Source organism: Coregonus clupeaformis, unplaced genomic scaffold (assembly GCF_020615455.1).
Source record: "Coregonus clupeaformis isolate EN_2021a unplaced genomic scaffold, ASM2061545v1 scaf1436, whole genome shotgun sequence".
NCBI classification, from domain to species: domain Eukaryota; kingdom Metazoa; phylum Chordata; class Actinopteri; order Salmoniformes; family Salmonidae; genus Coregonus; species Coregonus clupeaformis.
In genome coordinates this window covers 1-141,152 of record NW_025534890.1, presented here as the reverse complement: position 1 = coordinate 141,152, position 141,152 = coordinate 1, and the positions used below count along the sequence as shown (strand labels likewise).

The window sequence follows — 141,152 nt, the reverse complement described above, 5'->3', positions numbered from 1 at the left end:
ACCTGTTTCCTCCAGCATCTTCACAAGGTCCTTTGCTGTTGTTCTGGGATTGATTTGCACCTTTCGCACCAAAGTACGTTCAGATGAACGTGGTACCTTCAGGCGTTTGGAAATTGCTCCCAAGGATGAACCAGACTTGTGGAGGTCTACAATTTTTTGGGGCTGATTTATTTTGATTTTCCCATGATGCACTGAGTTTAAAGGTAGGCCTTGGAAATACATCCACAGGTACACCTCCAATTGACTCAAATTATGTAAATTAGCCTATCAAAAGCTTCTAAAGCCATGACATCATTTTCTGGAATTTTCCAAGCTGTTTAAAGGCACAGTCAACTTAGTGTATGTAAACTTCTGACCCACTGGAATTGTGATACAGTGAATTATAAGTGAAATAATCTGTCTGTAAACAATTGTTGGAAAAATTACTTGTTTCATGCACAAAGTAGATGTCCTAACCGACTTGCTAAAACTATAGTTTGTTAACAAGAAATTTGTGGAGTGGTTGAAAAACGAGTTTTAATGACTCCAACCTAAGTGTATGTAAACTTCCGACTTCAACTGTATTATGAAAGGTATGGGACCAACTGGTCTGTCTTGGGTATAAAGTGTGGTTGTGGAAAGGGGACGGTTTGTGATGTGTTTGAATGGCCAGAGATCTGCCATGATAAATGGTACTTTTCATTACCAGCCTATTTACCCCTGTGCTTATTAAAGAATCTCTCTGAGATTAGAGCTGCTTGAGATTGCCTTGCTTTGCGAGCCAAATCAGACAATGTATGCAGTACAATATTTTAGCACAACACTAAATCTCAGAGTAGGCCTACCCTTGCTTTGAGATTACTGCCTTTTCATGTGAAATGTAATCTGCTTGATAATGACTGACTGATGTTCTGAAGACGACAATATAGTTAGGAGATGTATTAAAGAAAGGTAATGAATGCTTTTTGAAATGTGAATGTTAATGTAAGACCTTGAGATTTATCAAACAGACATGCACAGGCAATCACAATATTTCCTGTTGAAATTGACAAAAATAGATTGGTTGTTCTGTACTGTGTTTTCTCCCAGAGTACCTGTCACAGTGTGTTATTACAGTAAGGTTTACTCTAGGACCCTGATATAGCCCTTGAACAGGGTGGAGCTTTGATCAAGACTAGGTTATATTCCTGAGAATAGTCCAACTGGCCTCCCGAGAAGCGCAGCGATCAAAGGCACTGCATCGCAGTGCTGAGGCGCCACTACAGCCTCGGGTTCAATCCCAGGCCAGCCGTGACCGGGAGACCCGTGGGGCGGCGCACAATTGGCCCAGTGTCGTCCGGGTTAGGGGAGGGTTTGGCCGGCAGGGATTTTCTTGTCTCATCGTGCTCTAGCGACTCCTTGTGGTGGACCGGGCGCCTGCAAGCTGACTTCGATCGTCACATTGGTGCGGCTGGCTACCGGGTTGAGCGAGCGGTGTGTCAAGAAGCAGTGCGGCTTGGCAGGGTTGTGTGTCGGAGGACGCATGGCTTTCGACCTTCGCCTCTCCCGAGTCCGTAGGGGAGTCGCAGCGATGAGACAAAATCGTAACTACGAAATTGGATATCACGAAAAAGGGGTTAAAGTAAAAAGAAATATACAGCATATATATATATATACATACCAAACAAAATTTGCAATATCTTCTGATGACAGTGCTTCCTGCTGGGAGCGAGATGGGAGGTAGTGAGAGGGAAGAACAAGTGATGATGGAGGGAAATAGATACAGCACACAGAGGACTCATTTCAATGGGTATGAATAGAGCCTCGTAGTAGAGATGGGTATGAATACAGCCTCGTAGTAGAGATGCTTGAAATGGACCCTTGTGACCGACAGTGTGGTCAGTATGTTTGACGTTCGCTGCTGGGAAACATTGGCAGGTTCCCAACTGCTGTGTAAAGTCTTGTTCCCACCAGCACACTGCAAGGCTTCCTGTATTGGCCCTGAGGATCGGCCCTTCAGGGTGCGGTTTCAGCAGTGTGTGTGTGCTGCTCTCGTGTGCTCTACTACTGTATACTGAGAAGAACTCTCCAAGAGATCTAACATTGAGATTTCATCAGTGAGCTAGCCTAGAATTAATATCGTAATTTAAAGTCACACATTACCTGTCAGTGTCACGATCGTTGGTTAGAGAGGACCAAGGCGCAGCGTGTTGAGCGAACATACTTTAATAGTAAAGTGCAAACACGAATACAAAACAATAAACGATACGTAACGTCCTCAGACAATGACCGACAAGGAACAAAAACCCACAAACACAAGGTGAAAACAGACATTATAAATATGGCTCCCAATCAGAGACAACGAGCCAAACAGCTGACACTCGTTACCTCTGATTGGGAGTCACTCATCCAAACAAAGAAATACAACCACATAGAACAACCCAACCAAACAGAACACAACGAAACGAACACACCCTGGCTCAACATACAAAGTCCCGGAGCCAGAGCGTGACAGTACCCCCCCCTAAAGGCGCGGACTGCGACCGCGCCTCCAATAAGGGCTAAACAAGGGAGGGCTGGGTGGGCATACCTCCTCGGCGGTGGTTCTGGCTCGGCCCCTGATCCCCACCTCCTCTCCAACCCCCAAAGTACCCCTGGTCCTGTCTAGCCCCGCTGGTCGGAGCCGGACTGGACGACACGCGCCCCCTGGCTTGGTGCGTGGAACAGGAACGGGCCTCACCGACTGACGACTCCATTCCCTGGTTTGGTGCAGTAGCAGGAACAAGCTGGACCAGGCTGACGCACTCGCATCCCTGGTTTGGTGCGAGTAGCAGGAACGGGCTGGACCAGGCTGACGCCTCGCACCCCTGGCTTGGTGCGGAGTAGCAGGAACGGGTTGGACCAGGCTGGCGACTCGCACCCCTGGTTTGGTGCGAGTGGCAGGAACAGGCCGGGTCGGGCTGGCGACGCACACCGTAGGCTTTGTGCGTGGAGCAGGGACAGGCCTGGCTGGGCTGGCGCACGCACACCGTAGGCTTTGTGCGTGGAGCAGGAACAGGCCGGGCTGGGCTGGCGGCGCACACCGTAGGCTTTGTGCGTGGAGCAGGGACAGGCCGGGCTGGACTGGCGACGCACCTCGTAGGCTTGGTGCGTGGAGCAGGGACAGGCCGGGCTGGGCTATCGACGCACACCACTGACTTGGTGGGAATGGCAGGAACCGGCCAGGCTGGGCTGACGACGCGCACCACTGACTTGGTGGGAATGGCAGGAACAGGCCGGGCTGGGCTGACGACGCGCACCACTGACTTGGTGGGAATGGCAGGAACAGGCCGGGCCGGGCTGTCGACGCACACCACAGACTTGGGGGAATGGCAGGAACAGGCCGGGCTGGGCTGACGACGCGCACCACTGCTTGGTGGGAATGGTAGGAACAGGCCGGACCGCACTGGGGAACACACCACTGGCCCCACGCAGGGATCAGGAACGGGCCGGACCGGACTGGTAACACACCCCAGTACCTCTCGCCGTGCCTCCACACCCTCTCCTCTGCCCAGTGGCCCCCCTAACCTGGCGGCCTTCTCTGCCAACGCTTTCACCTTCTAACCCGTACACCTGCTGCCCCCGACGTCGTGAGCCCCCCTCAAAAAATTTCCTGGGGGTCTCTCCTCCCGTGGCCCAGGCCTCTCTCCCTCTTGCCAGACTCGCAATCATCTCCCCACTCCATCCTCTCTCCTCGTCACGCTGCTTGATCTGGTTAAGGTGGGTTTTTCTGTCACGATCCTGTTGGTTAGAGAGGACCAAGGCGCAGCGTGTTGGAGCAACATACTTTAATAGTAAAGTGCAAACACGAATACAAAACAATAAACGATACGTAACGTCCTCAGACAATGACTGACAAGGAACAAAACCCACAAACACAAGGTGAAAACAGACATTATAATATGGTAATCAGAGACAACGAGCCAAACAGCTGACACTCGTTACGCTCTGATTGGGAGTCACTCATCCAAACAAAGAAATACAACCACATAGAACAACCCAACCAAACAGAACACAACGAAAACGAACACACCCTGGCTCAACATACAAAGTCCCGGAGCCAGAGCGTGACAGTCAGCTAAATTCAGTGTCCTTTGGGTAGGCTGAGTCATTTAATTATCTCAAAGAGTAATTGCTTTTTGTTTTGAGAGACTGTTACTAACTAATTAGGAGGTATATTACTTCTTCCCAGCTCGTAACCAAGAGCTTTAGGTCATGCTGTTGTTCATGCCTGAAGGTCATTAGGAAGTTCTGTCTCTGAATGCCTCAATATTTTAATTTCGCCTTTGGGTTTGTCTCGTTTGAACCAAATATAAGTGTGAACTCTGGAGCCGATACATATGAATGTGAACTCCTGGGGCGATGAATGTGAACTCTGGGACGATACATATGAATGTGAACTCTGGGGCCGATCCATATGAATGTGAACTCTGGAGCCGATACATATGAATGTGAACTCTGGGGCCGATGAATGTGAACTCTGGGGCGATACATATGAATGTGAACTCTGGGGACGTCACATATGAATGTGAACTCTGGGCCGATACATATGAATGTGAACTCTGGGGCCGATACATATGAATGTGAACTCTGGGGCTGATACATATGAATGCTGAACTCTAAGGCCGATACATTGAATGTGAACTCGGGGCCGATACATATGAATGTGAACTCTGAGGGCCGATCCATATGAATGTGAACTCTGGGGCCGATCCATATGAATGTGAACTCTGGAGCCGATACTATGATGAATGTGAACTCTGGGGCCGATACATATGAATGTGAACTCTGGAGCTCATACATCAACCAGTTGCCACCTAGACTCAGGTGAATTTAAGAGGAGGGAGAGACAACGTGTTTTTCCATTGTAAGCTAAACCGCACCAATTAAAAATGGTAGGAGGGGTAGGCATGCTGATTATGTTACACAGTAGGGGTGACATATTTCTACAAAGGACTCTTTCGTTAGATAGCATTCACATACATTTACCCTTTTCCACTGTGTGGTAGTGGCCCCGTAGACACAACAGTGTCATGGTGGGTTAGCTGAGCTGTGTTGATGGGTGTTATGACCGCTGCAGGAGACAGCCAGCTAACGCTGATATGAACAGAGGAGACCATACTGCACAGGAGAGAGGAGGGGATGGCTATTCTCAACGCTCAATTAAACACAGATTCAATATTTTTAATTGCCTCAGCACTGGGGGAAGAAATGTCTGACTGTACTCGTGGTACAGGAGTAGACTTCGCCTTGGGGTCTTCCTTAATGGCGTCTATTTTGGAAAATCTTTGGTGCATATTTCACTGAAAAAGACAGTAGTCTAAGTAGTCCTTTTGAGTAAACAAAATGGGGGGGAAGCTGAGAAGACCTCCATGCTCATAAGACCAAAGACCCCCCCTCAGCCTTCTTCGTGGACTGGAGTGCTGAACCCTGAATGCTGTCTTTGTGAGGTAAACACCCTGCAGCCTGCAGTGAGTGACGCAGCAATGAGAAGCATGATGTCCAGAATCACTCTCTCCCCAGCCACATTGATGTGCTAGTCTCAAATAGCATTGTGTTGATCAAGACTGGCCAGTCACTGTCTGTCTACTACTTCAGTGTGGTCATGCTGAATGTCCTGGCAACAGTTGCTGTGACAACGATGCCTAAGGCTCGGCAGCATGACTCTTTTTAATTGCATCAATAACTACCTGGAGTCCCCTCCCCTCCCGGGGGGAGGCTTCAGCAGCAGTGATGGTGATGGATTTGATCACTTCAGTAATAAAGGACTGTGATCGCAGCTGCTTTCTCTCCAATAGAGCAGCTCAAGAGGTTTAGGATATTAGTCCCACTGGCCCAATGTCAGGAGGGATGTTTTCAGACCTTCCAAGACCATTAGATTGTAATGATTGGGTTTTTCATTACAGGAGCATCGAGTTCAGCCAGTGAAAGATGAATCTGTGGTAGGATTTACATTCATAATGACTGAAATTTTTTCTATTGCACTGCTCTGCTTGTAAAAACCTAACCGGTCCTCTGTAAATGGATCCAGCTCCTGTTCCTCTGGTATAAACTTCCAGCCCATCGGACAAGGTATCGTATTGTAGGGAAACAAAAGGGGCATCGGTGTGGGTCACATAACCTGCTGTGGCCCACTAACTGCTCCCACTGACTGGGTAATAAACTGTCATCCCTTGTGGCTGATTCTTCACACCTTGATGAGCACTCTTTTCTGGCCTTATGAAGGCCTGCCGTGTGCACCAACACAGAGCAGAGCAGACCTGAGCAGCCCGGAGATCAGTGATACAAGGAAGGTTTTTGCGGTTTCCATTGCTTGGAAGCCTGTGCTTTCCAAATACTGTATATGAAGTAAACATTAGATGAGCCAAGTGTTCATGTCTGTAACTCGCCAAATTTGGCTGGCCAGCTATAGCAGAAGACTTTGGACAAATGACCAAAAAAATAATAAAAACAATGTGTTTTTATTAATGATGTTGAATCTGTAGGAGTAGCAATGGTTGTCTTGTTGGCTGTGATGTGTTGGGGTACATGTAGTTGGGGGAAGTGAACGGCGATTGAAGGGAGTGACAGACTGAGAGCACCATTTCTCATTTTTCAGGATAAGAGAAACAGTCAAGCTCTTTTAACCCCAGACACCAAAACCTTCCTGTGATGTTACTGGAGAAAAAAGAATTGCTGGCAGTTAATGTGGAACGTTCCATATGGTTCTCTCTTCTCTCTCTATGTCTGTCCCTCCCCTCACTCACTCTTTCTTTCTGTCTGTCTCTCTATCTGTGCCTGTATATATTGATGTACGTGTGTGTGTGTGTGTCTGTGTGTGCGCGACTGTGTGTGCGGCGTGTGTGTGTACCCAACTCTCCGTGTCAGTGCCCTACCCCTTCTCCCCTAGCATGAAAAACTACTGTGTTCTCCTTTTAGACCGATACTCAATCCATTAGTCACGCTGTTCTGGTTCTGTGTACCAGCATGTTATAGAGGGGAAAAAGCAAAATTCAATAACAAAGCCATATTTGTATTTTTTCAGTTTTAAAGGAGAATTGGGCCATACAGTTTGTCAGCGGCCCACCTAGGTCTCATTCAGACAAGGCTTGACTTACCCTGCTCTTAAGACACCAAGATCACACTAAGTGCACATTTTGTGGATGTTAATACAGCAGAAGCCGTAATGCATTATACAGTACATCAGCAGCATGTTGTTTCATGAACATACTACTAATCACAGTGAAGGGGAAGAAACTTGGCACTAACCATGTGAACAGCCACACAATCCTAGCTTTAGCTTCTTTCATTTTTTTACCCCCGTTTTCTCCCCAATTTCATGATATGCAATTGGTAGTTACAATCTTGTCTCATCGCTGCAACGCCCCAACGGACTCAGGAGAGGCGAAGGTTGAGAGTCATGCGTCCTCCGAAACATGACCTACCAAACCGCGCTGCTTCTTCACACACTGCACGCTTAACCCGGAAGCCAGCCGCACCAATGTGTCGGAGGAAACACCTTCCAACTGACAACCGAAGTCAGCTTGCAGGCACCCGGCCCGCCACAAGGAGTCGCTAGAGCACGCTGAGCCAAGGAAATCCCCCCGGGCCAAACCCTCCCCTAACCCGGACGACGCGGGGCCAATTGTGTGCCGCCCCATGGGCGAACCCGATACAGTGCCTTAGACCACTGCGCCACTCGGCAGGCCCTAGCTTTAGCTTCTGCTATATAACAATGTCTTAGATCACTGGGCTAGGATTACTATGGATGGCTTGTTTCTACATGCTTTGTGGTAAACTCTAGGGCTGACCCCATTTAGTCGACAGTCGCAAATTATAAATATATATACACAGTGAGGGAAAAAAGTATTTGATCCCCTGCTGATTTTGTACGTTTGCCCACTGACAAAGACATGATCAGTCTATAATGTTAATGGTAGGTTTATTTGAACAGTGAGAGACAGAATAACAACAAAAACATCCAGAAAAACGCATGTCAAAAATGTTATGAATTGATTTGCATTTTAATGAGGGAAATAAATATTTGACCCCTCTGCAAAACATGACTTAGTACTTGGTGGCAAAACCCTTGTTGGCAATCACAGAGGTCAGACGTTTCTTGTAGTTGGCCACCAGGTTTGCACACATCTCAGGAGGGATTTTGTTCCACTCCTCTTTACAGATCTTCTCCAAGTCATTTAAGGTTTCGAGGCTGACGTTTGGCAACTCGAACCTTCAGCTCCCTCCACAGATTTTCTATGGGATTAAGGTCTGGAGACTGGCTAGGCCACTCCAGGACCTTAATGTGCTCTTCTTGAGCCACTCCTTTGTTGCCTTGGCCATGTGTTTTGGGTCATTGTCATGCTGGAATACCCATCCACAACCCATTTTCAATGCCCTGGTTGAGGGAAGGAGGTTCTCACCCAAGATTTGACGGTACATGGCCCCGTCCATCGTCCTTTTGATGCGGTGAAGTTGTCCTGTCCCCTTAGCAGAAAAACACCCCCAAAGCATGATGTTTCCACCTCCATGTTTGACGGTGGGGATGGTGTTCTTGGGGTCATAGGCAGCATTCCTCCTCCTCCAAACACGGCGAGTTGAGTTGATGCCAAAGAGCTCGATTTTGGTCTCATCTGACCACAACACTTTCACCCAGTTCTCCTCTGAATCATTCAGATGTTCATTGGCAAACTTCAGACGGCCCTGTATATGTGCTTTCTTGAGCAGGGGGACCTTGCGGGTGCTGCAGGATTTCAGTCCTCCATGGCGTAGTGTGTTACCAATGGTTTTCTTGGTGACTATGGTCCCAGCTGCCTTGAGATCATTAACAAGATCCTCCCGTGTAGTTCTGGGCTGATTCCTCACCGTTCTCATGATCATTGCAACTCCAAGAGGTGAGTTCTTGCATGGAGCCCCAGGCCAAGGGAGATTGACAGTTCTTTTGTGTTTCTTCCATTTGCGAATAATCGCACCAACTGTTGTCACCTTCTCATCAAGCTGCTTGGCGATGGTCTTGTAGCCCATTCCCGCCTTGTGTAGGTCTACAATCTTGTCCCTGACATCCTTGGAGAGCTCTTTGGTCTTGGCCATGGTGGAGAGTTTGGAATCTGATTGATTGATTGCTTCTGTGGACAGGTGTCTTTTATACAGGTAACAAACTGAGATCAGGAGCACTCCCTTTAAGAGTGTGCTCCTAATCTCAGCTCGTTACCTGTATAAAAGACACCTGGGAGCCAGAAATCTTTCTGATTGAGAGGGGATCAAATACTTATTTCCCTCATTAAAATGCAAATCAATTTATAAAATTTTTGACATGCGTTTTTCTGGATTTTTGTTGTTGTTATTCTGTCTCTCACTGTTCAAATAAACCTACCATTAAAATTATAGACTGATAATTTCTTTGTCAGTGGGCAAACGTACAAAATCAGCAGGGGATCAAATACTTGTTTCCCTCACTGTATATCTCGTTTCTTTTTTTGCTGAGTGTTATATATATATATAACTCAGCAAAAAAAGAAACGTCCTCTCACTGTCAACTGCGTTTATTTTCAGCAAACCTAACATATATAACAAGATTCAACAACTGAGACATAAACTGAACAAGTTCCACAGACATGTGACTAACAGAAATTGAATAATGTGTCGCTGAACAAAGGAGGGGTCAAAATCAAAAGTAACAGTCAGTATCTGGTGTGGCCACCAGCTACATTAAGTACTGCAGTGCATCTCCTCCTCATGGACTGCACCAGATTTGGCAGTTCTTGCTGTGAGATGTTACCCCACTCTTCCAACAAGGCACCTGCAAGTTCCCTGACATTTCTGGGGGGAATGGCCATAGCCCTCACCCTCCGATCCAACAGGTCCCAGACATGCTCAATGGGATTGAGATCCGGGCTCTTCGCTGGCCATGGCAGAACACTGACATTCCTGTCTTGCAGGAAATCATGCTCAAAACGAGCAGTATGGCTGGTGGCATTGTTATGCTGAAGGGTCATGTCAGGATGAGCCTGCAGGAAGGGTACCACATGAGGGAGGAGGATGTCTTCCCTGTAACGCACAGCGTTGAGATTGCCTGCAATGACAACAAGCTCAGTCCGATGATGCTGTGACACACCGCCCCAGACCATGACGGACCCTCCACCTCCAAATCAATCCCGCTCCAGAGTACAGGCCTCGGTGTAACGCTTATTCCTTCGACGATAAACACGAATCCGACCATCCCCCCTGGTGAGACAACCGTGACTTGTCAGTGAAGAGCACTTTTTGCCAGTCCTGTCTGGCCCAGCAACGGTGGGTTTGTGCCCATAGGCAACATTGTTGCCGGTGATGTCTGGTGAGGACCTGCCTTACAACAGGCCTACAAGCCCTCAGTCCAGCCTCTCTCAGCCTATTGCGGACAGTCTGAGTACTGATGGATTGTGCGTTCCTGGTGTAACTCAGGCAGTTGTTATTGCCATCCTGTACCTGTCCCGCAGGTGGGATGTTCGGATGTACCGATCCTGTGCAGGTGTTGTTACACGTGGTCTGCCACTGCGAGGATTATCAGCTGTCCATCCTGTCTCCCTGTAGCGCTGTCTTAGGCGTCTCACAGTACGGACATTGCAATTAATTGCCCTGGCCACATCTGCAGTCCTCATGCCTCCTTGCAGCATGCCTAAGGCACGTTCACGCAGATGAGCAGGGACCCTGGGCATCTTTATTTTGGTGTTTTTCAGAGTCAGTAGAAAGGCCTCTTTAGTGTCCTAAGTTTTCACAACTGTGACCTTAATTGCCGACCGCCTGTAAGCTGTTAGTGTCTTAACGACCGTTCCACAGGTGCATGTTCCTTAATTGTTTATGGTTCATTGAACAAGCATGGGAAACAGTGTTTAAACCCTTTACAATGAAGACCTGTGAAGTTATTTGGATTTTTACGAATTATCTTTGAAAGACAGGGTCCTGAAAAAGGGACGTTTCTTTTTTTGCTGAGTTTATATATATTTTTATTTATGGCAAATGAGAAACCTGTCTGATTCACGCCTGTCTCAGTGGAGTAATCCATTGCACACCAGTATCCCCAGTAGTAGTAAATGTACTCTAACCCCTCTCTCCACCAGGGTGAAATTGATTATTTCCACTCCGTCTCTGAAGTTGCTTTTCCCTTTTTGCTCCATGTATAATCAGTCATTCGTAACTGAAGCAGAGATGTGTAAATCAGATGTATACAAATTATAGAACATGTTAGAGGAGATCCTTGGGGATTATTTGGTGTTTTAAGTGTTTACAATGACTAAATCTGTTCTTCATCAGTTCTCATGTCTGTTACTGAAAAATCTCTGACCTATTTAGCTAAACGGAGTCTTCCATTGCTAATATTAGATGGCAGCGTATGTTTACTAGAACACTTCAGTTTCCAATTATATCAAATTAATTCAGGATGGGTATCCATGCCATTCACATACATCGTCAGAGATTCCCAAACCATTTTTTTATTGCAGACTGAGAATCAAGGGCAGACAGACCACCATGCTCTGGCGGCTACATCACACATGCTAGTGACCTGTATTTTACAGGACTGGGGCCAACCATAAATGGGCTAACTGGTCCAAAAGGCCCATAATCACCACCATGCTCACACAATTCTTAATTGAAATGGAAAGCACTTACAGTTGACGTCGGAAGTTTACATACACCTTAGCCAAATACATTTATACTCAGTTTTTCACAATTCCTGACATTTAATCCTATTAAAAATTCCCTGTCTTAGGTCAGTTAGGATCACCACTTTATTTTAAGAATGTGAAATGTCAGAATAATAGTAGAGAGAATGATTTATTTCAGCTTTTATTTCTTTCATCACATTCCCAGTGGGTCAGAAGTATACATACACTCAATTAGTATTTGGTAACATTGCCTTTAAATTACATTGTGGGGACATCACAAAAGATGAAGCAGAGATTACCAAAAGTATGTGGAGACCTGCTCGTCAAACGTTTCGGGTAGCCTTCCCACAATAAGTTGGGTGAATTCCTCCTGACAGAGCTGGTGTAACTGAGTCAGGTTTGTAGGCCTCCTTGCTCGCACACACTTTTTCAGTTCTTCCCACACATTTTCTACAGATTGAGGTCAGGGCTTTGTGATGGCAACTCCAATACCTTGACTTTGTTGTCGTTAAGCCATTTTTCCACAACTTTGGAAGTATGCTTGGTGTCATTGTCCATTTGGAAGACCCATTTGCGACCAAGCTTTAACTTCCTGACTGATGTGTTGAGATGTTGCTTCAATATATCCACATAATTGTCCTTCCTCATGATGCCATCTATTTTGTGAAGTGCACTAGCCCCTCCTGCAGCATAGCACCCCCACAGCATGATGCTGCCACCCCCGTGCTTCACGGTTGGGATGGTGTTCTTCGGCTTGCAAGCCACCCCCTTTTTTCTCCAAACATAACGATGGTCATTATATCCAATCAGTTCTATTTTTGTTTCATCAGACCAGAGGACATTTCTCCAAAAAGTATGATCTTTGTCCCCATGTGCAGTTGCAAACCGAAGTCTGGCTTTTTTATGGTGGTTTTGGAGCAGTGGCTTCTTCCTTGCTGAGCTGCCTTTCAGGTTATATCGATATAGGACTCGTTTTTACTGTGGATATAGATACTTTTGTACCTGTTTCCTCCAGCATCTTCACAAGGTCCTTTGCTGTTGTTCTGGGATTGAGTTGAACTTTTCGCACCAAAGTACATTCATCTGTAGGAGACAGAACGCGTCTCCTTCCTGAGCGGTATGACGGCTGCGTGGTCCCATGGTGTTTATACTTGCGTACTATTGTTTGTACAGATAAACGTGGTACCTTCAGGCGTTTGGAAATTGCTCCCAAGGTTGAACCAGACTTGTGGAGGTCTACAATTTTCTTTCTGAGGTCTTGGCTGATTTCTTTAGATGTTCCCATGATGTCAAGCAAAGAGGCACTGAGTTTGAAGGTAGGCCTTGAAATACATCCACAGGTACACCTCCAATTGACTCAAATAATGTCAATTAGCCTATCAGAAGCTTCTAAAGCCATTACATAATTTTCTGGAATTTTCCAAGCTGTTTGAAGGCACGGTCAACTTAGTGTATGTAAACTTCTGACCCACTGGAATTGTGATACGCTGAATTATAAGTGAAATAATTTGTCTGTAAACAATTGTTGGAAAAATTACTTGTGTCATGCACAAAGTAGATGTCCTAACCGACTTGCCAAAACTATAGTTTGTTAACAAGAAATTTGTGCAGTGGTTGAAAAACGAGTTTTAATGACTCCAACCTAAGTGTATGTAAACTTCCGACTTCAACTGTAGAGCATTAAGCTGCTCTAGCAGGCCTTGTTGTCAGATGAATGGTAACGAGGACTTGCTCCAGCAGTGACATAATGAGTGGAAACACGATGAAGGGGCTCTTTGAGAGGGAGCTGGTTCTGGCCTCCCCTGGGCCTATCTAGTCCTGGTGCTGGCCTTGCTGCTTCAGTATGGAAACCAGATGCCATAGTCCTGACTGACCAGCCACGTCAGAGCAAGGCCCGTATTCATAGAATGTCTCAGGCTCTAGGAGTGCTGATCTAGGATCAGTCTTCCCTTTAAATAAGAGTGCATGTACAGGGGGGGACCTTATCCTATATAGATCAGCAGTCCTACTCTGTGATGCTTTCTGAATATGGACCACGGGCCATGTCTACAGGACTGCTGGTAGCCTGCCTGCTACACCTTGTTGCTCACTCAGACAGAGAGGAGAGAGAGATATCCTACTCCTAGAGATGTCCTACCTACTCCTAGAGATGTCCTACCTACTCCTAGAGATGTCCTACCTACTCCTAGAGATGTCCTACCTACTCCTAGAGATGTCCTACTCCTAGGGACACTTTGCAATTCTCCTCCTTCTCTTCACTTGAAAAATTGAATTGAATTGGTATTTCAAGATGCCTTTTAGCCACACAGAGTTGGGTTACACAGAGAAGCCCCACAGTGTCTCGTGTTGCGTGAACTTCAAATCAGATGGGTGGATTGCATGAGACCAAAGCAGTGCACAAATACAGTGAAGCTAGGCTGAATTACTGTATGGTAGTAGGTCCTCTGTAGCTCAGTTGGTAGAGCACGGCGCTTGTAACGCCAAGGTAGTGGGTTCGATCCCCGGGACCACCCATACACAAAAAATGTATGCACGCATGACTGTAAGTCGCTTTGGATAAAGCGTCTGCTAAATGGCATATTATTAATATTATTATTATTAGATTCTGGTGAACTGTGAGTAGTGGTGGAGAGAGAGCTGTGTCTGCGCCGCAAACCAAACTTGGTTCTGGGAAAGTTTGTTAGGTCGCGGCAAATGATCTCAAAACACAAAAACTGTCCAGTCGTGCCGATGATTCTAGAATGTTTGTCAAAAAATATTTGCCTGATGTTGCGAGAACGTTCCTAGAACACATTTTAATCTGTTCTTTAAAGGTTCCCAGAATGTTTCATTAGGTTGTGGAAACAGTCTGGTGAGAACATTGTGTGGACATCACAAAAGATGAAGCAGAGAGGAAGTTAAACACGTAATAAAAGATACACAATGAGTAACGATAACTTGGCTATATACAAGGGGTACCAATACCGAGTCGATGTGCAGGGTTACGAGGTAATTGAGGTAGATATGTACAAATAACAAGAAATAAAGTGACAGAAGCAGTAGCGTATGTGATGGGTCAAAGACGTTAGTTAAAAAAGGGTCAATGCAGATAGTTAGGTAGTTAACCAAATAGATACCTGGACTAACTATATAACAGTCTTATGGCTTGGGGTTAGAAGCTGTTCAATGTCCTGTTGGTTCCAGACTTGGTACATTGGTAGCAAAGATAACTTTCTATGACTTTGCTGGAGTCTATGACGTGGCTGGAGTCTTTGACAATTTTGAGGGCCTTCCTCTGACACAGCCTGGTATAGAGGTCCTGGATGGCAGGGAGCTCGGCCTCAGTGATGTACTGGGCCGTACGCACTACCATCTGTAGCGCCTTGCGGTTGGATACCAAGCAGTTGCCATACCAAGCGGTGACGCAGCCAGTCAAGATGCTCTCAATGGTGCAGCTGTATAACTTTTTGAGGATCTGACGGCCCATGTTAAATCTTTTCAGTCTCCTGAAGGGGAAGAGGCGTTGTCGTTCCCTCTTCACAACTGTGTTGGTGTGTTTGGACCATGATAGATCCTTAGTGATGTGGACATCGAGGAACTTGAAGCTCTCGACCCGCTCCACTACAGCCCCGTAGATATGAATGGGGGAGTGCTCGGCCCTTCGTTTCCTGTAGTCCACGATCATCTCCTTTTGTCTTGCTGACGTTGAAGGAGAAGGTTGTTGTCCTGACACCACACTGCCAGGTCTCTCTTCCCTGTAGGCTGTCTCATCATCGTCAGTGATCAGGCCTACCACTGTCGTGTCGTAGGCAAATTTAGTGATGGTGTTGGAGTCGTGGGTGAACAGGGAATACAGGAGGGGACTAAGCACGCACCCCTGAGGGTCGTGTTGAGGATCAGCGTGGTGGATGTGATGTTGCCTACGTTTGGGAAAAAATGGTGTTTGACCAGTTACATTATTTATCTATTAACAACTTACTTTCAGCATGCACATCAACGCCACTCAGCATGTACTATACTGACACAAATGACTGATGACTGGCTGAAATAAATTGATAATGAGAAGATTGTGGGTGTTGTACTGTTAGACTTCAGTGCAGCCTTTGATATTTTTGACCATAATCTGTTAGTGGAAAAACGTATGTGTTATGGCTTTACACCCCCATATCGTCAATCGAATGCTATCTATATAATAGAACACAGAGGGTTTTCTTTAATGGAAGCTTCTAACGTAAAACATGTTGAGTGTGGTATTCCGCAAGGAAGCTGTCTTGGCCCGTTACTGTTTCCTATTTACTAATGATCTGCCACAAGCCTTATACAAAGCCTGTGTGTCTATGTATGCTGATGATTCAACCCTATACAAGTCAGCAGCCACAGCTAGTGAAATCACTGCAACTCTACACAGAGAGTTGCAGTTGGTTTCAGAATGGGCGGTCAGTAATAAACTAGTCCTGAATATATCTAATACTAAGAGCATAGTATTTGGTACAAATCATTCCCTAAGGTCTATATCTCAGCTGGATCTGATAATGAAAAATGTGTCTATTGAGCAAGTTGAGGAGAGTAAATTACTTGGTGTTACCTTAGTTTGTAAACTGTCACGGTCAAAGCGTATTGATTCAATGGTTGTAAAGATGGGGAGAGGTCTGTCTGTGAGAAAGAGATGCTCAGCATTCTTAAAACTACACTCGACCAAACAAGTCCTACAGGCTCTAGTTTTATCTTATCTTGACTACTGCCCGGTAACATGGTCAGGTGCTGCAAAGAAAGACCTGAAGCTACAGCTGACCCAGAACGTCTTGCCCTGCGTTGTTCACATAGAGCTAATGTCAACAAAATGCATATTGATCTTTCCTGGCTCAAAGTAGAGGAGAGATGGTCTGCATCACTTCTCGGTTTTGTAAGAAAAATGATGTGTTAACTCCAAACTGTCTATTCAATCAACTAACATACAGCTCTGACAGACGTTCATATTCCACAAGACATGCAACCAGAAGTCTTTTCACAGACCCTTGAGCCAAAATGAATTCAAGGCAACACACAGTAACATATATAGAGCCATGATAGCATGGAACTCCCTGCCATCTTAAATTACTCAAGCAAGCAGCAAAAGCGTAAAAAGTAGCTTTAAAAAAAACACAAACAAAACAGCACATCACCTCTGACCTAAATAGCTTGTAGCATCTCTCTTCCGAGCACATCTGGTGTTTGGGTTAAAGTTAAAGATAAGATGTGCCCTTGACATTTAAGATATCAGGGCCTGCTTAGAGAAAGCAATTGTAAGCAAAGCCTCAGTAGAGTAAGGACTTCAGTTGTGCTCCGTATGATATGATACTCTGCTCAGCTCACTGACAAACTGATGTGAGGTTCTCTCAGGTTGTTTAAAGAACATTGGAGCAATGGCATTAGGATATCAGGGCCTGCCTCAGTAGAGCAAAGTATTATTGGTGTATGGAATGTTAGGCTTAAGTGTATAGTGTATTCTTATTTTAAATGCATCTAGTTCTGTCCTTGAGTTAATACCGGTGTTCCCTCTATTTATTTTCAGCACTGAGCAAATTTCAGGTCTGCTTAGTGCAAACTTGAACATTGTGAAAATTCTATGCAACTTCCGGCGCACGTTTACTGTGAACACTGAGGCTGTACCCGCTTTAAGTTACTGTGGCCAAGTAGGCTACTGTGGCTATTTAATCTCAATAGGCCTATAAGAGTGGCCTACCACCAAAAATGCATCCCATAACATTTTAACATTGAAATAGTTATTGAAATAGCTGTTCTATGATACAGCCTACAGTAGCAGCCAATGTGTGGTGTTTAATGTAGCCCTACATTCCATGAGACTTTTGAAAAACATGCAGGGCTTAAAGTTGACCTTTTTTAGCCACTTGTCCATCAGAAAAGTAGGTGACTGAAAATGTTGTTGTGTTGTATGAAGCAAGAAACCACTTTACAAAATAAAAATAAATACTATTCCCACACCATTGTCATTACAGAGAGTCAGACAAAAAACATATGCTACCCTTTGCCGATTGGGTTCTTAACGTATTCACGCCTGTCTCAAAATACAACACTGCCCCTTTAAGATATAAAAAAGCTCTTTATCTGACTCGCTTTTCAAAGACGCTATACATTTACCTATTATGTGGTCTTGCTGACCAGAAATGAGCTATAACTGGGCTAATAACTCACTAACTAGCAAAGAATATGAAAAATGTGCACATGTTTTGATCTCAAAACAAGCTCATCTACTCGTGAAGTTCAATCTCGTGGGTCTTTGTGCGGGTTGGTATTTATTTTGTTTGACAGTCCTGGCGCAGCTTAGATGGAACATTGATTGATACCTAAGTATGTACTGGTATGTGTGTATGTGTGTGGTTAGTGGACGCTGCTGGGTGTGAATGTGGTGTAGGGGAATGAAAGTGGAAATGTAAGACAAGTTGCTGACGTGGAAACCACTTAGTTGAAACTTTTGAGGGAGGAAACTACACACGATTCAAGGTTGCTGTGTTGATGTCTGTTAACTCTGATCACGGTGGCTGTGGTGAAAGACTCGACGGGAGCCAGGGACCTTCCCACTGGGAACAGACGTCATTTCAACATTGAGTTGAAAAAAAAAAACTGAACTTGAGGCTCAGATATAATCTACTAAAAGAGAGAATGTCTTTGTTTATAGATCCAGATGTATAAATCCAGTCAGAAATGCAGAATTTAGGACTGACTGTAAAAAACTAAACATTGTGTAAAAATGGACTGCTCAACTAAAAAAAAAACTTTAAAAAAACATATAATTCCTACTTTGAGACGCTTGATATGATCCCCCGGTCAAATCAATGGGTGAAGTCATGGTGAATAACCCAGTTACCAGTATTTCCCTGGGTTAATTATGTCTAAGGCTAAAAAGGAAGCATGGAATTCCTGATTGACCATAATGCTATATACTGACAAAAAGAAGATGTCAGGCAGCTGCCCTCGCGGTGCAGAAGATAGAAGACCTGGCTTGGGAACCAAACATTGCACCCTAAATGTGCAGATTGTGTGATGAAACGCTGTTCAAATGTCCTATGAATGAAATTAAAATGCCATGTGTCTCTATATTACCTTCAAATGTGAGTGGCCATTAAATCTGAAGAGAAACACAGTGGGGATGTACTCCAATCTGCTTCCTGATGCTTTAAGGTGCTACAAATTTGCATGTTGAGAATGTTGTGGTAATATTAGGTCAAACTTAAGTATACCATTTTCTAAACCTAAAACAAAAATACCACAGTCTTCTTATTAGCAATTTCTCTCAGCCAATCATCAGTCATTTGTGTAAGTGCCGTCCGTACATGTTGAATGCCCTTCCCTATAAGCGTGCTGAAATGTTGTTGATAATTTGTTTACCGTGAAATAGCATTGTATCTGGTCAAACACCATTATTCCAAACGTTTACTAAGGGTTAGTGTCCGGCTGATTGGTTGGCTGTTTGAGCCAGTAAAAGGTGCATTGCTATTCTTGGGTAGCGGATTGACTTTTGCTTCCCTCCAGGCCTGTAGACTTATATTGAAGAGATGGCTCATACCCACGGGGGGTATAAAAAATAAAAAATAAAACTGTAAGTCGCTCTGGATAAGAGCGTCTGCTAAATGACTAAAATGTGAATGTAGATAAGAGTGGCAATATAGTCCGCTATCATCCTCAGTAACTTTCCAGCCAAGTTGTCAGACCCAGGTGGCTTGTCATTGTTGATAGACAACAATCATATTTTTTCACCTCTTCCTCAGTCACTTTACGGAATTCAAAACTAGTCAGATTAGGCTACAGGTAAAAAAATAAATCCTAAAAATAAACACTGGCTATTGACAAACATATTCAGTTCATAAAGGCTACATATTATTAATATTTAATTCAGTGATTGTAATTATGACCCCATCCTCAGTAGCCTATTCCAAACACTTCTTACCTCGAAATCGCCTCGCTATTCATGTTGAATAAATTAGTTTGTTAATTTGAACTAAGCAAGCTGCTAAATCGTTCAGTTTACGTCTTGCCTATATCTTGTCTAGTCTACAGTAGCCTAGACAAGATATCTGAAATTAGATGTAGCCCTATCAGGGGCTATAGGCTACCTGCCTTTATCTAACCAAACTATGGCAAAGTTGAATTACAATCATAAACCCCGATTTTAATCTGTAGTCTATGCCTATTGAAATGACAAGTCAATTTTTATGTTCGTCCAAGTGTTTCTTGCTCAGAGATTTCGAGAACCTCTGTCCAACTTTCATCACTCAAACTCTCCTATCGTTATGCACATGCAGAAAGGGGATTTATTAACAATTACACACCGGGATCGAGCCCTGAATGCTGATTGGCTGACAGCCATAGTATATCAGACCATATACCACGGGTATGACAAACATTTACTTTTGACTGTTCTAATGACATTGGTAACCAGTTTATAATATCAATAAGGCACCCCGGGGTTTTGTGGTATATGGCCAATATACCACGGCTAATGGCTGTATCCAGGCACTCCGCATTGTGTCATGCTAAGGAACAGCCCCATTGTATATGTGACCGACCGGCTCGATTCGGTCTTATGTAGCAAAACTTGAAATTGTGTTTTTTACATTGGATAAAAATAGAGACTCAGAGCTAGAAAATAGTATATCATACACTACAGTTGAAGAACAATGGGAAAGTAGTTCTGCTTTGAAAGTTGATAAACTTGTAACCTCACTTTTGAGAAAATGACCCTTGAATGTTTTAGCACACCTACTGGAGAGCTCGTCTTTGTCTACACCCACTCAGCATCGTTCACACCCTCTTAAGCCCTAGCTCCACCCGTCTCTTTAAGGATTCACAAACAACAAAAGATTTCAAGACTAAAGGCTGGTTTATACTACGGGTGTGTTCGTAAATTCAGTCTGGAGTGCCAGAGTGCGCTCAGAGTGCACTCTGGGCATTCGTAAACTCAGAGCGTTGTCAGATTGTCCGTTCGTAAATTCAGAGCGTTTCTCTCTCGGAGCGTTCAGAGTAGGGTTGATCCGAGTGTTCTGCCTAACAACAGCAGTCAAACACCAAAGCTAACTGGCTAACTTTGGCTGGCTTGCTAGCTACTTCTAGACACAAATGAGAGAACAGCTCACTCTGACCATTTTACTCACCTAACTAGCAGAGCTGGTTAGGCTGTTTTTATGTTATCCAGAGCGTTGGTGACCGTAACTGTGCTGCTGGCAACAATTTAATTACACTTTTTTGCCAACGTTTACTGACACCGGGAATATTCAACGGGTGATGAGCGTTCGTAAATTTGTCAGTTATTCTGCGCTCTGGCACACTCAGACGAGAGTGCTCTGAAATCGGAGTAGATAGCCAGAGCGAATTTACCAGCTACGTCAATCGACAGTTGTCGCAGTGACATCATTAACATTCTATTCAAATGGTTACTTACATAGTGGAGTCTTTTGTTAAGACATGTAGCTAGCTAAACAATGAACCATAATCTCAACTCATAACGTTACTACCCTGCAAGGATCTGCCGGTAGCTAACAAACCAGGTTCATTGTTAGCTAGCTAGCTATTGTTAGGCTATAACTAGATACAAATAATATTACTACACAGATCATACATGTAACGTTAGCTAGTGAGGCAGCCAGCTAACGTTAGCTAGCTAGCTAGCTAACAGTACGCTTTAACTTGAAATAAACGACTTTCTAACAAAATATATCTGAAAATGTAGCTAGCTAGACTATCTTACCCGTATACATGGATGGACGCTTCTCCCTCTCTGTCATGGATGCCATGGTTGCCCTTAGTTTGAAGATGTAATCCGGAGACAGGTGTTTTATACAACAGCCTTCTGTGTGTTCTCTTTTCGACTTTTGCAATCAAACACCAGAATTTTCTCCATCTCCTTACCTATCATACTCTAATTCCACCGGAGAGCAACACTTTTGCTTTTTGCAGTTCTACTACGTGAAATTGTTCATAAAAGCTGCGTTAGAAAAGATTACCTACACATACTGACCAGCTCATGTTATACACAGAAGCGTGCTACATTTACATTTGAGTCATTTAGCAGACGCTCTTATCCAGAGCGACTTACAGGAGCAATTAGGGTTAAGTGCCTTGCTCAAGGGCACATCGACAGATTTTTCACCTAGTCGGCTCGGGGATTAGAACCAGCGACCTTTCGGTTACTGGCACAACGCTCTTAACCACTAAGCTGACTGGCAGACCATACTGACCCATTATCTCAGCCAATCATTGCTAGCGGGAAGGTTCCTGTCTTTTTCGGTTGGCTAAACCAACTAATTAAAAAATGTAATTAGTATTTACAGATGGCATACAAGTTTGTTATTAAGGCCCATGAAAGTTCACATGTTCCAGAAGGCATTTATGCCAAAAAACGCATTTTGATTTTTAAAAAAAAGTTTACGTTCAAATGGCTCTGCTGTGAAGTAGTGACGCACGACATACACCTAGTTTCCTGAAACGAGTCACACATTGGCCAGAGTGGCTTGCCAAAGTATTCACCCCCTTGGCATTTTCCTATTTTGTTGCCTTACAACCTGGAATTAAAATTGATTTTTTTGGGGGGGTTTGTATCATTTGATTTACACAACATGCCTACCACTTTGAAGATGCAAAATATTTTTTTTTTTGTGAAACAAACAAGAAATAAGACAAAAAAACTGAAAACTTGAGCATGCATAACTATTCACCCCCCCTGAGTCAATACTTTGTAGAGCCAACTTTTGCAACAATTACAGCTGCAAGTCTCTTCGGGTATGTCTCGATAAGCTTGGCACATCTAGCCACTGGGATTTTTGCCCATTCTTCAAGCCAAAACTGCTCCAGCTCCTTCAAGTTGGATTGGTTCTGCTGGTGTACAGCAATCTTTAAGTCATACCACAGATTCTCAATTGGATGGAGGTCTGGAATTTGACTAGGCCATTCCATGACATTTAAATGTTTTCCCTTAAACCACTCGAGTGTTGCTTTAGCAGTATGCTTAGGGTCATTGTCCTGCTGGAAGGTGAACCTCCGTTCCAGTCTCAAATCTCTGGAAGACTGAAACAGGTTTCCCTCGAGGATTTCCCTGTATTTAGCGCCATCCATCATTCCTTCAATTCTGACCAGTTTCCCAGTCCCTGCCTTTGAAAAACAGGAGTGGCCTAGCCAGTCTCCAGACCTTAATCCCATAGAAAATCTGTGGAGGGAGCTGAAGGTTCGAGTTGCCAAACGTCAGGCTCGAAATCTTAATGACTTGGAGAAGATCTGCAAAGAGGAGTGGGACAAAATCCCTCCTGAGATGTGTGCAAACCTGGTGGCCAAATACAAGAAACGTCTGACCTCTGTGATTGCCAACAAGGGTTTTGCCACCAAGTACTAAGTCATGTTTTGCAGAGGTTCAAATACTTATTTCCCTCATTAAAATGCAAATCAATTTATAACATTTTTGACATGCGTTTTTCTGGATTTTTTTGTTGTTATTCTGTCTCTCACTGTTCAAATAAACCTACCATTAAAATTATAGACTGATCATTTCTTTGTCGGTGGGCAAATCAGCAGGGGATCAAATACTTTTTTCCTCACTGTACATAGCTGGCAATAATTATTATTTTGAGGAAACCTGAATTTAGCTTCTAATGTCATTAAAAGTTACTATGTTATTCATATTCCTTCTTAATTGGCTCGATAATGTAATTTAAAAAGGGTTTATTGTACAATTATGTCAACTCCTCTCTTGCTGTGAAAAAATAAAATGGGCTAGTTTACAGGTCTTTTGGGCGGGTTTTGAGTGGTCATTTGTGCTTAGAAATATTAGCTAGACCTGGCAACCCTCTCCCTCTCAACCATACCATTTTTTAATTCCTCATCAATCCATGGGGATTTAACAGTTTTACAGTAATTTTCTTTCATGGGTGCATGCTTATTAGTAACTGGAATAAGCAATTTCATAAATGTGTCAAGTGCAGCGTCTTGTTGCTCCTCATTACGCACCACAGACCAGCAAATATTCTTCAACATAGGAATCAATACAAAACCTCTTGTATGACCTCTTATACACTATATTGGGCCCAGCTTTTGGAACTTTGGTTTTCCTAGATATGGCTACTATATTATGATCACTACATCCAATGGATTTGGATCCTGCTTTAGAGCAGATTTCTGAAGCATTAGTAAAGATGTGATCAATACATGTTGATGATTTAATTCCTGTGCTGTTTGTAACTACCCTGGTAGGTTGACTGATAACCTGAACTAGGTTGCAGGCACTGGTTATAGTTTGAAGCTTTTTCTTGAGTGGGCGCAGCTTGATGAAAGCCAGTCAATATTTAGGTCTCCCAGAAAAAATACCTCTCTCAGCTACTGACTGTTAGCACTTGGTGGTTTAAAGCAGCTTCCCACAATAATGGGCTTTAGGGGAGGTAGATGAACCTGTAGCCATATTACTTCAACAGTATTTAACATGAGATCCTCTCTAAGCTTTACAGGAATGTTTAAACTTGAGTAATCTTTCTCCCTTTCCTCCTGCTGCATGCTGCTTCCCACACCAAGCCCTGCCCCCTGTCACACCAAGCCCTGCCCCCTGTCACACCAAACACACATCACGACAAGAGAGACACCACAACACTTCATAAATAGAGACTTAAGACAACAACACAGCATGGTAACAACATGACAACAACACGGTAGCAACACAACATGACAACAACACGGGAGCAACACAACATGGTAGCAGCACAAACATGTTACAAACGTTATTGGGCACACACAACAGCACAAAGGGCAAAAAGGTAGAGACAACAATACATCACACGAAACAGCCACAACTGTCAGTAAGAGTGTCCTTGATTGAGTCTTTAAAAGTTTTTTGCAGCTCGTTCCAGTCACTAGCTGCAGCGAACTGAAAAGAGGAGCGACCCAGGGATGTGTGTGCTTTGGGGAACTTTAACAAAATTTGACTGGCAGAACGGATGTTGTATGTGGAGGATGAGGTCTGCAGTAGGTATCTCAGATAGGGGGGAGTGAGGCCTAAGAGGGTTTTATAAATAAGCATCAACCAGTGGGTCTTGCGTCGGCTATACGGAGATGACCAGTTTACAGAGGAGTATAGAGTGCAATGATGTGTCCTATAAGGAGCATTGGTGGCAATGGTAAAGAACATCTAGCCGCTCGAGAGCACCCTTACCTGCCGATCTATGAATTACATCTCCGTAATCTAGCATGGGTAGGATGGTAATCTAATTCTTGTTTTGTTTGGCAGCTGGGGTGAAAGAGGAGCGATTATGATAGAGGAAACCAAGTATAGATTTAACCTTAGCCTGCAGTTTGGATATGTGCTGAGAGAAGGACAGTGTACCGTCTAGCCATACTCCCAAGTACTTGTATGAAGTGACTACCTCAAGCTCTAAACCCTTAGAGGTAGTAATTACACCGGTGGGGAGAGGGGCATTCTTCTTACCGAAACACATGCCCTTTGTTTTGGAGGTGTTCATAACAAGGTTAAGGGCAGAGAAAGCTTGTTGGACACTAAGAAAGCTTTGTTGTAGAGTTTTTAACACAAAATCCGGGGAGGGGACAGCTGAGTATAAGACTGTATCATCTGCATATAGATGGATGAGAGAGCTTCCTACTGCCTGAGCTATGTTGTTGATGTAAATTGAGAAGAGCGTGGAGCCTAGGATCAAGCCTTGGGGTACTCCCTTGGTGACAGGCAGTGGCTGAGACAGCAGATGTTTTGACTTTATACACTGCACACTTTGAGAGAGATAGTTAGAAAACCAGGCCAAAGACCCCTCAGAGAGTTTCTTAATGTTCTCTGAACAATTTGAGAATATTACTTTAAATAGAACCATGAGGAACACTGTAGGAAACGTTATGCTGAGGTACTAAAATTCCCACCTAAGAAGCATATGGTTCTCAGAACGTTATGTGCTAGCTGAGTATCCTGCACCATTCTCAGAACATTGTGGGAAGGTTGTATGCAAAATAACTATAGGACAACCACGCTCTCACCAAGCTCTAAGAATTATATGGTTCTCAGAACGTTATGTGCCTGCTGGGACTGCTCAAATTGGGGCATCGGGGTAGACAGAGAAAGAGAGACAGAGAGAGACTGAATTTGTCTCAAGAACTCCAGATCGGTTGGCCCCAGCTGTGCACAGCTCAGCCCGGCTCGGCAGATATTGACGTGACGGCAGTGCTCTCCCATTTTAAACAGGAGATTGTTACAGGTTTTCCATTGGTTCTGGGAAGGAAGCCATACGTTTCCTGACTGGTAAAACATTTAAAAAAAAAAAAAATCGTTCTGGGAACAGAAGTGAAAATTTCACCTGTTTTGGGAAAGTACATTTTTAGGTTGCAGGGAGGTTTTGAACGTTTTACTATGGCTCCCTGAAAGTTTTCCTGGTAGGTTTTATTAACGTTCTGACACTAAATTATAGGTTATTATGTTTTTGAATAAATTCCTTAACTTTCACTGAATGTTTCAATAATACTTATTAACACTGCTAGCTTAGGTTAAGTGTTTTGAACTCCAAACACATATACAGTGGGGAGAACAAGTATTTGATACACTGCCGATTTTGCAGGTTGTCCTACTTACAAAGCATGTAGAGGTCTGTAATTTTTATCATAAGTACACTTCAACTGTGAGAGACGAAATCTAAAACAATAATCCAGAAAATCACATTGTATGATTTTTAAGTAAATCATTTGCATTTTATTGCATGACATAAGTATTTGATACATCAGAAAAGCAGAACTTAATATTTGGTACAGAAACCTTTCTTTGCAATTACAGAGATCATAAGTTTCCTGTAGGTCTTGACCAGGTTTTCACACACTGCAGCAGAGATTTTGGCCAACTCGTCCATACAGACCTTCTCCAGATCCTTCAGGTTTCGGGGCTGTCGCTGGGCAATACGGACTTTCAGCTCCCTCCAAAGATTTTCTATTGGGTTCAGGTCTGGAGACTGGCTAGGCCACTCCTTGAGATGCTTCTTACGGAGCCACTCCTTAGTTGCCCTGGCTGTGTGTTTCGGGTCGTTGTCATGCTGGAAGACCCAGCCACGACCCATCTTCAATGCTCTTACTGAGGGAAGGAGGTTGTTGGCCAAGATCTCGCGATACATGGCCCCATCCATCCTCCCCTCAGTACGGTGCAGTCGTCCTGTCCCCTTTGCAGAAAACCATCCCCAAAGAATGATGTTTCAACCTCCATGTTTCAACCTTCACTGTTTGGATGGTGTTCTTGGGGTGGTACTCATCCTTCTTCTTCCTCCAAACACGGCGAGTGGAGTTTAGACCAAAAAGCTCTATTTTTGTCTCATCAGACCACATGACCTTCTCCCATTCCTCCTCTGGATCATCCAGATAGTCATTGGCAAACTTCAGACGGGCCTGGACATGCGCTGGCTTGATCAGGGGGATCTTGCGTGCACTGCAGGATTTTAATCCATGACGGCGTAGTGTGTTACTAATGGTTTTCTTTGAGACTGTGGTTCCAGCTCTCTTCAGGTCATTGACCAGGTCCTGCCGTGCAGTTCTGGGCTGATCCCTCACCTTCCTCATGATCATTGATGCCCCACGAGGTGAGATCTTGCATGGAGCCCCAGACCGAGGGTGATTGACCGTCATCTTGAACTTCTTCCATTTTCTAATAATTGCGGCAACATTTGTTGCCTTCTCACCAAGCTGCTTGCCTATTGTCCTGTAGCCCATCACAGCCTTGTGCAGGTCTACAATTTTAGCCCTGATGTCCTTACACAGCTCTCTGGTCTTGGCCATTGTGGAGAGGTTGGAGTCTGTTTGATTGAGTGTGTGGACAGGTGTCTTTTATACAGGTAACGAGTTCAAACAGGTGCAGTTAATTCAGGTAATGAGTGGAGAACAGGAGGGCTTCTTAAAGAAAAACTAACAGGTCTGTGAGAGCCGGAATTCTTACTGGTTGGTAGGTGATCAAATACTTATGTCATGCAATAAAATGCAAATGAATTACTTAAAAATCATACAATGTGATTTTCTGGATTTTTGTTTTAGATTCTGTCTCTCACAGTTGAAGTGTACCTATGATAAAACTTACAGACCTCTACATGCTTTGTAAGTAGGAAAACCTGCAGTGTATCAAATAATTGTTCTCCCCACTGTATGTATAACTTTATGAGCTAGATTGCCTGTCTTTGCAATTTGTTTATTTTCATTTGCACTCGTTAGCATATTTAGCTAGCAGCCTCCGTGGAAAAATGTTAGCGTTCTAATTTTGTTAGGATTCTGGTAATAGACACCCAGTAATTACAGTTGCACTGGTTTAATCATGATCACATGGTTCTAACCTGGTATGTGGAGAACCCTGAACGTGATTCAATCTGCTTGTCCCTGACACAAAGGTCAGAAGTGGAAAGTTAGTTGTATACTGGTCTTCCATACCCTTGTCCCTTACGTTTTTTTAGATTGAGTGTACTCCATAGCTTTGCTATATTGACCTAACATCAGTGGAGCCTGTAAAAAAACAAACAGGAAATTATTTATTGGCAATTGACCTTAATCCCCATCCCTAGGAAGGACAGTGACCTAAGCCCAGCATGTGCTTTCTCCCAGATCAATTATTTTTGGACTGACTGACATGGGATCTAGATCAGTGGTTCTCACTGTGTCACGATCGTCGGGAACAGAGGACCAAGGCGCAGCGTTGAATGCAAACATACTTATTTATTGAAAGATAACACGAACAAAACAATAACGTGACGTCCTTAGATCAAACACAACCTACTTGGAACAAGATCCCACAACCACTGTGGGAAAACAGCCTGTCTAAATGTGGTTCCCAATCAGAGACAACCAGCAACAGCTGACACTCGTTGCCTCTGATTGAGAACCACTCTGGCCAACATAGAAATACAACTGACTAGAACAGAAACACATGAAACCTCACACACTGGCTCAACATACTAGAGTCCCCAGAGCCAGGGCGTGACACACTGGTCTTGCCTCGGGACCCAAATTGAACCAGGTTGTCTCAGTCGCAACCCAATATTCGCACCGCAAAAAATAATTGCCCAAATACAATCTGGAAAACTATATTTAATGCTAAATTGATAGGAAATGTAGCAATTACATGACAAGGGAACAACATTCCCATACTTTCATTGTCAATAATGATATTTTGACCATATTCTTGATGAAAAATGTTAAATAAACTCACTGAGACCACAAAATCAACCCTCATAGTGCTGCTAATAGCTCTATATTGAAAATACTGTTATTGAAGAAAAAAAAAATCAGAGATTTAATTATTTAAAAATGTACGTTTAGTTATCATTTCTACACACTTTCTACCTGGTTTAAGTTGTTTAAGGTCAGACTGGAGTATTTTTTTGTTATTATAATTTATAATCACACCTGTGACCCATTTCAAAACCTCCCACCAGTTGACTGGGGATCTAGAGGGAACTCCTCTCATTGACTGGGGATCTAGAGGAAACTCCTCTCATTGACTGGGGATCTAGAGGAAACTCCTCTCATTGACTGGGGATCTAGAGGAAACTCCTCTCATTGACTGGGGATCTAGAGGAAACTCCTCTCATTGACTGGGGATCTAGAGGAAACTCCTCTCATTGACTGGGGATCTAGAGGAAACTCCTCTCATTGACTGGGGATCTAGAGGAAACTCCTCTCTATTGACTGGGGATCTAGAGGAAACTCCTCTCATTGACTGGGGATCTAGAGGAAACTCCTCTCATTGACTGGGGATCTAGAGGAAACTCCTCTCATTGACTGGGGATCTAGAGGAAACTCCTCTCATTGACTGGGGATCTAGAGGAAACTCCTCTCATTGACTGGGGATCTAGAGGAAACTCCTCTCATTGCCTGGGGATCTAGAGGAAACTCCTCTCATTGCCTGGGGATCTAGAGGAAACTCCTCTCATTGACTGGGGATCTAGAGGAAACTCCTCTCATTGCCTGGGGATCTAGAGGAAACTCCTCTCATTGACTGGGGATCTAGAGGAAACTCCTCTCATTGCCTGCCACAGCCTTAGTTAGTTCTCTAATAAATAGAAAAAGTAGTTCCCTTATCTGCTCATAATGACAACTGATTTATACACATTCTGGAAGTTTGATTTCCATATAATGACTTTTGTGTAGTTACACTGTCCAGTCTTTGTTCAGCTACTGTATCTATTGGAAAGTGTTTTGTTTATGGAAAATGTATTCATTGAATAACTAAATGTTTTTCCAGAGGGAGCTTTAGATGTTGCATGAGGGCAATTCCACGGTAACAGATTTACTCTAAGACAATCATTGCTCCCAAGGTACACTACATGGCCAAAAGTATGTGGACACCTGCTCGTCGAACATCTCATTCCAAAACCATGGGCATTAATATGGAGTTGGTCCCCCCTTTGCTACTATAACAGCCTCCACTCTTCTGGGAAGGCTTTCCACTAGATGTTGGAACATTGCTGCGGGGACTTACTTCCATTCAGCCACAAGAGCATTAGTGAGGTCGGGCACTGATGTTGGGCGTTTAGGTCTGGCTCGCAGTTGGCATTCCAATTTACCCCAAAGGTGTTTGATGGGGTTGAGGTCAGGGCTCTGTGCAGGCCAGTCAAGTTCTTCCACATCGATCTCGACAAACCATTTCTGTATGTGCACGGGGGCATTGTCATGCTGAAACAGGAAAGGGCCTTTCCCAAACTGTTGCCACAAATTCAGAAGCACAGAATCGTCTAGAATGTGATTGTTTGCTGTAGCGTTAAGATTTCCCTTCACTGGAGCTAAGGGGCCTAGCCCGAATCATGAAAAATAGCCCCAGACCATTATTTAAAGTTGACTGGAGCAGCTCTAGCAGGGCAGACATTTGACGAACTGACTTGTTGGACATTTGGCATCCTATGACGGTGCCACGTTGAAATTTACTAAGCTCATTAGTAAGGCCATTCTACTGTCAATGTTTTTTTGTATGGAGATTGCATGGCTGTGTGCTCGATGTTATACACCTGTCAGCAACGGGTGTGGCTGAAATAGCCGAATCCACTAATTTGAAGGAGTGTCCACATACTTTTCGTCATATATTGTACTTATAATGCCATCATGAGTATTTTAATTTGACAGCCTTGAGGCTAGCATGTTATGTTTGACGGTCAGTGGTGTCAAACAGGTACAGTGAAGCTAAAACTGCCGTTCCCTGTGAGGAGTGCCCTGTAGAGGGGATTTGTTGTGCTGAAGGTTAAGTAGTTTACACTAATCTGCAGGAGGCACATTGATTGGTCTTCTCCGGGAACGGAGCATCCGCGGCTGTCATCATTTATTACCCAAAGGATTATGGGTAAAGGAAATGTTCCACAGGGCGGCACCACCAGGCATGTCACTTCCCAGGGGAGACTCGCCTCATCACACCCCTGTTGACTTCTCCACTACACCTTGGCTGGGTCATACCTGCCCCAGCCCTAACCACAGATCTAGGATCAGATGACCCTACTCCCAATACAACCCGTAACCATTAGGAGGATGGAAAAAGATCTCACTCGGTATCAGTGGTTAGAGGCTACTTCTACCTACTCCGTCATAGCCCAGTTCTCCCTCCACCCTGTTGATGCCCACCACAGGCTCCCGCTGTGGGACAGTGAAACATCTCAGGGCCATAACACATGACTCCTACCCAGCCTCTGTGTCTGCAACCATTCTGGGTTTAAGACTCTATTCCCAAGACAGAGGCTGCCTTCCGGTTAGAGCCTGTTTACTGCTCGATACTTCTGATTTCAACAACTACAGACCAGTATCCCTTCTTTATTTTCTCTCCAAAACTCTTGAGCGTGCCGTCTTTAGCCAACTCTCTTGCTATCTCTCTCAGAATGACCTTCTTGATCCAAACCAGTCAGGTTTCAAGACTGGTCATTCAACTGAGACTGCTCTTCTCTGTGTCACAGAGGCTCTCCGCACTGCTAAAGCTAACTCTCTCTCCTCTGCTCTCGTCCTTCTTGACTTATCTGCTGCCTTTGATACTGTGAACCATCAGATCCTCCTCTCCACCCTCTCCGAGCTGGGCATCTCCGGCGCGGCTCACTCTTGGATTGCGTCCTACCTGACAGGTCACTCCTACTAGGTGGCGTGGCGAGAATCTGTCTCCGCACCACGTGCTCTCACCACTGGTGTCCCCCAGGGCTCAGTTCTAGGCCCTCTCCTATTCTCACTATACACCAAGTCACTTGGCTCTGTCATATCCTCACATGGCCTCTCCTATCATTGCTATGTAGACGACACACAATTCATCTTCTCCTTTCCCCCTTCTGATAACCAGGTGGCGAATTGCATCTCTGCATATCTGGCAGACATATCAGTGTGGATGACGGATCACCACCTCAAGCTGAACCTCGGCAAGACGGAGCTGCTCATCCTCCCGGGGAAGGACTGCCCGTTCCATGATCTCGCCATCACGGTTGACAACTCTGTTGTGTCCTCCTCCCATAGTGCAAAGAGCCTTGGCGTGACCCTGGACAACACCCTGTCGTTCTCCGCTAACATCAAGGCGGTGACCCGATCCTGTAAGTTCATGCTCTACAACATTCGCAGAGTACGACCCTGCCTTACACAGGAAGCGGCACAGGTCCTAATCCAGGCACTTGTCATCTCCCATCTGGATTACTGCAACTCGCTGTTGGCTGGGCTCCCTGCCTGTGCCATTAAACCCCTACAACTCATCCAGAATGCCGCAGCCCGTCTGGTGTTCAACCTTCCCATGTTCTCTCACGTCACCCCGCTCCTCCGCACACACCACTGGCTTCCAGTTGAAGCTTGCATCTGCTACAAAACCATGGTGCTTGCCTACGAAGCTGTGAGGGGAACGGCACCTCCGTACCTTCAGGCTCTGATCAGTCCCTACACCCAAACGAGGGCATTGCGTTCATCCACCTCTGGCCTGCTGGCTCCCCTTCCTCTGCGGAAGCACAGTTCCCGCTCAGCCCAGTCAAAGCTATTCTCTGCTCTTGCACCCCAATGGTGGAACAAGCTCCCTCATGACGCCAGGACAGCGGAGTCACTCACCACCTTCCGGAGACACTTGAAACCCCACCTCTTTAAGGAATACCTGGGATAGGATAAAGTAATCCTTCTACCCCCCCCCTTACCCCACCCCCCAAAAAAAAGTGGTTGTCCCACTGGCTATCATAAGGTGAATGAACCAATGTGTAAGTCGCTCTGGATAAGCGCGTCTGCTAAATGACGAAAATGTAAATGTAATGTTTAATAATCAATTACATAATCAATTTGACTTTGTTTTTACCAATCTAACTACAAAACAACATAATGGGAATCATGACTCCCGAGTGGTGCAGTGGTCTAAGGCACTGCATCGCAGTGCTAGCTGTGCCACTAGAGATCCTGGTTCGAGTCCATGCTCTGTCGCAGGCGACCGGGGTACCCATGGGCGGCGCACAATTGGACCAGCGTCGTCCAAGGTAGGGGAGGGTTTGGCCAGCAGGGATGTGGGTTCGTTTCCCACGGGGGGCCAGTATGGAGAAAAAAAAAAAAATGTATGCATTCACTAACTGTAAGTCACTCTGGATAAGAGCGTCTGCTAAATGACTAAAATTAAAAATATTTGAATGGTAAATCTCTATTGATAAACAGGGTAAGTCAAGATGTAGCTTCACAATACAGGTGAATGCATATTATTCAATAGGTGTGAAAGGGGGATACCTAGTCAGTTGCACAACTGAATGCATTCAACCGAAATGTGTCTTCCGCATTTAACCCAACCCCTCTGAATCAGTGTGTGCATGCATTGAGCTGACGAATCTGACTTTGTGGCTGTGGTCGAAATCTAGTGGAAACCAGACAGGAGGCGAGAGAGATGAAGAAATTAATGAGTTTTTGGTGGCGAGGGAGACTAAGCGAATTAATAACGATTTTGGTGGCAATCAGCTTTGAAATCAGCATATTTTGCATTATGGTTTACATATTATCGCAAACAAAGTACTAGGGTAGTGAATTCAGCTGTAAGCTAGCAAGGAAAGTTAGCCTACAATTAAAGCTGGAAGCTACCGGTATCGTCTTGCATTGTAAAAAGTGTTCTAGCCTGTATGGACATTGTTTTGTGAACAGTTTCAACATTTCTACATGCCGTGTTGCATTATTCAAGTGTGTTCACTTCTATGCAGCATGAGTGGGGAGCCAGGCATTTTGCTCTTCACGCTATAAAGGGGCTGAAGTACCGACGGTAACACATTTTTGTATTTTTTTGGTATCGGAAAAAGTACTGAGGTTTCGGTATACCGTGAAACATTATATTTGAGGTATGCAGCCATTCAGATCTGATCTGAACCACAGAGAGAGTACCTGGCCAGCAGCCTCTGATGTTTCTGAAGCTTCACCCAGGCTGGTTAAAATAAAATTAAAATAATAATATACCATTTAGCAGACGCTTTTATCCAAAGCGACTTACAGTCATGCGTGCATACATTTTTGTGTATGGGTGGTCCCGGGGATCGAACCCACTACCCTGGCGTTACAAGCGCCGTGCTCTACCAGCTGAGCTACAGATGTCATCTAGAGAAAGTAGGTACAGTAGTAAGACATAAAAAGTGACAGGAAATAAACAAAATGGAAAAACATAAACATACTTGTTACAGTAAAGGACATACTGTGTAAGAAATCATTTCTTCATTATTATTATTATTATTATTAAAATTACAGCTGTTCCTCAGGTTCTTATACCCTGCTAAATCATCTGTAATGTGTATGACTGTCTCATAGTCACACCCCTCTCGCTTGTAAGGATTATACAGATTAGTCAACGTTCACGACTCCGGAGGAGGAGCGTCATGGTTAGCGGAGAGTTCAATGAGCCTGTTAGGGTTGGATTTTGTGCCTATGGGCACGGCCGGTTAGCTCTGGGTCTCATTGGGACTGTGATGGCTTTAGGAAGTCTCTTCACCTTTAGTTAACCTCACATGAACACTGTAGTTGCTCCCTCAGTGAAGTTATAGCCTATGCATGATTTTGCATATTTTTCTTGTACCCTCTCTGACCTCTCAGGTTCACTCCCAGTCAGTTCACATGGACCTCAATCTGCAGAGAATTGACAGAGGCATAAATGAGCAGATTAATGGACGCTATTCTCCCCCCCACATCCCTTGGCTGTGACCTCAGCCCATATTTCAGTCTGTTTGCGATTTAACAAAAGCTGTCATTTTTCTGCTGTATTTGCGGGCACTGATTGGCCAACTCTGATTTCGCTATCGCCTGATATTCTGTTGTGACTGGTCGGATATTATTTACCTGTTCCAAAATACTAGCCTTCAACTCCAGAACTAACAGAGTGTTCTGTAATGAGATGCTGTTGTGGTTTAGAAGGTCAAATGAGATTGGACCAGCGACAATACATGATATCAAAAGACAGTCAACTTTTTGTTGTGTATTTGTAGATCTGGATCGTGCACAACATTTTAAACACAGCATTCACCTTAAAGATGTTGAGAGCGTTGAGCAGTTCATTCATCTGTCAATTAGCTTATTGATTGCCTTTGCTCTCGAGTACTGTACTGTGGTGTGTTTATAACCAGGGCCCTTATTCATAAAGTGTCTTAGAGTAGGAGTGCTGATCCAGGATCGGTTTAGCCTTTTTGATCATAATGAATAATATCATATAGACGTGGGGGACCTGATCCCAGACCAGCACTCCTACTTTGAGGCGCTTTATGAATATAGCCCAGGTCAGAGATGTCCTCTGCTGTTTCTCTGCGTGGCTTGTCCCATGCATGAATCAAACAGGTCCTCGTGAGAGCTGGAGGTGGAGCCGATTTTATTATGGTGTCCAATTACAATACCTCACTGCACCGCCATTACAACAGACCTTTTACAGCAGGGGTCTTCAACCTATTCTTGCCTAGGGACCCCCGCCCAGGCAAATCGGCAACCCAGGGACCCCCTTTATATGTAAGCGAAAGGTTGAATACCGCTGTTCTACAGCATTGAATCCGCCCATAAAGTAGTTTGAAGTGTGTAACAAGAATGGCACCTGATGAAGATATTCAGGAAAACATTTTCAATGGCTCATCACGTTCGCTGATCGACCATTTTAATGGAATGTGATTAGCTTGTTCTGCAGGATGGCTAACAGCAGTGAAACCAAATCTCCTGTCTGTCTTTGTAACTTCGAAGAGAAGAGTAAGACAACGTTGATAAGATCCTGTTATCACCCCTAAGTGGTGGTGGTGTTGTCTCTATCTGAATAATTATCTCTACAGCAGAGAGTCATGACAACACAGCACAGGGATGGATTAGATCATTTCACTGTCATTCTCTGTTTTATTGTCATGTCGCTTTCTGGACATATCTGGAGTGGAAGAATAGAAAAGTGTCAGTTGCTGCTGAAGCAAAGCATCCGAGAAACAGAGTGACTGTAATCCCTGACTTTGGGAATATTTGTGGCTGGCAGTTGAAGTGAAGCAGCATGGTGCCTGAATTTCAAGAGTACTGAAAAGGATGAAGGGATGAGAGGGGAAAGGAGGTCCTAACTTCCTTAGAAACCCCTAACTTCCTTAGAAACCCCTAACTTCCTTAGAAACCCCTAACTTCCTTAGAAACCCCTAACTTCCTTAGAAACCCCTCAGTTTATTTCCATGATCCTCTAAGCCAGCCATGAAAGGAGGTCTCCAGCTGCAGAATATACACAATATCATGGTTAAGTAGAGCAAATAATTATTGCAAAATAATGTGCCCCAATCTTTTGGTTTGTCCCAATGTTGTAGCCTAATGCCTACCTGAGCTTCCCCTGTGTGCTGTTGACATGTTCTGCAAAGAGGGGGCATAGCACGGCTGGAAAGAGGGGGCATAGCACGGCTGGAAAGAGGGGGCATAGAACGGCTGGAAAGAGGGGGCATAGCACGGCTGGAAAGTCAATTTGGTGATTTGCAACGTTAAGATGAACAGTAGGAGGTTCAGGAGCACAAAGTGAAGCACTGTTTTTCACACAGCAGAGCAATGGTCACAACAGAACACAATTATACTTCATGCAAAAATCAATACGTTTCCAGCTGTCTTCACCAAGGGCATTAAACCCAGTACCAGGGAGGCTGTCTGAGTCAGGAAGAGAGGGGGGCCAGTCAGGGGATGGTGGGTGCAGGAGGAGGAGGCTATTTCTTTATCCCCAGCCCCCTCTGAATCCAGGGTTCATTCCTGTCATGGCTGTCCTCTCCAGCCCTGGATTTTTGGTTGCTGTGACATAATGACTTTGACAGCCGTGGCCGAATTGCCATTTTTGCAAAAAAAAATATGTCGCTGTGATTTCATCCGCGGCTTGGGGTTTGGGCTTGGAACAGAATGTGGGAAGAGCAGGGATATTATCTCTGATCCTATTTTATGTAAAATACCCATGCATTTTGTCACTAAATAACAGACAGTTTTACTGTCTACCATGATGTCAATGAAGCTCTTACTTTGTGCCCGCACCCCTTAACTGTGCCCTTATGTTTGATAGAAGTAAAGCCTTGACTGTCCCAGTTCTTAGCATACACATAGCACAGTGATATGGTGTGAGATTTGGGGGAAACCTGTTGTCAGAGAATGGCTCTGTCAGGTGTTCGGCTTTGTGCCCCTCCCTCTCGCCAGGGCTGTCTCATGATTCGTCCATTGTCAGTCTGAGGCTCCTCCTGCAGTAGTAGTCTCTCCCCAGGGCTGTCTCCTGATTCGTCTTTTCGCCAAAGAAATCTGAAATACAGACATTGTCATCCTACAAGAAAGATGGTATAGAGGAGACGGACCCACTGGTTTCCCTCCAGGTTACAGAGAGCTGGTAGTCCCATCCACCAAACTACCAGGTGTGAAACAGGGAAGGGACTCAGGGGGTATGCTAATTTGGTATAGAGCAGACCTAACCCACTCTATTAAATTAATAAATACAGGAACATTTTACATTTGGCTAGAAATGTAAAAGAAAATGATCTCAACAGAGAAAAATGTCCTCCTGTGTGCTACCTATATCCCCCAACTAGAATCCCCATACTTTAATGAAGATAGCTTCTCCATCCTGGAGGGGGAAATCAATCATTTCCAGACCCAGGGACATGTATTAGTCTGTGGCAACCTAAATGCCAGAACTGGATAAGAACCTGACACCCGCAGCACACAGGGGGACAAACACCTACCTGGAGGTGACAGCATTCCCTCCCCCATATGCCCCCCTAGGCACAACTACAACAACATAACCAACAAAAATGGGTCACAACTCCTGCAGCTCTGTCGCACACTGGGTATGTACATAGTCAATGGTAGGCTTCGCGGGGACTCCTATGGTAGGTACACCTATAGCTAATCTCTTGGCAGTAGTACTGTAGACTACTTTATCACTGACCTCAACCCAGAGTCTCTCAGAGCGTTCACAGTCAGCCCACTGACACCCCTATCAGACCACAGCAAAATCACAGTCTACTTGAACATAGCAATACTCAATCATGAGGCATCAAAGCCAAAGGAACTGAATAATATTAAGAAATGCTATAGATGGAAGGAAAGTAGTGTCGAAACATTTAGGCAACAACAAATTCAATCCCTTTTAGACAACTTCCTGGACAAAACGTTCCACTGTAATAGTGAAGGTGTAAACTTGGCAGTAGAAAACCTAAACAGTATATTTGACCTCTCAGCTTCCTTATCAACTCTAAAAATCTGTAACAGAACACAGAAGAAAAGTAAAAACAGTGACAAATGGTTTGATGAAGAATGCAAAAACCTAAGAAAGAAATTGAGAAACCTATCCAACCAAAAACATAGAGACCCAGAAAACCTGAGCCTACGCCTTCACTATGGTGAATCACTAAAACAATACAGAAATACACTACGGAAAAAGAAATAACAGCATGTCAGAAATCAGCTCAATGTAATTGAAGAATCCATAGACTCTAACCACTTCTGAGAAAATTGGAAAACACTAAACAAACAACAACACAAAGAGCTATCTATCCAAAACGGAGATGTATGGGTAAACCACTTCTCCAATATTTTTGGCCCTATAACAAAGAACAAACAGCAAAAAAATATACACGATCAAATGCAAATCTTAGAATCAACTATTAAAGACTACCAGAACCCACTGGATTCTCCAATTACATTGAATGAACTACAGGACAAAATACAAACCCTCCAACCCAACAAGGCCTGTGGTGTTGATGGTATCCTCAATTAAATGATAAAATATACAGCCCACAAATTCCAATTGGCTATACTTAAACTCTTTAACATCATCCTTAGCTCTGACATCTTCCCCAATATTTGGAACCAAGGACTGATCACCCCAATCCACAAACGTGGAGACAAATTTGACCCCAATAATTACCGTGGGATATGCGTCAACAGCAACCTTGGGAAAATCCTCTGCATTATCATTAACAGCAGACTAGTTCATTTCCTCAGTGAAAACAATGTACTGAGCAAATGTCAAATTGGCTTTTTACCAAATTACCGTATGACAGACCACGTATTCACCCTGCACACCCTAATTGACAAACAAACGAACCAAAACAAAGGCAAAGTCTTCTCATGCTTTGTTGATTTCAAAAAAGCTTTTGACTCAACTTGGCATGAGGGTCTGCTATACAAATTGATGGAAAGTGGGGTTGGGGGAAAAACATACGACATTATAAAATCCATATACACAAACAACAAGTGTGCGGTTAAAACACACATTTCTTTCCACAGGGCCGTGGGGTGAGACAGGGATGCAGTTTAAGCCCCACCCTCTTCAACATATATATCAACGAATTGGCGAGGGCACTAGAACAGTCTGCAGCACCCGGCCTCACCCTACTAGAATCTGAATTCAAATGTCTACTGTTTGCCGATGATCTGGTGCTTCTGTCACCAACCAAGGAGGGCCTACAGCAGCACCTAGATCTTCTGCACAGATTCTGTCAGACCTGTGCCCTGACAGTAAATCTCAATAAGACAAAAATAATGGTGTTCCAAAAAAGGTCCAGTTGCCAGGACCACAAATACAAATTCCATCTAGACACCGTTGCCCTAGAGCACACAAAAAACTATACATACCTCGGCCTAAACATCAGCGCCACAGGTAACTTCCACAAAGCTGTGAACGATCTGAGAGAGAAGGCAAGAAGGGCCTTCTATGCCATCAAAAGGAACATAAAATTTGACATACCAATTAGGATCTGGCTAAAAATACTTGGATCAGTTATAGAACCCATTGCCCTTTATGGTTGTGAGGTCTGGGGTCCGCTCACCAACCAAGAATTTAGAAAATGGGACAAACACCAAATTGAGACTCTGCATGCAGAATTCTGCAAAAATATCCTCAGTGTACAACGAAAAACACAAAATAATGCATGCAGAGTAGAATTAGGCCGCTAGTTATCAAAATCCAGAAAAGAGCCGTTTTAAATTCTATAACCACTTATAAGGAAGCAATTCCCAAACCTTCCATAACAAAGCCATCACCTACAGAGAGATGAACTTGGAGAAGAGTCATTGTAAATAAGAATTTGTACTTAACTGACGTGCCTGGTTAAATAAATAAATAATAATAATGTGCCTGGTTTGCCAGATTCTGCTCTGTGGTGTGGTGCTGTGTGGCAGACTGCCTGGATCTCCAGTCTCCACACAGCAGGCCTGGCCAGCTAGCAGACCCAGTCTGGGGGAGACCTCAGCCCTCAGTCCTGCTTAATGCCTCTCATCTCGAACCAGTCATAACACCCTTTGTTCCATGTCTGTCTGAGCCTATGGGCACAGGGAGTGAGTTTGGTGTGGAGTGGAGTGGGCTAGCTCTCACTCTCAAACAGAAGGGGGGAGGGCTAAGGTTTGGCCTTGTCTCAAACAGCCCCCCTTCTGTTTGAGACAAGGCCAAACCTTAGCCCCCCCCCCTTCTAAGGTTTGGCCTTGTTTCAAACAGAAGAGGGGAGGGCTAAGGTTTGGCCTTGTCTCAAACAGAAGGGGAGAGGGCTAAGGTTTGGCCTTGTCTCAAACAGAAGGGGAGAGGGCTAAAGTTTGGCCTTGTCTCAAACAGAAGGGGAGAGGGCTAAGGTTTGGCCTTGTCTCAAACAGAAGGGGAGAGGGCTAAGGTTTGGCCTTGTCTCAAACAGAAGGGGAGAGGGCTAAGGTTTGGCCTTGTCTCAAACAGAAGGGGAGAGGGCTAAGGTTTGGCCTTGTCTCAAACAGAAGGGGAGAGGGCTAAGGTTTGGCCTTGTCTCAAACAGAAGGGGAGAGAACTAAGGTTTGGCCTTGTCTCAAACAGAAGGGGAGAGGGCTAAGGTTTGGCCTTGTCTCAAACAGAAGGGGAGAGGGCGAGGGCTAAGGTTTGGCCTTGTCTCAAACTATCTGCGCTAATGTTGCTATTTTGTAGAAAGACCTTGTTAATAATAGCCAGATGGCCACAGCTAGATAACTACCTAGCAAGATGACAAATAAACTATTTAATTAAATCTCCATAACCTAATGTTAGCATGTTCGCTAGCTACCACAACATAGCTAGCTAGCTAGCCAAAGACACAGCACTTACTCCGCAGCTAACACAGGCAGCTGTTTCATGGAAACAAGCTAATCCCTTGTGATTTAATTATAACATCAATACAAGCTATAGTGGTTAGCTAGCTTGGAGGAGGTATTTAGTGTTGTGCGCATTGTGTCTGTGCACTAAGCTAGCTACCATCCTGTAGTTTACATTCCATATGAAGAGTGACTGGCTTATTTTGGATATATGGAGAAAATGCCCTGTTTTTTCATTATTTTTTTGTTCACTCCCCCACATGGGGGTTCATGCTCTCTGACTGGCTTGAAGTCAAGTTGTTGACCACTGATGAGCATTGAAATTCTATAAGTAGAATTGGTAGGTTTGTTGCTACCAGGTCGGCACGCGGCAGGTACCGCTTTTGTTCTAGCAAGAGAAGGAACGGTCTCCCACTGTGATGAGTACCTATCGGCAGTCTATCAGCAGTGAGATTCTTGGTGTGTTTCATGCTTTAGAATGTCTATCCTTCATGCACTGTATTCTAGTGATGCACTGTATTCTAGTGATGCACTGTATTCTAGTGATGCACTGTATTATACTGATGCACTGTATTATACTGATGCACTGTATTCTAGTGATGCACTGCATTCTACTGATGCACTGTATTCTACTGATGCACTGTATTCTAGTGATGCACTGTATTCTAGTGATGCACTGTATTCTAGTGATGCACTGTATTCTAGAGATGCACTGTATTCTAGTGATGCACTGTATTCTAGTGATGCACTGTATTCTAGTGATGCACTGTATTATAGTGATGCACTGTATTATAGTGATGCACTGTATTCTAGTGATGCACTGTATTCTAGTGATGCACTGTATTATACTGATGCACTGTATTCTAGTGATGCACTGTATTCTAGTGATGCACTGTATTGTACTGATGCACTGTATTATACTGATGCACTGTATTATACTGATGCACTGTATTATACTGATGCACTGTATTCTATTACCAAATGCAGAAAACCCAGGCTACTAACTTAGATTTCCTCACCGTATGACTCTCTGGTTCTGTGGAGAGGTCTGACAATGCAGATTCACGGCTGGTTGGGGCTTCAGCAGCAGGGCCTTGGCAGGCAGGCAGCAGTGTGGGTGAGTGGGTGTTTGGCTGGTGGATGCTCTGGTGGCATCTAGCCTCCTGCTCCCCTGTGCTCTCACTCATCAACCCTCCACCATATGGAAACAGCTGGTCCTCTGTGGTGGGCACTGTGTGGTGCCCTGAGCTCCATACATCCTGTAGTCAGGAGGGAGAGGAGTGGAGGGAGAGAGAGAGAGAGTGCAGGGAACCAAATCAAATTGTATTGGTCACATACACATATTTAGCAGATGTTATTGCGGGTGTAGCGAAATGCTTGTGTTCCTAGCTCCAACAGTGCAGTAATATCTAACGAAAATAAATTAGAAAAACACCCAGAAAGCTATGGGAAGCAGGCTATGGTGGTGCTGTTTTGGACAGATTTAATTTGAATAGATTTTAATCTTATTGAGGCAATTGACTGTTTAATTAACAGTCAATTGCCTCGTTCGGAAAGTATTCAGACCCCTTTACTTTTTCTACATTTTGTTACGTTACAGCCTTATTCTAAAATTGATTAAATTATTATATTTTCTCATCAATCTACACACAATACCCCATAATGACGAAGTGAAAACAGGTTTTTAGAAATCTTTGCAAATTTATTAAAAATTAAAAACAGATACCTTATTTACAGAACTATTAAGACCCTTTGCTCTGAGACTCGAAATTGAGCATAGGTGCATCCTGTTTCTATTGATCATCCTTGGGATGTTTCTACAACTTGATTAGTCCACCTGTGGTAAAATCAATTGATTGGACATGATTTGGAATGCCCGGCCAAACTGAGCAATTGGGGGAGAAGGGCCTTTGTCATGGAGGTGACCAAGAACCCGATGGTCATTCTGACAGAGCTCCAGAGTTCCTCTGTGGAGATGGGAGAATCTTCCAGAAGGACAACCATCTCTGCAGTACTCCACCAATTAGGCCTTTATGGTAGAGTGGCCAGACGGAAGCCACTCCTCATTAAAAGGCACATGACAGCCCGCTTGGAGTTTCCAAAAGACTCTCAGACCATGAGAAACAAGATTCTCTGGTCTGATGAAACCAAGATTGAACTCTTTGGCCTGAATGCCAAGCGTCACGTCTGGAGGAAACCTGGCACCATCTCTACGGTGAAGCATGGTGGTGGCAGCATCATGCTGTGGGGATGTTTTTCAGCGGCAGGGACTGGGAGACTAGTCAGGATCAAGGGAAAGATTAACGAAGCAAAGTACAGAGTGCCTTGATGAAAACCTGCTCCAGAGCGTTCAGGAACTCAGACTGGGGCGAAGGTTCACCTTCCAACAGGACAACGACCCTAAGCACACAGCCAAGACAACGCAGGAGTGGCTTCGGGACAAGTCTCTGAATGTCCTTGAGTGGCCCAGCCAGGGCCCTGACTTGAACCCAATCGAACATCTCTGGAGAGACCTGAAAAGAGATGTGCAGCGACACACTCCATCCGACCTGACAGAGCTTGACAGGATCTGCAGAGAAGAATGGGAGAAACTCCCCAAATACAGGTGTGTCAAGCTTGTAGCATCATACCCAAGAAGAATCGAGACTGTAATCGCTGCCAAAGGTGCTTCAATAAAGTACTGAGTAAAGGGTCTGAATATTTATGTAAATGTGATATTTACGTTTTTTAAAATGTATAAATTAGCAAACAATTCTAAAAAACAGTTTTTGCTTTGTAATTATGGGGTATTGTGTATAGATTGATGAGGGACAAAATCAATTTAGGACATTTTAGAATAAGGCTGTAACGTAACAAAATGTGGAAAAGGTCAAGGTGTTTGAATACTTTCCGAATGCACTGTAAGTCAGTGTAATAATGGAAAACATTAACCTATTTCCCATGGGTCAGTAATGAGGATGGCCCTCTTGTGATTGGAAGAGGTCACTACATAATCCAGGAAGTAGAGAAGGTCTTAGTTCCAATTACTGCCTTTATGTGGATATGGACTGAGGGAGAGAGCTTGGTAGAGAAGGAGAGGAGTACATGGGTGGAGGAGGTACAGAGTAGAGTAGGAGAAGAGGGGGTGTAGATTGTAGAAGGATAGAATAGAATGGGAGGGTGAAGATTGTAGAAGGATAGAATGGGGGGGGTGAAGATTGTAGAAGAATAGAATGGGGGGGTGAAGATGTAGAAGGATAGAATAGGAGGGGGTGAAGATTGTAGAAGAATAGAATGGGGGGTGAAAATTGTAGAAGAATAGAATGGGGGGGTTAATTGTAGAAGTATAGAATGGGGGGGGTGAAGATTGTAGAAGGATAGAATAGGAGGGGGGTTAATTGTAGAAGGATAAAATAGTGGGGGGGGGTGCAGAAGGGTGGAGGAGTCACACTAAAATGCTGCTGGGTCATTATCCTAGCCAGGGGGCGGGACTGTTACTATAAACACTGGCATAACTGTGCTATGTTCTGCACCGGTGAAAACCAGTCAAAAGAATGCAGCTTGGCTAAACAGCTCAACTCCCTCCCTGCCTTCTATGCTTCTGTCTTCTTAGGGGTTTTCCAACAGGAGATTTGGCTTTAACTGCAGTCCCTTTGTGCCTCTAAATGTGACCCACCGCCTCGATTCAATCTTATGTACCTGGCGCCGACGAAGATGGCGGCCTCGCGACTAGCTCTTAGGAAACTTTGCGGTATTTTGTTTTTTTTATGTATTATTTTTACATTATTAGCTCAGAAAGTGTTTTGTATCATTACATACAGCCAGGGAAAAACTATTGGATATTAGAGCGGCGGTAACTCACCAGCATTACGACCAGGAATACGACTTTCCTGAAGCAGATCCTTTGTTTGCGGCTGACCCAAAACATCGCCGGCGGAGGAGAGGCACTCGGAGCAGCCTGCAGGTTCGACTTAGGAGGCCCGCACACCACCCACCGCTTCCAAGTATATTACGCGCTAATGTTCAGTCTTTGGATAACAAGGTCAACGAGCTCAGGGCAAGGATTTCTTTCCAGAGAGACATCAGGGCCTGTAACATACTTTGTTTCATGGAAACATGGCTCTCTCTGGATATTCTGTTGAAATGATGGGTTCTCCGTTCATCGCGCAGACAGAAATAAATATCTCTCCGGGAAGCAGAAGGGTGGAGGTGTGTGTTTCATGATTAACGACTCATGGTGTAATTGTAGTAACATACAGGAACTCAAGTCCTTTTGTTCACCCGACCTAGAATACCTCACAATCAAATGCCGTCCGTATTATCTCCCAAGATAATTTTCTTTGGTTGTAGTAACGGACGTGTATATCCCCCCTCAAGCCGATACCACGACGTCCCTCAAAGAACTTCACTGGACCTTATGCAAACTGGAAACCACAAATCCTGAGGCTGCATTTATTGTAGCCGGGGATTTTAACAAAGCAAATTTGAGGACAAGGCTGCCGAAGTTCTATCAACATATTGACTGTTGTACTCGGCTGCTAAAATTCTCGACCATTGCTATTTGAACTTCCGGGATGGTTATAAGGCCCTCCCCCGCCCTCCTTTCGGCAAATCTGAACACGACTCCATTTTGCTCCTCCCTTGCTATAGGCAGAAACTCAAACAGGAAGTACCCATGCTAAGGACAATTCAACACTGGTCTGACCAATCGGAATCCACGCTTCAAGATTGTTTTGATCACGCAGACTGGGATATGTTCCGGGTAGCTTGCGAAAATAATTTAGACGAATACACTGAAACGGTGACTGAGTTTATCAGGAAGTGTATAGGAGATGTTGTGCCCACTGTGACTATTAAAATCTACCCTAACCAGAAACCGTGGGTAGATGGCAGCATTCGCGCAAAACTGAAAGTGCGAACCACCGCATTTAACCATGGCAAGGTGACTGGGAATATGGCAGAATGCAAACAGTGTAGCTACTCACTACGCAAGGCAATTAAACAGGCAAAACGTCAGTATAGGGACAAAGTGGAGTTGTAATTCAACGGCTCAGACACGAGGCAGGGTCTATAGACAATCATGGACTACAGAAGGAAAACCAGCCACGTCGCCGAGACCGTCTTGCTTCTGGACAAGCTAAACACCTTCTTCGCCCGCTTTGAGGATAACATAGTGCCACCAACGTGGCCCACTACCAAGGACTGTGGGCTCTCCTTCTCCATGGCCGACGTGAGTAAAACATTTAAACATGTTAACCCCTGCAAGGCTGCCGGCCCAGACGGCATCCCTAGCCAAGTCCTCAGAGCATGCGCAGACCAGCTGGCTGTTGTGTTTACGGACATTTTCAATCTCTCCCTATCCCAGTCTGCTGTCCCCACATGCTTCAAGATGGCCACCATTGTTCCTGTACCCAAGAAAGCAAAGGTAACTGAACTAAATGACTATTGCCCCGTAGCACTCACCTCTGTCATCATGAAGTGCTTTGAGAAACTAGTCAAGGATCATATCACGGCTACCCTTACCCGTCACCCTAGACCCACTTCAATTTGCTTTACCGCCCCAATAGATCCACAGACGATGCAATCGCCATCACACTGCACACTGCCCTATCCCAGCTGGACAAGAGGAATACCTATGTAAGAATGCTGTTCATTGACTATAGCTCAGCATTCAACACCATAGTACCATCCAGCTCATCATTAAGCTTGAGGCCCTGGGTCTGAACCCCTCCCTGTGCAACTGGATCCTGGACTTCCTGACGGGCCGCCCCCAGGTGGTGAAGGTAGGAAACATCTCCACTTCGCTGATCCTTAACACTGGGGCCCCTCAAGGGTGCGTGCTCAGCCCCCTCCTGTACTCCCTGTTCACCCATGACTGTGTGGCCAAGCACGCCTCCAACTCAATCATCAAGTGTGCAGACGACACAACAGTAGTAGGCTTGATTACCAACAATGACGAGACAGCCTACAGGGAGGAGGTGAGGGCTCTGGGTGTGTGGTGCCAGGAAAATAACCTCTCACTCAACGTCAACAAAACAAAGGAGATGATCGTGGACTTCAGGAAACAGCAGAGGGTGCAACCCCCTATCCACATCGACGGGACCGCAGTGGAGAAGGTGGAAAGCTTCAAGTTCCTTGGCGTCCACATCACTGACAAACTGAAATGGTCCACCCACGCAGACAGTGTGGTGAAGAAGGCGCAACAGAGCCTCTTTAACCTCAGGAGGCTGAAGAAATTTGGCTTGGCACCTAAAACCCTCACAAACTTTTACAGATGCACAATTGAGAGCATCCTGTCGGGCTGTATCACCGCCTGGTACAGCAACTGCACCGCCCACAACCGCAGGGCTCTCCAGAGGGTGGTGCGGTCTGCCGAACGCATTACCTGGGGTAAACTACCCGCCCTCCAAGACACATACAACACCCGATGTCACAGGAAGGCCAAAAAGATCATCAAGGACCTCAACCACCCTAGCCACTGCCTGTTCACCCCGCTATCATCCAGAAGGCGAGGTCAGTACAGGTGCATCAAAGCTGGGACAGAGAGAATGAAAAACAGCTTCTATCTCAAGGCCATCAGACTGTTAAATAGCCATCACTAGCACATTAGAGGCTGCTGCTGCCTATTGAAATCACTGCCCACTTTAAGAAATGTAACACTAGTCACTGTAATAATGTGCTATATTCTATAATATTCTGCTATATCTTAGTCCATGCTGTTCTGTCATTGCTCGTCCATATATGGATACATTCTTAATTCCATTCCTTACTAAGATTTGTGTGTATTGGGTATATGTTGTGAAATTGTTAGATATTACTTGTTAGATATTACTGCACTGTCGGAGCTAGAAGCACAAGCATTTCGCTACACCCGCAATAACATCTGCTATACACGTGTATGTGAGAAATACAATTTGATTTGATTTGTAGCAAAATTGTGTTTTTTTTTTTAAAGAAGAGACTCAGAGCTTCAAAATAGTATATCAAACACTGCAGTTGAGGAACAATGGGAAAGTAATTCTGCTTTGAAAGTTGAGAAAATGGCCCATAAATGTACTGGAGAGCTCTTATTTGTCTACACCTATTCATAGGTCTACACCTATACATCGTTCACACCCTCTTAAGCCCCACCCATCTCTTTAAGGATTCACATGTGAGGCCATGTGCTAAACAGAGTGAGTAAGGTAGTGTAGTAAACAACCAAAGATAGTATCCTACAATAAGGAAAAACTCCAGGTAAAAATACACTTTATCTAGTCCTTGGCCAATATCCTAATCTGACTTTGAAAGTGTCCAGATAAAAATATTGTATAAATATTTTATCATTATTAGATGCTCACCCAGACACTTGTCTAAATTATCGGGTCATGTGAAAGAAATGCTATAACCACCCCCCAGCCACATTTAGCTAAGTGGATGGGTCACTATTGTCTAGACATGTACACATGTTCATGAAGTACAATAGATGGCCGTAATCACCCCAGACACACCTGGCTAACTTCATGGGTCATGTAATCATCTGGCGAAGTGGAGTCTTTTGTTTAGACATCTAGCTAGCTAGCTAGCTAGCTAGCTAGCTAGCTAAACAATCCCAACCTATAGCTACAGTACAAATGGATTGTCATAGCTAGCCACATGAAATGCTGTAGTATGAATCGGCAGGTAGCTAAAGCAAACCAACTAGGTTCAATGTTAGCTAGCTAGCTAACATTATACTATAACTAGCAATGCAAATGGCTTTCTGAGATACAAATAATATTACTACACAGATCATACATGTAACGTTAGCTAGCAAACCAACTAACGTTCGCTAGCTAACAGTACGTTTTAACTTGCAATGAAAATGACTTTCTGACAAAATTTGAAACGGATAATATCCATGTATAAACGCTTCATGGCAGCATATCTTTTCCGTTTGGTTTATTTTACCCGGTTAGTTGACTGGCCCGTTGTTGTGTCAAGTCACTTCTGTTCACACTGGCCATATGCAGAAAGTAGTCCATCACAACTTTTTCCCACTGATCTTTGTCGATAGCGCCTGCTAAATTCTGTTGCAAGTAGCAACACTTTTGCAGATCGCCAAGGCTAACGTTATATCTTTCAAAAAATCTGTGGTAGCAAGGATTATAGACACATACTGAGCAGCTCACGGATAGACAGAAGCGAGCTACATGGCAGACCAATCCGAACTAATCTCTCGGCATGTCCAGCCCAGCCATTATCTCAGCCAATCATGGCTAGCGGGAAGGTTCCTGTCTTTTTCCGTGGCTAAACCAACTAGGCTCGTAATTTAACAATTTTATTCGTATTTACAGATGGCATACAAGTTTGTTATTAAGGCACATGAAAGTTCACATGTTCCAGAAGGCATTTCTGCCCAAAAACACATTTTGATAAAAATAAATGTAAAAAACGTTCCAATGGCTCTCCTGTGAAGAGGTGACATGCGGCATACGCCTAGCTTCTTGAAACAGGTCACACATGAGTAGTTGTTTCCCCTCAAAAGTCAGGGAAGCAATTTGGGGTTGCCCTGGTGTTGGCTGTGTATGTTCCCCTGGGAAGGGAAAATAAGTAGTGGGTGAAAAACAGCCAGATGACAGTCTCTGATGTAGACTTGAAAGAGTTGTCATGGAGGAATGGACTTCCTAGGTGAGCTGGGTTGCCACCAGATCAGCTTCAAAGAGTGCTGTGCCATCGTCTGTCCCCATGGTGATACTGGGAACACAGAACAAAAGTCACAGGCCCCGCCCCCCCCCCCTCTGTCTGCTCCTCTGTGTCCACCCCTCTCTGAGCCTCCATAGGAGGAGAGGAGGGGGAGGTTTTGAGCAATCTTCTGGAAGTGAAGGGAGGGGTTCTATGGAGCCACCCACTATCCATGCAGCCAGTCATACTACACTCAGTCACTACTGCAAATGTCTATATTGTTTGTCTGTGGCATTCCTCCTGATCCACAAAGTCCTAGAGGGATGATGAGATCCAGTCCTGAATGTGCTCTCATGATCGCTGATCCTTGATTGGACTTGCAGATAGACTTTGCTGAGGGGATTTTCAGTGAAATTTGATCAGAATGAGTCTTTAAAACTGAGGGACAATATCATCCTTGTCTAAGTACACATTGCTCATTGAGTGATCGAGCTAGTGAATGCCAGCCAGCCCATCGTACAGTCAAAAGTCATTCATTACTGCACCAGGTATTTCTCTAACTTACCATGTATGTTTCTGTCTTTTACAGCAAAGAGCCTCAGGCAAGGTGCTGTTTGACCTGGTGTGTACCCACCTGAACCTCGTTGAGGGAGACTACTTCGGCCTAGAATACCAAGACCACAAGATGATGGTGAGTGAAGAAAAAGACAGTCCTTAACTTAGGGGTTGTTTCTGGACTGGGTGTTAGCTTGTTTCTTCTTGAGGTGTTAGTGTAGAAGCCTTGAATTCATCTCTCTATGCTGACTAAGGGGCGTTTTGCTTTCCTTCGGTTCACAGGTTTGGCTAGACCTCCTAAAGCCAATTGTCAAGCAGCTGAGACGTAAGTCCCCTGACTTCATTACACACTTTTACATGGCTGGCAATGGACAGTTCATGCTTCATTTGCTTCAACTAACACTGGTGGTATGGTTGCTAACAGAAGAAAATGTATCAAGCCAAAACATGGAAACATTAAATCAAATCAAATCAAATCAAATTGTATTGGCCACATGCGCCGAATACAACAGGTGCAGACATTACAGTGAAATGCTTACTTACAGCCCTTAACCAACAGTGCATTTATTTTTAATAAAAAAGTAAAATAAAACAACAACAAAAAGTGTTGAGAAAAAGAGCAGAAGTAAAATAAAATAACAGTAGGGAGGCTATATATACAGGGGGGTACCGGTGCAGAGTCAATGTGCGGGGGCACCGGCTAGTTGAGGTAGTTGAAGTAATATGTACATGTGGGTAGAGTTGAAGTGACTATGCATAAATAATTAACAGAGTAGCAGCAGCGTAAAAAGATGGGGTGGGGGGGCAGTGCAAATAGTCCGGGTAGCCATGATTAGCTGTTCAGAAGTCTTATGTCTTGGGGGTAGAAGCTGTTGAGAAGTCTTTTGGACCTAGACTTGGCACTCCGGTATCGCTTGCCGTGCGGTAGCAGAGAGAACAGTCTATGACTAGGGTGGCTGGAGTCTTTGACAATTTTGAGGGCCTTCCTCTGACACCGCCTGGTATTGAGGTCCTGGATGGCAGGAAGCTTGGCCCCAGTGATGTACTGGGCCGTACGCACTACCCTCTGTAGCCTTTCATTGAGGGCCTAGTTATACCCTAATACAGTGGTGTTAGGAATCTCCTGGTTTACAGACCACATCAGACCTGCAAGTCACATTATGTAATTCCTATTGGAATCCAGCCAGAGTTAGGATAGCCAACAAGTGGAATTGTTTATCACCCACAACCTGCATTTAGATTGACTGCCAGGGTAGGGAGGATTGAATACTGAGACTACCTCAATCGTCTAAACTGGAACAACCATCTCAGTAACAGGTGCAATAAATCCAGATACTAATAGATTGGATTAGTTTAGAAAACTGCATGTTATTTATCTTTATGTAGCATTAAATTAATCAACCAATCAATGTACATGCAAAAACACAGGTATTACAGTAAAACAAACAATTCTGAAAAGCTTCCTGCAATAGAGCAATAGAGCAGGAAATATGATATAGGGTTCTATGTAGAAGCCTTCTTGCCTTCCGAATAATCCTTCTTGCCTTGCAAAGAATCATCAAAGAACCCTTTCTTCCAAAAATGGTTCTTAGGATGTTAAAGGTTCTAGGTAGAACCCTTATCCTTACAAAGAACCCTTGTCTTGGTTCTTCTGATCAAAACGGTTTTGGTAGAACCCTATCCCTCCGCAAAGAACCCTTTTGGAACTATTTTATCTAAGTGTACCATACCCTGTTCAAAGGCACTTACATATTTTGTCTTGCCCATTCACCCTCTGAATGGCACACGAACACAATCCATGTCTCAATTGTCTCAAGGCTTAAAAATCCTTATTTAATCAACACTGATTGAAGTGGATTTAACAAGTGACATCAATAAGGGATCTTAGCTTTCACCTGTATTCACCTGGTCAGTCTATGTCATGGAAAGAGCAGGTGACCTTAATGTTTTGTGCACTCAGTGTATATTCTTTTGCAATTCGTATGATATCTTACGAATCTAATTCTTACAATAGGTTACAAATCTGTTATGCTTAAAATCCCAAACTGCATCGTTATTCACACACAGAGACCATCTTTCTTCCAGACTGAGGCTCCGCTGTTAAAACTTGTACATCTCGAGTCATAAAGCTTTCATCAAGTCTTATGGAAGACTGGTTTGCTCATCTACAAACAAGTATTTTTTTTGGTGCATAAGAGCAAGTACAATGCTTGTTATGATCTCATTGGTCGGTGAGACATAACCCAAATTCAGGTCAAAGTGTAATTGAGCAAAAGGAATCATGGAGATCCTGTTCTAACTCCTAATTCTATGACAGGAATCTCCAGATAGTTTGTTTAGAATGTGTTCTCTGTTGCTCTATAACCATGCCATTATCTGACACCCACAGGGCCCAAGCACACAGTCCTGAGATTTGTGGTGAAGTTCTTCCCCCCAGACCACGCCCAGCTACTGGAGGAATTGACTAGGTAAGACTAAACAGAAAGAAGCCTAGGTTTAACCAGCGACATACCAACTGCCATTTCAGACTCCTCCCTATAGGCTGTCTCGTCGTTGTCGGTGATCAGGCCTAAAACTGTTGTGTCATCGGCAAACTTAATGATGGTGTTGGAGTCGTGCTTGGCCATGCAGTCTAGAGTGAACAGGGAGTACAGGAGGGGACTGAGCACAAACCTCTGAGGGGCCCCCGTGTTGAGGATCAGCATGGCAGATGTGTTGTTACCTACCCTGTCAGGAAGTCCAGGATCCAGTTACAGAGGGAGGTGTTTAGTCCCAGGGTCCTTAGCTTAGTGATGAGCTTTGAGGGCACTATGGTGTTGAACGCTGAGCTGTAGTCAATGAATAGCATTCTCACATGGGTGTTTCTTTTGTCCAGGTGTGAAAGGGCAGTGTGGAGCGCAATAGAGATTGCATCATCTGTGGATCTGTTGGGGCAGTATGCACATTGGAGTGGGTCTAGGGTTTCTGGGATAATGGTGTTGATGTGAGCCATGACCAGCCTTTCAAAGCACTTCATGGCTACAGACGTGAGTGCTACGGGTAGGTAGTCATTTAGGTAGGTTACCTTAGTGTTCTTGGGGACAGGGACTATGGTGGTCTGCTTGAAACATGTTGGTATTACAGACTCAGACAGGGAGAGGTTGAAAATGTCAGTGAAGACACTTGCCAGTTGGTCAGCACATGCTCGGAGTACACGTCCAGGTAATCCGTCTGGCCCTGCGGCCTTGTGAATGTTGACCTGTTTAAAGGTCTTACTCACATCGGCTACGGAGAGTGTGATCACACAGTGGTCCGGAACAGCTAATGCTTTCATGCATGTTTCAGTGTTACTTGCCTCGAAGTAAGCATAGAAGTAATTTAGCTTGTCTGGTAGGCTCGTGTCACTGGCCAGCTCGCATGTGCTTCCCTTTGTAGTCTGTAATAGTTTGCAAGCCCTGCCACATCAGACGAGCGTCGGAGCCGGTGTAGTACGATTCGATCTTAGTCCTGTATTGGACGCTTTGCCTGTTTGATGGTTCGTCGGAGGGTGTAGCAGGATTTCTTCTAAGCGTCCAGGTTAGTGTCCCGCTCCTTGAAAGTGGCAGCTCTACCCTTTAGCTCAGTGCGGATGTTGCCTGTAATCCATGGCTTCTGGTTGGGGTATGTACGTACAGTCACTGTGGGGATGAGGTCATCGATGCACTTATTGATGAAGCCAGTGACTGATGTGGTGTACTCCTCAATGCCATCGGAAGAATCCCGGAACATATTCCAGTCTGTGCGAGCAAAACAGTCCTGTAGCTTAGCATCTGCTTCACCTGACCACTTTTTTATTGACCGAGTCACTGGTGCTTCCTGCTTTAGTTTTTGCTAGGAGGATAGAATTATGGTCAGATTTGCCAAATGGCGGGCGAGGGAGAGCTTTGTACGCGTCTCTGTGTGTGGAGTAAAGGTGGTCTCTAGGAGTGCCGCCTCTGGATGAGCGTTTTCCTGTTTACTTATGGCCTTATACAGTTCATTGAGTGTGGTCTTAGTGCCAGCATCGGTTTGTGGTGGTAAATAGACAGCTACGAAGAATATAGATGAAAACTCTCTTGGTAGATAGTGTGGTCTACAGCTTATCATGAGATACTCTACCTCAGGCGAGCAAAACCTTGAGACTTCCTTAGATATCGTGCACCAGCTGTTGTTTAGAAATATACATAGACCGCCACCCCTTGTCTTACCAGAGGCTGCCGTTCTATCCTGCCGATACAGTGTATAACCCGCCAGCTGTATGTTATTCATGTCGTCGTTCAGCCACGACTCGGTGAAACATAAGATATTACAGTTTTTAATTTCCCGTTGGTAGGATATACATGCTTGTAGTTCATCCACTTTATTATCAAGCGATTGTATGTTGGCCAATAGTATCGATGGCAAAGGCAGGTTAGCCACTTGTCGCCGGCTCCTTACCAGGCACCCCGATCTCCTTCCGCGATATCTCCTTTTCTTTCTACTGCGAATGACTGGGATGAGGGCCCTGTCGGGTGTCTGGAGCAAATCCCTCTCGTCCGACTCATTAAAGAAATGTTATTCGTCCAGTTCAAGGTGAGTAATGGCTGTTCTGATGTCCAGAAGCTCTTTTCTGTCATAAGAGACGATGGTAGCAGCAACGTTATGTACAAAATAAGTTACAAACAATGCGAAAAAACTAACAAAATAGCACGGTTGGTTAGGAGCCCATAAAACGGCAGCCATCCCCTCCGGATAATAGAAAAAAATACTGGGAGAAGCCATCCCCCCCGGCGCCATTCTGTTACAAACAATGCGAAAAAATAAATAAAAAATAGCACGGTTGGTTAAGAGTCCATAAAACGTCTGCCATCCCCTCCAGCGCCTCCAAGTGGTTCCTTTCCTGTTCCTCCCTCCTGTGTTGTGGCCTGACAGGTTTTGATGTTAACCACAGCCAGTCATCCTATTGGCTCTGTTCTAACCTTTCTCTTTGTCCCATGATGGTCCAGGTATCTCTTCGCCCTGCAGATCAAGCATGACCTTGCCTGTGGACGTCTGACCTGCAACGACAGTAGCGCCGCCCTGCTGGTCTCCCATATTATCCAATGTACGTCTCTCTGTTACTTTCCCTGTGGCTTCACAGAGCCAATAGGATCACAGAGCCAATAGAGCATATACATGTGTAGGAAAACAGAACCTTCTTCAAACTGTGTCAAACAGGATGTGGCGCAGCATCCCAAATTAAGAATCAGTGTGTTGCCATGGATACCTTTTTAGTATTCCTCTGAATGAATGAAATGTGGGAAGACACTGACAGAGAGAGCTTTTTGAAAAGCTGTCCGTTCCTCTGCCTGGATTCTAATGCTAGAGGGAGCTGTCAAAAGTGTGATCAAAGAGGGAAGAGGCATGGATGAGGATGGATTCTAGTCGATTGAATTGAATCTATTCTAATCTATTCTATTTAGGGATATATGCAAATAATCTGAATTGCTATCAACCAGCAGTGATGCAGATAATTTACACAGTGTAGGCCTACGCACTGCACACAATGTAATACGATGTTCTAATACGATCCCCTGACTTTAACCCTTTGTTCTCCAGCTGAGACAGGGGACTTTGAGGAGAGCCAGAGTCGGCAGCACCTCCTCAACAACAGCTACATTCCTGACCAGGTGGCTTTGATGGACAAGATCATGGAGTTCCACTCCAAGAATGGGTGAGTAGCTCCTCTGTAACTGGTGTGTCAGGTCTGGAAGCAGAGCTTTTCAGGCGTTATTCTGGTGGCCTCTGAACAGGTCAAGGTAGATAAAGACCTCCATACGTACACGTCCCAAGGGAATGTTTTCTACCCAGGTGACACAGTCAGGAAACTCACCACTGACTGAACAGTGTTCTTTATTTCAGTGTGTTAACTCTTTATCATGTTTAGACCTGCCCCCTGGGTTGGTTGAGTGGTTAGGGCCTGGAGGGGAATGTGGTGATGTCTGCTTTATCAGAAACACTTCATGGGTCCCCAGAAAGCCTAATGAGCAACACACCAGACTTCAGCAGGGAAACGGCTAACGACTTTGGAGCAACACACCAGACTTCAGCAGGGAAACGGCTAACGACTTTGGAGCAACACACCAGACTTCAGCAGGGAAACGGCTAACGACTTTGGAGCAACACACCAGACTTCAGCAGGGAAACGGCTAACGACTTTGGAGCAACACACCAGACTTCAGCAGGGAAACGGCTAACGACTTTGGAGCAACACACCAGACTTCAGCAGGGAAACGTACGACTTTGGAGCAACACACCCAGACTTCAGCAGGGAAACGGCTAACGACTTTGGAGCAACACACCAGACTTCAGCAGGGAAACGGCTAACGACTTTGGAGCAACACACCAGACTTCAGCAGGGAAACGGCTAACGACTTTGGAGCAACACACCAGACTTCAGCAGGGAAACGGCTAACGACTTTGGATTTCCATTGTTAAACCTTTGTCACTGAACAGGTTGGCACAAGGGAAATGGCTGCTTGAACTCATTCACTGTAACTTCTCCTTCTCCCAGTATTTCCTTCTATTATTTGTTTCCTAATTTGCTAGTTCTGAGCTCCTTGGAGAACAAAATGTAGAAGGCTTCCATATCCCACAATCCCCTTACTGTCCACCTCATTGATGCAGCAGGCCAGGAGGACATGGCCATCCCTTCCCTCACCCCCAGTCATCCATGCTACACTGGTGACACCCCCAGTCATCCATGCTACACTGGTGTCACCCCCAGTCCTCCAATCTACAGTGGTGTCACCCCCAGTCCTCCATGCTACCCTGGTGTCAGCCCCAGTCCTCCAATCTACAGTGATGTCACCCCCAGTCCTCCAATCTACAGTGATGTCAGCCCCAGTCCTCCAATCTACAGTGATGTCACCCCCAGTCATCCATGCTACACTGGTGTCACCCCCAGTCCTCCAATCTACAGTGATGTCACCCCCAGTCATCCATGCTACACTGGTGTCACCCCCAGTCCTCCAATCTACAGTGGTGTCACCCCCAGTCCTCCATGCTACCCTGGTGTCAGCCCCAGTCCTCCAATCTACAGTGATGTCACCCCCAGTCCTCCAATCTACAGTGATGTCAGCCCCAGTCCTCCACGCTACAGTGATGTCACCCCCAGTCCTCCACGCTACAGTGGTGTCAACCCCAGTCCTCCACGCTACAGTGATGTCACCCCCAGTCCTCCACGCTACACTGGTGTACAGAGATTGGCGCTCACCAGGCAGCTGACAAGATGAAAGGATCTCCGTTAGATTTGACTGCCCTCCCTGACTTGTCCTTTTTCTGTATTTTCAGCTGATAACAGTAACCACAGTTCTCCTGGCAGGGAGCCATGCTCAGAGTTACATCTATAATTAACTACAGCACACAGGAAACAGGAAAGCTTTTTCACAGATAAGAATTAGGGAAGTGAGTTACCATGCAGTTTAGTTTCTACCCAGACCTCGGTGGTGTGTGGTGTCAGCTGAATGTGGGAACAGATTGACATGTGGCTTGGTCTCTCACCTCAATTGCAGTATTTGATTGGAAGATATTATTCACATTTAAAGTAACATTTTTGATTAAGAGCAGTCAGGTTCAGAAGCCCAAAGTGGAAATCAAATGTAACTGTTTGTGGACCCCTGGAATTCTGACGCATCCCACCTCAACTCCACCTTGCCGTGATTATGAGAGACTTTGTGTGAGACTGTGTCCCAAATGGCTTCCTATTCCCTATTTAGTGTCCAGGGGTCAAAATAGTGCATTAAAATAGGGAATAGGGTGCCATTTGGAACGAATCCTTGGAGGCCTCTGAGACTTCCATGAGACTTGACCCAGACTGCTGTCCCGTGTGCTTGTAGGGGTCAGACGCCAGCAGAGTCAGACTACCAGCTGCTGGAGGTGGCACGCAGACTGGAGACGTATGGGGTTAGACTGCACCCTGCCAAGGACCGCGAGGGCAGCAAGCTGAGCCTGGCCGTGGCACACGCTGGTGTCCTGGTCTTTCAGGTACTACTTTACAGGTCAACACCGAGTAGAGGTGGACGGAGTAAGAGGATTTATAGACTGCTGTTTATCATTAGAAACCTACAGGATATTTGATCATGAGTTTGATGTGGATGGTGTAATAGCAAGTTGGTAGTAAATGATTTAACAAGCTTGGTTATGCCACAATGTAAGACACTTGCAGCTGTCACACTTTTCAGTTCCACTTTTCAGCTGTTCCACTTTGAAGTGGCATTTTAATGACAGGCTTTTGACAACATGTAACAGTTTCTCTGTTCACAAATCTATTGGGATTAAGAGCTAGCAAGTTCTATTTGAGGAATGTGGAGCTGATGTTTGATGACATGATTAGGAAGATGAACAGGCTGATTTTTATGTCACACGCCATGTTAAACCTCTGTGTGGATTTCTTCATCCGCTGCAGGGACACACCAAGATCAATGCCTTAAACTGGTCCAAAGTGCGCAAATTAAGCTTCAAGAGGAAGCAATTTCTCATCAAGCTCAGACCAGACCTAAACGTAAGTCATATGGTCATGGACCTTAGCAAGATCCACCATTCATATTCATGTAAATATCACCAATGCCTAAAGCCTTCAGCCCTGAGTTTCCATTGATGTGTGTTACATCTATATGTGTCCCCTCTGCAGCAGAGCTCATACCAGGACACTCTGGAGTTCCTGATGGGTAGTCGGGACTGCTGTAAAGTCTTCTGGAAGATCTGTGTGGAATACCACGCCTTCTTCCGCCTCTTCGAGGAGCCCAAAGCCAGGCCCAAGCCTGTCCTCTTCACCCGAGGCTCCTCCTTCAGATTCAGGTAGACCAGCTGGCCCCTTGAAGGCCCCTGGGGCCACACAATAATAAAGCATCTCTGTCACTCAGGACACAGGAGATAGCAGGTTCGTTGAAAAACCAGTCAGTGCCTCAGTTTGAATCTCATTTCCTACCTGTCACCTGGACAGAACTTCTCCAGCTCTACTCTAGGTTCACTGACCTCAATCATCTACCTTGCTACTTCTCTCTCTCTCCGCAGCGGTCGGACACAGAAGCAGGTGATTGATTATGTGAAGGACTCCGAGTTTAAGAAGATCCCGTTTGAAAGGTAAAGACTTAACGTTTGTGTTTTCTATCTAGACGTGCAAAGAGAGAGAGACTGTGTGAGGGTTGCCAGGTGTATAACATATCCACTTTCCATCATCTTCCCCTCTTCAGGAAACACAGTAGGGTCCAGCACAGCAGCCGCATGTCTCCACTGCCTTCCCCTCATCACCCCCAAGTGCCAAAAGAAGTCAGTGTCTCCTTCAGTGTTCCCACACACGGTCCATTAGAGGCTAACGTGCTGAATTACACTTTGTGCAACTCTCTCTATCTGATAGCCGACCCAGCATGTCTTCATCTAGAAAGACTATGAATATGAATATACTGCTTAGAATATAGAGCTAATAATTGACTAGAAGGAATAACTAATCCATGTAACACAATAACTCAATTTCCTTGTTTAACTGTTAAACCTTTAGCGCTCTCTTTCTCTTCTCTGTTCTCTGTTCTCCACAGAGTGTGAGCGGTGCTTCAGGGGACAGAGTGGAGGTGGACTGGAAGGAGTCTGTATTGGTGAACGCTGAGGACCCGTCAGCCCTGCGGATCAGAGGCAGCCCTTCCAGCCAGAGGAACGGGGGACGCGGCGAGGACAGCCCAAGCCCCGGAACAGAAACAGGCCCAGCCAGGCAGCCCCACCCAGACCATCTGAACACAGGTCCAGCCTCCCGGGGCGCTAAGGGCAGCAGCTCCTCCATCCCCTACATTGACTGCAGTGATATAGATAATGAATACGACGTAGCCAAGGGCGGGGTTACCAGGTCTTACCATACTGACAGCTATGGGGAGGAGGCGGCAGGCCCCCGCCGTGGCAGTATAAACGATCGGGAACTGGGTAGGATGAGGTACAGAGAGTCCCCTCCCTCCCCTAAACCAACCCTCAATATGAGCTGTGAGTTAGATGAGTCGGCCAACCTGTCGTTCTTCGGCGGTGGTCCGCCCCGTGGCCCTCTCCATAGCACTATGATGGAGGAGTTGGGGGGTGGTGGGATTGGGGACCAGCGTAGCAGCAGCCCCCCGACGGTCCGCCTGTTAGGCTCTAAGAGCAGCACCTCCAGCCCCGTCATGAGCACCTTCCAGCGGACCGGCTCACTCAGCCACGCCAAGCAAAACGGCCACGGCTCCAGGCCCCCACGCTGGGACGACCGGGGTCACGGGGGGTTTAACGCCCAGAGGGGCCATGGGGGGTCCCGAGGCCAGGGCCAGGCCCCATCCCACTACGGCAGCTACTCGCCCATCATGACCCACTCGCCACAATTACAGAAGCTCCACAACATGCGTAACCGTTCCGACACAGACCCCTTCGTCCTGAGCTGGCAGCAGGCCACCTCCACGCCCTCCCACGAGCCCCGGCCTGTCACCTCCCACATGGCTGCTCTGGAGCGCCGCATGTTGGCCAACGACCTGTCTGCCCCTGGCCAGCCCAAGCCCAGCCCTTTACAGAAGCTGTACAGCCAGGCTGGTGTAGACCACGTAGGGGCTGCTCAGATGATTGACCGCCCCACCAGCAGTGGCACAGAGTCCAGTGACTCGGAGACCGAGACCACCACGGGTAGCTCCAGCAGCCACCCGCTGACCTACGGTAACCCCATGGCCGTGCGGGTCAACTACCCCTCCCCCTCCCCCATACCCAGGAACAAGTACTCATTTGGGAGCCTCCAGCTGGATGAGGAGATGGAGGAGGATGGCTGCCTTAACTTTAGTGATGAGGACGGGGCACAGGTGTTCAGCTGTTAGGCTACCCCAGAGGAAGGAAGTCCAGAGACCTGCTCTGTAGGCAGGGTGGCATTGGCTCTGAGAGGAGAGGGATGCTCTTGTGGTTAGCATGGGAGATGGCGATAGCTATGCTAGTTTGTGTGAAGGGACAGATGCTACTCAGAAGGGTCAAGTCGGGGCTAACTCCCGTCACACTCCTCTGTCTCTGTGCAGCCTACACTAACTGAGGGTGCGTTCGTAAATTCAGACTGGCCATCTACTATTTCAGAGCACTCTCGTCTGAGTGTGCCAGAGTGCAGAATAACTGATTAATTTACGAACGCTCAACACCCGTTGAATATGGCCGGTGTCAGTAAATGTCGGCAAAAAAGCGCTATTACATTGTTGCCAGCAGCACAGTTACAGTCACCAACGTTCTGGATAACATGAAAACAGCCTAACCAGCTATGCTAGGGCGAGAAAAATTGTCAGAGATGGGTGTTCTCTCATTTATGTCTGGAAGTAGCTAGCAAGCTAGGTAACTTTAGCCAGTTAGCTTGGCTGCTTGACTGCCATTGTGAGGTCAGAACGCTCGGATCAACCCTATTCCTCGGCCAGAGCGTCCAGTGTGCACTCTGAACGCTCTGAGAGCGAAACGCTCAGAATTTACGAATGCCCAGATCACACTCCGAGTGCTCTCCTGGCACTCCAGAGTGAATTAACAAACGCACCCTGAGTAAACAGTATAGTCTGCTCTGCCATGAGCCAGCCTGACACTCTGTTTTCCATTGGGTTGCTCTGCCCTTTAACTGAGAGAGGGGGATGAAAGCTCTCTGCTCTCTTTACATTTACATTTTACATTTTACATTTGAGTCATTTAGCAGACGCTCTTATCCAGAGCGAATTACAGTTAGTGAGTGCATACATTTTTTTTATTTTTATATATTCTTTTTTCATACTGGCCCCCTGTGGGAATCGAACCCACAACCCTGGCGTTGCAAACGCCATGCTCTACCAACTGAGCTACATCCCTGCTGGCCATTCCCTCCCCTACCCTGGACGACGCTGGGCCAATTGTGCGCCGCCCCATGGGTCTCCCGGTCACGGCCAGCTACGACAGAGCCTGGATTCGAACCAGGATCTCTAGTGGCACAGCTAGCACTGCGATGCAGTGCCTTAGACCACTGCGCCACTCTTCTCTTCTACCCTTAGGGGGTTAACCTTTTCATGTCTGTTCTGACTGTATTGGTGTCTCTGCACACACCAGGTGGTTCACAGTTAGAGACATCATTGTTTTCAAGTGCCAAGTCTTTTGAAAGACCACTGTACAGCAATGTGAATCAATCCAGTCGAAACCCCCTGATGCTCTGTTTCTAGCTGAACTTTTGGGATGAAGTCGAGGGAATATTGTTTCTGGAGCTGCACATAGATATTGTTCTGTGAGCGGACTTGGCTTGCACACTCGACGTGGCGTCTACAATAATGCATTGTATTGTTTATTGATTGTTGGAGAGTTCCAATTCTCTGTCAAATGCCATCATGTGTCTTCATAACGTTACTGTATAACATGTCCATTCTGTCAGTGGACAGGATGTTGTTGTTTGGCTAGTGTGTCGATGGGGGAGTTGGTCTATTTTTTATACAGTACTGTATATGTGTTGCTTTTTTAATCATTATGATCATATTGTAGACTCTTGTGATAGGTTCATGTTAATCAGGTTTACTAATAAAAGAGAGAGACAGGCTGTTTCCTGTGACTTTCTATGTTGCCTGGCGTTGGATATGTGATTCATTGTTAATATTTAGGGAGTTGCTTAGGAGAACACAAGAGTATTGAGTATACATGTTGCTTGTGCTGTACTGTACATACGGTCGGTCTCAAATTAGTGTCCATAGTGAGAGGACTACAGTAGTGAGAGGACTATAGTAGAGAGAGGACTACAGTAGTGAGAGGACTACAGTAGTGAGAGGACTACAGTAGTGAGAGGACTATAGTAGTGAGAGGACTATAGTAGTGAGAGGACTACAGTAGTGAGAGGACTACAGTAGTGAGAGGACTACAGTAGTGAGAGGACTACAGTAGTGAGGACTATAGTAGTGAGAGGACTATAGTAGTGAGAGGACTATAGTAGTGAGAGGACTACAGTAGTGAGAGGACGACAGTAGTGAGAGGACTACAGTAGTGAGAGGACGACAGTAGTGAGAGGACGACAGTAGTGAGAGGACGACAGTAGTGAGAGGACGACAGTAGTGAGAGGACTACAGTAGTGAGAGGACTACAGTAGTGAGAGGACTACAGTAGTGAGAGGACTATAGTAGTGAGAGGACTACAGTAGTGAGAGGACTACAGTAGTGAGAGGACTACAGTAGTGAGAGGACTATAGTAGTGAGAGGACTATAGTAGTGAGAGGACTACAGTAGTGAGAGGACTACAGTAGTGAGAGGACTAGTAGTGAGAGGACTACAGTAGTGAGATGACTACAGTAGTGAGAGGACTACAGTAGTGAGAGGACTATAGTAGTGAGAGGACTACAGTAGTGAGAGGACTACAGTAGTGAGAGGACGACAGTAGTGAGAGGACGACAGTAGTGAGAGGACTACAGTAGTGAGAGGACTATAGTAGTGAGAGGACTACAGTAGTGAGAGGACTACAGTAGTGAGAGGACTATAGTAGTGAGAGGACTATAGTAGTGAGAGGACTACAGTAGTGAGAGGACTACAGTAGTGAGAGGACTATAGTAGTGAGAGGACTACAGTAGTGAGAGGACTATAGTAGTGAGAGGACTACAGTAGTGAGAGGACTACAGTAGTGAGAGGACTACAGTAGTGAGAGGACTACAGTAGTGAGAGGACTACAGTAGTGAGAGGACTACAGTAGTGAGAGGACTACAGTAGTGAGAGGACTATAGTAGGTAATGTCTTAGTTTGTTGGGTACTGAGAAGGCTTTCTGTTCATCTACAGAACGTCCCAACCTCAACTCCTGATTTGATATTCAATGTTTACAGTAACCCTGTCTTCTGTACAAAATGATCAAAGGATTGAAATTCAACTAACTATTGTTGACTGGTGATTTTAGGCAAACAGAGCCACGCTCATTTTTCATAGACATTCTGCTTGTTCTGAGGAACTTCAGTTTAATGAAGACTGTTGTAGCAACTTGACATACAAGCACATATCCCAGTTAGTACTGTTGGACAGTACTAGTACTAGTTGTCCAGAAAAGCAATTGGCTGTGGTTTTAGGCATGTCTTATCATTCGACCTGAGAGAGAGTGTGTGACAGAGAGAGGCCTCTGTGAAAGTGATACAGGTGTAATATTGCTCTGATGACCACTGGCATCTCCTCTTGTCCTTGTCTACCTAAACATCTCACTGTCTATTGTTCTGCAATCTCCAGGGGTCTACATACTGTATCTCACTGGCTCGCCCTTTTCTCCCTAACATATTTACTCTGCACTTTTGTGTTTATTTGTTATTTTGTTTTCTTGCTGTCCCTGATTTGTCTTTTCTTTGCTTCACTCTCCTCATTTGTTTGCTGTATTTTGATTATGGATTTATTGACCTTATTTCACAATGCTTTTTTAAAATGTCCTTGTTCAATTGAAACACTGTTCTGTTCTGCCAGCATGCAGCACTTATGGGGTTAAGTCTCAATGTTCCTGCTCTGGAAGCATGTTAACCTGTTCCTGTACTGTCCTGATGTTTTGCTGTTCTGCCACTGACTGTGTAAGGAGAAAAAGGGGTGATCCCTGTCGGAGGTTACAGAGGACTACAATATAGGACTGGAGAATTGACAAATGTCTTTGTTCAGGATGACAGGAACTAGGGAACAAGCAGGGAACATGAAGGCAGGTTTCAGTATGTGCTGCATGTTGTGGATCTGAAAGGCAATTTAATGGTAGCGTCTCAAAGCTCCAGGTCTCTCAGCTCATGCCATGGGCTTCTGGTAGTCTCTGCTCTCTGAGATGCTTTTAGCTGTATCCACGTGTATGTATATATATATATATATATATACAGTGCATTTGGAAAGTATTCAGACCCCTTCACCTTTTCCACATTTTGTGACGTTACAGCCTTATTCAAAAATGTATAAAATAGTTTTTTTCCCTCATCAATCTACACACAATACCCCATAATGACAAAACAAAAACAGGTTTTAGAAATGTTTGCACATTTATTAACAATAAAAAACTGATATCACATTTACATTACATTTATTAAGTGTTCAGAGCCTTTACGCAGTACTTTGTTGAAGCACCTTTGGCAGTGATTACAGCCTCAAGTCTTCTTGGGTATGACGCTACAAGCTTGGCCCACCTGTATTTGGGGAGTTTCTCCCATTCTTCTCTGCAGATCCTCTCAAGCTCTGTCAGGTTGGATGAGGAGCGTTGCTGCACAGCTGTTTTCAGGTCTCTCCAGAGATGTTCGATCGGGTTCAAGTCCAGGCTCAGGTTTTCATCAAGGATCTCTCTGTACTTTGCTCTGTTCATCTTTCCCTCGATCCTGACTAGTCCCCCAGTTCCTGCTGCTGAAAAACATCCCCACAGCATGATACTGCCCCCACCTTGCTTCACCGTAGGGATGATGAGCAGTTCTTCCTCCAGACGTGACGCTTGGCATTCAGGCCAAAGAGTTCAATCTTGGTTTCATCAGACCAGAGAATCTTGTTTCTCATGGTCTGAGAGTCTTTTGGAAACTCCAAGCGGGCTGTCATGTGCCTTTTACTGAGGAGTGGCTTCCGTCTGGCCACTCTACCATAAAGGCCTGATTGGTGGAGTGCTGCAGAGATGGTTGTCCTTCTGGAAGATTCTCCCATCTCCACAGAGGAACTCTGGAGCTCTGTCAGAGTGACCATCGGGTTCTTGGTCACCTCCCTGACCAAGGCCCTTCTCCCCCGATTGCTCAATTTGGCCGGGTGGCCAGCTCTAGGAAGAGTCTTGGTGGTTCCAAACTTCTTCCATTTAAGAATGATGGAAGCCACTGTGTTCTTGGGGACCTTCAATACTGCAGACCTTTTGTTGGTATCCTTCCCCAGATCTGTGCCTCGACACAATCCTGTCTCGGAGCTCTACGGACAATTCCTTCGACCTCATGGCTTGGTTTTTGCTCTGACATACACTGTCAACTGTGGGACCTTATATAGACAGGTGTGTGCCTGTCCAAACCATGTCCAATCAATTGGATTTACCACAGGTGGACTCCAATCAAGTTGTAGAAACATCTCAAGGATGATAATTGGAAACAGGATGCACCTGAGCTCAATTTCGAGTCTCTCAGCAAAGGGTCTCAACACTTATGTAAATAAGGTATTTCTGTTTTTTATTTTTAATACATTTGCAAACATTTCTAAAAACCTGTTTTCGCTTTGTCATTATGTTAAGTTGGCTGGATGTCCTTTGGGTGATGGACCATTCTTGATACAAACAGGAAACTGATGAGTGTGAAAAACCCAGCAGCGTTGCCGTTCTTGACACAAACGGGTGCGCCTGGGACCTACTACCATACCCAGTTCAAAGGCACTTAAATGTTTTGATGAGGATTTTTTTTTATTTAATCCATTTTAGAATAAGGCGGTAACGTAACAAAAATGTGGAAAAAGGGAAGGGGTCTGAATACTTTCCGAATGCACTGTGTGGTATTTATTATCTATTGTGTTGTTTTATGATATTGTTTCTATTTCTTAACATGGTCCTACATTTGTATAAAACTGCAAATAATAACACAATTATTGAGTGTCACTCAATGTTGTTTTTACTCGAATGAATTGATGACTTCCAGGTAGTGTGAGGGGACAGTACGAGGGTACTTTAGTGTTGGTTACTGGATCACTGCAGGCAAAGACAACCCTGTCAGGCATTCTAAGCACTGTCTTATCTACTACCATACCCCGTTCAAATGCACTTAAATATTTTGTCTTGCCCATTCACCCTCTGAATGGCACACATACACAATCCATGTTTAAATTGTCTCAAGGCTTATAAATCCTTCTTTAACCTGTCTCCTCCCCTTCATCTACACTGATTTGAAGAGGATTTAATAAGTGATCATAGCTATCAACCTGGATTCACCTGTTCAGAGCAGGTATCCTTAATGTTTTGTACACTCAGTGTATTGTAATACATTGTGTTCGCTAGTCTTAAACTCATGGGTCTATAGGCCAGGCTTGTGTGTTCTAGTCTCAACGGCTGGTGTCACCATTTGGGCCGGGCTTGGTTCCATTGCATGTCCAAGAGCCTAACCCAGGGCTCAGGCTGTGGTGTTCATGCTTTCTGGCTGTTGCACTATGTACTGTATGTACCCTCACCTCACTCTCTCACTGCTACCTACTTTTAACATTTCACCCGGCAGACATCACTCACAGCATACAAGACTGTAGCAGGCAGACATCACTCACAGCATACAAGACCGTAGCAGGCGGATATCACTCACAGCATACAAGACTGTAGCAGGCAGATATCACTCACAGCATACAAGACTGTAGCAGGCGGATATCACTCACAGCAGACAAGACCGTAGCAGGCAGACATCACTCACAGCAGACAAGACCGTAGCAGGCGGATATCACTCACAGCAGACAAGACTGTAGCAGGCAGACATCACTCACAGCAGACAAGACTGTAGCAGGCGGATATCACTCACAGCAGACAAGACCGTAGCAGGCAGACATCACTCACAGCAGACAAGACTGTAGCAGGCGGATATCACTCACAGCAGACAAGACTGTAGCAGGCAGACATCACTCACAGCAGACAAGACCGTAGCAGGCAGACATCAATCACATCAGACAAGACTGTAGCAGGCAGACATCACTCACAGCAGACAAGACCGTAGCAGGCAGACATCACTCACAGCTGACAAGACTGTAGCAGGCAAACATCTCTCACAGCAGACAAGACCATAGCAGGCAGACATCACTCACAGCAGACAAGACCGTAGCAGGCAGACATCACTCACAGCAGACAAGACCGTAGCAGGCAGACATCACTCACAGCAGACAAGACCGTAGCAGGCGGATATCACTCACAGCAGACAAGACTGTAGCAGGCAGACATCACTCACAGCAGACAAGACTGTTGCAGGGGGACATCACTCCCTCTAAAGCAACTGACCGTCTTAAGTAAAGTACTTAATCAAATAATAATGATTAATAACAGTAGTAATACTATAATTAAGTAATTACAGTAGTAATATAATCTTAATAAAGTAATAACAGCAGTAAAACTGTATAAATACATTATTCTGGGACACATTAGTACTTTGTGTATTGTGACACTTACTGTTAGCCAGGTCCCAGAATATGCTAGTTGTAAATTCAACAACTTTACTTGTTGCTCTTTCCCCTTTTCACTCACTCATTTCCATAACACGTTGGATACTACGGTCTCCATCCATAACACGTTGGATACTACGGTCTCCATCCATAACACGTTGGATACTACGGTCTCCATCCATAGCACGTCGGATACTACGGTCTCCATCCATAACACGTTGGATACTACGGTCTCCATCCATAACACGTTGGATACTACGGTCTCCATCCATAACACGTTGGATACTACGGTCTCCATCCATAACACGTTGGATACTACGGTCTCCATCCATAACACGTTGGATACTACGGTCTCCATCCATAGCACGTCGGATACTACGGTCTCCATCCATAACACGTTGGATACTACGGTCTCCATCCATAACACGTTGGATACTACGGTCTCCATCCATAACACGTTGGATACTACGGTCTCCATCCATAACACGTTGGATACTACGGTCTCCATCCATAAGACGTTGGATACTACGGTCTCCATCCATAACACGTTGGATACTACGGTCTCCATCCATAACACGTTGGATACTACGGTCTCCATCCATAACACGTTGGATACTACGGTCTCCATCCATAACACGTTGGATACTACGGTCTCCATCCATAACGCCGTTGGATACTACGGTCTCCATCCATAGCACGTTGGATACTACGGTCTCCATCCATAACACGTTGGATACTACGGTCTCCATCCATAACACGTTGGATACTACGGTCTCCATCCATAACACGTTGGATACTATGGTCTCCATCCATAACACGTTGGATACTACGGTCTCCATCCATAGCACGTTGGATACTACGGTCTCCATCCATAACACGTTGGATACTACGGTCTCCATCCATAACACGTTGGATACTACGGTCTCCATCCATAACACGTTGGATACTACGGTCTCCATCCATAACACGTTGGATACTACGGTCTCCATCCATAACACGTCGGATACTACGGTCTCCATCCATAACACGTTGGATACTACGGTCTCCATCCATAACACGTTGGATACTACGGTCTCCATCCATAACACGTTGGATACTACGGTCTCCATCCATAACACGTTGGATACTACGGTCTCCATCCATAACACGTTGGATACTACGGTCTCCATCCATAACACGTTGGATACTACGGTCTCCATCCATAACACGTTGGATACTACGGTCTCCATCCATAGCACGTTGGATACTACGGTCTCCATCCATAACACGTTGGATACTACGGTCTCCATCCATAACACGTTGGATACTACGGTCTCCATCCATAACACGCTGGATACTACGGTCTCCATCCATAACACGCTGGATACTACGGTCTCCATCCATAACACGTTGGATACTACGGTCTCCATCCATAACACGTTGGATACTACAGTCTCCATCCATAACACGTTGGATACTACGGTCTCCATCCATAACACGTTGGATACTACGGTCTCCATCCATAACACGTTGGATACTACGGTCTCCATCCATAACACGGTGGATACTACGGTCTCCATCCATAACACGTTGGATACTACGGTCTCCATCCATAACACGTTGGATACTACGGTCTCCATCCATAACACGTTGGACACTACGGTCTCCATCCATAACACGTTGGATACTACGGTCTCCATCCATAACACGTTGGATACTACGGTCTCCATCCATAACACGTTGGACACTACGGTCTCCATCCATAACACGTTGGATACTACGGTCTCCATCCATAACACGGTGGATACTACGGTCTCCATCCATAACACGTTGGATACTACGGTCTCCATCCATAACACGTTGGACACTACGGTCTCCATCCATAACACGTTGGATACTACGGTCTCCATCCATAACACGTTGGATACTACGGTCTCCATCCATAACACGGTGGATACTACGGTCTCCATCCATAACACGTTGGACACTACGGTCTCCATCCATAACACGGTGGACACTACGGTCTCCATCCATAACACGGTGGACACTACGGTCTCGTCTTGATGTTCCTTTTGACACTCACTGGGCTCTGATACCCATTTCACCATCTACTCTCTTTCCCAGAGACTCTCTACACTTTTTAACATTGTATACAGTTGTGCACTAGTGACAATAAAGTTGACCTTTATGAAGTGGGACTCCAGAATCTTATTTTATGAAAATAAAATAAAACCTTATCTCATTGTCATTCTAGATGCTAGTCCCCTCCCCATCCTCCTGTGGTGTCGTAGATGTAGCATTGCTCTGTTAAATATCTGTGTGTCCTATAAACTCATTTGTGTCTTGTGTGTGGTATTCCGTGTTGCTTGTCACGGCTGTCCCCTCCATCCTAGTGTGTAGTATCAGATGTTTACCAGAGATGTTGCTGGTTTAATCATTGTTCTGTTCATGCCAACGTGGTGCTATCAGAGGACAGGAGACAGTGGTGGGCAAGTATGCAATCAAGTGTCCCTAGTGAATGTCCTAGTGAACATAGTGGCAGTGTAGTGGATTTAGGTAAGCGATTCCACTCAATCATAATACTGTATTCAACCCAAAAGCTGCATAATCCTTAGCAATCATGCTGAAATCCCAAACATTACAGAGAGAGAGAAAAGCATTAGAGCTGTCTGGACATTACAGAGAGAGAAGAGCATTAGAGCTGTCTGGACATTACAGAGAGAGAAGAACATTAGAGCTGTCTGGACATTACAGAGAGAGAAGAGAGCATTAGAGTTCTCTGGACATTACAGAGAGGGAGAAGAGCGTTAGAGTTGTCTGGACATTACAGAGAGAGAGAAGAGCATTAGAGCTGTCTGGACATTACAGAGAGAGAGAAGAACATTAGAGTTGTCTGGACATTACAGAGAGAGAGAAGATCATTAGAGTTGTCTGGACATTACAGAGAGAGAAGAGCATTAGAGCTGTCTGGACATTACAGAGAGAGAAGAGCATTAGAGTTGTCTGGACATTACAGAGAGAGAAGATCATTAGAGTTGTCTGGACATTAGAGAGAGAGAGAGAAGATCATTCGAGTTGTCTGGACATTACAGAGAGAGAAGAGCATTAGAGCTGTCTGGACATTACAGAGAGAGAAGAGCTTTAGAGCTGTCTGGACATTAGAGAGAGAGAAGATCATTAGAGTTGTCTGGACATTAGAGAGAGAGAGAGAAGAGCATTAGAGCTGTCTGGACATTACAGAGAGAGAAGAACATTAGAGCTGTCTGGACATTACAGCGAGAGAGAAGTTCATTAGAGCTGTCTGGACATTACAGAGAGAGAGAAAATCATTAGAGTTGTCTGGACATTACAGAGAGAGAAGAGCATTAGAGCTGTCTGGACATTACAGAGAGAGAGAAGATCATTAGAGTTGTCTGGACATTACAGAGAGAGAAGAGCATTAGAGCTGTCTGGACATTACAGAGAGAGAGAAGATCATTAGAGTTGTCTGGACATTACAGAGAGAGAGAGAAGATCATTAGAGCTGTCTGGACATTACAGAGAGAGAGAAGATCATTAGAGTTGTCTGGACATTACAGAGAGAGAAGAGCATTAGAGCTGTCTGGACATTACAGAGAGAGAGAGAAGAGCATTAGAACTGTCTGGACATTACAGAGAGAGAAGAGCATTAGAACTGTCTGGACATTACAGAGAGAGAAGATCATTAGAGCTGTCTGGACATTACAGAGAGAGAAGAGCATTAGAGCTGTCTGGACATTACAGAGAGAGAGAAAATCATTAGAGTTGTCTGGATATTACAGAGAGAGAGAAGATCATTAGAGCTGTCTGGACATTACAGAGAGAGAGAAAATCATTAGAGTTGTCTGGATATTACAGAGAGAGAGAAGATCATTAGAGCTGTCTGGACATTACAGAGAGAGAGAAGATCATTAGAGTTGCATGGACATTACAGAGAGAGAAGATCATTCGAGCTGTCTGGACATTACAGAGAGAGAGAAGATCATTCGAGTTGCATGGACATTACAGAGAGAGAAGATCATTCGAGCTGTCTGGACATTACAGAGAGAGAGAAGATCATTAGAGTTGTCTGGACATTAGAGAGAGAGAGGAGAGCATTAGAGTTGTCTGGACATTACAGAGAGAAAAGAGCATTAGAGTTGTCTGGACATTACAGAGAGAGAAGAGCATTAGAGCTGTCTGGACATTACAGAGAGAGAAGAACATTAGAGCTGTCTGGACATTACAGAGAGAGAGAAGATCATTAGAGTTGTCTGGACATTACAGAGAGAGAGAGAGAAGAGCATTAGAGCTGTCTGGACATTACAGAGAGAGAAGAGCATTAGAGTTGTCTGGACATTACAGAGAGAGAAGAGCATTAGAGCTGTCTGGACATTACAGAGAGAGAAGAACATTAGAGCTGTCTGGCATTACAGATAGAGAGAAGATCATTAAAGCTGTCTGGACATTACAGAGAGAGAAGAGCATTAGATCTGTCTGGACATTACAGAGAGAGAAGAGCATTAGAGCTGTCTGGACATTACAGAGAGAGAAGAGCGTCAGAGCTGTCTGGACATTACAGAGAGAGAAAATCATTAGAGTTGTCTGGACATTACAGAGAGAGAGAAAATCATTAGAGTTGTCTGGACATTACAGAGAGAGAGAAGAGCATTAGAGCTGTCTGGACATTACAGAGAGAGAGAAGATCATTAGAGCTGTCTGGACATTACAGAGAGAGAGAAGAGCATTAGAGCTGTCTGGACATTACAGAGAGAGAAGAGCATTAGATCTGTCTGGACATTACAGAGAGAGAGAAGATCATTAGAGCTGTCTGGACATTACAGAGAGAGAAGAGCATTAGAACTGTCTGGACATTACAGAGAGAGAAGATCATTAGAGCTGTCTGGACATTACAGAGAGAGAAGAGCATTAGAGCTGTCTGGACATTACAGAGAGAGGAGAGCATCAGAGCTGTCTGGATATTACAGAGAGAGAAGAGCATTAGAGCTGTCTGGACATTACAGAGAGAGAGAAGATCATTAGAGCTGTCTGGACATTACAGAGAGAGAAGAGCATTAGAGCTGTCTGGACATTACAGAGAGAGAGAAGATCATTAGAGTTGTCTGGACATTACAGAGAGAGAGAGATCATTGAGCTGTCTGGACATTACAGAGAGAGAAGAAATCATTAGAGTTGTCTGGATATTACAGAGAGAGAGAAGATCATTAGAGCTGTCTGGACATTACAGAGAGAGAGAAGATCATTAGAGTTGCATGGACATTACAGAGAGAGAAGATCATTCGAGCTGTCTGGACATTACAGAGAGAGAGAAGATCATTCGAGTTGCATGGACATTACAGAGAGAGAAGATCATTCGAGCTGTCTGGACATTACAGAGAGAGAGAAGATCATTAGAGTTGTCTGGACATTAGAGAGAGAGAGAGGAGAGCATTAGAGTTGTCTGGACATTACAGAGAGAGAAGAGCATTAGAGCTGTCTGGACATTACAGAGAGAGAAGAACATTAGAGCTGTCTGGACATTACAGAGAGAGAGAAGATCATTAGAGTTGTCTGGACATTACAGAGAGAGAGAGAGAAGAGCATTAGAGCTGTCTGGACATTACAGAGAGAGAAGAGCATTAGAGTTGTCTGGACATTACAGAGAGAGAAGAGCATTAGAGCTGTCTGGACATTACAGAGAGAGAAGAACATTAGAGCTGTCTGGCATTACAGATAGAGAGAAGATCATTAAAGCTGTCTGGACATTACAGAGAGAGAAGAGCATTAGATCTGTCTGGACATTACAGAGAGAGAAGAGCATTAGAGCTGTCTGGACATTACAGAGAGAGAAGAGCGTCAGAGCTGTCTGGACATTACAGAGAGAGAAAATCATTAGAGTTGTCTGGACATTACAGAGAGAGAGAAAATCATTAGAGTTGTCTGGACATTACAGAGAGAGAGAAGAGCATTAGAGCTGTCTGGACATTACAGAGAGAGAGAAGATCATTAGAGCTGTCTGGACATTACAGAGAGAGAGAAGAGCATTAGAGCTGTCTGGACATTATAGAGAGAGAAGAGCATTAGATCTGTCTGGACATTACAGAGAGAGAGAAGATCATTAGAGCTGTCTGGACATTACAGAGAGAGAAGAGCATCAGAGCTGTCTGGACATTACAGAGAGAGAAGAGCATTAGATCTGTCTGGACATTACAGAGAGAGAGAAGATCATTAGAGCTGTCTGGACATTACAGAGAGAGAAGAGCATCAGAGCTGTCTGGACATTACAGAGAGAGAGAAGAGCATTCGAGCTGTCTGGACATTACAGAGAGAGAGAAGATCATTAGAGTTGTCTGGACATTACAGAGAGAGAAGAGCATTAGAGCTGTCTGGACATTACAGAGAGAGAGAAGATCATTAGAGTTGTCTGGACATTACAGAGAGAGAGAGAAGATCATTAAAGCTGTCTGGACATTACAGAGAGAGAAGAGCATTAGATCTGTCTGGACATTACAGAGAGAGAAGAGCATTAGAGCTGTCTGGACATTACAGAGAGAGAAGAGCGTCAGAGCTGTCTGGACATTACAGAGAGAGAAAATCATTAGAGTTGTCTGGACATTACAGAGAGAGAGAAAATCATTAGAGTTGTCTGGACATTACAGAGAGAGAGAAGAGCATTAGAGCTGTCTGGACATTACAGAGAGAGAGAAGATCATTAGAGCTGTCTGGACATTACAGAGAGAGAGAAGAGCATTAGAGCTGTCTGGACATTACAGAGAGAGAAGAGCATTAGATCTGTCTGGACATTACAGAGAGAGAGAAGATCATTAGAGCTGTCTGGACATTACAGAGAGAGAAGAGCATCAGAGCTGTCTGGACATTACAGAGAGAGAAGAGCATTAGATCTGTCTGGACATTACAGAGAGAGAGAAGATCATTAGAGCTGTCTGGACATTACAGAGAGAGAAGAGCATCAGAGCTGTCTGGACATTACAGAGAGAGAGAAGAGCATTCGAGCTGTCTGGACATTACAGAGAGAGAGAAGATCATTAGAGTTGTCTGGACATTACAGAGAGAGAAGAGCATTAGAGCTGTCTGGACATTACAGAGAGAGAGAAGATCATTAGAGTTGTCTGGACATTACAGAGAGAGAGAGAAGATCATTAGAGCTGTCTGGACATTACAGAGAGAGAGAAGATCATTAGAGTTGTCTGGACATTACAGAGAGAGAAGAGCATTAGAGCTGTCTGGACATTACAGAGAGAGAAGAGCATCAGAGCTGTCTGGACATTACAGAGAGAGAGAAGAGCATTCGAGCTGTCTGGACATTACAGAGAGAGAGAAGATCATTAGAGTTGTCTGGACATTACAGAGAGAGAAGAGCATTAGAGCTGTCTGGACATTACAGAGAGAGAGAAGATCATTAGAGTTGTCTGGACATTACAGAGAGAGAGAGAAGATCATTAGAGCTGTCTGGACATTACAGAGAGAGAGAAGATCATTAGAGTTGTCTGGACATTACAGAGAGAGAAGATCATTAGAGCTGTCTGGACATTACAGAGAGAGAGAAAATCATTAGAGTTGCATGGACATTACAGAGAGAGAAGATCATTCGAGCTGTCTGGACATTACAGAGAGAGAGAAGATCATTCGAGTTGCATGGACATTACAGAGAGAGAAGATCATTCGAGCTGTCTGGACATTACAGAGAGAGAGAAGATCATTAGAGTTGTCTGGACATTAGAGAGAGAGAGAGGAGAGCATTAGAGTTGTCTGGACATTACAGAGAGAAAAGAGCATTAGAGTTGTCTGGACATTACAGAGAGAGAAGAGCATTAGAGCTGTCTGGACATTACAAAGAGAGAAGAACATTAGAGCTGTCTGGCATTACAGATAGAGAGAAGATCATTAAAGCTGTCTGGACATTACAGAGAGAGAAGAGCATTAGATCTGTCTGGACATTACAGAGAGAGAAGAGCATTAGAGCTGTCTGGACATTACAGAGAGAGAAGAGCATCAGAGCTGTCTGGACATTACAGAGAGAGAAATCATTAGAGTTGTCTGGACATTACAGAGAGAGAGAAAATCATTAGAGTTGTCTGGACATTACAGAGAGAGAGAAGAGCATTAGAGCTGTCTGGACATTACAGAGAGAGAGAAGATCATTAGAGCTGTCTGGACATTACAGAGAGAGAGAAGAGCATTAGAGCTGTCTGGACATTACAGAGAGAGAAGAGCATTAGATCTGTCTGGACATTACAGAGAGAGAGAAGATCATTAGAGCTGTCTGGACATTACAGAGAGAGAAGAGCATCAGAGCTGTCTGGACATTACAGAGAGAGAGAAGAGCATTCGAGCTGTCTGGACATTACAGAGAGAGAAGAGCATCAGAGCTGTCCGGACATTACAGAGAGAGAGAAGAGCATTCGAGCTGTCTGGACATTACAGAGAGAGAAGAACATTAGAGCTGTCTGGACATTACAGAGAGAGAGAAGAGCATTAGAGCTGTCTGGACATTACAGAGAGAGAAAATCATTAGAGTTGTCTGGACATTACAGAGAGAGAGAAAATCATTAGAGTTGTCTGGACATTACACAGAGAGAAGAGCATTAGAGCTGTCTGGACATTACAGAGAGAGAGAAGATCATTAGAGCTGTCTGGACATTACAGAGAGAGAGAAGAGCATTAGAGCTGTCTGGACATTACAGAGAGAGAAGAGCATTAGATCTGTCTGGACATTACAGAGAGAGAGAAGATCATTAGAGCTGTCTGGACATTACAGAGAGAGAAGAGCATCAGAGCTGTCTGGACATTACAGAGAGAGAGAAGAGCATTCGAGCTGTCTGGACATTACAGAGAGAGAAGAGCATCAGAGCTGTCCGGACATTACAGAGAGATTTAAGAGCATTCGAGCTGTCTGGACATTACAGAGAGAGAAGAACATTAGAGCTGTCTGGACATTACAGAGAGAGATAAGAGCATTAGAGTTGTCTGGACATTACAGAGAGAGAGAAGATCATTAGACTTGTCTGGACATTAGAGAGAGAGAAGAGCATTAGAGCTGTCTGGACATTACAGAGAGAGAAGAGCATTAGAGCTGTCTGGACATTACAGAGAGAGAAGAGCATTAGAGCTGTCTGGACATTACAGAGAGAGAGAGAAGATCATTAGAGCTGTCTGGACATTACAGAGAGAGAGAAGATCATTAGAGTTGCATGGACATTACAGAGAGAGAAGATCATTCGAGCTGTCTGGACATTACAGAGAGAGAGAAGAGCATTAGAGCTGTCTGGACTTTACAGAGAGAGAAGAGCATTAGAGCTGTCTGGACATTACAGAGAGAGAAGAGCATAAGAGTTTTCTGGACATTACAGAGAGAGAAGAGCATTAGAGCTGTCTGGACATTACAGAGAGAGAGAGAAGAGAGCATTAGAGTTCTCTGGTCATTACAGAGAGAGAGAAGATCATTAGAGCGGTCTGGACATTACAGAGAGAGAGAAGAGCATTAGAGCTGTCTGGACATTACAGAGAGAGAAGAGCATTAGAGCTGTCTGGACATTACAGAGAGAGAAGAGCATTAGAGTTTTCTGGACATTACAGAGAGAGAAGAGCATTAGATCTGTCTGGACATTACAGAGAGAGAGAAGATCATTCGAGTTGTCTGGACATTACAGAGAGAGAAGGGTATTAGAGCTGTCTGGACATTACAGAGAGAGAGAAGAGCATTAGAGCTGTCTGGACATTACAGAGAGAGAAGACCATTAGAGCTGTCTGGACGTTACAGAGAGAGAAGATCATTAGAGCTGTCTGGACATTACAGAGAGAGAGAAGATCATTAGAGTTGTCTGGACATTAGAGAGAGAAGAACATTAGAGCTGTCTGGACATTACAGAGAGAGAGAAGATCATTAGAGTTGTCTGGACATTAGAGAGAGAAGATCATTAGAGCTGTCTGGACATTACAGAGAGAGAGAAGTTCATTAGAGCTGTCTGGACATTACAGAGAGAGAGAAGTTCATTAGAGCTGTCTGGACGTTACAAAGAGAGAGAGAAGAGCATTAAAGCTGTCTGGACATTACAGAGAGAGAAGAACATTAGAGCTGTCTGGACATTACAGAGAGAGAGAAGAGCATTAGAGCTGTCTGTACATTACAGAGAGAGAGAAGATCATTAGAGCTGTCTGGACATTACAGAGAGAGAGAAAATCATTAGAGGTGTCTGGACATTACAGAGAGAGAAGATTATTAGAGCTGTCTGGACATTACAGAGAGAGAATAACATTAGAGCTGTCTGGACATTACAGAGAGAGAGAGAAGAGCATTAGAACTGTCTGGACATTACATAGAGAGAAGAGCATTAGATCTGTGTGGACATTACAGAGAGAGAGAGAATAGCATTAGAGCTGTCTGGACATTACAGAGAGAGAAGATCATTAGAGCTGTCTGGACATTACAGAGAGAGAGAAGAGCATTAGAGTTGTCTGGACCCTACAGAGAGAGAAGAGCATTAGAGCTGTCTGGACATTACAGAGAGAGAAGAGCATTAGAGCTGTCTGGACCCTACAGAGAGAGAAGAACATTAGAACAGTCTGGACATTACAGAGAGAGAAGAGCATTAGAACTGTCTGGATATTACAGAGAGAGAAGAGCATTAGAGCTGTCTGGACATTAGAGAGAGAAGAGAGCATTAGAGCTGTCTGGACGTTACAGAGAGAGAGAAGAGCATTAGAGTTGTCTGGACCCTACAGAGAGAGAAGAGCATTAGAGCTGTCTGGACATTACAGAGAGAGAGAGAGAAGAGCATTAGAGTTGTCTGGACCCTACAGAGAGAGAAGAGCATTAGAGCTGTCTGGACGTTACAGAGAGAGAGAAGAGCATTAGAGCTGTCTGGACCCTACAGAGAGAGAAGAACATTAGAACTGTCTGGACATTACAGAGAGAGAAAAACATTAGAGCTGTCTGGACATTACAGAGAGAGAGAGAAGAGCATTAGAACTGTCTGGACATTACAGAGAGAGAGAGAAGAGCATTAGAACTGTCTGGACATTACAGAGAGAGAAGAGCATTAGAGCTGTCTGGACATTACAGAGAGAGAGAGAGAAGAGCATTAGAGCTGTCTGGACATTACAGAGAGAGAAGAACATTAGAGCTGTCTGGACATTACAGAGAGAGAGAGAGAAGAGCATTAGAGCTGTCTGGACATTACAGAGAGAGAGAGAGAAGAGCATTAGAACTGTCTGGACATCACAGAGAGAGAGAAGATCATTAGAGCTGTCTGGACATTACAGAGAGAGAGAAAATCATTAGAGGTGTCTGGACATTACAGAGAGAGAAGATTATTAGAGCTGTCTGGACATTACAGAGAGAGAATAACATTAGAGCTGTCTGGACATTACAGAGAGAGAGAGAAGAGCATTAGAACTGTCTGGACATTACATAGAGAGAAGAGCCTTAGATCTGTGTGGACATTACAGAGAGAGAGAGAATAGCATTAGAGCTGTCTGGACATTACAGAGAGAGAGAAGAGCATTAGAGTTGTCTGGACCCTACAGAGAGAGAAGAGCATTAGAGCTGTCTGGACATTACAGAGAGAGAAGAGCATTAGAGCTGTCTGGACCCTACAGAGAGAAGAACATTAGAACAGTCTGGACATTACAGAGAGAGAAGAGCATTAGAACTGTCTGGATATTACAGAGAGAGAAGAGCATTAGAGCTGTCTGGACATTAGAGAGAGAAGAGAGCATTAGAGCTGTCTGGACGTTACAGAGAGAGAGAAGAGCATTAGAGTTGTCTGGACCCTACAGAGAGAGAAGAGCATTAGAGCTGTCTGGACGTTACAGAGAGAGAGAAGAGCATTAGAGCTGTCTGGATCCTACAGAGAGAGAAGAACATTAGAACTGTCTGGACATTACAGAGAGAGAAAAACATTAGAGCTGTCTGGACATTACAGAGAGAGAAGAACATTAGAGCTGTCTGGACATTACAGAGAGAGAGAGAAGAGCATTAGAACTGTCTGGACATTACAGAGAGAGAAGAGCATTAGAGCTGTCTGGACATTACAGAGAGAGAGAGAGAAGAGCATTAGAGCTGTCTGGACATTACAGAGAGAGAAGAACATTAGAGCTGTCTGGACATTACAGAGAGAGAGAGAGAAGAGCATTAGAGCTGTCTGGACATTACAGAGAGAGAGAGAGAGAAGAGCATTAGAACTGTCTGGACATCACAGAGAGAGAGAAGAGCATTAGAGTTGTCTGGACCCTACAGAGAGAGAAGAGCATTAGAGCTGTCTGGACATTACAGAGAGAGAGAGAGAGAAGAGCATTAGAGTTGTCTGGACCCTACAGAGAGAGAAGAGCATTAGAGCTGTCTGGACGTTACAGAGAGAGAGAAGAGCATTAGAGCTGTCTGGACCCTACAGAGAGAGAAGAACATTAGAACTGTCTGGACATTACAGAGAGAGAAAAACATTAGAGCTGTCTGGACATTACAGAGAGAGAAGAACATTAGAGCTGTCTGGACATTACAGAGAGAGAGAGAAGAGCATTAGAACTGTCTGGACATTACAGAGAGAGAAGAACATTAGAGCTGTCTGGACATTACAGAGAGAGAGAGGGAAGAGCATTAGAGCTGTCTGGACATTACAGAGAGAGAGAGAGAAGAGCATTAGAACTGTCTGGACATCACAGAGAGAGAGAGAAGAGCATTAGAACTGTCTGGACATTACAGAGAGAGAAGAGCATTAGAGCTGTCTGGACCCTACAGAGAGAGAAGAGCATTAGAACTGTCTGGACATTACAGAGAGAGAAGAACATTAGAGCTGTCTGGACATTACAGAGAGAGAGAATAGCATTAGAGTTGTTTGGACCCTACAGAGAAAGAAGAGCATTAGATCTGTCTGGACATTACAGAGAGAGAAAAACATTAGAGCTGTCTGGACATCACAGAGAGAGAAAAACATTAGAGCTGTCTGGACATCACAGAGAGAGAAGATCATTAGAGCTGTCTGGACATTACAGAGAGAGAGAAGAGCATTAGAGCTGTCTGGACATTACAGAGAGAGAAGAGCATTAGAGCAGTCTGGACATTACAGAGAGAGAGAGAAGATCATTACTAGCTATAGTAACTATCTGCAGGCCAGGCACATCCTCCTAGCTCTCATTTTTCTCCATGCTGCAGATATTTATGGATTTAATTTAACTTCTTCAGCTCTAACTTTCTCTTTTCTCATCCCACTCTCCTGTCCGTCAACAGGGGTGGTGTCCAACAGCCCTCATCTCTCCGCCTCCTCCGATAACTCCCAGGGCATTGTCAACGGTCAGATGCCGGTCGAACTCTGTGGACAAAGTCCGGATGGTCGTCAGCCCTCCCCCCTCACCAGCCCCCTGCTCAACGACGCTGGGAGTGTGCGCACCGACGATGAAGACGAGGTTCGGAGGAAGGTTTGTGGTCCAGACTGGGCCCCATGTAACAGGATTACAGCTTGAGAGGCATTGATGATTCAGTTGCTGTGTGGACCTCATTGTGGTTTTAAATATCCAGTTACCATCATCAGCTTCAAAGAGGCTCCAGTCACATACGTTAGTACCTAAAATAACAGAGGACCTAGATTACCTGGCCTAAATAACTCTCCACAGGGACGAGTGCTGTGTACGCTGTACCAAATCTGATGTAACTGGTCTATCTGATGTAACAGTCTACAGCTTACTGTATTAGTAGTGTTGTCTCTGCACAGTTTAAACACTCTGTCCTCTTTCCTTCACAGAGGTTCCCTACCGACAAGGCCTACTTTATCGCCAAGGAGCTGCTGACCACAGAGAGGACCTATCTGAAGGACCTGGAGGTGGTGACTGTGGTAAGGTCCCATCACCAGATGGATTCTTCCGCTCTCTCTCTCTCTCTCTCTCTCTCTCTCTCTCTCTCTCTCTCTCTCTCTCTTTCGCTCTCTCTCTTTCGCTCTCTCTCTTTCGCTCTCTCTCTCTCTCTCTCTCTCTCTCTCTCTCTCTCTCTCTCTTCTGCTCTAGCTCTCGTTCTCTCTCTTTCTCTCTCTCTTTCTCTCTCTCTTTCTCTCTCTCTAGCTCTCTCTCTCTTTCTCTCGTTCTCTAGCTCTCTCTCTCTTTCTCTCGTTCTCTAGCTCTCTCTCTCTCTCTCTCCTGCTCTAGCTCTCGTTCTCTCTCTTTCGCTCTCGCTCTCTCTTTCTCTCTCTCTCTCTCTCTCTCTCTCTCTCTCTCTCTCTCTCGCTCTCTCTCTCTCTCTCTCTCTCTCTCTCTCTCTCTCTCTCTCTTTCTCTCTTTCGCTCTCGCTCTCTCTTTCTCTCTCTCTCGCTCTCCCTCTTTCTCTTTCTCTCTCTCTCTCTGCTCTCTCTCTCTGCTCTTTCGCTCTCTCTTTCTCTCTCTCTTTCGCTCTCTCTTTCTCTCTCTCTCTTTCTCTCTCTCTCTCTTTCTCTTTCTCTCTCTCTCTTCTCGCTCTGCTCTCTCTCTTTCTCTCTCTCTCTTCTCGCTCTGCTCTATCTCTCTTTCTCTCTCTCTCACTCTCTCTCTTTCTCTCTCTCTTTCTCTCTCTCTCTCTTTCTCTCTTTCTCTCTCTCTCTCTCTCTCTCTCTCTCTCTCTCTCTCTCTGCTCTCTCTCTCTCTCTCTCTCTCTCTCTCTCTCTCTCTCTCTCTCTCTCTCTCTCTCTCTCTCTCTCTCTCTCTCTCTCTCTCTCTCTCTCTCTCTCTCTCTCTCTCTCTCAGGGACTCAACACTGCTCTTTTGTTTGTTTTCTTCCCTGCTGTCCTCTGGGAAGAAAACCTAGATTATTCCGGCTAGCTGCTTTACAACAGAGCATACGGAAAACACACAGGGAGCCCTGTGGTGGAGATGGGAAAATACTCTGAGAATACTATGAAATTATATGAATCTGTTGATCTCACCCAAGGCTGTGAATATACATATACACTGCAGCTCTTCTCTCAATTTATGTGGGCTGCAGCTCTTCCCTCTGTTTATATGGGCTGCAGCTCTTCCCTCTGTTTATATGGGCTGCAGCTCTTCCCTCTGTTAATATGGGCTGCAGCTCTTCCCTCTGTTTATATGGGCTGCAGCTCTTCCCTCTGTTAATATGGGCTGCAGCTCTTCCCTCTGTTAATATGGGCTGCAGCTCTTCCCTCTGTTAATATGGGCTGCAGCTCTTCCCTCTGTTTATATGGGCTGCAGCTCTTCCCTCTGTTAATATGGGCTGCAGCTCTTCCCTCTGTTAATATGGGCTGCAGCTCTTCCCTCTGTTTATATGGGCTGCAGCTCTTCCCTCTGTTAATATGGTCTGCAGCCCTTCCCAATTTTTATATGGGCTGCTGCTCTTCCCTCTCTGTTTATGACTGTAAGTCGCTTTGGATAAAAGCGTCTGCTAAATGGAATATTATATTATTATTTTATTATTATAAGGGCTGCAGCTCTTCCCCCTCTGTTTATATGGGCTACAGCTCTTCCCCCTCTGTTTATATGGGCTACAGCTCTTCCCCCTCTGTTTATATGGGCTACAGCTCTTCCCCCTCTGTTTATATGGGCTACAGCATTTCCCCCTCTGTTTATATGGGCTACAGCATTTCCCCCTCTGTTTATTATTCTGATATTCAGAGAAGCCTTTTACACTTCTCATAAATATTTATATTGGCTGCTCTACTCTTTCTCTCTCACCCTTCTCTATTCTCTTCTGTCTCTCTTCTCTATTCTCTCTCATCTCTATTCTCTCTCTCTATTCTCTCTTCTCTATTCTCTCTCATCTCTATTCTCTCTCTCTATTCTCTCTTCTCTATTCTCTCTCATCTCTATTCTCTCTCATCTCTATTCTCTCTCTTATTCTCTCTCATCTCTATTCTCTCTCTCTTATTCTCCTTCTCTTGGCTGGTGTTGTTATGAGTGAAGTCATCTGAGAAACAGCTGCTGCTCACTGTTTGCTTCCCAAGGCCCTCCAGCAGCACCCTGCAGTACTGTAGCTCCACCCTCCAGCAGCACCCTGCAGTGCTGTAGCTCCTCCCTCCAGCAGCACCCTGCAGTACTGTAGCTCCTCCCAGCACCCTGCAGTACTGTAGCTCCTCCCTCCAGCAGCACCCTGCAGTGCTGTAGCTCCTCCCTCCAGCAGCACCCTGCAGTACTGTAGCTCCTCCCAGCACCCTGCAGTACTGTAGCTCCTCCCTCCAGCAGCACCCTGCAGTGCTGTAGCTCCTCCCTCCAGCAGCAACCTGCAGTGCTGTAGCTCCTCCCTCCAGCAGCACCCTGCAGTGCTGTAGCTCCTCCCTCCAGCAGCACCCTGCAGTGCTGTAGCTCCTCCCTCCAGCAGCACCCTGCAGTACTGTAGCTCCTCCCTCCAGCAGCACCCTGCAGTACTGTAGCTCCTCCCTCCAGCAGCACCCTGCAGTACTGTAGCTCCTCCCTCCAGCAGCACCCTGCAGTGCTGTAGCTCCTCCCTCCAGCTGCACCCTGCAGTACTGTAGCTCCTCCCAGCACCCTGCAGTACTGTAGCTCCTCCCTCCAGCAGCACCCTGCAGTACTGTAGCTCCTCCTAACCCCGCTCTCCGACCTACACAACCGGTCAAATGTTTGGACACACCTACTCATTCCAGGGTTTTTCTTTATTTTACTATTTTCTACACTATGAAATAACACATCTGGAATCATGTAGTAACCAAAAAAGTGTTAAACAAATCAAAATATGTTATATTTGAGATTCTTCAAAGTAGCCACCCTTTGCCTTGATGACAGCTTTGCACACTCTTTGCATTCCAGCTTCATGAGGTAGTCACCTGGAATGCATTTCAATTAACAGGTGTGCCTTGTTAATTTGTGGAATTTATTTCCTTCTTAATGCATTTGAGCCAATCAGTTGTGTTGTGACAAGGTAGGGGTGGTATACAGATGATAGCCCTATTTGGTAAAAGACCAAGTCCATATTATGGCAAGAACAGTCCATCATTACTTTAAGACATGTAGAAAATAGTAAAAATAAAGAAAAACCCTTGAATGAGTAGGTGTTCTAAAACTTTTGACCGGTTGTGTGCATTTACATTTTAGTAATTTAGCAGACGCTTTTATACAGAGCAACTTACAGTTAGTGCATCTATCTTAAGATAGACAAATGGCGCCCTATATTCCCATTATATACACCCTATTGTCTCCATAATGCACTTCATCAGGATAGTCCCGATTGTCCATCTGTAGATGCTCCAGATGTTCTACAGATGGACATACTATCAACAAACTGTTGATAAGCCACTGCTTGCTAAGGTTAGGGTTAGGTTTAGAATAAGGGTAAGGGTTAAGGTTAGAGTTAGGGTAAGGGTTAAGTTTAGAGATATGATTAGGGTTAAGGTTAGGTTTTTATTTTATTTATTTTATTTTTTATTTCACCTTTATTTAACCAGGTAAGCCAGTTGAGAACAGGTTCTCATTTACAACTGCGACCTGGCCAAGATAAAGCAAAGCAGTGCAATAAAAACAACACAGAGTTACATATGGGGTAAAAAACATAAAGTCAAAAATACAACAGAAAATATATATACAGTGTGTGCAAATGTAGCAAGTTATGGAGGTAAGGCAATAAATAGGCTATAGTGCAGAATAATTACAATAGTATTAACACTGGAATGCTAGATGTGCAAGAGATTATGTGCAAATAGAGATACTGGGGTGCAAAAGAGCAAAATAAATAACAATATAGGGATGAGGTAGTTGGGTGGGCTAATTTCAGATGGGCTGTGTACAGGTGCAGTGATCGGTAAGGTGCTCTGACAACTGATGCTTAAAGTTATTGAGGGAGATAAGAGTCTCCAGCTTCAGAGATTTTTGCAATTCGTTCCAGTCATTGGCAGCAGAGAACTGGAAGGAATGGCGGCCAAAGGAGGTGTTGGCTTTGGGAATGACCAGTGAGATATACCTGCTGGAGCGCAGACTACGGGTGGGTGCTGCTATGGTGACCAATGAGCTAAGATAAGGCGGGATTTGCCTAGCAGTGATTTATAGATGGCCTGGAGCCAGTGGGTTTGACGACGAACATGTAGTGAGGACCAGCCAACAAGAGCGTACAGGTCACAGTGGTGGGTAGTGTATGGGGCTTTGGAGACAAACGGATGGCACTGTGATAGACTACATCCAATTTGCTGAGTAGAGTGATGGAGGCTATTTTGTAAATGACATCGCCGAAGTCAAGGATCGGTAGGATAGTCAGTTTTACGAGGGCATGTTTGGCAGCATGAGTGAAGGAGGCTTTGTTGCGAAATAGGAAGCCGATTCTAGATTTAACTTTGGATTGGAGATTCTTTATGTGAGTCTGGAAGTTGAGTTTACAGTCTAACCAGACACCTAGGTATTTGTAGTTGTCCACATACTCTAGGTCAGACCCGTCAGAGTGGTGATTCTAGTCGGGTGGGCGGGTGCCAGCAGCGTTCGATTGAAAAGCATGCATTTAGTTTTACTAGTGTTTAAGAGCAGTTGGAGGCTACTGAAGGATTGTTGTATGGCATTGAAGCTCGTTTGGAGGTTTGTTAACACAGTGTCCAATGAAGGGCCAGATGTATACAAAATGGTGTCGTCTGCGTAGAGGTGGATCTGCGAGTCACCAGCAGCAAGAGCGACATCATTGATATACACGGAGAAAAGTGTCGGCCCAAGAATTGAACCCTGTGGCACCCCCATAGAGACTGCCATAGGTCCAGACAACAGGCCCTCCGATTTGACACACTGAACTCTATCTGAGAAGTAGTTGGTGAACCAGGCGAGGCAGTCATTTGAGAAACCAAGGCTATTTAGTCTGCCAATAAGAATGCGGTGGTTGACAGAGTCGAAAGCCTTGGCCAGGTCGATGAAGACGGCTGCACAGTACTGTCTATTATCAATCGCGGTTATAATATCGTTTAGGACCTTGAGCGTGGCTGAAGTGCACCCGTGACCAGCTCGGAAACCGGATTGCATAGCGGAGAAGGTACGGTGGTATTCGAAATGGTCGGTGATCTGTTTGTTAACTTGGCTTTCAAATACTTTCGAAAGGCAGGGCAGGATGGATATAGGTCTGTAGCAGTTTGGATCTAGAGTGTCACCCCCTTTGAAGAGGGGGATGACCGCGGCAGCTTTCCAATCTCTGGGGATCTCAGACGTTATGAAAGAGAGGTTGAACAGACTAGTAATAGGGGTTGCGACAATTTCGGGGCTAGTTTTAGAAAGAAAGGGTCCAGATTGTCTAGCCCAGCTGATTTGTAGGGGTCCAGATTTTGCAGCGCTTTCAAAACATCAGCTGTCTGAATTTGTGTGAAGGAGAAGCGGGGGGCATGGGCAAGTTGCAGCAGAGGGTGCAGAGTTGGTGGCCGGGTTAGTGGTAGCCAGATGGAAAGCATGGCCAGCTGTAGCAAAATGCTTGTTGAAATTCTCGATTATTGTAGATTTATCGGTGGTGATAGTGTTTCCTAGCCTCAGTGCAGTGGGCAGCTGGGAGGAAGTGCTCTTATTCTCCATGGACTTTACAGTGTCCCAAAACTTTTTGGAGTTAGTGCTACAGGATGCAAATTTCTGTTTGAAAAAGTTAGCCTTTGCTTTCCTGACTGCTTGTGTATATTGGTTCCTAACTTCCCTGAAAAGTTGCATATCGCGGGGGCTATTTGATGCTAATGCTGTACGCCACAGGATGTTTTTGTGCTGGTCAAGGGCAGTCAAGTCTGAGGAGAACCAGGGGCTATATCGGTTCTTAGTTCTGTATTTTTTGAATGGGGCATGTTTATTTAAGATTGAGAGGAAATTACTTTTAAGGAACAAAGGTTTAGAATAAGGGTAAGGGTTAAGGTTAGAGTTAGGGTAAGGGTTAAGTTTAGAGATAGGGTAAGGGTTAGGGTTAGAGATATGATTAGGGTTAGGGTTAGAGATATGATTAGGGTTAAGGTTAGAGATATGATTAGGGTTAATGTTAGAGATATGATTAGGGTTAGGGTTAGTAGATAGTTTAAATGTTACTGATAGTCTGTAGAGTGTCTAAATAAATAAAATCCATCCAAATAAAGTGTGACCTTATTTTGACCACTATATGGGGAATAGGGTGTCATTTGGGACGCATACCAGCTAAACCAAGCCCCACCACAACCACCTCCATCACCCTAAACCACGTCAGGCTATAGCATCCCTGATCTGATCAGGTAGCCTTTCATGTAATGTTCCCCCTTTGGGCCGTGTCAGGAATGATGGGATATTGATTCCTCCATTTTCCTCCGTTCATCTCCAGGTTGTTTAAAGGATTTGGTGGAAGTCATGAGACCAACGTGATTGTTGCTAAACAACAGCACGGAGGTATTTCGGCAGAAGCACGTCAGTCATGCAGATTCTAATGCAGTCCATGCTACTAGTCCACCAGAACCACTGTATTTACATTCACGTCATTTAGCAGACGCTCTTATCCAGAGCCACTTACAGTTAGTGAGTGCATACATTATTATTATTTTTTTTATACTGGCCCCCGTGGGAATCGAACCCACAACGCTGCCGTTGCTAACGCCATGCTCTACCAACTGAGCTACATCCCTGCCGGCCATTTCCTCCCCTACCCTGGACGACGCTGGGCCAATTGTGCGCCGCCCCATGGGTCTCCCGGTCGCGGCTGGCTACGACAGAGCCTGGATTAGATTGCAAGTCCTCATTTGGCTACTGGCAATTGAGAACATTACTATTTGCGCAATGAAGTGTGTGCACTGTGCTCTAATGCAGAACTTGATTTCTCTGTGTGTGCGTGTGTGTGTGTGTGTGTGTGTGTGTGTGTGTGTGTGTGTGTGTGTGTGTGTGTGTGTGTGTGTGTGTGTGTGTGTGTGTGTCATCGCAGTCTTTTCAGGACTCGGTGGGTAAAGACGAAGCCGTGCCGGACTCCCTGAAGAGCACCATCTTCACCAACTTTGACCCTCTGTACGAGCTCCAGTCCGACTTCCTCAGAGAGGTGGAGCAGAGGCTGGCTTTATGGTGAGGTGGCACGTCACTGGATGATTATAATCCATCACCATCATAATTACCCGCAATGATAAACGTATTTTGTAGTTCAGGCCATTTTCCCTCAAAATGTCACTCCACTTAGCCTCGTTTTGCATAAGACCCCCTTGGAAGAAGAACACAGTTTGTAGTGTGGTTTTGTATGGGTCTCATTGATGCTGGGGCCTGGCCTTTATTTAAGGAGTGGTATTGGCGTTCATTCTGGGAGGCCTCATCACAGAGACACACCTCCTCCCGTGGAGCTGGGGTTTCTATGGCAACAATCATGCTGCATCAAGGCACTACTTCTCCTAGTAGCCCTGTGGGTTATTCCACCGTCTGCTCCTCTTTAATGATGTGGTCCCTACGTCAGAGCCCCACCGGGGTGACGCATAGAGCCCCGGCTGGCAGACTGTCACGACTACAGACATCGTACTGTCCAGCCTTATTACAAGACTAAACCACAGAGCAAGAGACAGACCTCAAAACATGGCCGACATCTGGCGTGGCTAAGGCCCAAAGGCAAACGAGCTGACCAACTGCGGAGCACAGATACATGTGACGTACAGTTGACTTATTTTAGGCATCTCTTGATCTTGGACTTAGAGCTGGTAGTGGGATGTGTGAGTGGATAGGGGTTACATCTCAAAGGCATGACATTCAGAATGTCCTCTCTCGGTTTGTATTACCCTCCCCATAATGTATTGGTTGATATTTTGAATGAAAGAGTATGGAGAATGTATCTAGGGGTCAACTGCAATTAATGCTCAAGAGAGACACCTGCTGGTGGTGTTCAGCTGTGCTGGTAAAGGGATAACCATTTCATTGGAATATCCTTGCATGATTGTTCACACGAACATGAAATATGACTTTAAGTGCTTAAAATACACACACACACACACACACTAGCACTAAATTGTTCCAGAGTGATAAACTTGCTGTTTTATTTTAGGGAAGGGTGCTCCAATGCCCACATCAAAGGAGACTACCAGCGCATCGGGGATGTCATGCTGAAGCACCTACAGGGCCTAAGGGTGTGGGCTCATCTTTCACATTTTTTATTGCACTTTTTATGTACTTCACTATGTATCTGCACCACTCCTCCGTGACCAAATATACGATGCCTTGTGTAAAGTCTGCCCGTACCCCTACCCTGCTCAGGAAGTCTGCCCGTACCCCTACCCTGCTCAGGAAGTCTGCCCGTACCCCTACCCTGCTCAGGAAGTCTGCCCGTACCCCTACCCTGCTCAGGAAGTCTGCCCGTACCCCTACCCTGCTCAGGAAGTCTGCCCGTACCCCTACCCTGCTCAGGAAGTCTGCCCGTACCCCTACCCTGCTCCAGGGGACTGCTCTGTGGCTGACCCTGTGCTACTCCTAGCCTGTCGTGTGTGTGTGTGATATGTTCGTACAAATGGACAATAAAGATTGACTCTGCTCTGCTCTGCTCTGCTCTGCTCTACTCTACTCTACTCTACTCTACTCTACTCTACTCTACTCTACTCTACTCTACTCTACTCTACTCTACTCTACTCTACTCTACTCTACTCTACTCTACTCTACTCTACTCTACTCTACTCTGCTCTGCTCTATTGTACTCTATTGTACTCTACGCTAATATATCATTTTCTAGCCACTGACCGCCCACCTCCAGAAGCACTCGGAGGCCCTGGTGGAGCTGGAGAAGGCGTGCCGGGGCTCCCGGCGGCTGGAGGTGTTGGTCCGGGACTTTGAGCTGCAGAAGGTGTGCTACATCCCCCTCAACGTGTTCCTCCTCCGGCCCCTGCACCGCCTCATGCATTACAAGCAGATCCTGGAGCGCCTGTGCAAACACTACCCCCCTGCACATGTGGACTTCAGGGACTGCAGAGGTAACTGTTACTCTTCTGTACACCTCAGAACTCTGACTGAGGCAAGCTATCTAGGGCCTTCTGGTGCAGTTGAGGGCCTCCTTTTGCAGTTGAGGGCCTTCTGGTGCAGTCGAGGGCCTTCTGGTGCAGTTGAGGGCCTCCTGGTGCAGTTGAGGTCTATGACATCATACATGAGTGTTGTTTCTGCTAGCTGCGCTGGCAGACGTGTCAGAGATGGTGTCCCAGCTCCATGGCAGCATGATCAAGATGGAGAACTTCCAGAAGCTGCTGGAGCTTATGAAGGATTTGATTGGCATCGACAATCTAGTCACTCCAGGGCGGGTGAGTTCAAGTTCACTCCATCCCAAATGGCACCGTATTCCTCATATAGTGCACTACTTTTGACCTAGGGCCCTATTCAAAAGTAGTGAACTATGTAGGGAATATCCCCACATCAACAGTTTGCAGAGGGTAGCTAGTTTGAAGCACTCCTTTTGTTTTGTCAGTCGTTTTATGTCTTTCTGAGATGTTGTCTTTCTCTGAGACTTGACTTGGGATGTTGTGATTGACTTGCGATGTTGTGATTGACTTGGGATGTTGTGATTTGTGTTTTTCAGGAGTTCATCAGGTTAGGCTGTCTCAGCAAGCTGTCTGGAAAAGGCCTCCAGCAACGAATGTTTTTCCTGGTAATGTCTGCAATGCATCTGAGATTGTCGTCTTGAATGAGTTATTAAACAGATTATTCAGTCTAGTGATCTCACAACATAGACAGCTACAGTGGGGAAAAAAAGTATTTAGTCATCCACCAATTGTGCAAGTTCTCCCACTTAAAAAGATGAGAGAGGCCTGTAATTTTCATCATAGGTACACGTCAACTATGACAGACAAAATGAGAAATTTCCTTCCAGAAAATCACATTGTAGGATTTTTAATGAATTTATTTGCAAATTATGGTGGAAAATAAGTATTTGGTCAATAACAAAAGTTTCTCAATACTTTGTTATATACCCTTTGTTGGCAATGACACAGGTCAAACGTTTTCTGTAAGTCTTCACAAGGTTTTCACACACTGTTGCTGGTATTTTGGCCCATTCCTCCAAGCAGATCTTCTCTAGAGCAGTGATGTTTTGGGGCTGTCGCTGGGCAACACAGACTTTCAACTCCCTCCAAAGATTTTCTATGGGGTTGAGATCTGGAGACTGGCTAGGCCACTCCAGGACCTTGAAATGCTTCTTACGAAGCCACTCCTTCGTTGCCCGGGCGGTGTGTTTGGGATCATTGTCATGCTGAAAGACCCAGCCACGTTTCATCTTCAATGCCCTTGCTGATGGAAGGAGGTTTTCACTCAAAATCTCACGATACATGGCCCCATTCATTCTTTCCTTTACACAGATCAGTCGTCCTGGTCCCTTTGCAGAAAAACAGCCCCAAAGCATGATGTTTCCACCCCCATGCTTCACAGTAGGTATGGTGTTCTTTGGATTCAACTCAGCATTCTTTGTCCTCCAAACACGACGAGTTGAGTTTTTACCAAAAAGTTATATTTTGGTTTCATCTGACCATATAACATTCTCCCAATCCTCTTCTGGATCATCCAAATGCACTCTAGCAAACTTCAGACGGGCCTGGACATGTACTGGCTTAAGCAGGGGGACACGTCTGGCACTGCAGGATTTGAGTCCCTGGCGGCGTAGTGTGTTACTGATGGTAGGCTTTGTTACTTTGGTCCCAGCTCTCTGCAGGTCATTCACTAGGTCCCCCCGTGTGGTTCTGGGATTTTTGCTCACCGTTCTTGTGATCATTTTGACCCCATGGGGTGAGATCTTGCGTGGAGCCCCAGATCGAGGGAGATTATCAGTGGTCTTGTATGTCTTCCATTTCCTAATAATTGCTCCCAAAGTTGATTTCTTCAAACCAAGCTGCATACCTATTGCAGATTCAGTCTTCCCAGCCTGATGCAGGTCTACAATTTTGTTTCTGGTGTCCTTTGACAGCTCTTTGGTCTTGGCCATAGTGGAGTTTGGAGTGTGACTGTTTGAGGTTGTGGACAGGTGTCTTTTATACTGATAACAAGTTCAAACAGGTGCCATTAATACAGGTAACGAGTGGAGGACAGAGGAGCCTCTTAAAGAAGAAGTTACAGGTCTGTGAGAGCCAGAAATCTTGCTTGTTTGTAGGTGACCAAATACTTATTTTCCACCATAATTTGCAAATAAATTCATAAAAAATCCTACAATGTGATTTTCTGGATTTTTTTCTCTAAATTTGTCTGTCATAGTTGACGTGTACCTATGATGAAAATTACAGGCCTCTCTCATCTTTTTAAGTGGGAGAACTTGCACAATTGGTGGCTGACTAAATACTTTTTTCCCCCACTGTATGTCAAGTAGAGCTTTATGTTTAACCTCCCCAGTATGAATGACAAAGATGATGGCTTCCCTATCTTTCTACACAGTTGTTTACTGTTCTTTCAGCCAGAGTCCCTCTTTGTTATTGTAGGGCGATCGAATGAGACCAAGACTCATCTGAATCATGATTCATGTAAGAAACAGATTAAATGTAATCCAGTGCTGTTGGAGCAGGTGTATCCCTAACAGAGCTAATTAATTTACTGAGCCACGAACATTCACTCAATGTTCTTTTTTGTGTGACGTAAATTAGGGTGGTAGAACTATTAATAACCAGTCAATGATTGAGGTCTCTGTTTTCTTGCTCACTGGTGACAGTTCAATGATGTCCTCTTGTATACGAGTCGAGGGATGACGGCGTCGAACCAGTTCAAAGTGCATGGGCAGCTCCCTCTCCATGGCCTGACAGTACAGTCTATTTTCATCCCCTCTCTTCCCCTCCCAGCCTTGTGCCCTGCCTTGGAGCACAGAACAGCAGAGAACAGTGGAGCACAGCACAGCACAGTAGAGAACAGTGGAGCACAGCACAGCACAGTAGAGAACAGTGGAGCACAGCACAGCACAGTAGAGAACAGTGGAGCACAGCACAGCACAGTAGAGAACAGTGGAGCACAGTAGAGTAGAGCACAGTTGAGTGGAGGACAGTAGAGTACAGTAGAGTAGAGCAGAGTACCGTAGAGCAGAGCACAGTAGAGTAGAGTAGAGCACAGTTGAGTGGAGGACAGTAGAGTACAGTAGAGTACAGTAGAGTACAGTAGAGTACAGTACAGTAGAGTACAGTAGAGTAGAGCAGAGTACCGTAGAGCAGAGTGCAGTAGAGTAGAGTAGAGTAGAGTACAGTAGAGCAGAGTACAGTAGAGCAGAGTAGAGCAGAGTAGAGTAGAGTAGAGTAGAGTACAGTAGAGCAGAGTACAGTACAATAGCTTACAGTAAAGCACAGTAGCTTTCACAAGTTTGTAATTATTTACTGTGAATGAAATGCTGTGCCACTCTCTCTTTAACTCTCCTACCATCTGTCTCTCTTTAACTCTCCTACCATCTGTCTCTCTTTAACTCCCCTACCATCTGTCTCTCTCTTTAACTCTCCTACCATCTGTCTCTCTCTTTAACTCCCCTACCATCTGTCTCTCTCTTTAACTCCCCTACCATCTGTCTCTCTTTAACTCTCCTACCATCTGTCTCTCCCTTTAACTCCCCTACCACCTGTCTCTCTTTAACTCTCCTACCATCTGTCTCTCTCTTTAACTCCCCTACCATCTGTCTCTCCCTTTAACTCCCCTACCATCTGTCTCTCTTTAACTCCCCTACCATCTGTCTCTCTTTAACTCTCCTACCATATGTCTCTCTTTAACTCCCCTACCATCTGTCTCTCTCTTTAACTCTCCTACCATCTGTCTCTCTCTTTAACTATCCTACCATCTGTCTCTCTTTAACTCCCCTACCATCTGTCTCTCTTTAACTCCCCTACCATCTGTCTCTCTCTTTAACTCCCCTACCATCTGTCTCTCCCTTTAACTCCCCTACCATCTGTCTCTCTCTTTAACTCCCCTACCATCTGTCTCTCTTTAACTCCCCTACCATCTGTCTCTCTCTTTAACTCCCCTACCATCTGTCTCTCTCTTTAACTCCCCTACCATCTGTGTCTCTCTTTAACTCCCCTACCATCTGTCTCTCCCTTTAACTCCCCTACCATCTGTCTCTCTTTAACTCCCCTACCATCTGTCTCTCTCTTTAACTCCCCTACCATCTGTCTCTCTTTAACTCCCCTACCATCTGTCTCTCTTTAACTCCCCTACCATCTGTCTCTCTCTTTAACTCCCCTACCATCTGTCTCTCTCTTTAACTCCCCTACCATCTGTCTCTCTTTAACTCTCCTACCATCTGTCTCTCTTTAACTCCCCTACCATCTGTCTCTCTTTAACTCCCCTACCATCTGTCTCTCTTTAACTCCCCTACCATCTGTCTCTCTCTTTAACTCCCCTACCATCTGTCTCTCCCTTTAACTCCCCTACCATCTGTCTCTCTCTTTAACTCCCCTACCATCTGTCTCTCTCTTTAACTCCCCTACCATCTGTCTCTCTTTAACTCCCCTACCATCTGTCTCTCTCTTTAACTCCCCTACCATCTGTCTCTCTCTTTAACTCTCCCTACCATCTGTCTCTCTTTAACTCCCCCTACCATCTGTCTCTCTCTTTAACTCTCCTACCATCTGTCTCTCCCTTTAACTCCCCTACCATCTGTCTCTCTCTTTAACTCCCCCTACCATCTGTCTCTCTCTTTAACTCCCCTACCATCTGTCTCTCTTTAACTCCCCTACCATCTGTCTCTCTCTTTAACTCCCCTACCATCTGTCTCTCTCTTTAACTCCCCTACCATCTGTCTCTCTCTTTAACTCCCCTACCATCTGTCTCTCTCTTTAACTCCCCTACCATCTGTCTCTCTTTAACTCCCCTACCATCTGTCTCTCTTTAACTCCCCTACCATCTGTCTCTCCCTTTAACTCCCCTACCATCTGTCTCTCTTTAACTCCCCTACCACCTGTCTCTCTTTAACTCTCCTACCATCTGTCTCTCTCTTTAACTCCCCTACCATCTGTCTCTCTTTAACTCCCCTACCATCTGTCTCTCTCTTTAACTCCCCTACCATCTGTCTCTCCCTTTAACTCCCCTACCATCTGTCTCTCTTTAACTCCCCTACCATCTGTCTCTCTCTTTAACTCCCCTACCATCTGTCTCTCTCTTTAACTCCCCCTACCATCTGTCTCTCTCTTTAACTACCCTACCATCTGACTCTCTCTTTAACTCCCCTACCATCTGTCTCTCTTTAACTCCCCTACCATCTGTCTCTCTCTTTAACTCCCCTACCATCTGTCTCTCTCTTTAACTCCCCTACCATCTGTCTCTCTCTTTAACTCCCCTACCATCTGTCTCTCTCTTTAACTCCCCTACCATCTGTCTCTCTCTTTAACTCCCCTACCATCTGTCTCTCTTTAACTCCCCTACCATCTGTCTCTCTTTAACTCACCTACCATCTGTCTCTCTCTTTAACTCCCCTACCATCTGTCTCTCTCTTTAACTCCCCTACCATCTGTCTCTCTCTTTAACTCTCCTACCATCTGTCTCTCTTTAACTCTCCTACCATCTGTCTCTCTTTAACTCCCCTACCATCTGTCTCTCTCTTTAACTCCCCTACCATCTGTCTCTCTCTTTAACTCCCCTACCATCTGTCTCTCCCTCTCACACACACTCAGTCCCTCTTTCCCAAAGGCAGATTTGCCCTCTCATGCCCCATGTGTTGACTGTGTCTGTATGTTCCCAGATCCAGGAGAGCGGGGATGAGTGGTGTGTGCCTCACGCCTTCACCCTGGTTGGGCAGCGCCAGTCAGTAGTGGTAGCAGCAAGGTGAGGCTATGGTTCGAAGCAGCTAGACTCTGGAATAGTCGTCTAACACACGCCAGACAGCAGTAGACCTACAGGCTCTGGTATGAAGGTGTTCACAATAAAGTGGTCGGTGAATCAGCAGGCGACCGGTCCCATCAGCAGAGTCAACAATGAGGCCTTTGTATAATCACAAAGACACATTCATTATTTATACCGCACACTTGCTCATAAAAACAACAGCATTCAATATTTATCAGGTCACTGGTGAAAAAATGATTTCCTTTTTATGTTTGTCTGTTGTGTTTATACAGTAGTAGCCAGTCAGGTGGTATGAATGTATGCACTGTATGTCCGGTTTGAGCAGCTGTGCATTCCTCTCTCTCTCTCTCTCTCTCTCTCTCTCTCTCTCTCTCTCTCTCTCTCTCTCTCTCTCTCTCTCTCTCTCTCTCTATCTCTCTATCTCTCTCTCTCTCTATCTCTCTCTCTCTCTATCTCTCCCCCTCTCTCTATCTCTCCCCCTCTCTCTCTCTCTCTCTCTCTCTCTCTCTCTCCCCTCTCTCTCTCTCTCTCTCTCTCTCTCTCTCTCTCTCTCTCTCTCTCTCTCTCTCTCTCTCTCCCCCTTTCTCTCTCTCTCTCTCCCCCCTCTCTCTCTCTCCCCCTCTCTCTCTCCCCTCTTTCTTTCTCTCTCCCACTCTCTCTCTCCCCCATCTCACTCTCCCCCATCTCACTCTCCCCCCTTTCTCTCTCCTCCCCCTCTCTCTCTCCCTCTCTCTCTCCCTCCCCCTCTCTCTCTCCCTCTCTCTCTCCCTCCCTCCCCCTCTCTCTCCCTCCCCCTCTCTCTCTCCCTCTCTCTCTCCCTCCCCCTCTCTCTCTTTCTCTCCCCCTCCAGTTCCCTGTCAGAGATGGAGAAGTGGATGGAGGACATTAATATGGCCATTGTCCTGGCAGAGACCAGCAATGGCCCTACCTCTGACTGGCTGGCCAGCAGTCTGACAGATAACAGTAAGTTGGCGACACTAGGGCATGGGCATTGGGCATACTGTATGGGAAAACTAGTGGTGTATCCAAGAATCATCCAACCCCATGAGTTACTGCTGAATTCTCCCTCTACTGTTCCTCTTTGCACAGGCAATTCATCCTCTTCTAGAAACTTCAGAGCCAGAATGGGCCAACCTATAAATCTGCAACGAGCTTCAATAGCTCAAATACAATGCTCCAAATGTATGGTTTATAAAGCATTGATTTAAATGATTTTCCTTTTTTGATACAGCCTGTCTGCATGTCTGTACTCACAAACATAGCCAATGTGAAGTATTGTGCTACTATATCCAGGCTCTGTCGCAGCCGGCCGCGACCGGGAGACTCATGGGCGGCGCACAATTGGCCCAGCGTCGTCCAGGGTAGGGGAGGGAATGGCCGGCAGGGATGTAGCTCAGTTGATAGAGCATGGCGTTTGCAACGGCAGGGTTGTGGATTTGATTCCCACAGGGGGCCAGTATGAAAAAAATATATATATATAGATATGTATTCACTAACTGTAAGTCGCTCTGGATAAGAGCGTCTGCTAAATGACGTAAATGTAAATGTAATTGATCTCATCAGGTTTTACAGTAGGATACAACTTCCCACCTTGTTGTATTGTGCTACTATTGATCTCATCAGGTTTTACAGTAGGATCCATCTTCCCACCTTGTTGTATTGTGCTACTATTGATCTCATCAGGTTTTACAGAAGGATCCAACTTCCCACATTGTTATAGTGTGTAGCTTGAATTAACCGCTTCCTGAATTTCCCAGAATCCCCAACAGAGGACTCATGTGCAGAGGCGGAGACTGAGGATGACCTGATGGCGTCGCGCACCTCCCTGGAGAGGCAGGCCCCTCACCGTGGTAACACCACGGTGCACGTGTGCTGGCACAGGAACACAAGCGTGTCCATGGTGGACTTTAGCGTAGCCGTGGAGGTACCAGAACCAGAACCAGAACCAGCCCTAACCTGTCCTGCTCTGCCTTCCCCCGACTCTCTCTCTCTCTCTCTCTCTCTCTCTCTCTCTCTCTCTCTCTCTCTCTCTCTCTCCTCTCTCTCTGTCTCTCTGTCTCTCTGTCTCTCTGTCTCTCTCTCTCTCTCTCTCTCTCTCTCTCTCTCTCTCTCTCTCTCTCTCTCTCTCTCTCTCTCTCTCTCTCTCTCTCTCTCTCTCTCTCTCTCTCTCTCTCTCTCTCTCTGTCTGTCTGTGTATCTATATCTGAGTGTGTTTCCTCTCCTTATTTAATATGCTTGTTTCTCCTGGGAACAGTGTCCTCCTGAGCCACCCCCTCTCTGTCATGGCCTTATGGTGTTATTTGGACATTGTATTACCTCAGTGATTTGTCATTATATTACCTCAGTGATTTGTCATTATATTACCTTAGTGATTTGTCATTATATTACCTCAGTGATTTGTCGTTGTATTACCTCAGTGATTTGTCATTATATTACCTCGGTAATTTGTCATTGTATTACCTTAGTGATTTGTCATTATTACCTCAGTGATTTGTCATTATATTACCTCAGTGATTTGTCATTATATTACCTCAGTGATTTGTCGTTGTATTACCTCAGTGATTTGTCATTATATTCCCTCGGTAATTTGTCTACAATCTGTTGGTACTCTCACGTCTGTCAACTGCTACGTATGCCCCTTTGGATCTCACCAGGAAGGGAAAGTAGTGCTGTCGTTTGTCATAGATTTATTTAAGTCTTAAACAGCCACGTCTCATTGCAGCTGAAGCAGCTTTTACAAGCTGTTTGTTTTCTCTGTTATGTTGTACACTGAGCTGAGAGCAGAGCAGACATTAGCAGGAGGTGGGTGAACTGCAAGGACACTGTTCTCAAATCTGCCCACTGTTGCTAACTCTTTCCAGTGTGTTTTCCTTTTCTTATCTCTACTGTGGCTGTGCTCCTTTTTTTCTCTCCTTCGCAGCCGTGCCGTGACTCACCGTTAGCCTCCATGTTTAGCCCTAGCGGTGCATGTTTGTGTACTCAGTCTATGTGTCTCTGTCCCTCCCTCCCTCCCTCTCTCTTTTCCCTCTGTCTCTCTTCTGTGTGTCCGTCTGTCTGTCCTCTGTGCTAGAGGAGCCTAGTCCAGTCAGTGACTCAGAGGCCTCCCTCTCGAGGCCCTTGTGGCCCTGCAGTGGCCAGGGACCAGTGCCTCTGTCTCTTATTTTGCTGGTATCGAGTTCACAGCCTCTCCTTTAGTGATTCCTGCAGGAGCCTAGAGGTAAAGGATCCAGGGAGAGAGGAGAGGCCTCCCCATCGCGTTGTAGAATTACTGTCCTTACGTACTAGCACCTTATATCTTCTTTGAGGTCGTTGGTGAAAAGGTGTAATGCTTTTGTGTAAAACTTTTCATCTGTAAAGACCTACAAATGAACTAAGAGAAATTAGTGGTAGCCTACAATGGTGTTCCTGTATGAGTCAGTTGGTAGAGCGTGGCGTTTGCAATGCCAGGTATTGTGGGTTCGGGGCCACCCATAAGTAAAGATGTATGCACGCGTGACTGTAAGTCGCTTCGCATAAAAGCATCTGCTAAATGGCATATTATATATACACTGAACAAAAATATAAACGCAACATTCAACAATTTTACTCAGTTACAATTCTAATCTATGGATTTCACATGACTAAGCAGGGGAGCAGCCATGGCTGGGCCTAGGATGGCATAAACCCGCCCACTGGGGAGCCAGGCCCAGCCAATCAGAATGACTTTTTCACCCACAAAAGGGCTTTATTACAGACAGAAATATTCTTCAGCTACAAGGTGCACCTGTGTAATGATCATGCTGTTTAATCAGCTTCTTGATATGCCACACCTGTCAGTCAGGTGGATGGGATTATCTTGGCAAAGAAGAAATGCTCACTAACAGGGATGTAAACAAATTTGCTCACAAAATTTGAGAGAAATTAGCTTTTTGTGTGTATGGGAAATTTCTGGGATCTTTTATTTCGGCTCATGAAGCATGGGACCAACACTTCACATGTTTGTTTAGATTTTTGTTCAGTATAGATGGCTCAGTTTACAGTAAATGCTTTTTATCACCACTAGATGGCAGTTGTTCACTGTGACCTCACTGTTATTTCAGTGACTTTAAACTGTGGCTGGAGGCTGTCTGTTTATAGCTGTACTTACCTCAGGTAAACCAATGTTAGGAGTGAACAGAGGCCCCAGGCTTAATCACAGTGGGTTTATTTACAGAGCTGACAGTGCAGCACATATGCATGAAGTATTCCTTATACATTACATTAATATAAATGTTGGTTGAAATTGCCTCTACTTGTTTTTGTCATATGTCCTTTTTATATGATATATTTATATGATTTATATTTTACACAAATGAAGTTCACCGATTTGTAAATCGTTGTTCTACTGTAGAATCAGCTGTCAGGAAACCTGCTGAGGAAGTTCAAGAACAGCAACGGTTGGCAGAAACTCTGGGTGGTCTTCACCAACTTCAGCCTCTTCTTCTACAAAACCCACCAGGTGAGCACCATCTCAGGTCTCCTCGTGGCCATGTTTGTCTATCTGTCTAGACCAGGGGTCTGCGTTGAATGACATCTAGGATCAGGTCCCCCCCTGTCCATGTAATCTTATTCGTTATGATCTAAATGAAGGTCAAACTGATCCTAGATCAGAACTCCTACTCTGAGACGCTTGATACAGAACCAGGACCAGAACTACAGGACCAGAACCCCCCCCCCCTCCTTCCATGTAGTCTGTGAAGGCCAGAAGTACAGCCGTGTGTGCTGGGGCAGACCCCCCCCTTCCTCCTGCTCAGCAAGTAGTGTTTATCTCTCTGTGGAATTTCAGATCCGTGTTCCATGTAAGGGAGTTATGCACATTCCCATGATGCCAGATGATCTGCTCTCCCTTTAGGCACAACTCCCCCGACTCCATTAGAATCACCACCCGAACGAACCGGTGTTGTTTTGTCACATGTTCTATGACCTGTAGCCACTGGGCATTTTGCCTGATTTTTTAAAAATACTGTACATCATCAAAGTACAAAAGTGATATCAAAGTGTATTCGTAGTGAAAGTGAGTAGCTCCATGAAATTCAGAATGCTTGACTGTTTGCTCCTTTCCCATCCGTCCAGGATGACTATCCTCTGGCCAGTCTCCCCCTGTTGGGCTACTCTGTCACCATCCCCACTGAGTCTGAAAACATCCACAAAGACTACGTCTTCAAACTGCATTTCAAATCCCACGTCTACTACTTCCGATCTGAGAGCGAGTACAACTTTGAGAGGTACAGTACACTTCTGTATATTTGGTATTGTGTACAGTGGATAGTATATTTGTCTACTGGATGTAAAAGCCTCTTTCTCTTCACACAGGTGGATGGAGGTCATTCGCAGTGCCACGGTCTCTGCCAGCCGCACCTGCATTCTGAGCCGGAAAGAGTCCCATCCGTACTGATCCAAAGAGAAGGGGGTTCTCTCCCTGTCTCCGTGCCTCTTCTCCTCACCACAACCTCCCATAGGTCTGGCCACATCCGTCCTCTCTTCACACTACGACGCCCTCAAGCAGCAAGCTGGCGCCACACACTCTCTTCACTTCTCTGGAATCTGTTGATTTCCTTTTCTCCGCATATTTAGGACATACAGTGGGGAGAACAAGTATTTGATACACTGCCGATTTTGCAGGTTTTCCTACTTACAAAGCATGTAGAGGTCTGTAATTTTTATCATAGGTACACTTCAACTGTGAGAGACGGAATCTAAAACAAAAATCCAGAAAATCACATTGTATGATTTTTAAGTAATTAATTTGCATTTTGTTGCATGACATAAGTATTTGATCACCTACCAACCAGTAAGAATTCCGGCTCTCACAGACCTGTTAGTTTTTCTTTAAGAAGCCCTCCTGTTCTCCACTCATTACCTGTATTAACTGCACCTGTTTGAACTCGTTACCTGTATAAAAGACACCTGTCCACACACTCAATCAAACAGACTCCAACCTCTCCACAATGGCCAAGACCAGAGAGCTGTGTAAGGACATCAGGGTTAAAATTGTAGACCTGCACAAGGCTGGGATGGGCTACTGGATAATAGGCAAGCAGCTTGGTGAGAAGGCAACAACTGTTGGCGCAATTATTAGAAAATGGAAGATGTTCAAGATGACGGTCAATCATCCTCGGTCTAGGGCTCCATGCAAGATCTCACCTCGTGGGGCATCAATGATCATGAGGAAGGTGAGGGATCAGCCCAGAACTACACGGCAGGACCTGGTCAATGACCTGAAGAGAGCTGGGACCACAGTCTCAAAGAAAACCATTAGTAACACACTACGCCGTCATGGATTTAAATCCTGCAGCGCACGCAAGGTCCCCCTGCTCAAGCCAGCGCATGTCCAGGCCCATCTGAAGTTTGCCAATGACCATCTGGATGATCCAGAGGAGGAATGGGAGAAGGTCATGTGGTCTGATGAGACAAAAATAGAGCTTTTTGGTGTAAACTCCACTCGCCGTGTTTGGAGGAAGAAGAAGGATGAGTACAACCCCAAGAACACCATCCCAACCGTGAAGCATGGAGGTGGAAACATCATTCTTTGGGGATGCTTTTCTGCAAAGGGGACAGGACGACTGCACCGTATTGAGGGGAGGATGGATGGGGCCATGTATCGCGAGATCTTGGCTAACAACCTCCTTCCCTCAGTAAGAGTATTGAAGATGGGTCGTGGCTGGGTCTTCCAGCATGACAACGACCCGAAACACACAGCCAGGGCAACTAAGGAGTGGCTCCGTAAGAAGCATCTCAAGGTCCTGGAGTGGCCTAGCCAGTCTCCAGACCTGAACCCAATAGAAAATCTTTGGAGGGAGCTGAAAGTCCGTATTGCCCAGCGACAGCCCCGAAACCTGAAGGATCTGGAGAAGGTCTGTATGGAGGAGTGGGCCAAAATCCCTGCTGCAGTGTGTGCAAACCTGGTCAAGACCTACAGGAAACGTATGATCTCTGTAATTGCAAACAAAGGTTTCTGTACCAAATATTAAGTTCTGCTTTTCTGATGTATCAAATACTTATGTCATGCAATAAGATGCAAATTAATTACTTAAAAATCATACAATGTGATTTTCTGGATTTTTGTTTTAGATTCCGTCTCTCACAGTTGAAGTGTACCTATGATAAAAATTACAGACCTCTACATGCTTTGTAAGTAGGAAAACCTGCAAAATCGGCAGTGTATCAAATACTTGTTCTCCCCACTGTATGTACATTAAGGCAGTGTCCATGCACAATCTTGGTGCTTATTGATGCTTTAACGGTGACATGTCCGCTGGTTTAGACTGCATCAGAGACTGCATTTTCAGCAGTTTTTACTCTGCTCTGAACCTCTTTTTGTAGGACGTCATTTTATACTATTTTCTAATGGACCACATCCTATACTTCTGGTTTCACATTCTGTCATTGGATTGTTTTATGGTGGAAACTGATTCTGCCTTTTTTTTAAAAAAACCTGTTTTTCATTTAGGAAATGAATCTGCATCCTCAACGTCTTTTGTCTCCTTGTTCATTTTATGGGGAAAAACTAAACAAAAAGCTGCTTTGAAATCCAACAGCTTGAGTGCCAAACAGGTCTACCATTGTCCTAGATTTTATAATGCATTATTACATCGGTGGTGAGGAGACTTGAAATGTGTTGTTAAACAGGCCACTTTAAATTACTTTTCATATATATATATATATATATAAGATGTCTCTGGAGAATATGAGAAACCTTGTGAAAACATGGATGGTCAATAAGATATCAAAATATTTAGTTGTACAATTGACATAACTCTAGAACTACTTATAAAGCTATCAGGGTAGTTCCCATCTCCACTAACGCCATTATTTGCCAAGTAAAGTGAATATTCCTGTTACATGAGGATCTTTGTTGTATGGATGCCTCTGAGGGTTTTCTGAAGAATATTATGTTCCACCCTTAATAGTGTGAGACATTATCATAATCTGTGTATTATGAAGGAAACCGTAAGCTTTAAAGAATATGCCTAAAACCAAAATATAAACTTTCAGTTCCAAGCAGCATTGCCCTTGTTGGACTAGGCCGCCCGTATGTAAGAGACCTCTACGAATCTAAATGAAATGGATTTGACAGATGATAGGGTTTATGAAGTGTAGCATTCGAGAGGGTATTGCGGGTATTCTGCCAGACAACAGAGCTCTTTCGAAATGAAAGCAATAAAACATTTATTTGAACATTGTATTGTGGGTTTTATTTGCATGGTCCACAATAGTTAACATTCAATGTTTTTGACCACTTCAACTTCAATGCGCTGTAGAAGATGATTTACGTTGTATTTATTGTATGTCCCACAGATGGCATCATTGATCAACAACATAAGGCCTGTGCCATTGTGCTAGTCACATTGGCTACTGGGCCGAAGTTATTGCACTCATGATTTTCATCTGATGAAAGGAGAAATCGACATAGGCCTCCTAAAAACAAACTTGGTCATTCCCATTAGGTCTTAAATATCAAATTTGAAATGTTGTGTACTTAACTGCATTTGAACTCACGTTTAACGCTTATATTACATTCATTGAACCATTAGTACCGCTATGGAACAGAAAGACGGTGCATGGTATCTTCTTTCCACGTAAATTTTTTTTCCCATATCTATAATTGTAAAACGAATTACAGTGGCATACATTCATAGCCTGCTCATATAGAAAGTGGATTGGGCAGGCCTTTATAAATTAAAGTTGGGGAGGAGTATGAACCGGGGCCGTTGCTGTTTCCAGAACGGAGCACGCAGATTACTTCATGGATGACCGTTCTCCGAGCAGCAGGATATTATGCTGGCAGCACAATTGCAGATTATTCTTTTTAAATAAGAGTCCCCCTGCAAAGACATGCTACATTTGGAGTATATCGATTTTTGTTAGCACTCTAGTGCAGTACAACTGTTTTTCACAAGCAACCACCTTTGAAAAAAGAAATTTATAATTTGATGTATTTAATTTAATATTGTATTATTTATGCCAGCATTTCTTTTGAAAGTTTACACAAATATTGGTATGTTGAAAGGTATTGTGTAGGTTATATTTAAAGAAATGCACTTTCAATAAAATACAAAAACATATATATATGTTATTGGAATTACTCAACAGAATCAGCAAAACTTAAATGGGCCTCTTGCGCTGGGCAACAGGTTTAATACAGAGTACTGGAAACTCCTTACTCCACCCACTCCATTCACTGCAATGTATTACACGGTATATGGAATACTTGTTGGGTTGTAGAGGACATTTTTTTTTACTACCTGTCTCATATAAACTGGGCGGGGAAATACTCGGTCTGGGTTTCTACTGACCAAATATGTGTAGTTCTTGAGGGGGATTGTGTTGTACATATCCAGCAGCACTTTGTTCTCCACCCCCTCCCTCTATAGCCCCCAATGCAATACACTGTTACAGACTGTACATGGGATACAGATTGGCTCGTAGAGAGAACTTTTCTACCTGTCTCAGCTAAAGTGGTGTGGGAAATACTCAGCAGGGTTTCTATTGTCAGTTTTGGAGGGGTACTGCGTCAGTAAACGCAGTCCAGTTCAAAGTAAATGGCACAGATCCATATATGGCAATGGTCTATTTGCATATAGGCCTACTGCAGCTCTGATTGGTTATGCGGTGCATGTGGTCCTCTGTAGCTCAGCTGGTAGAGCATGGCGCTTGTAACGCCAAGGTAGTGGGTTCGAACCCCAGGACCACCCATACACAAAAAAAATTATGCACGCACGACTGTAAGTCGCTTTGGATAAAAGCGTCTGCTAAATGGCATATTATTATTACTATTATTATGCCGCACTCTGGTGGTCTGTGTAGAGTTTGGGCTGAGTCTTGCACAATAGAATCCTACTCCGATGCGTTCTGCCTACAACAAAATCTCTTGCATAGTTTGTTTTGTTTCTGTAGGAAATGCTACCCAGCAATTGGAAGGGAGGTTTGAAGGAGCACAAGTTAAAACAACCGTTATTTTCCAATCAATCCCCTAGTAAAGTATAAAACTGGTGAAAAGTGTATTTCATCCTCATATTGTGCTTTAGGACTTTAAATAAGACAAAGGTCAAGTAACAATCCCTTGTATTTTCTGACAATTTGGAGTGATGGGCTATGATCCATGAATCAGTCCAAGACCCAAGTCCAAGAAGCCAACCTTTGGATTAATTGAGACCAATGTTCCCTCTAAACAGTGAGCAGTAGCCCAGAGACTGTTGCGCAGTGCAGAAGAAATATCAGCCCAGGAGAGAAGCAGGAGATTGAACTTCACTCAACTTTCGAAAGATTTCCCTGTTAGTTTTTATTTTTATTTATTTCACCTTTATTTAACCAGGTAAGCCGGTTGAGAACAAGTTCTCATTTACAACTGCGACCTGGCCAAGATAAAGCAAAGCAGTGCGATAAAAACAACAACACAGAGTTACATATGGGGTAAACAAAACAAAGTCAAAAATACAACAGAAAATATATATACAGTGTGTGCGAATGTAGTAAGTTATGGAGGTAAGGCAATAAATAGGCCATAGTGCAAAATAGTTACAATTTCGTATTAACACTGGAATGACAGATGTGTAAAAGATGATGTGCAAATAGAGATACTGGGGTACAAATTAGCAAAATAAATAACAATATGGGGATGAGGTAGTTGGGTGGGCTAATTTCAGATGGGCTGTGTACAGGTGCAGTGATCGGTAAGCTGCTCTGACAACTGACGCTTAAAGTTAGTGAGGGAGATAAGAGTCTCCAGCTTCAGAGATTTTTGCAGTTCGTTCCAGTCATTGGCAGCAGAGAACTGGAAGGAATGGCGGCCAAAGGAGGTGTTGGCTTTGGGGATGACCAGTGAGATATACCTGCTGGAGCGCAGACTACAGGTGGGTGTTGCTATGGTGACCAGTGAGCTAAGATAAGACGGGGATTTGCCTAGCAGTGATTTATAGATGACCTGGAGCCAGTGGGTTTGGCGACGAATATGTAGTGAGGGCCAGCCAACAAGAGCGTACAGGTCACAATGGTGGGTAGTATATGGGGCTTTGGTGACAAAACGGATGGCATTGTGATAGACTACATCCAATTTCCTGAGTAGAGTGTTGGAGGCTATTTTGTAAATTACATCGCCGAAGTCAAGGATCGGTAGGATAGTACGTTTTACGAGGGCATGTTTGGCAGCATGGGTGAAGGAGGCTTTGTTGCGAAATAGGAAGCCGATTCTAGATCTAACTTTTGATTGGAGATGCTTAATGTGAGTCTGGAAGGAGCGTTTACAGTCTAACCAGACACCTAGGTATTTGTAGTTGTCCACATACTCTAGGTCAGACCCGCCGAGAGTAGTGATTCTAGTCAGGTGGGCGGGTGCAAGCAGCGTTCGGTTGAAGAGCATGCATTTAGTTTTACTAGTGTTTAAGAGCAGTTGGAGGCTACTGACGGAGTGTTGTATGGCATGGAAGCTCGTTTGGAGGTTTGTTAACACAGTGTTCAATGAAGGGCCAGATGTATACAAAATGGTGTCGTCTGCGTAGAGGTGGATCTGAGAGTCACCAGCAGCAAGAGCGACATCATTGATATACACAGAGAATAGAGTCGGCCCAAGAATTGAACCCTGTGGCACCCCCATAGAGACTGCCATAGGTCCAGACAACAGGCCCTCCGATTTGACACATTGAACTCTATCTGAGAAGTAGTTGGTGAACCAGGCGAGGCAGTCATTAGAGAAACCAAGGCTATTTAGTCTGCCAATAAGAATGCGGTGGTTGACAGAGTAAAAAGCCTTGGCCAGGTCGATGAAGACGGCTGCGCAGTACTGTCTTTTATCGATCATGGTTATAATATTGTTTAGGACCTTGAGCGTGGCTGAGGTGCACCCATGACCAGCTCGGAAACCAGATTGCATAGCGGAGAAGGTACGGTGGGATTCGAAATTGTCGGTGATCTGTTTGTTAACTTGGCTTTCAAATAATTTCGAAAGGCAGGGCAGGATGGATATAGGTCTGTAACAGTTTGGATCTAGAGTGTCACCCCCTTTGAAGAGAGGGATGACCGCGGCAGCTTTCCAATCTCTGGGGATCTCAGACGTTACGAAAGAGAGGTTGAACAGGCTAGTAATAGGGGTTGCAACAATTTTGGCTGCTAATTTTAGAAAGAAAGGGTCCAGATTGTCTAGCCCAGATGATTTGTAGGGGTCCAGATTTTTCAGCTCTTTCAGAACATCAGCTGTCTGAATTTGTGTGAAGGAGAAGCGGGGGGGGGGCATGGGCAAGTTGCAGCGGAGGGTGCAGAGCTGGTGGCCGGGGTAGTGGTAGCCAGGTGGAAAGCATGGCCAGCCGTAGCAAAATGCTTTAATTCTCGATTATTGTAGATTTATCGATGGTGACAGTGTTTCCTAGCCTCAGTGCAGAGGGCAGTTGGGAGGAGGTGCTCTTATTTTCCATGGACTTTACAGTGTCCCAAATCTTTTTGGAGTCAGTGCTACAGGATGCCAATTTCTGTTTGAAAAAGCTAGCCTTTGCTTTCCTAACTGATTGTGTATATTGGTTCCTGACTTCCCTGAAAAGTTGCATATCGCGGGGGCTGTTCGATGCTAATGTAGTACGCCACAGGATGTTTTTGTGCTGGTCAAGGGCAGTCAAGTCTGAGGAGAACCAGGGGCTATATCTGTTCTTAGTTCTGCATTTTTTGAATGGGGCATGCTTATTTAAGATTGAGAGGAAAGCACTTTTAAAGAACAACCAGGCATCCTCTACTGACGGAATGAGGTCAATATCCATCCAGGATACCCGGGCCAGGTCAATTGGAAACGCCTGCTCGCTAAAGTGTTTTAGGGAGCGTTTGACAGTGATGAAGTGTGGTCGTTTGACCGCGGACCCATTACGAACGTAGATAATAAGGCAGTGATCGCTGAGATCCTGGTTGAAGACAGCGGAGGTGTATTTAGAGGGTAAATTTGTCAGGATGATATCTATGAGGGTGCCCATGTTTACAGATTTAAGGTTGTACCTGGTAGGTTCGTTGATAATTTGTGTGAGATTGAGGGCATCTAGTTTAGATTCTAGGTTGGCCGGGTTGTTAAGCATATCCCAGTTTAGGTCACCAAGCAGTACGAACTCTGAGGATAGATGGGGGGCAATCAGTTCACTTATGGTGTTCTGGGCACAACTGCGGGCTGAGGGGGGTCTGTAGCAAGCGGCAATAGTTAGAGACTTATTTCTGGAAAGGTGGATTTTTAGAAGTAGAAGCTCAAACTGGTTGGGCACAGACCTGGATAGTATGATAGAGCTATGCAGGCTATCTCTACAGTAGATTGCAACCCCACCCCCTTTGGCAGTTCTATCGAGACGGAAAATGTTGTAGTTGGGGATGGAAATGTCTGAATTTGTGGTGGCCTTCCTAAGCCAGGATTCAGACACTGCTAGAACATCAGGGTTGGCGGAGTGTGCTAACGCAGTGAATAACTCAAACTTAGGGAGGAGGCTTCGGATGTTAACGTGCAAGAAACCAAGCCCAAACTCTACACAGACCGGTGCAGCATAACCAATCAGAGCTGCAGTAGGCCTATATGCAAATAGACCATTGCCATATATGGATCTGTGCCATTTACTGTGAACTGGATTGCATTTACAGCTGTGGTCGTGAGTAGATGTGCTTGTTTTGAGAATCAAAGCAAGAGCTGCATGTAACCACGTGCACATTTTGTTCATATCCTTTGCTAGTTAGTGAGTTATTAGCCCAGTTATGGATCATTTGTAGTCAGCAATAGGGGAGTGATTGCTTCATACAAATGTGTACATTTGTAGACATCTTTGAAAAGCGAGTCAGGTTAAGATATTTTTTTTGTCTTAAAGGGGCAGTGTTGTATTTTGTTGACAGGCTTGAATAAACTAAGTAGCCATTAGGCAGAGGGTAGCATAATTTGACGGATTCTCTGTAATAATGGCATGGGAATAATAATGCATTTTATTTTGTAAAGTGGTTTCTTGCATCTGTAGTGTCTGAACAATTTATGACTTTGCTGACGGTTGCAAATGGTGTCTTAGAGGATGTTGACTCAGCTTGAGGAAGCATCTGGAGAGCATTTCTATAGGGGCACCCTAAAACAGAGGAAGTCTGTTAGGTGGAGTCCTGGGATTGGTCTGTAGGGGAAAACACCCATATCAGGTTACATAGGATATATATACTATGGTTTGGGACAAAGGAGGGGAGAATAACATATTAGAGATTGGGGCCGGTTATTCTCCAGATGTCTGCAGATGTCTGTAAATTGACGCTGAAATCTTTTGATATAATAAACCTTTATAATCAAAGTACAGTGTCAGCGGATTCCTTGTTCTCACAGCATCTCAGCATCGTTTTCTCGACACTACACATCAAACAACACAACAATATTTTCAGTCACCTCCTTGTCTGAAGGACAAGTGGCTAAAAAAGGTCAACTTTAAGCCCTGCATGCTTTTTTCAAGAGTCTCATGAAATGTAGGTCTACATTGAACACCACACATTGGCTGCTACTGTAGGCTGAACGATTGAACAGCTATTTCCATGTTAAAATGTTCTGGGATGCATTTTCTCCATTGTTTTTGATGGTAGGCCACTCTGGTAGGCCGACATTATGATCAAATAGCCACAGTAGCCTACTTTGCCACGGTTAAAACTGTAACTTAAAGCGGGTACAGCCTCAGTGATCACAGTAAACGTGCGCCGGAAGTTGTGTAATGTGGACAGGAAGAGTAAGAGTCCTTAAACCGGCATTCTTGTTTTGGTTTTCATGAATGTGCATGTTTGATGTTGTGTCTGGCCGTGTCTCTAACTGTATCACTGTGCATTTTCTTGTACGTAAAGCAAATATCTCTGACAATAAAGAAATATCTAATCTAAAACTACCTCAAAAATGTTTAATTTGTCAGGCCAAGCGATTGACCTTATAGGTCGTTATAACAGGTATGCAAATCCATCATTGTTTACATTGTGTCTTTGAAGCAGTTGGCTTCTCGACTGATCAACTGCTAATAATCGGTGTTTGCCCGTTAGGGCAAGGCAAGAGTGCATGAATGTCTAGTATGGAAAGGAATTTTATTTCACACTGCACACAAACAGGGTAAGCATAAAAAAGTCTTAGTGTTTTGTCTTTCCAGCTGATATTGTTTTAGAATGAATATAACATGTCAGACTAAATGCATACAGTATGTCTACAACACAGTCCCCCTCCAAAACTACACGTAGTTTAACTGAGACAGGTAGAAAAGTTATCTCTACAGCCCAATATTCTCAACATACCAGTGTGAACATTGTATTTTTTTCATTATTAGGCTTAAAAAAAAAATTAAAACCATATGTTTTATTTGTTTTTATACCTTACTTATTGCCCTTTATTGTTGGTAAAATAAAAGTAGCCATTGATTCAAATTCTTTATCCTTTGAATTAGTTATCCACATTGCAATGTTTTGAAATGCGGGCTTTTATTTTGAAGGTTTCTTCATTACCATTTAAACGTGACGTCATTTGTGCTGCTGGCAGAATACTAGTGATTACTTCTGGTTAACGTCGCATGAGCCTATACCGTCACCGACCATAGCGGTAATGAGACGGTGACAGCTCAGAAGAATGGTTTATTATGACAACAATAACTCAGCGGGGGAATGTAACAGCTGCGGGATAATACAATACAACTTTCATTTGTAATTGGTGCAAATTATGAGATCAAAAAGGCATACTCAACCACCACAACATGATCCAGTTTCAAACTCAATGTGCGCACTAGTGGGGACGGAGAATCGGATAAACCAGTTTATGAATTAAAAGTTTTCACTTTAATTTGAAGTTTAATCCATTCTTAAAATAAATTGATGAAAGGCAGAACTCGATAATGTCTATTCCAGTACATCCGGAGACCAGGAAATTTACAAGGGGACTAAGTAAACCTGGCACTGCGGCTGAACTAAGGCAAAGTGTCTCTGAGGTTGTCAGGACCTCCGTGTTTATTGTAAGTACACCATTTCTATACCCTCTTCATCTACGTAATCTTTCGCTTTCTATCAGACATGTCTGTCCGCTATCGTGCCTTGTGTGTTGTTACTTTCTAGCCCGTCGAGGTGTCACCCAACCTCTCCATGTGTCGCTAGATTTCTGACTGGAGGTCAGCCGGTGGAGCGCTATGCTACTCTTACTGTGTCTCAATAAGATCTGAATTTCATTTTGTATAAGTACTTGAAAGCATGAAATTATGCATTCCATGTTGGGGGTTTACCTATTATTTGACTTTACCTTTTTATTTGTTTAAATTACTTTTTGGGGGGCATAGTGTGTTTTGCCATCTTCATTGAGTTTTATTCCATTCTAGTCAAACCATTTTTTGCCCTCTGATCCTCCAGAAAGGTCAATCCCATCCTTCTTTCATTGATTCAATATGTAAATGAGATAGATACACACGGCAGCAATGGTAGGCCTATAGGCTACGTGGATTATTATGGATATTTAAAAAGTCTAAACCTTTGGGGGGGGGGAGTGGGGTTCTACTAAGCTAACATATGGAATTGTTTTAAGATGGTCATACAATGGATCATTTAGCATTTTAATTTAGAATTTTAGGAACCATGAATGTATAAAAAAACAATTATTTGATAGAATGTTGCATTTGGCCTACTATAGCCTATAGAAACGCCTTTAGTAACACATTCATGAATGGCAAAACAGACGGTCAAACAATTAATCATAAGGAATAAGGTTTTTAAGTGTCGTTCCTATATCTAGGAGATACAGTGCATTTGGAAAGTATTCAGACCCCTTCCCTTTTTCCACATTTTGTTACGTTACAGCCTTATTCAAAAATGGATTAAATAAAAAATAAATCTCATACATCTACACAAAATACCCCATAATGACAAAGCAGAAACAGGTTTTTAGAAATGTTTGCAAATGTATTAAAAATAAAAACAGAAAACCTTATTTACATAAGTATTCAGACCCTTTTCTATGAGACTCAAAATTTAGCTCAGGTGCATCCTGTTTCCAAATCTTGTTTGGAGTTGACCTGTGGTAAATTAAATTGATTGGACATGATTTGGAAAGGCACACTCCCGTCTATATAAGGTCCCACAGTTGACAGGCCTCCCACCAGGTGGTAAGGATAGGCAACAACACATCTGCCATGCTGATCCTCAACACTGGGGCCCCTCAGGGGTGCGTGCTTAGTCCCCTACTGTACTCCCTGTTCACCCACGACTGCGTGGCCAAGCACGACTCAAACACCATCATTAAGTTTGCCGACGACACAACAATGGTAGGCCTGATCACCGACAATGATGAGACAGCCTATAGGGAGGAGGTCAGAGACCTGGCAGTGTGGTGCCAGGACAACAACCTCTCGCTCAATGTGATCAAGACAGAGGAGATGATTGTGGACTACAGGAAAAGGAGGGCCGATCACACCCCCATTCTCATATACGGGGCTGTAGTGGAGCAGGTTGAGAGCTTCAAGTTCCTTGGTGTCCACATCACCAACAAACTATCATGGTCCAAACACACCAAGACAGTTGTGAAGAGGGCACGACAATGCCAGTAGATGACTGGGGCCAAGCTTCCTGCCATCCAGGACCTCTACACCAGGCGGTGTCAGGGGAAGGCCCTAAAGACTCCAGCCACCCTAGTCATAGACTGTTCTCTCTGCTACCGCACGGCAAGCGGTACCGGAGCGCCAAGTCTAGGTCCAAAAGACTTCTCAACAGCTTCTACCCCCAAGCCATACGACTGCTGAACAGCTAATCAAATGGCTACCCTGACTATTTGCCAAATACAGGTTTGCCAAGCTACCCGGACTTCCCAAATACAGGTATGCCAAGCTTGCATTCCCAAGATGACTCGATGCTGTAATCACTGCCAAAGTTGCTTCAACAAAATACTGAATCGGCAGCGATTACAGCCTCAAGTCTTCTAGGGTATGACGCTACAAGCTTGGCACACCTGTATTTGGGGAGTTCCTCCCATTCTTCTCTGCAGATCCTCTCAAGCTCTGTCAGGTTGGATGGGCAGCGTTGCTGCACAGCTATTTTCAAGTCTCTCCAGAGATGTTCGATCAGGTTCTGGCTGGGCCACTCAAGGACATTCAGAGACTTGTCCCGAAGCCAATCCTGCGTTGTCTTGGCTGTGTGCTTAGGGTCGTTGTCCTGTTGGAAGATTAACCTTTGCCCCAGTCTGAGGTCCTGAGTGCTCTGGAGCAGGTTTTCATCAAGGATCTCTCTGTACTTTGCTCTCTTCGTCTTTCTCTCGATCCTGACTAGTCTCCCAGTCCCTGCCACTGAAAACATCCCCACAGCATGATGCTGCCCCCACCTTGCTTCACCGTAGGGATGCTGCCAGATTTCCTCCAGACGTGACGCTTTGCATTCAGGCCAAAGAGTTCAATCTTGGTTTCATCAGACCAGAGAATCTTGTTTCTTATGGTCTGAAAGTCCTTAAGGTGCCTTTTGGCAAACTCCAAGCGGGCTGTCATGTGCCTTTTACTGAGGAGTGACTTCCGTCTGGCCACTCTACCATAAAGGCCTGATTGGTGGAGTGCTGCAGAGATGGTTGTCCTTCTGGAAGGTTTTCCCATCTCCACAGAGGAACTTTGAAGCTCTGTCAGAGTGACCATCAGGTTCTTGGTCACCTCCCTGACCAAGGTCCTTATCCCCCGATTGCTCAGTTTGACATAGGTGGATAGATGCGGAAGGCTGATGTAGGCGGATAGATGCGGAGCCAACATAGGTGGATAGATGCGGAGCCAACATAGGTGGATAGATGCGGAGCCAACATAGGTGGATAGATGCGGAGCCAACATAGGTGGATAGATGCGGAGCCAACATAGGTGGATAGATGCGGAGCCAACATAGGTGGATAGATGCGGAGCCAACATAGGTGGATAGATGCGGAGCCAACATAGGTGGATAGATGCGGAGCCAACATAGGTGGATAGATACGGAGCCAACATAGGTGGATAGATGCGGAAGGCTGACGTGCGGATAGATCGAGCCAACCTAGGTGGATAGATGCGGAGCCAACATAGGTGGATAGATCGAGCCACATAGGTGGATAGATGCGGAGCCAACCTAGGTGGATGCGCCAACATAGGTGGATAGATGCGGAGCCAACATAGGTGGATAGATGCGGAGCCAACATAGGTGGATAGATGCGGAGCCAACATAGGTGGATAGATGCGGAGCCAACATAGGTGGATAGATGCGGAGCCAACATAGGTGGATAGATACGGAGCCAACATAGGTGGATAGATGCGGAAGGCCGACGTAGGCGGATAGATGCGGAAGGCCGACATACAGTTGAAGTCGGAAGTTTACATACACCTTAGCCAAATACATTTAAACTCAGTTTTTCACAATTCCTGACATTTAATCCTAGTAAAAATTCCCTGTTTTAGGTCAGTTAGGATCACCACTTTATTTTAAAAATGTGAAATGTCAGAATAATAGTAGAGAGAATGATTTATTTCAGCTTTTATTTATTTCATCACATTCCCAGTGGGTCAAAAGTTTACATGCACTCAATTAGTATTTGGTAGCATAGCCTTTAAATTGTTTAACTTGGGTCAAACGTTTTGGGTAGCCTTCCACAAGCTTCCCACAATAAGTTGGGTGAATTTGAGTTTGGCCCATTCCTCCTGACAGAGCTGGTGTACCTGAGTCAGGTTTGTTGGCCTCCTTGCTCACACATGCTTTTTCAGTTCTGCCCATACATTTTCTATAGAATTGAGTTCAGGGCTTTGTAATGGCCACTCCAATACCTTGACTTTGTTGTCCTTAAGCCATTTTGCCACAACTTTGGAAGTATGCTTGGGGTTATTGTCCATTTGGAAGACCCATTTGCGACCAAGCTTTAACTTCCTGACTGATGTCATGAGATGTTGCTTCAATATATCCACATCATTTTCCTTCCTCATGATGCCATCTATTTTGTGAAGTGCACCAGTCCCTCCTGCAGCAAAGCACCCCCACAGCATGATGGTGCCACCCCCGTGCTTCTTCCTTGCTGAGCGGCCTTTCAGGTTATGTCAATATAGGACTCGGTTTACTGTGGATATAGATACTTTTGTACCTGTTTCCTCCAGCATCTTCACAAGGTCCTTTGCTGTTGTTCTGGGATTGATTTGCACTTTTCGCACCAAAGTATGTTCATCTCGAGGAGACAGAACGCGTCTCCTTCCTGAGCGGTATGACGGCTGCGTGGTCCCATGGTGTTTATACTTGCGTACGATTGTTTGTACAGATGAACGTGGTACCTTCAGGCGTTTGGAAATTGCTCCCAAGGATGAACCAGACTTGTGGAGGTAATCTGTCTGTAAACAATTGTTGGAAAAATTACTTGTCATGCACAAAGTAGATGTCCTAACCGACTTGCCAAAACTATAGTTTGTTAACAAGAAATTTGTGGAGTGGTTGAAAAACAAGTTTTAATGACTCCAACCTAAGTGTATGTAAACTTCCGACTTCAACTGTAGGTGGATGTGGTGGATTGAGATGCAGCCCAGGCAAAAAACAGCCCATGCAGATATCTCTAGCTTAAACTGACGGATTTTGATGGGATTTTTTGTATTATGTTACTTAGATTGACGCACGGGTGCATCAATAGACTCTTAAGGATGAATAATCCTGTACATCTGTTTTTAACTAGTCCTACAGCCTCAAGTTGTGAAAAACATAACGTCTCCCGAGTGGCGCAGTGGTCTAAGGCACTGCATCGCAGTGCTAGCTGTGCCACTAGAGATCCTGGTTCGTATCCAGGCTCTGTCGTAGCTGGCCGCGACCGGGAGACCCATGGGGCGGCACACAATTGGCCCAGCGTCGTCCAGGGTAGGGGAGGGAATGGCCGGCAGGGATGTAGCTCAGTTGGTAGAGCATGGCGTTTGCAACACCAGGGTTGTGGGTTCGATTCCCACGGGGGACCAGTATAAAAATAATGTAAAACAAAAAAAATTACATTGTATGCACTCACTAACTAAGTCGCTCTGGATAAGAGCGTCTGCTAAATGACTAAAATGTGTTAATGGTGCCATCTATGCTGAGATGCATGGAGCGCATTGAAGGCCAAGCATGCATAGGCAACAGTACATCCTAATGGGGTAGGGTTAGCAAACACCTTTGCATGATACAAGGAAAAAGGTAATTTTAGTACCTAACTATAAGCCTTAATTTATATGTGTAATGTTTTTTCCTTTTCATTGCTTTTGGAAAATAACTGTTATGAGTCTCTGCCTCATCATAGGGAGTTTTTCCTAGCCACCGTGCTTCTACACCTGCATTACTAGCTGTTTGGGGTTTTAGGCTGGGTTTCTGTACAGCACTTCGAGATATTAGCTGATGTAAGAAGGGCTATATAAAATAAAATTGATTGATTGATTGTTATCAGGTGATCTATGTCCATAGAAAGGCTCACAGAGAGGCACCACATTGTTACAAGGGAAGTATTTGCCATACATTTTCATGGTTGGTCTCAGACAGTATTAGGTGGGATTTGTCTAATGATGAATTGGACTATCCAGCATAGAAGATTTGGGCAATGGGGCCTGTGATATCACAATATCAATTTTGCAAAGGCTCCGGGAGAAAGGAGTTGACACTTTTGTGTATGTATGTGTGTGTGTGTGTGTGTGTGTACTGTGTTTGTTGTGGTGTTCAGAGTCATTGTTCCAACTTTTCTGGAAGAAGTTGCTAAGAAACCGAACCGGACACCGTCCAGGCTCTCTGTCACCGTCCAGGCTCTCTGTCACCGTCCAGGCTCTCTGTCACCGTCCAGGCTCTCTGTCACCGTCCAGGCTCTCTGTCACCGTCCAGGCTCTCTGTCACCGTCCAGGCTCTCTGTCACCACACCTTCATATTATTTATTCATTCATGGACCCAAGACAGAGGATTCTGGAGGAGACGAGGGATATGCGTTTTTAGAAGGAAGCCATTGTGAATATGACCGAATAAGGACAACCTGGACACAGCTGCTGCATGAATATCATTTGACATCCTCCAGCTAGTGGCCATTCACTGACCAACATATGGTGACTGGTAGGAGTCATAAAGCTGGAAGCATAGCTCTGTTGTTCTGGTGAAGAGCTCGTGGGGACCCTCAGTGGAGTGGGACAGGAATGTGATTGTACACGAGACCACCGTCCACACACGCATGCACGCACATGTGCATGCATGCACATACACACACTCACACACACACAGAGCTTGTAAGTAATTCCTCCATGAAACATGTTAATACCCTCGGAGGGAAAGAAGGATCTCTTTCAGCAACATAAAGGAGAGATTGTGACGGATCCCCCCCCATCCTGGATGATTGTATTTCAGTCTGCATTACAACACAAATGTATTGGATTCTTTCTGTCTGAAAGATTGTAATCCAAATACCCACTAAGAAGTCATAATGAGCTGAATAGATCCTCTCTGGTCGGTAGATATTGTATGGCTCAAACTAGAAAATCATGGATCGGATAAATGCAAACGTTGGATTTTGGAGGCAAACACTGTCCACTCTTCTACTGATTAGCCAGTTTATGATATTTCCGAGAGGACACACTGGGCAGAGCCCCTTTGTTTATTGTTGGAGTAGAGTGACGTGCCAGCGGACAGGGCCCATCACTGAGATGTCCCTCTGTTTCTCCATGCATGCTCAGAGCAGAGCCAGGTTTCTCTCTGTGAATACCATTAGAACCATAATGGCCGTCATCAGCTTTGAATGTGTTGCTGCTGATGGTGGTGGTGGTGATGGCATCAACTCAAAAGTCTGCCTTTGAAACGAAACAGGACATAGCACTCTCTCTCTCCCTTATTAGATTAAACAGAAATGCCTCGGCCACTTTAGAAAAGATTACTCTCAAATGAAGAGCTCTGTATTCTAGCTCTGCTTTCCTTGTTTGGGAAGGTGTGGAAGCTATCTGCTCAGATGTATTGGTCTGATGGTCTGATGGTCTGATGGGCTAGAAAGCAGCTGGGGCCGGTTGTGTAATTGCAATCAATAGTCCATGTTGGATTTCAGCTAATGTTGATCAACTTAGATCCTCACTGGCCCTGCTGTTGGTGGGAACCTGGGGGAGGGATGTCAACGCACACAGCCTCCAGGCCTGTCATGTGGTCCAGGCCTATGTGAAAGACGTGTAATATCTGAATGGCCAAGACCCGGGGAGCCTCGCGGGGGGCCCTTTGTTTGTCACAGAGGGCGATGGAGAAATCAGATGCCACATAAAGTGTTGGGCAGGCGGAACAGCAGAGCATTTCCTGTCTCAATCAAACTGACCTACTGAGCATCAACTACCAGTCGTCAAGCACTCATACACTCAGTTTTTGTGTAATTGTCAATTTCCCTCCTTCACTCACAGTCTTTTGTAATCATCCATGACTGCTCACAGCAGTCTACAGACAGACAGCTCAACAACCCTCACAGCAGTCTACAGACAGACAGCTCAACAACCCTCACAGCAGTCTACAGACAGACAGCTCAGCAAGAGTTGTAGGGTTCATGTGACCTTAGATACTTTAATTTCATAAGCAGCTCCAGCTGTGTTCATTGAAGATGAAGGGAACATAATGGTCATTTATACAGTAAGGTCAACAGTAAGGTCAACAGGACAGACCATGAGCTGTTCCACTCTATGTGGTTCCAGATTCATTACTACACTCCCATCATTCCTCGTGTTCTTTTTTTAGGCGATCAACAGCACCTGCTGAAGGTGCCTCTCTCTGTTCTCTCTATCTGTTCCCTTGTTCATTTTGGTCCAGATTAAAGAAATAAAGTGTGCTACATCCCGGGCCTGACCTTTGACCCTGTACTGGATTATGTGAGAGGACTCTGGCAGATAGCCATTGCCTGACCTTTGACCCTGTACTGGATTATGTGAGAGGACTCTGGCAGATAGCCATTGCCTGACCTTTGACCCTGTACTGGATTATGTGAGAGGACTCTGGCAGATAGCCATTGCCTGACCTTTGACCCTGTACTGGATTATGTGAGAGGACTCTGGCAGATAGCCATTGCCTGACCTTTGACCCTGTACTGGATTATGTGAGAGGACTCTGGCAGATAGCCATTGCCTGACCTTTGACCCTGTACTGGATTATGTGAGAGGACTCTGGCAGATAGCCATTGCCTGACCTTTGACCCTGTACTGGATTATGTGAGAGGACTCTGGCGGATAGCCATTGCCTGACCTTTGACCCTGTACTGGATTATGTGAGAGGACTCTGGCGGATAGCCATTGCCTGACCTTTGACCCTGTACTGGATTAGGTGAGAGGTGTCTTGTGTAACATGGACTCACTCTTCAAAGTGTGCTCTCTCAAAACGACCATTGTTATCGTATAGGTTTGTCTTAAGTCTTTCTCTTACCTTTTCGAATTGTGATGAAGGGAAAATGAAAGGGTGCTTAATGTAGCCTAATGTTGTGTGGGATAGAGTGCCCGTAAGGTGGACTTTCTTTTGACTTGTTTTTATGGATGTGTGTATACATATGTAATTCACTTTTCCAGCCCTTTACAGTCATGAATCCAGTGTTGAGTTTGGCCCTGTGAACCTGGTGTATGGATACTGCTGTTCCCTGTCAGGAAGAGGAGAAATGGATGGACTGTGGAGAATGACTGTGACATGCTGTATGCTGTATGCCACCATCCTTGCCAGTCAGGAGATTAGTGGGTTGTCACTGTTGTCCAGCAGAGCAGGCCCTAAGCAGCTTGGCCACACGCACTCTCTCCCATCTCTCTCTACCCCTCTCTCTCTTTGCTTTCTCCGCCTCTCTCTCTCTCTCTGGTCTCTCTCTCACGCTCTCTCTCTCTCTCTGGTCTTTCTTTTTGGTCTCTCTCTCTTGCTCTCAGTCTCTCTCTCTGGTCTCTCTCTCTGGTCTCTCTCTCTCTCTCTCTCTCTCTCTCGCTCTCTCTCTCTGGTCTCTTTCTCTGGTCTCTCACTCTCGCTCTCTCTCTCTGGTCTCTCTCTCTCTCTCTCTGGTCTCTCTCGCTCTCTCTCTCTCTCTGGTCTCTCTCTGGTCACTCTCTCTCTCTCTGGTCTCGCTCTCTCGCTCTCTCTCTGGTCTCTCGCTCTCTCTCTCTGGTCTCGCTCTCTCGCTCTCTCTGGTCTCTCTCTCTCTGGTCTCGCTCTCTCGCTTTCTCTCTCTCTGGTCTCTCTCTCTGGTCTCTCTCTCTCTCTGGTCTCTCTCTCTCTCTCTGGTCTCTCTCTCTTTCTCTGGTCTCTCAATCTCTCCCTGGTCTCTCTCTCTCTCTCTTTGGTCTCTCTCTCTCTCTGGTGTCTCTCTCTCGCTCTCTCACTCTGGTCACACCACAGGGGACCAACCTAAATTCAAGGCTACCTGGACCTGAACCTCACAGGTGTCCAAGGGTCATATTAGCAAAACACAGATCAAACTGTAGGCCTACTTTTTAATGTTTCATAATTACTGGTAATTCTAGAGGAACTATGGAACTAATAGACAGTTGACCATTGTGTGTGATATGTGTTTCTGTGTAAAGGTAAGGGGTACTGTTAGAGTGAACTGAGGTCCAGTGAAATGTGTCTTTCTGTGTAAAGGTAAGGGGTACTGTTAGAGTGAACTGAGGTCCAGTGAAATGTGTCTTTCTGTGTAAAGGGGTACTGTTACAGTGAACTGAGGTCCAGTGAAATGTGTCTTTCTGTGTAAAGGTAAGGGGTACTGTTAGAGTGAACTGAGGTCCAGTGATATGTGTTTCTGTGTAAAGGTAAGGGGTACTGTTAGAGTGAACGGAGGTCCAGTGAAATGTGTCTTTCTGTGTAAAGGGGTACTGTTAGAGTGAACTGAGGTCCAGTGAAATGTGTCTTTCTGTGTAAAGGTAAGGGGTACTGTTAGAGTGAACTGAGGTCCAGTGATATGTGTTTCTGTGTAAAGGTAAGGGGTACTGTTAGAGTGAACGGAGGTCCAGTGATATGTGTTTCTGTGTAAAGGTAAGGGGTACTGTTAGAGTGAACTGAGGTCCAGTGATATGTGTTTCTGTGTAAAGGTAAGGGGTACTGTTAGAGTGAACTGAGGTCCAGTGAAATGTGTCTTTCTGTGTAAAGGTAAGGGGTACTGTTAGAGTGAACTGAGGTCCAGTGATATGTGTTTCTGTGTAAAGGTAAGGGGTACTGTTAGAGTGAACTGAGGTCCAGTGATATGTGTTTCTGTGTAAAGGTAAGGGGTACTGTTAGAGTGAACTGAGGTCCAGTGATATGTGTTTCTGTGTAAAGGTAAGGGGTACTGTTAGAGTGAACTGAGGTCCAGTGATATGTGTTTCTGTGTAAAGGTAAGGGGTACTGTTACAGTGTGGAGAGTGTGAACGGAGGTCCAGTGGGCAGAGATGGTGACGCAGATGAGCTCTCAGCCTGCATGGGTCAATAATACATGTGACCATTAAGAGGCCCACTCTCTCCAGGGTGTTGTGGTTTGGCCAAGGCATAATGTATAGACACTGCTCTGACACTGAACAAGCCCTATCCGCCTTCCCCCAACAACACAGTCTGGCTTGTAGGTAGCACTCAACTTCCCTGATATCCTTGATAGATGCACTACTATCTTCCTCAGTGATGGGCTCTGGCCTGCTGTATGGCTCTGGCCTGCTGTATGGCTCTGGCCTGCTGTATGGCTCTGGCCTGCTGTATGGCTCTGGTCTGCTGTATTTATTAGAGAGAGCATTGTCCATCATTACATCTCCATGTAATGACTGTTGTCCATCATTATAGCTCCATGTAATGACTGTTGTCCATCATTACAGCTCCATGTAATGACTGTTGTCCATCATTACAGCTCCCTGATAATAATAAATAATAATATGCCATTTAGCAGACGCTTTTATCCAAAGCGACTTACAGTCATGCGTGCATACATTTTTTTTTTTTGTGTATGGGTGGTCCCGGGGATCGAACCCACTACCTTGGCGTTACAAGCGCCGTGCTCTACCAGCTGAGCTACGGAGCTCGGAGCTTAAGAATTTCACTCTGCAACCCTGTACATGGAACTATTAAACTCTTTAATCTATACTAATCATTACAGCTCTCTGAAATGTGACTGACTTGGGAGAGGCCTAGTATGCTCTCTGACAGATGATCTGCTAGATGTGTGTTCTCTAGTTGAATGGCGTCTAGTCGGCATCTAACTAGGACACGATAAGAGAAGAGAAGAGAATGGGAATCAGATGCTTTTGATGCCCCCAGTATAAAACTGGATCACTCTTTTCTGTCTGTATCTTGGCAGTTGTGGTTTTAATCCGAACCAGATCCACCACTCGAGGCCCTCATGGTCAGAGGAGAGATGTTTTGGAAGTCCTTAGTGGAGCGCTGGATAATTCAGGCCATCGTACCCAGGTGTGAGGGGGAATGGTTTTTCCATTTGTCTGAATGCAGTAGCAATGTGGCCAACTCAAATGATCTCATGGCCTAACAGAGACAGCTTTTGTTTCCAAAAAAAATGATTTGGAAAAGTGATTAACCATTGTGGATTCTTGCGCTGACACTTTGCCATAAATATTTGTGAGAGCTAACCAAAAGAGATTCTTTGCACTCCCAGCGAGTGCACTGTTTCCAGCAGAGAATCACACCTGACACTCATAAGTAATCCAGACGTGCTGTTTCAGGTCGTTTCAGACTTGTGGCTCATTTAACCATTTCCTGCGGAAAGGAAACAAATGGAGCAGTACTGTCTCTTCAATGCTTCCCACTTCTTCTCTCCAACAGGTTGGATTCTCTGATGTGTGGTATTTTAGCCGTTGGGCACAATAGACCATTGTTTTCTCACTGGCTAAGCCTGGGATTTCATTTGTGTGCACTGATTTCATGGCTCTTATGTAATTGTGCCTGGTGACATAGAAATAACTCTCAGTTTGGACCAGAGGCGAGAGAACAGAGCAACTCTTTCCACTTGCCAGCTCTATGATCAAAAACACTCTAAACTTTGCAGCCCATTGAATACGCCCCTGGCCCACTCTGCCCCAAAATATATAGACCCTGTCCAAACAGGATGTGTTCATGACTTCCTGTCTCCCATCTCCTTGTGGAAGTAGAGAGGCCTCAGTTCCTATAGGTTTCATGTAGCTGTAACTGGACTGGGAGAGCAGAGCAGACAGACAGGCAGAGCCCAGAGTAGCCTAGCGCTGGGAAACCCGCCCACTGTGACTGTTCTCCCCGATAGAGCCTGAATGTTTTGGAACACAGTGGAGGTTACCATAACAAAGTACCTGAGTTCTAAAGAGCCTGGCTAGATTGTGCTTTCCTGTTAACAAGTGCAGGGCAACTGCTCTGGGACCTGTTTCACCCTTACCGCCAGCCATAACACTTCAACTGCTTTCACACAACTGTTTCCCCTGGCTTCTCCAATGTTGAAAGTATTCTCACGATAATATTTGAACTCTGAAATGTTGGTAAGGTTACCTAAACACTGACACTAGTGTATGAAGAGTGAGGCAAGTGTTGGTCTAGTCGAGGCTTGTTTCCCGAAGTGATGTTTATTTTCTTGGAGTCTGGAATGCTCTCTGCTGCTCCGACAGTTTGTTTGCATCTGGTGCTCTCTCATCCATCCAGTCAGGGATTTATTTGGGTGCTCTGGGCGGTTGGGTGGGCGTTGTGTCAGCCATGCCTCCTGCAAGGCTGTAAAGACTATGGTTTAAATACCACCTCCCTGCATGATCAAACATCCCCCCCTTCATTCACTCAAGTACTTGTGAAGACTTGCTAAAGTGTTCAAAATTTACAGTGTTTCCCCCTAGGATTTTTTTTCAGCAGCGGTGGCGGAGTTGGGTGGGGGTGAATGGGGTCTTTCTGCGGGGGGGTGGGGTCTTCCTGCGGGGGGTGGGGGGTGGTGGATGTCGTCTTCCTGGGACACATATTATATAGTCTAAATATACATGATAAAAAATAAAAATAAACTTTTGCAGTGGCGCCCACGATTTAGCAGCGGTTGTGCGCCAATGCTAAATGCATATAGGGGAAACACTGATTTATCTTGCTACCATACCATTACGTAATGCAATCGGTGGACTGACTGTTATGTCCAGCCTGTACCCTTTGGCTGAAGGAGGCTATTTCGGTTGATCAGGGCATAGTTGTGGCTGTGGGGGGGGGCCTCGTTTTCCTTCTCTGATGATGTCGCAAGTCCAGTTTGCCTTCCTGTGTAAACCGATAGAACAGTAGTGATCGTCCTCTGTTATCCAATGAGGCATTCCTGTCCTGTTGAGTGACTGATGGAGATGTAGTGACTGGACAGTGGGAGCCACGAGGCATTTGGTTGTGGTACGGTGTGCTCTCATCTCTTCAGCCCCTGGAGAGAATCCCCCTAACCTAGCGCTCTAAACCACATATTCATTCAGACGCCGGGAAGTACTGTTTCCACAGACGTTTTAGTTACCTCTGCCTTTTGGGTGTGACCATCGTATGTTGAGAAAGCGCTTTCTATTTCCTGAGACTCATTCTTAAGGAGAATACTGTGGCTTTTTCTAAAGGAGTGCTAGCTGGGCCCGGGGGCTATGAGCCTCAGTGTCTCGGTCTCCATCAGCCCTAAGCAGCTTGGAGATATAGCAGCCATATTAATGAGCCCTCCCTTGGGAATTGCTAGGGACGTCACAATACGATATTATCACGACACTTTAGGTGCTGATACGATATGTATTACGGTTCTCACGATTCTATATCTGTTGCGATTCGATGTTCCAAACATATTGCTGACTATATGTCTGCTGTCTGCTGCAGAGGGACAAGAGAGAGCCATGAGAAAATGAGTTTTGATCAGTCATGGAAATAAAAGTGATGAAAACGAATTGGCGCCCTGTTTAAAAAGAAGATGGAGAACAAGCTATGAAGGAACAATACTGGAGTTTTGGTACAGGTGCAGCCAACTAGCACAAAAATAATATCCCGCTATGTAACTGTATCGATTTCCCCCTAACTAATGTCCCTCCCAGCCCTTCTACAGGAAGTGAATCAGAGGAATATCAGGAAGCCTGCCTGTGGGACACATACACATGGCTGATCCATTGGCTCGTGAGTGGCTAGCCATTTAGTAATAAGCAAGGAGATTAAATTAGTCAAGCCTAAAAGCTTTTTACGGGTCTGATTAGCGCTGTGCTCTCTGCACACGCACCCCCCCTCCTCCCCCTCCCCCCTCCCCCTCCTCCTCCTCCGCCTCCTCCTCCTCCTCCCCCTCCTCCTCCTCCTCCTCCTCCTAGCCTGCAGATTAAACTCAGGTGTACTACGTCTGTGCAGGACCTAGCGAAGAGTGAAGACAGGTCCGTGTTTACTGCAGTGTGAGCAGTGTGTAATCTAGACGGAGCAGACTGACTGATGGACGATACGTTTCATTTATTTTGTTTTGTGAGGTGTGTTTATCCTTTTAGGCCCCCTGATTTGTCTATAAAAGCAATGCTTCCCTCCCTTTACCCCCCCTCTGCTACTAACTACTTTAAATTGTGGGAAACAGTGAAGGGTTGTCCAATTATCTGTTTTCTTTTCTCCTCTAGACTAGATGGCATTTTCTCCATTTTCAAACCACTGCCAATTCCCCATCCATTTTAGTTTGCACAGCCCTCTCTCCATGTGACATTTCCAGCCAGGTCACCCGTGAACAAAGTCAGTATTCGACGTCCATCCACTACGGGCAACAGTGAGCGCTGTTACTTTCAAGTAGCATCTGCCTCTGATTCCAAAGGTTGCAAGTTCGAATCCAGCAATAGAAAGTTGTTTTTGAGATTTTTGTTTTAAGCCCTATCCCAAACCTTAAACCTTACCTTAACCATTCAGAGTTAACCTTAAAAATTCAGAATGAATGCCTAAACTTAACCCTAACCTTAAGAGTTTCATGTGAATTATTTCTTAAAGTATAATTCAGCTCAGATTCAGTATTTACTATACAGTGCTTCACACCAAGGTTAAAGGCCCTGGGGATTCTAGGGATTCTGTGTCTCATTGACGGGCTATTTGTGGATTCACAGAACCATACTAATACTGTAGGTTAGTTCATCTGCTTTGAAGACATTGTTATACCTGGACCACCACACAGCCCACCCTGACACTCAGGTCTTTCTGCCATAGAAACCCTTGGGCCTAAGCATTTTTTCGGAATGTCCAAGGCCAAACTGTAAAAATACATACAAAAAATATTAATAATGTTTATGTTTTAGGGGGGGATGTAGAAACGCTTTAGTGTAAACTTAAACGACTCAAATATAAAGTATGTAGAAAATACCTATATATTTTATTTATAATATAATCTTTGAGAACTATCACCAATTTGAAAGCTAGACAATTTAAAATTCCCAAAACAATAAATTTAACAGTATTGATTTTGTTATTAAGTTTGAGCAAAAGAGCTTCATTAAATAGGACCCGCAAAACACCAACAGTCTCAACGTCAACAGTGAAGAGGCGATTCAGGGATGCTGACCTTCTAGGCAGAGTTGCAAAGAAAAAGCCATATCTCAGACTGCCCATCTTAATCTTTTATTTTTATTGGCCAGTCTGAGATATGGCTTTTGCCGGTACTATTTAATGAAGCTGCCAGTTGAGGACCTGTGAGGCGTCTGTTTCTCAAACTAGACGCTCTAATGTATTTGTGCTCTTGCTCAGATGTGCACCGGGGTCTCCCACTCCTCTTTCTATTCTGGTTAGAGCCAGTTTGCGCTGTTCTGTGAAGGGAGTAGTACACAGCGATGTACAAGATCTTCAGTTCCTTGAAATTTCTCGCCTGGAATAGCCTTCATTTCTCAGAACAACAATAGACTGACGAGTTTCAGAAGAAAGTTATTTGTTTCTGGCCATTTTGAGCCTGTAATCGAACCCACAATTGCTGATGCTCCAGATACTCAACTAGTCTCAAGAAGGCCAGTTTTATTGCTTCTTTAATCAGCACAACAGTTTTCAGCTGTGCTAACATAATTGCAAAAGGGTTTTCTAATGATCAATTAGTCTTTTCAAATGATAAACTTGGATTAGCAAACACAACGTGCCATTGGAACACAGGACTGATGGTTGCTGATAATGGGCCTCTGTACACCTATGTAGATATTCCATTAAAAATCAGCCGTTTCCAGCTACAATAGACATTTTCAACATTAACAATATCTACACTGTATTTCTGATCAATTTGATGTTATTTTAATGGACAGAAAAATTGCTTTTCTTTCGAAAACAAGGACATTTCTAAGTGACCCCAAACTTTTGAACGGTAGTGTATGTGTTGTGATAATTGCGTTGTTTGCTCTATAGCCTGTTAGTTCATATGCCTTACGACCGTGATATATAGGCCTAAGGCCGAGACAATAAGAAGACAGTGGCAGAATAAATTCAACCACACCTGTGTTTCATCACAAAACCAGAGAGCAACCTCTGTCCAGTGAAGACCACAAAACATATTGCATGGAACAAACAGTTACATGACCTACAGCATGGTCAAGCAAGTTAATGTTTCCAACATTTTCGGACCACTAAACAACTATTGATTTAGAACCACAGAGAGTTACTGCAAGTCTCAAAGAAAACAGGAGCTTCCTCCACTATTCCAGCACCACTATTCCCCCTCAGGATACTGAAAAGATTTGGCATGGGTCCTCAGATCCTCAAAAAGTTATACAGCTGCACCATCGAGAGCATCCTGACTGGTTGCATCACCGCCTGGTATGGCAACTGCTCGGCCTCCGACCGCAAGGCACTACAGAGGGTAGTGCGTATGGCCCAGTACATCACTGGGGCCAAGCTTCCTGCCATCCAGGACCTATATACCAGGCGGTGTCAGAGGAAGGCCCTCAAAATTGTCAAAGACTCCAGCCACCCTAGTCATAGACTGTTCTCTCTGCTACCGCACGGCAAGCGGTACCGGAGTGCCAAGTCTAGGTCCAAAATGCTTCTCAACAGCTTCTACCCCCAAGCCATAAGACTCCTGTACAGCTAATCATGGCTACCCGGACTATTTGCACTGCCCCCCCACCCCCACCCCATCTTTTTATGCTGCTGCTACTCTGTTAATGATTTATGCATAGTCACTTTAACTCTACCCACATGTACATATTACCTCAACTACCTCAACTAGCCGGTGCCCCCGCACATTGACTCTGCACCGGTACCCCCCTGTATATATAGCCTCCCTACTGTTATTTTATTTTACTTCTGCTCTTTTTTTCTAAACAATTTTTTGTTGTTGTTGTGTTATTTAACTTTTTTATTTAAAATAAATGCATTGTTGGTTAAGGGCTGTAAGTAAGCATTTCACGGTAATGTCTACACCTGTTGTATTCGGCGCATGTGGCAAATAAAATTTGATTTGATTTGACCATTTCAACCTCAACATTTCAACATCATCAAATCACCTATGCTTAGTCTAATACAGTGACAACTAAAAGATACAAAAAACGATTTAGTCCAATCAACGTAAGCTAAATATGATGTGGCTGTCCATGGTTCTGATGTCTGTGTGTGTGTGTGTGTGTGTGCTGCGTTTGTGCAAGTAAATAAAAATGTTAACTCAACTATTAATTTAGAACACCAGAGAGTTACCTCAAATCGCAAAGATTTGCCTCCACTATTCCAGCACCATTTCAACTTCAACATTTCAACATCATCTAATCACCTCTGCTTAGTCTAATACAGTGACAACTAAAAGATTCCAAAAACAATTTAGTCCAATCAACGTAAGCTAAATATCATGTGACTGTCCATGGAACTGATGTGTATGTGTGTGTGTGTGTGTGTGTGTGTGTGTGTGTGTGTGTGTGTGTGTGTGTGTGTGTGTAAGTAGAAAAAACACGTTGACACACCCTACTTGTAGAGAAACGCCAATGCCATCCTCCTCTTTCATGTTGCCTAAATGGTCAATGACTCTGTCATACAGTACACGCTTTTAGTTTTTGTTGTCCTAGGCTACCTGGCTAAAATGCTTGCTCGCTAGCCTAACTTCCTTTCATGGGCAACGATTAGCCAGCTAGTTAGCCTTCTACATCTAGCTACATATTGAACTTCCATCCTCTCAGGCCAGGGACACAATGTATGAATTAATGGTTGGATCAGAATCGCCGTTATAATCATTGGCCAGTACGGAGAATTAAGTAAAACCACAAGTCCAAATCCCTATCTCCATCCATGGCTAATTTAGGAAAGGGCGAATATTAGCTAGTTAGCTAGCTTGCCAACGAAGGACAACAACACAACGAGATGCAAAAATTGTAGTTGTTTCTGTCAATGACATTGCTCTCAATGTGATGTGATTAGAGTGAAGCCAAATCCAAACTGGCTTCCCTTGACACTTTCTTTTGGTGTGCCAGGACCATTCACAGTTGAGCTCACTCAGTTTAGCTCAATGCTGATTGGCTATTATTTTATACTTTTTATATCAAGGGAGGTCAAATGCTCGCTGGCTTCCCTTGCATTCAATGCTATGGGCACAACCATGTCATACTCTTTTTGACCAGATAACGTCAGATAGATGGCCTGTTTCGCTCGCTCAGATCCTTTCTTGGGAATTGTAGGAGACGAAAGATAAATTATTGTATGTTTTTTTCTTTTCTTCTTCTTAAATTTTCTGGGGAAGCTTGGCTTCCCTTGGCATTCATGGATATATGCCACTGACAGCATTAGCTGTGGCAAAATGCATAGAATTGCAGGAAATTATCTTTAAAACTACAAAATGTTCTCTCGGCTACATGGCAGAATATGTAGAATACCTGGAAATTAGCTTTAACACTGCAATACTTTCTCTCAGCTCCATAGCAAAATTCTGAGAATTGCAGGAAATTGGCTTAAAACAACATAAAGATGGGGGACCATTGCCACGCCCCTTACCACATCCGCTGTCACGCCTGTTGCCACGCCGACCACCTAAATATTTTTTTTTTTGTCCAGAAAAACACTGGCTTACTGTGGTCACTGACCTCTCATTCAGACTCACTCCATGCTCTAGCCTACTGCAGACCGAGTGGGATTAGAGTGCACTTTGAAATCGTCAATAAATTCCTTTATAGCTACAGTCAATGTTCAATTTGATAACACACATTTAACTAATGTGCTTTAAAAACATTCAAAGAGTAAATGTGTCCGAAACTATTTTCAGGGTAAAATGGTCTGGTACATATTTGTCTTCTGATGATGGAGGAAAGCTGAGGTGTGCTTGGGAATCTACTTAAAATTCCAGGTCTCCACCACCGTCTGATTGGAGTCTGCCTACAGTAAAATATGAAATTGAACGTTTGTGATGGCGTTGTTATTGTTCCCCACCACCCCCCCCCCAATCTCAGTTGGTGTGTTCCACTGCCAGTTGCTTTTGACTGTATCTTATCTGCATGCTGTAGTCATGGTATTCATCCCAGGTCAGAGCTATGCTTTGTCATGAACAGGCAAGTTTAGATGTGTTTTTGTATTCAAATCAAAATCATAGAAACCTCAATAGAGATTAGGCCATATCTCTGATTATGTCCCCCTCCCCCAGTACCTGCTGCTAGTTTGATTAAATGGGATTCTAAAGTTCTTTATCATTATCAGCAGTAGCCTAGCTTAGCTCATGCACCGTACTGGCCATATCTGGATGGTACCTGTCTGCCGTAGCCAGTGGGGATCAACTCTTATGACTTTTCACCAGGCTGGCTGCATTGTTGACATTCCTCAGTCTGAAACTGTAGGCCTAGGCGGGGAGGAGGGGAAGGAGGGGGAGGCCTAGCCCGCAGGGGTGGGAGGCTGTTCCAGAGACAGGGTGGAAATGGAAGGGGTTCGTGTTCAGGTTGCCTGGCCTGGTATTTGGATTGGGTGTGGCCTGGGGTCTGGGCCTGGGGCTGGACCTGTGGCTGGGGCTGGACCTGGGCCTGGGGTCTGGGCCTGGGGCTGGGGATGGGCCTGGGGTCTGGGCCTGGGGTCTGGGCCTGGGGCTGGACCTGGGGCTGGGATCTGGGCCTGTGGCTGGGGATAGACCTGGGCCTGGGGTCTGGGCCTGGGGCTGGACCTGGGGATGGGGCTGGGGATGGGCCTGGGGTCTGGGCCTGGGGCTGGACCTGGGGATGGGCCTGGGGTCTGGGCCTGGGGCTGGACCTGGGGATGGGCCTGGGGTCTGGGCCTTGGGCTGGACCTGGGCCTGGTTGAGTTGTGGGCGTTTCATCCTTGTCTTTATTGTACTCAGGAAAAATGCAAAGATTTAAGAACCTTTCGATCTTAGAGGAATTATGATAAGTGGTTGCCCATTGAGGAAATGTCTTGAAAGATTGAACTGTTGTTTTGGAAACCTGACACAAGGCCATTGTGCTGTACAGCTTCCGCTCTCCCACCATCTAGCCTAGCCTACATACAAATGACTGTGTTTTGCTGGGGCATTGTTATGTATGATAGTCTTTGCATGCGTGGTCCACAGGAGGTTGGTGGCACCTTAATTGGGGAGGACTGGCTCGTGGTAATGGCTGGAGCGGAATTCGTGGAATGGTATCAAATACTTCAAACGCATGGTTTCCATGTGTTTGATGCCATTCCATTTGCTCCGTTCCAGCCATTATTGTGAGCCGTCCTCCCCTCAGCAGCCTCCACTGGCGTGGTCAGTTACATTATCTGACATGTCGAAAAGGAAAGTTCAAGTCAAAAGGCGAAAAAAACAATAGGGTAAGTTGAAGATAGAAACCTGGAATCACTTCCTGGACTCTGTCCCAGCTCTGTAGACGGTGGACTCTGTCTCAGCTCTGTAGACGGTGGACTCTGTCTCAGCTCTGTAGACGGTGGACTCTGTCTCAGCTCTGTAGACGGTGGACTCTGTCTCAGTTCTGTAGACGGTGGACTCTGTCTCAGCTCTGTAGACGGTGGACTCTGTCTCAGTTCTGTAGACGGTGGACTCTGTCCCAGCTCTGTAGACGGTGGACTCTGTCCCAGCTCTGTAGACGGTGGACTCTGTCTCAGCTCTGTAGACGGTGGACTCTGTCTCAGCTCTGTAGACGGTGGACTCTGTCTCAGCTCTGTAGACGGTGGACTCTGTCCCAGCTCTGGAGACGGTGGAACGAAGGTACTTCAGGCCTTGTTTTTGTTTGTCCTTCCCAGTTTGTTTTACAGGGACTTACCACGAGGAAGCAGGATTGCACTGTGCTTGCATTTTGCTGCTGTGACGGGACCATGTAAATAAAGGATGGCTGTTTATGGATGGCCTGTGTGCCTGTAAGATGCTGTATGGCTTAGGGACTGGTCCCAATTAGTCTTGTTTGTGATTGAGGACTCAAATGTGATCCCACACACTGCTCTGTTTACGTCCCGGCGTGTGTTAGGGCTAAGACCAGAGCCCCAGTGTTACTCAACCAGAGACCCAGTATTAGGAGACCAGAGCCCCAGTGTTAGGAGACCAGAGCCCCAGTGTTAGGAGACCAGAGCCCCAGTGTTAGGAGACCAGAGCCCCAGTGTTAGGAGACCAGAGCCCCAGTATTAGGAGACCAGAGCCCCAGTATTAGGAGACCAGAGCCCCAGTGTTAGGAGACCAGAGCCCCAGTGTTAGGAGACCAGAGCCCCAGTGTTAGGAGACCAGAGCCCCAGTGTTAGGAGACCAGAGCCCCAGTATTAGGAGACCAGAGCCCCAGTATTAGGAGACCAGAGCCCCAGTATTAGGAGACCAGAGCCCCAGTATTAGGAGACCAGAGCCCCAGTATTAGGAGTGGGATACATCTCACCACCACGGTTTGTTCTTACCAACATGGAGCACAGAGATGAGCAGTATAACCTGCCTAAATCACTACCGACCCGTAGCACTGACGTCTGAAGCCATGAAGTGCTTTGAAAGGCTGGTCATGGCTCACATCAACACCATTATCCCAGAAACCCTAGACCCACTCCAATTTGCATACCGCTCCAACAGATCCACAGATGATGCAATCTCTATTGCACTCCACACTGCCCTTTCCCACCTGGACAAGAGGAACACCTACGTGAGAATGCTATTCATTGACTACAGCTCAGCATTCAACACCATAGTGCTCTCAAAGCTCATAACTAAGCTAAGGATCCTGGGACTAAACACCTCCCTCTGCAACTGGATCCTGGACTTCCTGACGGGCCACCCCCAGGTGGTAAGGGTAGGTAACAACACATCTGCCACACTGATCCTCAACACGGGGGCCCCTCAGGGGTGCATGCTCAGTCCCCTCCTGTACTCCCTGTTCACCCATGACTGCATGGCCAGGCACGACTCCAACACCATCATTAAGTTTGCCGACGACACAACAGTGGTAGGCCTGATCACCGACAACGATGAGACAGCCTATAGGGAGGAGGTCAGAGACCTGGCCGTGTGGTGCCAGGATAACAACCTCTACCTCAACGTGACCAAGACAAAGGAGATGATTGTGGACTACAGGAAAAAAAAAGAGGACTGAGCACGCCCCCATTCTCATCGACAGGGCTGTAGTGGAACAGGTTGAGAGCTTCAAGTAACTTGGTGTCCACATCACCAACGAACTATCATGGTCCAAACACACCAAGACAGTCGTGAAGAGGGCACGACAAAGCCTATTCCCCCTCAGGAGACTGAAAAGATTTGGCATGGGTCCCCAGATCCTCAAAAAGTTATACAGCTGCACCATCAAGAGCATCCTGAACAGTTGCATCACCGCCTGGTATGGCAACTGCTTGGCCTCCGACCGCAAGGCACTACAGAGGGTAGTGCGTACGGCCCAGTACATCACTGGGGCCAAGCTTCCTGCCATCCAGGACCTCTATACCAGGCGGTGTCAGAGGAAGGCCCTCAAAATTGTCAAAGACTTCAGCCACCCTAGTCATAGACTGTTCTCTCTGCTACCGCACGGCAAGCGGTACCGGAGTGCCAAGTCTAGGTCCAAAAGACTTCTCAACAGCTTCTACCCCCAAGCCATAAGACTCCTGAACAGCTAATCATGGCTACCCGGACTATTTGCACTGCCCCCCCACCCCATCTTTTTACGCTGCTGCTACTCTGTTAATTATTTATGCATAGTCACTTTAACTCTACCCACATGTACATATTACTTCAACTACCTCAACTAGCCGGTGCCCCCGCACATTGACTCTGCACCGGTACCCCCCTGTATATATAGCCTCCCTACTGTTATTTAACTTTTTTTCTCAACACTTTTTTGTTGTTGTTTTATTTTACTTTTTTATTAAAAATAAATGCACTGTTGGTTAAGGGCTTGTAAGTAAGCATTTCACTGTAATGTCTGCACCTGTTGTATTCGGCGCATGTGGGCAATAACATTTGATTTGATTTGATTATAAAGAACCCAGTATCTCTGACCTCTCCAAAGCTCTTATTAGTGTTTAGTCATTGGTACTGGGGAGGGGCGTGTCATACAGTACCACCCCCCTTTTACTAAGCTATTATTTCATTAATAATTTAAAGTGTTATTTCAGCTGTTTGATGGCTCCCTGTTCCTGAGGACAGGTTACCATCATTCAATGAAGGCCCAACCAACCACCAACCCTGTGATGGCTCACTGTTGCTGAGGAAGGCCCAACCAACCACCAACCCTGTGATGGCTCACTGTTGCTGAGGAATGCCCAACCAACCACCAACCCTGTGATGGCTCACTGTTGCTGAGGAAGGCCCAACCAACCACCAACCCTGTGATGGCTCACTGTTGCTGAGGAATGCCCAACCAACCACCAACCCTGTGATGGCTCACTGTTGCTGAGGAATGCCCAACCAACCACCAACCCTGTGATGGCTCACTGTTGCTGAGGAAGGCCCAACCAACCACCAACCCTGTGATGGCTCACTGTTGCTGAGGAAGGCCCAACCAACCACCAACCCTGTGATGGCTCACTGTTGCTGAGGAAGGCCCAACCAACCACCAACCCTGTGATGGCTCACTGTTGCTGAGGAATGCCCAACCAACCACCAACCCTGTGATGGCTCACTGTTGCTGAGGAATGCCCAACCAACCACCAACCCTGTGATGGCTCACTGTTGCTGAGGAAGGCCCAACCAACCACCAACCCTGTGATGGCTCACTGTTGCTGAGGAAGGCCCAACCAACCACCAACCCTGTGATGGCTCACTGTTGCTGAGGAAGGCCCAACCAACCACCAACCCTGTGATGGCTCACTGTTGCTGAGGAAGGCCCAACCAACCACCAACCCTGTGATGGCTCACTGTTGCTGAGGAAGGCCCAACCAACCACCAACCCTGTGATGGCTCACTGTTGCTGAGGGAAGGCCCAACCAACCACCAACCCTGTGATGGCTCACTGTTGCTGAGGAAGGCCCAACCAACCACCAACCCTGTGATGGCTCACTGTTGCTGAGGAAGGCTCAACCAACCACCAACCCTGTGATGGCTCACTGTTGCTGAGGAAGGCCCAACCAACCACCAACCCTGTGATGGCTCACTGTTGCTGAGGAAGGCCCAACCAACCACCAACCCTGTGATGGCTCACTGTTGCTGAGGAAGGCCCAACCAACCACCAACCCTGTGATGGCTCACTGTTGCTGAGGAAGGCCCAACCAACCACCAACCCTGTGATGGCTCACTGTTGCTGAGGAAGGCCCAACCAACCACCAACCCTGTGATGGCTCACTGTTGCTGAGGAAGGCCCAACCAACCACCAACCCTGTGATGGCTCACTGTTGCTGAGGAAGGCCCAACCAACCACCAACCCTGTGATGGCTCACTGTTGCTGAGGAAGGCCCAACCAACCACCAACCCTGTGATGGCTCACTGTTGCTGAGGAAGGCCCAACCAACCACCAACCCTGTGATGGCTCACTGTTGCTGAGGAATGCCCAACCAACCACCAACCCTGTGATGGCTCACTGTTGCTGAGGAAGGCCCAACCAACCACCAACCCTGTGATGGCTCACTGTTGCTGAGGAATGCCCAACCAACCACCAACCCTGTGATGGCTCACTGTTGCTGAGGAATGCCCAACCATCCACCAACCCTGGAGAAGCCTTCTTTTGGCCTGCTACTGGTTTCCCTGTGACCAGAGTTGTGTTTAAAGTTTCAACGTTTATTCGCCACGTGCAGAGGATACAACAGCTGTAAAACAGTACAGTGACATTCTTACCTTGAGATCTCTTTACCCAACAATGCAGTTGTTGTGTGGCCACAGTCAACCTCAGCTGCCATAGCAACCAGTCACCCAGCTTACTGTTTTATTGCAGCTATCCTGGTATGAGCTGAAAGTACACTAAAACACTTGGAGTGCTGCATTGTGTGCTGTACACACACAGTATCTGACTGGTCAGTGTGCAGTGTGGCATATTCAAGTCACAGACAGGCCATGAGACGAAACTATGCAGTTCAATATTGTCTGTCCCAGACCGAGGCAGGAAAAACAACCTTCCTAAAACAGGGATGCATCCCATAATATGTGTTTCCTCTCTGTCAGGAAGGGTGGGAGGCTCTGAGGGGAGCACTGTGCACCTCCCATCAGCTCATATTGCCATGGCAGTAGCAGGGAGAGGTGTGCGTGTGCTTGCGTGTGTGTGTGCGCACGTGCGCCCGCCCTGGTATTGTAATTGGAGGCAGTGCCGATGCCCAGCCAGCCAAGGCAGCAGTCGTAAGGAGCAGCGTCTGCAGATATAGCATCATCCATTACAACAGAGATAAAAACGCTGACCCAGATGTTTTTTTATTTCTCAGTTTTAGTACCAAACTGAAATCCTTACAGCATGTCTTTGCCTCCTCTGCTAAATCTGCTCCTTCTCCTTCCCGCTGCTCCTTCACCTCCGTGCTGCTCCTTCACCTCTGTGCTGCTCCTTCTCCTCCCTGCTGCTCCTTCACCTCCCTGCTTCTCCTTCACCTCCCTGCTTCTCCTTCACCTCCGTGCTGCTCCTTCACCTCTGTGCTGCTCCTTCACCTCCCTGCTGCTCCTTCACCTCCCTGCTGCTCCTTCACCTCCCTGCTGCTCCTTCACCTCCCTGCTGCTCCTTCACCTCCGTGCTGCTCCTTCACCTCCCTGCTGCTCCTTCACCTCCCTGCTGCTCCTTCTCCTCCCTGCTACTCCTTCACCTACCTGTCATAACAGACATCTATCACAAACCATTATCTAGGATCCTATTATGATAGGATCTTCATCCTTCAATTACACTTAGGATATAATACGGGACTGTATGGGATATGTTCAATAAGCACATGTGAAAGGTTGTGGTTTCCTCTCGCCCTCCATTGGTTTAGAAATAGACTGTATTGATGCATGAGGGGCAGCTTTGATCCCCTAGCTATCAGGTTCTCTCTCACTCACTGGTTTGAAGTGTTACTTTCACAGCCCAGTAAGTCCTGTCCCATGCTGGTTTTCAGTTTGGGGATTCTAAAGATTAGAGTTCCCTCCCGTTGTGACTCTTTCCTCCAGCATGCCCCACTCTCTGCACCTTCCTCCCAGCATGCCCCAGCTTGTGATGGCTTCCTGCCATTCTTTCCTCCCTCCCTCCCTCCCTCCCTCTGCCCAACGCCTATCACGTTACACACTGTACAGGACTCTATGTTTGTACGTGGCAATGCTAAGCTTAACCGTCTGAAATGACATATGTCTTTTGAATTTTTATTCTGGGATTTTTAAGGAAATCTTGCTACATACCATCTGTTGGACAACAAACAGTAGTTAATCCCTTAAAGGGATACTTCGGGATGTTGGCAACGAAGCCCTTTATCACCTTCCCTGGAGTCAGATGAACTCATGGATACCATTATTTTTATGTCTCTGCATCCAGTATGAAGGAAGTTAGAGGTAGTTTTACGAGCCAATGCTGATGCTCCAGATACTCAACTAGTCTCAAGAAGGCCAGTTTTATTGCTTCTTTAATCAGAACAACAGTTTTCAGCTGTGCTAACATAATTGCAAAAGGGTTTTCTAATGATCAATTAGCCTTTTAAAATGATAAACTTGGATTAGCAAACACAACGTGCCATTGGAACACAGGACTGATGGTTGCTGATAATGGGCCTCTGTACGCCTATGGAGATATTCCATAAAAAATCAGCCATTTCCAGATACAATAGCCATTTACAACATTAACAATGTCTACACTGTATTTCTGATCAATTTGATGTTATTTTAATGGACCAAAAAAATTGCTTTTCTTTAGAAAACAAGGACATTTCTAAGTGACCCCAAACTTTTGAACGGTAGTGTATATTGCTGTCATAAATGATTGATGTTTTGAATGATAGGCTACTTAGTAGAATTTTAGAGGGTGTTTTCAATATTTTTATCAGTTTTTACACACACAAACATATATGATTTCATTGTTATATAGTTAAATAAGGGGACAATTTAATGCATTACAACCGGCTACTCCTTTCACGTTCAGTCAATATTCCTGTACAGTATACTGTATGGCTTGTCCAATGTCAATTATTGTTGATCTCATAATCAACCTAGTGTAGAATACTACTTAAAAACATTGTGATGATGCTGTTATTGACAGACAGATTAGAAAGCAGGTGAGGAGAGGGAACACATGGGGATTGATCCCCAGTCTCTGGTGTGGAGTCGTATATGTGTGCATGGAGCTGGGAGACTATCTGCACGAGACTATCAACGTAGTAATGGTCAATGAGGAGTCAGGTACTGTATGTAGTTAGTGTTATCCTCTCTTCCAGCGGTGGCCCCCTGGGGCGGGCGAGTGTGGGCTTGTGTCGGTGATCTCTCCTCAGCCAACCAGTGGCCCGTCCCTTATAGACCCCCATCACTGTCTGGTGTGTTGGGGCCCGTCCCTTATAGACCCCCATCACTGTCTGGTAAAGGCCCGACACCTAAAGCCCATACCCCTGTACACTATACAAAATGCTGCACCATTTCCTGTGTCTGATTTGAGGAAAAGCCCACAGAACACAACATGGTTTTTCCTCAACCCATCTATTAGGCCAGTCTGTGTTTGTCTAACCCTGATCAGTAATTTATTTACGTGTGGATTCTGAAGCCTCATGTCGTCTGGTAAGCAGGTTTTTACAGTCACAGCCACTCTGTAAAAAGCCATGTTTCTGTCTCTAAAATGATTTAATGAGTAGTCATGCTTAGGTTTGCTTAGACATTGTGGGTATCTCAATGTTATCAATAGGTATTTAGTTGCCTCAGGCCCTCTGCTGTAATGGTCATGTTTGTGGATTTGGCTGTGGTTCTAGGTTGAGTAAATAATTTAAGCAGGAATTCCATTAACTGGGTCCTTTACTGTACTGTAGTCCCTCTGCCTGCGGCCAACAAGTCTCCTAGTGTGAGTACTGATTGTTTTCTCACTGACCTGCTGCCCAGGGCCTAGTTGTAAGCTGTAAACAATGATTGCAGTGTGTTGATAGATTGACGCT

At 45.2% G+C, this 141,152-nt stretch overlaps 1 protein-coding gene and 1 non-coding gene across 2 annotated transcripts; one reads left to right on the top strand and one right to left on the bottom strand.

The window, feature by feature from the left end:
* Positions 1-46,143: 46,143 nt before the first annotated feature.
* LOC121555192 (FERM, ARHGEF and pleckstrin domain-containing protein 1) lies at positions 46,144-102,575 on the top strand. Its single transcript, XM_045218198.1, has 26 exons — positions 46,144-46,236; positions 50,296-50,397; positions 50,544-50,586; positions 52,651-52,729; positions 55,244-55,341; positions 55,836-55,950; positions 58,115-58,262; positions 58,684-58,779; positions 58,909-59,075; positions 59,292-59,360; positions 59,471-59,546; positions 59,813-60,011; positions 81,541-81,728; positions 82,052-82,141; positions 89,116-89,249; positions 90,208-90,289; positions 90,886-91,123; positions 91,314-91,444; positions 91,720-91,788; positions 93,829-93,918; positions 96,829-96,911; positions 97,780-97,892; positions 98,687-98,853; positions 101,299-101,406; positions 102,021-102,172; positions 102,261-102,575. Exons 1-26 carry the CDS (start codon positions 46,144-46,146, stop codon positions 102,340-102,342), a joined length of 3,012 nt encoding a protein of 1,003 aa, XP_045074133.1. The 3' UTR covers positions 102,343-102,575.
* trnaa-agc lies at positions 88,750-88,829 on the bottom strand. The gene has a single exon. It is a non-coding gene; the product is annotated as a tRNA-Ala (tRNA).
* Positions 102,576-141,152: the final 38,577 nt, after the last annotated feature.

What these genes read in the sequence shown, in the direction of transcription:
- LOC121555192 (XM_045218198.1), top strand. Translation starts at nt 46,144, where the DNA reads ATGGACTACAGAAGGAAAACCAGCCACGTCGCCGAGACCGTCTTGCTT. An exon ending in AAGAAGATCCCGTTTGAAAG is followed by an intron (nt 59,361 to 59,470) that starts GTAAAGACTTAA and finishes TCCCCTCTTCAG; the next exon opens with GAAACACAGTAGGGTCCAGC. An exon ending in AGCACCTACAGGGCCTAAGG is followed by an intron (nt 90,290 to 90,885) that starts GTGTGGGCTCAT and finishes ATCATTTTCTAG; the next exon opens with CCACTGACCGCCCACCTCCA.